At 46.6% G+C, this 119,382-nt stretch overlaps 1 protein-coding gene and 1 long non-coding RNA gene across 2 annotated transcripts; one reads left to right on the forward strand and one right to left on the reverse strand.

Annotated features, from left to right (window-relative positions):
- Nucleotides 1-6,895: 6,895 nt before the first annotated feature.
- LOC132228691 (uncharacterized) lies at nt 6,896-18,847 on the reverse strand. The gene is made up of 3 exons (XR_009451410.1): nt 18,523-18,847; nt 7,333-7,555; nt 6,896-7,011 (listed from the first exon to the last, which is right to left on the reverse strand). It is a non-coding gene; the product is annotated as an uncharacterized LOC132228691 (long non-coding RNA).
- A 4,551-nt stretch (nt 18,848-23,398) lies between these two features.
- Nucleotides 23,399-71,686, forward strand: PRAG1 (PEAK1 related, kinase-activating pseudokinase 1; the record flags this gene model as incomplete). The annotated part of the gene is made up of 5 exons (XM_059685527.1): nt 23,399-23,800; nt 25,997-27,828; nt 47,269-47,426; nt 62,674-63,416; nt 70,105-71,686. Coding segments are annotated over 5 exons (4,308 nt in total), but the record flags the coding sequence as incomplete, so codon positions are not given.
- Nucleotides 71,687-119,382: the final 47,696 nt, after the last annotated feature.

Here is a 119,382-nt window from a genome sequence, read left to right on the forward strand (position 1 = left end):
AGGGCAAAGGGTAACTCTTTAGTACCAAATCAAACTAAAAGGGCAATTGTTAACCACTGCATAAACAAGTGATGGTAAATTGCTCCAAGGCCAGATTGACTTAACTTGAAAAGCAACCCTTAAAAGATGAATTCTTATTTCAAATCACCAAAGCCCACAAACAAATGAAATGTTCATCAATTGGTGGAATGGGTAAACAAACTGTGGTATATCCACATAGTGGAATACTACTTAGCATTAGAAAAGAACAGCTTACTACCTCATGGAACAACACGGGTAAATCTCAAATGCATTAAAGACAGACTCAAAGTGCTACTTACTGTAGGATTCTACTAATATGACTTTTTGGAGGAGGCAAACGTGTAGGGACAGAAATCAGGTCAGCGATCACCAGGGACTAGAGATGGAATCTAGGGGATGACCTCAAAGCAGCACGAGGGAATTTGGGGGGTGACGGGACTGTTCTACATCTTGATTGTGGTGGTGGTGATGTGACTATATACCTTCGTCAAAATCCATAGAGCTGCAAAGCCTAAAAAGGGTGAATTTACTGTATATAAATTATGCCTCAATAAATATGACTTCTAAAAAAAGATGCATGCTAACGCAAATGCCCGGAGAGAGAGAGAAAGACAATGATTTTGGCAAAGTGTTTTCAGAGGGAAAGCAATGGGAGTTATAAAAGCCTTCCCGACCTGGCAGCTCCGCCAGAGCTCAGCTCAGCGGTGAGGTCAGGACACTGTGCAGGGATCTGGCAGGTAAGCAGCAGACGGCAAACTCTGTTCTCCATCCAAGTCTAAATATCTCTGTCAGCGCTTTGCTTATTTATTGCACACGGTCACTATCTATTTGAAGGTTGAAAGCATGCAGTCAGCGTATACCTTCGTGGTGCGTGGAGATGCTGTGGGCTGAACTCCCGGGAAGAGGAGTCCCATTTCCATCCCAGCTGGTAGCATTTCTCCAGGAGGGCATCAAGCGAATGCCAGCAGAGTGTCTGTCTGTGGCCTGCATCTCAGGAAGGTATAGTACCAGTGAAACAAAAAAGAACAAGTTTTTTATTTGCCTTAAAAAACTTGCTTTAAAAAAAAGTGGGGGAGAGGGAGTTGCCAAAATAAGTCAGCAAAGGAGTTTCAGGTCAAAGATGCATTGAGATTCAAAAGCAAGGACTGTTCGCAGAAACGGCATGATGAAATCCCAACCGCCTTAAGAAGATGAGGGCAGTGCCATGGAAGGCTTTGGCCCGAGGCTCGCTGGGGGTGGCAAAGGGGAGTTGAAGAAAAAATGACAAGATCATCCAGGTTTGCATAGATGGAAGGTACCACCTCAAATTGTATCAATGGTGACTAGAGCGACTGACTACTTCCAGAGGATAACTTAAATATTTTCCCTAGTGTCGAGCATGCCTGGGATATGTGGGGTTTACCTCTGTTTTCTCTGCAGACTGAGATCATTTATACATGCTATACTTCCCACAGGGAGGCCATTTTTACAGCCCAACACACTGCTAACTGCCATTGGGACTGCAGTCTTAACTGGCTTTGAGATCCATAGACAAATACACCATATCCTTATTACCAAGGTTGTCCATCACCTCAGTCTGCATTGCGTATAAGCTGCTGATCCTTGCCTTTCCCAAGCTGTGTTCTTTTCTTCCCATAGCCAGACCATTCACTGGGCTCACCCCTCTCACTGTGAATCAGGCATTGGAGCACTGTGCCAGGCAGGGAAGATGGAAAGATTATCAGAACCATCGATAGAGAATAACCTTTTATGAATAAATCAATTAGGGCCAGTAAGAGGGCTATTGTGGTCAGCAAGTCTAGCTCCCAAGGAACAGCCTGCTTGTCTTGCTTTTCTCTTCTATGGAGCTTCCCTATTCACTGGCCCTTCCCTGATTTCAGTTCCAGTTAAAAGCAGCCCTCTGAGAAGGTACCATTCGCACTCCCATTGTCAGGTAAGGATACAGAGACCTAGAGAAGTTAATAAACTTACTGAAATGCACTCAGCTATTTAGAGGGCAGAACTGATGTCCAAACCCATGCCAGCTCATTGCCAAAGCCAGCATGCCTACCCACTAAGCAAAGACTGCCTCATCCTTGTGAAACCAACCCAATGGGCACCTCTAAACATTGCCTTCTATATTTCAAAAATATGCAGGATCCATGATTAGGAGTTGGCCATGGGATTCTGTGGAAAGGGCTGTGGTATCATATAGACCTAGATTCAAATACCAGCTCAACAACGCAATGGCTGTGTGAACCTGAGTGAGCTGCTTGCTTCCTCCAACTCCATCAACTCTAACATTCGAGTAACAATGCTTAACTCATAGAATTATTTTAGAGATTAAATGTGATATATGTTTAAAAATCACTCAATAAATGGTACTTTTTCTCCAAATAATAATTCCCCAAAGTCTAATTATTTGATACTCCTAGCCATTGTAAATTGGCATAAAATGAAAGCTGGACACGTTTAGAGCAACCAATTATTGTTTTTTAAATTTTTTAATGCCTAACATCCTGATGTATGTATCGAGTTCTGTACTAGAGGTAAAGGAGAGAACAAAATTAGCATTGCCTTCTGAATGATCACCATGTTTTTAAGAAAGTTCCACTAGAATGAAGACATCAAAACTGATATTGGGGAAACGCACACTTTCTCCAAATCCTGACCTTGCACAAAATCTTGATTCATTTCTATGTCTGAAGCTGGAATTTTATTTGTTTATAGGTGTTACATCTCAGAAAGAACATAAATGAATTGGAAACCATCATAGATTAGAAGAACCTTGGCAAGAGATTAGATTTAGAATAAAATATTTTCTTGACAATGATGGACAGAGAAACCATCAAAGACTCTAAAACATACCATATGGCTCCTTTTATATGCAAAGCTCACCCCTACTGGGTAAGAGGAGTGTGAATCAAGATATCTGACCTTTGGGCTCTTCCTCTCCAGGCAAGAGAGAAACCTGTGAAATGGTTAAGAACAGTTAAAGAGGGCATGGAAGTAACATGAAAGGACCGATACAAATAGTGTATGAGTTCAGAGTGGATTGGATTAAGAAGGAAAGACATGGGGGGTGGGAGCGCTCGGAGAATGACCTAGAGATGAACCTTGAAGGATGAATAAAATGTAGATCGGAGGTGGAGCGAGTTTTATAGGTAGAACTGATTAAAATAGAAAATATGGAAGGAAAAACTCATTGGTAGGGTGAATGCGTTCTGTCAATAAGACAGAGGTAAGGAGGCGGATCTAGGATGAACTTGTGTAATGAAGCTTAGAGGAAGACCAAGAGAGACTCAAGGAAAACCTGCAGCAGTAGTGGGAGAATATGAACTGCTTCCCTGGAGCCCGAAGGGGAAGTGGGGTTAACCTTTGGAGGGAGAAAATGGCGGTATTTGGAGAAAGTAAAATAAAGAATGTATTACTTTGCAAAGCAGTTGGAAACTTTAAAGAACTTGTTAAGCTTAAAATATACTGACTAAATATACACATTGAAAAATGTGAATACAAATTCATAGTTTATATACTCAGCATGGGTAATTAAGAGAAGTTAGAGCCTGGCCAGCGTGGCTCAGTGGTTGAGCATCGGCCTATGAACCAGGAGGTCACAGTTTGATTCCTGGTCAGGGAACAGGCCGGGTTGCAGGCCTGATTTCCAGAGTGGAGTGTGCAGGAGTCAGCCAATCAATGATTATCTCTCATCATTGATGTTTCTCTCTCTCTCAACACCCCCCCTTCCTCTCTGAAATCAATAAAAAAACTATTTTTTAAAGAATAAATAATAAAATTTAAAAAGGAGAAGTTACACATGTGCCTGCAGTTCAAAGGGCAACAATATCTTTTCTGAAGTCAACGAGGTTACTCTCCAGTGACAAGACCCAATATATCCAGTCTCGAGTTACATAAGGGGCTGGGGACTCCATGACACACAGATGACATTTCTGAACAGAACTGTTTTCTAATGGCCTGGTCCCTAAAATAGGGTCCCTTGCTTCTCAAAACGTGTCCAGTTTTCTTTGAAGTAGTTCGTGTGCTGGTAGGAACTGAGCTTATTTTGTCTCTCGACTGTCTTATAAATCACTGTGCTTTCTGATCTGCTCATTTCTAGCTATTCCTCCGACATTTGAAAAGGCTTGAACGATGGAATTCGGGGTAAGTGTGGAGAAGATCCTTCTGCTTTTCTTTAACTTTGGTTAAAAATAGGTGTGTTACTAATACGCTGTTTTTGTAGATGATTTATTTTTGTATGTAGTGTCACGTCAGAGTAGCTCACATTTAGTTCCCAGCTTTCTCTCTCTGCCTCAGAGAGCCTGGGAGCTGTTGCTCTGTATTGTTAATAACAAGTTTCAATGTCACACCCGAGTACTTCACAGAAAAGAACAGATTCTACTGTGTTAAACATTTGCTTTATTAAATGAGGGACTTTTTGGTGAGGAGGGGATGTGTGTCTCTTACCAACATTTTATTTTAAAAATATTGAAATTCCACTAAAACCACAAAGCACTATTTTTATCATGATTCCTTTCCTCTAATAGAGAAACAGGAATAAACACCTTCGGGCCTTTGATATTATGTTTAACTGGCAGCACATTTAAATTTTTTACAAAAGTGTAAACAGAAAAAGTGTGTGTGTGTCGCAGGGGAGGGCAGCGAAGCAGACATTGGCCCGAAGAACCCTGTCTTTGGTCATGGCGGCTTAGGGAGGGAGGATAGGCCAAAGGCCTTGAGGACAAGCACATTTGCCTCATACCTGGGGCAGCCAAAAAGGATTTGGTTCAAGTTATAAAAAGACAAGGCATTGCCCTAGCCAGTTCGGACCAGTGGTTAGAGTGTCCACCCGTGGACTGAAGGATCTCGGGTTCAATTTCGGTCAAGGGCACGTACCTCAGTTATGAGTATGGAGAAGGCAACTAATGGATGTGTCTCTTTCACATTGATGTTTCTCTCTTTCAGTCTCTCCCCCTCCCTTCCACTCTCTAAAAATCCATGGAAAATATACCCTTTGATGTTTTGGGGGTTGGGGGTGAGTTCTATAGGTAGAACTGATTAAAATAGAAAATATGGAAGAGAAAACTCATTGGTAGGGTGAATACATTCTGTCAATGATGATATATCTAGGGAGGCGTATCTACAAACACAACAACAAAAAGACAGGGCATTGCCTCCGCTCAAGACCCTAATTTCAGCTGGGTGATGTCACCTGCTGCCTGTCCTGAGTGCAGAGTAAGTTGTTTCTTTGCTGTGTGGCAGCTCTAACTTCTTAACCTATAGGCTCCAAACCATAGCCTGGAAGTGGTTAAGAGAATGAAGGTCAGCAGAAACCACCAGCCTGGCTGCCTTTGGAGCTGCACAAATTATTGGAGCTAATGACTCAGAATGGTTTTGAACTCTCCGAGAGGTTTATGCCTCCGCGGCTGGCTCTGCGTTTGGCACAGATAATCAAGCATTGGCTGAAATAATCATTATGATAATACAGCGGAGAAGTTCCTCATCTCTCCCAGTGACCGCCCGCCCTTACAGGGGGATGGATACAGAACACTCCACTGGTGATCACGCTGATGTGGAATTTAATGGCTCTATAAATGGTTAAACTGGACATGTTCCCAAGCTGAAAAGTCATCGATAGAATGTAAGAATTTTTTTCTTTTCTTTTATCCTCTTTCTCTCTTCTTTATTTCTGTCTCTATTGCTGTCTCTGATTGTTCCTGTTTCTTTCCTTCTTTGTTTACCTCCCTTTTCTTTTCCTTTCCTTTCTTTCTTTCTTTTTTTGAGGAAGCACCATAGGAATCTTTCCATAATATCAAACTTCAGACCTGGAAGGAAACTTAGCAGTTATTTTCTCAAATTTTCCATTTGTGGCGTGGAATAAAAAGGCCTGGTTTTAGTCTAAGTTCCACAACCTACTAGGTGTGCATCCTGGGTAAAACAATCTTTTTGCACCCTAGTTTTCTCGTCTGTAAACCAAGACTGCTAGCCAGGGACAGGACTGAGCTCTGCGGACTCTCAGCCCAGTGCTCCTTGTGTTTACCCCAGGATCCTATTGGCACCTCCCCATTTGCCTCCATAATCCTCCCTAAGGTGTCTTCCTGCAGACCCCAAACTTCCCCCCTTGCATTGTCTACATTCCCTCCATACCCATCCTTGTGATGTCAAAGGATAGCTACTCATGTGCCAGAAAAGGCACTGGAATTTAGCTCTTCCAAGTTCTCAGCAATAAATATCCTGATCCTCCAAATGGATGAAAATGAAACCACAACAGAACAGATACCCTTTCCCACATCCTGCTTCTGTCTCAGGTCCCAGCCCCCAGGTGGCCAGCCTTGATCCCTGCAATCTCTGCGACCTTGTCCGTTCATGGGGAAGACCTCTTTGACTCCCTACACGATGGGGTTCCCCTACTCTATGTCCTTATAGAGCATTCTGTCTTCAGAATACCTGTTACAATTTGCCATCAGAAATGCGTGGTCCTGTTTGGCTCTGTCACAAACACACAACACCCCTTCATACTGTCTGATTCAGAAAATCAGAACATATCTCTGTTTGGCTTATCACTGTCTCATCAGAACATTGTTCAGAGTCTGTTTTCACCATAAAAAATGTGCTGAATGAGTGAATGAATGGACTTAACTTTTGGATGAATGTTCTGATGATACCCATCATTTATCAAGAGCGTAGAATATGCCAAATGCCATAGACTGGTTGTTTAGATTCTGCCCTCCCCCCCCCCCCCCACACACAGATTTGTATACTGTAACCTAACTCCCAAAGTGGTGATATTTGGAGGTGGGGTCTTTGGGGATGATTAAGTAAAAAAGGTGGAATGCCCATGAATGGGATTTGTACCTTTATAAAGAGGTCCCTGAGAGTTCCCACGCCTCTTCCACCACGTCTCTTCCACCGCATGAGGACACAGAAAAAAAAGACACCTTCTATGAACCAGGAAGCCGGCTCTTACCAGATACTGAATCTGCTGGTGTCTTGATCTTGGGCTTTCCAGCCTCCTGACTGTGAAAAATAAATGTTTGCTGTGTATAAGCCACCAGTCTACGGAACTTTGATTATAGCAGCCCGAAGGGACGAGGATAACCTGGTTCTAAACTGGGCATTTTATATAGCTTAGTTTCCTTAATTTTCAAAACAACCTTTTGAGGAAGGTCTCACTGACTGTTTTATAGACAAGGACATTGAAGCCAGTGAAAGCACCAAGAATGGACAGTCACCTCAACTTCCAGAGTCAGCAAAGGCTTTCCAAAGAGTGGCAGTGATGACACCCCACTTAATTCCTTCCACGTCCTGCTGAAACCAAGTTTATGAGGCTGAACTTACCTGGCAACTTGGCATCTCAACCAGGAGTGATAGAGAGATCGCCCACTGGTGTGGCTCCGTGGTTGAGGGTGCCCTATGAACCAGGAGATCACGGTTGGATTCCCTTGAGGCACATACTCCAGTGTCAGGCTTTGTCCACAGTAGGGGTCATTCAGGAAACAGCTGGTCAATGATCCTCTCTCATCATTGATGTTTCTCTCTCTCTCTTTTCTTCTCTCTTCTTCTCTGAAAACAGTAAAAATATGTATTTTTTAAAAAGATAGCTATCTCACATGTATGATCACACAATCGATGTTTTGCAAAGCTCTATTAGCTTTGGGAGCTATCAGTAAGTGAGACATAACCGTCTGGAAATAGATCTGGGCTAAGCTGGTTGACCATGGAAGGTATGGGGATTTTTTCCTTTTGCTCTCCCCTCCACACCCACAAGGATAGCCAAAAGCTGTCCCCTTCCGGCTCTCTGAAGATACGAATGCCAATCTGTCAAGCACAGGTTTAGCTGCATTGCAGCCCCAGAGACGTGGGTCTCTGTATTATCCCCTCGGCCATGCAACAGCACTGTGATGCCTGCTCTTTAATTGAATCACACACAAAGCAACACTATACCCTGATATGAAAAGTCACATTTATCTCCATTCTGGACACTAGCTCTGTGGGATTATGTCAGTGAATGTGGCTGTCATCCCCACTTGGACTTAGTCAGCTGAGTTGGAAGAGATTTGGTATTTGTTTTATTTTATTTATTTTATTTTTTGAAAGAAAAGAGATTGGTGAATACATGTCTGTTTGAAAGCAAATTCCTTTTTGAGCGAAACACCAGCTCTCCTCATCCCGGGAGCCCTGACCTACGGGTGAGAATATTAGATAATAAAAGGTTTATTTAAAGAAGAATCAGAGATAAAACTCTACAATTCCCTCATCTCACAATTGCACACTTTTCTTTTCCTTTTATGTTCTTGTGTTACATCTTTTTGGAAGCTGTTTTCTCATTCAAACAACCCCTACTGGGCAAGCGTGTCTGGAAGAGCTGCAGGTGTCCCCTGGCCGCTGCATAAAAGCCTGCTTGTTAATCAGCCCCATCACGTGCCTTTTGACCCCCTTCCTACCCTGCCCTCTCCTCAGCTCTCCCAGCCATCCACCACGGCTACTTCTAAAAGGGGGAAAAACTGAACAGCCAGTTCAAAGAGCTATTATCCTAAAGACTCCTTCACAAGGCCTGGGCTTTCCAATAAATTAATTCGAGCTTTAGCTCCCCTCCCCCTCTCTAGACATGGTGCCCCCGTCACTGCAAAGCTTGTTGACTGCTTACATCTGTGGGCACTGGACATTCTACTACCAAGCGTCCCTCTGGAAGCCACTCAGCACCATCACCGTACGTCAGGACCAGCTGGGAACACAAATCCTCAAGCAGATCAGCCTGACTCCGATGAGGGCGGCAATGGTGACATGTGTGCTATCTGGGGTTTATACAGAGGACCTGGGAGACACATTAACTCCTCCCCCCCATCCCTCAATCTTTTCTACTTGATTATTGACTGGCTCGATTGTGCAAATCCTCCCCACCTCACTTTATTGAGATTCAAAATGAGAATATTAATTCTATGACATGATGACTCGGGGAGAAGTACTTTGCTAATAAACGTGTGTTTGTAGGAGGCTCTGGGTTGGCATAGGTAGAGATAGGTTATCTATGGTCTATGCCAATTATGCGCTGTGGGGCTGGAGTTGAAGGGAGAGTGCCCGTATCTGCAGGTCCTAGCGGGGAGGTTTATTTGCTCCCCCGCGTCACCTACCCCACCCCATGCAGAAACCAGGCAACATGTCTCCTGACTGAGTTCATGCTCTCAGAAACCTGAAAGGAAGGAGGAAGCAGATTAAAGGTTGTGGTTTTTGTTATTGTTATGTGAGATATTTGGTGGGTGGGCGGGAGGTCACCATGTGGGGTGCCATTGGAAGAAATAAGACTTTTCCCCAGAGTTACTTGTGCTGTATCAACAGGGAATTTTACTGCTGGGAAGGGCTGATGCTGGTTATTAGTAAAATGCTTTAAGTTTCCAAAAGACTGTCTTAAGATCCTTTCATGGTATATTTCCTTTGAGAACTGTAAGAATATAGGTAGTAAAGAGAAAAAAAAAGGCCACCTCACTTCAAGGCTGAGTAAGCAAAGGAAACACTTTGTTTTCAACAGGTTTATAAAACTTTACAACAGATGGCAAACGACATGTTCTCTTTTGATAACTAGGACATCCACCCGCCACCCGCCCCCCTCGCCTGCCCGGTCTCCCCATTGAACAATCCTCAGGAAAACCTTATTTAGAACACTGGCTTACCTTTGTGAGTCAAACCCCTAAGCTATGGCCCGAGTAATGACACTCACATGGCTGGGTTTTGGCAAATGATAACTAGGTCTCAGAGGTAACATTACACAGAAGGCTCCAGGAGGAGTCAACAAAGACAACACGAAGGTCAGGGCGTGGAAGCCTACTGACCTAGTCAAACCAGAACCACCGCTGCCCTGGAGGAGGCGAGGGGAAAGTGATGGGATGATGGGACTGTGGAACACACGAAGCCTGTGATGCTTTTCATCCACGATTTATCAGGCAGCAGTAGGCCTGGAGTCTCTGTGATTTTATAGAATTATGGATTGACCTATTCCCTACAGGAGTTTAATAACAAACGGCCTTGGGCATGACTAAGGCGCATTGACCTAAAGGTAACATGAGATTTCTCAGACCTGGTTCATCTTTCACAAGGAGGCACTTCACTTACAGAAACATAGGTGGTTTTTCTCTCTCTCTCTCTCCTTCAATTGTAATGAAATATGCGTGACACAAAGTTTACCATTTTTACTTTTGTTAAGGGCATGGCTCCATGGCATTAAGCACATTCACATTGTCATTCAACCATCATCACCATCCATCGCAAAAACTTTATCTTTCCAAACTGAATCTCTACCAATTAAACAGTAATGTGCCATTCCCTCCTCCCCAGGCCCTGGCAACCACCATTCCATTTTCTGTCTGTATAAATTCGACAAGTTTAGGTGCCTCATATAAATGGAATTATATAGTATTTACAGCATAATGTCCTCAAGGCTCATCCATGTGGTAGCATGTGCTAGAATTTTTTTCCTTTTGAAGGCTGAATTATATTCTATTTTTTTATGTTTATTGATTTTAAAGAGAGAGGAGGAAGGGAAAAGGAAGGGGTAAAAGAGGGGGGAGAGGGGGGAGAAAAAGAGAGAGAGGAAAATTGATGTGAGAGAGAAACATCAATTGGTTGCCTCTGGCATGATCCCTGACTGGGGGATCAAACCTGCAACCATTTGGCATATGGGATGGTTCTCCACTCAACTGAGCTGCCTGTCCAGAGCAATATTCTATTTTTTAATAGACAACTTTATTGAGGTATAATTTATATACCACAAAGTTCAGCTATTTTAAGCATGCAATTCAATAGTTTTAGTAAATTTGTCAAATTGTTCAATCATCACAATCCAATTTTAAAACATTTCCATCATCTCAAGATTCCTCATGCTTATTTATAGTTAATCCTTGTTCCCATACCTCTTTCCCACCTCATACCTAGGCAATCACTAATCTATTTTTTGTCTCTAACAGAGTTGCCTTTTCTGGATATCCTATCTAATAAAGAGAGAATATGCTAATTGACCCTCATGCTGTTGCAAAGATGGTGGCGCCCACAGCCAATAAGGAGGGAATATGCTAATTGACTGTCCCTCCCTCAAAGACAGCAGTGCCCACAGTCAATAAGGAGGGAATATGCTAATTGCCTTCCATGCCCTCAAAGATGGCGGTGCCCACAGCCACAAGATGGAGGCGCCCAGTCCCCTCAGCCCTGTCAAGGCAGCAGGTGCGCAGCAAGGCCGGGCCTACCCCCAGTCCCCTCAGCCTCCCAGGCGCCCAGAGTCGGCCCGAGACTCAGGTAACCAGGGCCGACCGAGGCTTGCGCTGCCAGCAGTGGCAGCGGCAGAGGTGTGATGGGGCGTCGCCTTCCCCTGATGGCCGGGTTGCCTCCCGCCCCTGAGGACTCCTGGACTGTGAGAGGGGGCAGGCCGGGCTGAGGGAACCCCCCTCCAGTGCATGAATTTTCATGCACCGGGCCTCTAGTTTCATATAAATGGAACCAACATATCAAGTACTCTTTTGTGTCTGGCTTCTTTCACTTAGCTTAATGTCTTTGAGATCCATGAATGTTTTCACATGTATCAGTTTATCAGTTTTTCATTCTTTTTAAAATACTGACAAAATATTCCATTATGTGGCTGTCTTACACATTGTTTATTCACTCACCAGTTGATGGATATTTAGGTTATTTCCACTCTTTATTATAAATAATGCTGTAGGAACATATGTGTGCACATTATTGACTGGACATATTTTCATTTCTCTTAGGTAGATATCTAAGGGTAAAATCGCTGGGCCTTATGACAACTTTATGATAAACTCCCGAAGAAACTGTCAAACTGTTTTCCAAAGTAGCTGTACCATCGGGGGATTTTCTTTAGGGTAACTAAACAAACCTTTCAATGTGTTTGTTTTCTCCCTGTGACCCTTCCTAATGTAAAATATTCTGCTTCTTCCCAACTCTGACCCCAGCTCAGTCAGAAAGCCAAGCAGTGGGAGTTATGAGTTAATTCCTCAAGTAGTTCTAATTTTCACATCCTTAACACACAGCTGAGTTCACGTTAAAACCAAACAACTTGCAAGTTCAGAAGAACTGTGTTATGAAATGTCCTATGAGACCTTGGACAAGACACATTGGTCATTCAGGGCCTCGGCGTCTCCATTTGTCACTGAAAGTTTAGGTGATCGCTAATGTCCATTACTATCATCTCTGGAAATGTATGTGGACCCAGGAAGATCCCTTTGAGGGATCCAACAGGCTTTGAGATACGCCTTAGTTCACACCACCTGCATGAGGAGGTAAAGAATTTCTCAACTGTGCACATTCCAGGTCAGTGAAGACTTCGCCCTAACTGTAGACCTTAAAAACTAGAGAAAAGGGAGGTACAGATGAAAGAATGAGCATTCTCTTCCTAGGGCACGTTGAATGAAAGGACACTGCCCTTCTTACAATGAACTGTCAGGCATTACATCTGTAGACATTAATTAGCATGTCTCCTGTATGTCATGCTCTTTTGAGTTGATTTTTAACATTTTTTTATTGATTGATTTTAGAAACAGAGAGGGAGAGAAGGAGGGAGGGAGGAAGGGGGAGAGAGAGAGAGAGAGAGAGAGAGAGAGAGAGAGAGAGAGAGAGAGAGAGAGAGAGAGAGATTTCTTGTTTCACTTATTTATGCATTCACTGGTTGCTTCTTGTGTGTGTCCTGACCTGAGATTGAACCAGCAACCTTGGCATATCAGGAGGACGCTCTAACCAGCTGAACTACCCGGCCAGAGCTTGAGATGATTTTTGAAAAATCTTTATTTTCTGCCCAGAAGCAATATATCCCTCATTGGAACATTTTTATTTTAGGAACTACATCCGTTTCCTAATTCTGTTTCAGCCGCCGTAACAAAAACTGGGTGGCTTAAAACAACAGAAATGTATCGTCTCACACTTCTGGAGGCCTAGACATCCAAAATCAAGGTGTGGCGAGGGCCAGGCTCTTCTTGACAGCTCAAGGGAAGAATCCTTCTTCGTGTCTCCTTGTATCTGGTGTATTCTGGCAATCCTTGGTGCTCCTTGGCGAGTAGATGAGGTATTGAGGGTTAGGACTTCAATATATCTTTTTTTGGGGGGTGGAGGAACACAATTCAACCCATAACAATTTTGGGGGGAAATGAGGTTTGCAATAATGTAACTGTCACTGAATATACATCTAACTGTAATTATATTGTAAAGGGGGAGAAAACTGTGTTCCTTCTGCAACACCTCACATCGGAGCTCTGACACTTGATCCCAAAGACAGATCATAACCATCTTGAACCTTTGGCCCTGAGTCCCATGTGGTTTGACATCCAGATATCCTGCAGTTATTTAAATAAAAGCGGCCAGTTTAGGGGGGAAATCTATTTGGTGCTTGGAATGTGCTACTGTAAATTATTTAGAATATTTCATCCTGTGGAGAACTACGTAGGACTAAAGTCAGGGAGAATGGGATGTTGAAAATGGTTTTAAAAAAAGGTTGGGACACAGGACAGGGATTAACCGATAAGATTGCTTGAATTTCCACACCTCAGAGAAGAAAAAGATAAATCTGGGTTGGCAACTGAAAGCTGATTATCACTGGGAGGAAAGGGGTGGAGGGGGGTGGGGGCTGTGTATGCTTGCTAGACCACCCTTTAACTGGCTTGCTGAGATCATCTAGAACAGTGGTTCTCAACCTTCTGGCCCTTTAAATACAGTTCCTCATGTTGTGACCCAACCATAACATTATTTTCGTTGCTACTTCATAACTGTAATGTTGCTACTGTTATGAATCGTAATGTAAATATCTGATATGCAGGATGGTCTTAGGCGACCCCTGTGAAAGGGTCGTTCAACCACCAAAGGGGTCGCGACCCACAGGTTGAGAATCGCTGATCTAGAAGGAACCCAGAATGGCTCCTCACAGCAATATTTTTAAAGACATTTTCCTCCCCTTTCTCCCCTCCCAATCCCTCCAGGGTGGTTTTGGGACCCCAAATGCCACCAATGCAGGTCCAGGACATGCCCATGGCTTCCAGGTGTGCAAACTCTCTCGCCTGGAGTCACCCTCCTCCCCTTGTTAAATGCTCCTTGTCCCACTTGCATCCCTATCAAGCCCACCTTTCCATCCCATTTGCCCTCCCTCTAATTTAGTTCTTTCATGGAGTCCTTTGGCACCCTCCCCCCCCCCCCCCCCCAGCTGATATAAACAAAGTCACTAAGAGCTCAAGCTGATCTCAAACACTCCCACCTCACACAATTAACTGAAGCCTGGACTTCCCTTGACAACACCTCCTCCCTGGCTATCTCACCAAGACACTTCTCTTTCTACTGCTCTGGATTTACAAAGTCCAGAAGAGAGGGTCCACATTTCCTTCTTCGGGGCTTCCTCTAGATTCCCGTGTCCCCAATTTTTCACCTCTTCAAATCATCTTTGCTCCTTCTTCACCATACTCCTCCGACCTCTTTCGTTTTTTCCTATGGCTCTGGACACCACCTCTGGCATGATCACTTCATTCACCGGATGGCTACCATACACTTCAGACTCGGGAAACCACACATTAAATCCTCTGACCTCCCTGTTTGCGCTGATGATACCATCATTAATACTGCCAGTCTCTGAGGGTACAGTTCTATTGGTCACCTTCTATTCCTTTCTCTCCTTCAGTAACAGCACCTACCTTAGAGTTTCTGGGAGGTTTAAATGAGAGAAAGCATTCAGCACACAGGGCCTGAGACAGAGTAAGTGCTCCCTAATGTAACTATGATTAATGAATATCTTATTGCTCATAATGAATCAGTACGTAACCAATGCCCACAACTCCCCCTTTGTGTCTTTCAAAATCACCCATCCAACATCTATCCTTCCATTCCCCCTGCCACCTCCTTATCAAGGCCCTTCACTTCCCATCTGGACCAGAGATAGAAACTCGAAGCCAATCTCCCCTCCCACTTCCTAATCCATCTGAGATAGAAGATCTAGATGGAGCTGCTCAGAAATGTCAGTGCTCTGCTGTTGGCTCACTTGGAAACCAAGCCTTCTCTGTCCAGTGTCACAATACACTCCCAGCCTTGTCTCCAACAACCACGCTCCAGCCAGACTGGTTAGCCGATCTCTGAGAAAGTCTCCGCCCCTCCCACGTCCATTCCTTGGTAGATACCATTCTCTCAGTGTGGAAAGTCCCCATTGTCCAAATCAAAATCCTCGTGTTTCAAGTTCTCTTCCTTCATGAAGCCAGGTTTGTGTTTCTGTCTTTTAACTCCCTCTCACAGGCCTTATATTTGGCGTCTTACTCATGTTTCTTTTTCTCCCTGTAGGACCTCATCCAGTGCTTCATATGTAGAAGACACTCCATACATGTTTGCTGACTAAAATTGACCACCTTTCTCACTTTGAGGTGAGAGGCCTTTCTCTGGTTTTTGAGGTCTGTGCTCCGACTGGGGACATGTCATGCATGGGATCACTTTGGTCCAATCTTCACGCTGTCGAACATCTCAAATACCCTAACTAGCATTTTCTCAGGATAGTCATGAGCCACTTAACAATGTCGAGAGAGTCTGAGAAATGTGTTGTTGGGTGATTTCATCATTGTGCGAACACCCCAGAGTGCGCTTACACAAACCTAGATGCTGCAGCCTACACACTCAGTCTACGTGGTGGAGCTCACTGGTCCTAAGCTACAAGCCTGTACAGCAGGTCACTGTACAAAACAACACGAGATTAAATCAAATGCAAGAGAAAATGATGCAATCAAGAGCCCATTGGGAAATACCAGGTCTATGAGGCATAATATGACATACTGTTTTACAGCAAACATTTTTTAGAGTAGAAAGACTACAGTCTAAAATAACAATAAATAGTATAGCAAATACATAAATCAGTAATAAAGTCATTTATCATCATTATCCAGTAGCATGTACATAATTGTGCTATACTTTTATGCGACTGGCAATGCAGTAAGTTTATGTCAGCAGCACCACAAACACATGGTAATGCGTTGCCCTACAACGTTATGATGGCTACAGTGTCACTAGGCTATAGGAATTTTTTAGCTCCATTATAATATTACTAGAGGCCCAGTGCACAAATTCGTGCATGAGTGGGGTCTGGCCAGCCTGCCCTGATCAGGGCCAACCTGGGTGGCAGGGGGCGGGGGGCAGAGCCAGTGTGGGGTGAGGGGGGCTGTAGGCGGTTGGCTGGCTGGCCCTGCCCCCTGGTCGAACTCCAGGTTGAGGGGACAATTTGCATATTAGCCTTTTATTATATAGGATGGGACCACACTCATATAGGTGGTCCGTCTATGACTGAAATGTGGTTGTTAAGCCAGCCGAGTGTGCCTAACATAACGCTATGCACTTCCTCATTCTGCCCTTGTTACCTTCCCCACCCCCGAGCCCTACCTGTCCCAGCCTGTGTCCTTATTTCCTGAAATTTATCTGATCTCGTGTACAGTATGGTGCTCATGGACTAAAACCCTGAAGGGAATCACTTTTCTTCAAGATCTGATCTGTATCAGGGTACCCAAGCCCTGCAGTGAAAAGTGTCCTGAAAAATGAACTGATAAGCAGGTAGAAGCAGGATGCCGTGGATACACAAATTGCACTGCATTGCAGGATGCAGTTGGGAAGTTCAAGCGAGGCTTGTTTATTAAAATGCATGAGCTTCCCATAGCTTCACTGAGGAGATAACATACTTAACGGTCACTGGTGGAGTGCTGCCTAAGAAAATGGGCATTTCATGTGGATCTAAGGGAGCCTTTTGAAGTGTTTTTTTTTTTTTTTTAATTCTTTTCATTAGGCAAGATGAAGCCATCCTAAGGCCACGTTGCTGGCATAAAAAGGATGCACATTATATGTCAGCAACGACAGTTTAACGCATTTATTTTGTGTGAGCCCAGCAAAACACTTGAGAACAGTTTGTTTTGCAGAAAGACCGAATTAACCCTTCAAGTGCTGTTCCTTGCCACGGAACCACCAATCTTGTCACACTAGTGAGCCCTTGCTTCTTATGGCTGCGTTCTTTAGCCTGTTCTTGTATTAAGAATAAATTAGGTGAAGGGAAGAAAATAAAGTGGGAAGGAAGGCGAGTGCTTCCCATGTAATCATTCCTGTCAGGTGGGCATCCCCACTGGGGCCTCGCAGAGGGAGAATCATGGGCACCCAGAACATCTCAAACATTCGGATTTGCCCTCTCACGTTGTAACTGAATTGCATGCACCTGCTGATGTCATGTATGTCTCCAGCACAGACCACTTTGTACCCACCTGCCTCCTGGGTGTTGGTGGATGAATGGGCTGAACCCTTCAGCTTTGCTGGACGCTGATGGAGCCTAGCCACTTTTTCTTTCCTGTTCGGTCAGATGGTTTTCCCTCGCTTTGGAAAGAAAGGATCATTGGGCTGGACCCCCAGGACCCTGAGAGGGCACTGTGGCAGAGTGGAACTGCCCATCCGTGGAGCCAGGTAGCTCTGGGTTCCAACCCCATCCTTTCCAGCTGTGGGCTTTGCATCTGTTTACGTCTATAAAATGGGGATGATGTCCCTCATATGGGGTTGCTTGACACCAGGTAGGTACTTAAGGAATATTAGTTCCACTCCATCCCTACGCTTTCCCCCAAATTCTATTCATACTCAGGAGAAACCCGAGACATTGGAGCATGAGGAAATATCCTCCCTGTCCCTTCCACGTGTTTCCTTTTTTCACAGAAGCCAAACCTAAAACACCTGTCTTCTCCCTCGCCCTCCCTCTAAGTGCAGCTAAGTCAAGCCAGATCACAGGGAGGCGCAGGAACCAGCCTTCCTTTCTCAGCCCGGTGGGGACCCTGATTGGAATTACAATGCACCGTCTCCCCGGGAGGCCAGGAGCAGAGAGGAGGCCGCAGGTGTTTTTCCGGGTCTTCTTCCTGTGCCATCTCACCACATTCCTCCAACCCCGGCAGGAGAAAGGTTTGAGCCGCGGCTGGCGGCCTGAGGCACACCCAGGTCAAGGTGTGATCCTGTCGTAGGCAGGGAAGGGAAGGGAAGGGGCTGACGGGGCCTAAGGCTGCCTAAGCTTGGCGGAAGGTGAAAAGGCTTTTAGCCTGACCACTATCTTGAACCCGTTCTATCTCAGCAAATGAGTCACTTGGGTGATGGTGTAAACACAGGTGCAATAGTGGCCTGCGGAAGGCCCGACAGTCCCAGGTCCTGGAGGATCAGCTGTCTTCAGTCCGGCCCTTGCATTCCACGTCGAGAAAAGCCAAATGCGGAGACTAAGCAAGTTGCCTGAGGGCCGCAAATCAGTCCAGGGTCTGAGCAGGACCAGGAGCCGGCCGTCGGGATCCCAGCCTGGCTCCGTCTGGCGCCACCCTCCTCCCAAGGAAACGGTAATTGCCGATCACGGGGCTCACGCAGCTTGGGGATCTCGTCTGGGGTCCTGACCTCTCCCTGCCACTCGCGACCTCTCGTTTTCTGGTTCCCCCCACTCCAGAGCTGGTGCTATACCCGCCCCGTCCTCCCCACCCCCCAGAGCAGACTGGACGGAGGGGCACCTATGCATACCTCGTGGAAGGCTGCAAACACTCGGCCCTGCGGACCCGCGCAGAGCTGTCGGTGGGGAGGGGTACGGACGGGGGCTTGGCGCGGGGGCAGCAGGCGCCCAGTCTCGGGCTGGGGCGGAGCCCGGCGGTCGGGCGCGGGAGGAGGGGCCGGGAGGAGGGGCCGGGCGTGGAGAGTTGGCAGGAATCGCGCGGCCGAGCCGGAGACCGCCGGGAGGGAGCTGGCGGCGTGCGGGCCCGAGGACTCCCGGCGGTGGGAGCCCGGAGGCGCGGCCGCTGCCCGGCGCGGGGCGTCACCGGAGGCGGGGAGGGGGGGCGGAGCCGGCTCGCAGCTGCCACCCCGCCGCCGGGCTCGGCAGACGACACCCGCCCGCGGCCGGGCACGCACCGCGCGCGCTCTCTCCGAACAATGCTCCGCGGCGCTCGGCCGGGCGGCTGGCGGCTCGGCGACCGGCGGCGAGGCCGGGGGAGCGCGGCCCCGAGGTGAGCCTGCGGACGCCGTCTCCAAACTCGGCCTCTTTTTGTCTGGCAGACGTGGCCGCAGAGGGAGCTTTCGGGGGGCGCCGGGATCGCGGGCGGGCGACCCCCCGCCGGCGGCCGCTGGGGTGACAGGCGGCCGCTGGGGGAGGATGGAGCGGCGGACCGCGTGCGCTCGGGTGGGTGCCCGCGGTGGAGGCGCCGAGCCCGGAGCGCACGGGAGCCGGAGGGGTGTTGTCGATTCATTTGATCTTTGCCTTCAGGAAAACGGGGAAACTTTCCTTGGAGTTCCGGGAGGGGAACGGACTCTTCTGCTGGTCCCGCTGCTCGGTTTGGGGCCCGACCGAAGAGCTTTGGGATTGCTGGTGTGGAGACCGCCTCTCCACCCGGCAGTGTGGGCAAGGGAGTGGGGAGCGAGGGGCCACCCGGGCCGCCCGGACCAGGAGCCCGGTGGTGATGGCTTGGGGCCCCACGGTCATAGCTGCCCCTGAGCGGCTCCGGGTTACATGGGGTGTCCAGAGGGACTGAATGATGCCTCTTCCCTGAGCTATGGCTGAGCCTCTGAAAGGCATGCCCTGGGCACGTTCTTCACCCTTGCCTCTGCTGCCCCTTCCCCAGCCAGGACACACCACAGCACACAGCACACACCACAGCACACACCACACACCACACACCACACACCACACACCACACACCACACCACAACACACACCACACACGGATCTCTCCACTTTCAGGTCCTGCGAATGGGAATGGAGGCAGGGCCGGCTAACCGGGGAACTGTATTTCTCTTAGGTAGGGCCGAGCCAGCAAGCACATAGCTGCGCAGAGCCCATAGGAGAGTCGAGCCGGAGATCTAGCGGCGAGGAGTTTTGCAATAAGTCAGGTCCAGAGTCAGGTTCCGGAGACCTTATTGATCGCAGTCTGAACTGATGATGGTAGCAGCCCCTTCCCTTTCTGAAACTGAACCTGGACATGAAGCCCTGGAGAATTCCGCAGTTATTTTCTTATCTGGGGGTCTTGTGCAACTCGGCATCCTTCTTACTGGTTTAGGCTGCAGTGGGTCTAACCCAGGACGCATTCCTACGGCTGAGATTAGATTGCATAGCATTGGAGAAGGAAAAAATGAAATAAAAAGTTTGGTGGCTATCATAACTTACCGTCTGTGTGTGTGTGTGTGTGTGTGTGTGTGTGTGTGAAGGTTGTCACTCTCTCCTCTCTGCCCGGGCAACCCTTGCCAGTGGATTCTTGAAATCCAGACCCTTTCATACATATTTTTCTTTTCCATTGCTGCATTAATTTAATTGTAATATATGCACATTTTTTAGATGAGTGTTTTCTGGTAATCTGTCATTTCAGGGGAAGGCATAAACAACTTTTGATACAAGTCTGAGGGGCAATAATTTGAGCCAAAATATTTAAGTTTATGGACCTGGATCTGGCCAGCATGCTTCGTAGTCTTTTGGAAAGGAGGTGGGCATGTATCGGACCGCTCTAGTCTCCAAATAGTAACCTCAAGTCTAGTGCACAAGTGTGCAGAGGCAAAGATATTTTATCATGACTTGGATCAGAAAGCATGCTGAAATCTCTTTCTAGCCTCACACTGCTGCCTCCCACAGGAATGGGGGAATTTGCATAATTCTGGGGGCTGCCTCCCCTCAGAGGTAAGGAATGTGGGCTGGGAAGGTGCCATAGCCATTCCCAGGCTGCGGAGAGCGAGCTGGTGGGCGAGGCGAGGCATGGCTCCGGATTTGTGAGTGTCACTTGAGTTCTTCACCGTCTTTTACTTAAAACAAACTGAGACCCTTGCAGGCCCTCTCTGGACAGACAGAACCGGGAAAGAAGCCTTTCCAGCTGGGCAGGGTGGTACATTGTTTGCCGCGACTGAGAAACCAGTTTTGAGAGGATGCAGCGCTTCCGTGATGGTGAGGAGCCCAGGGCTCTGTTGACCTTTGCATCTCTGAGCAGTCAGTCCTGTTGGTGAAAGTTGTGCCTTTGTCAGAGAACTGCAGAGCCTCAGGTGGGCGTGGACAGAGTGCCCTGGACTGGGGGGCCTGAAGGAAGCTCCCCTGGTGTTGGTGATCCGGGGACCTCCGCACCAGACAACCAAGACAAGTTTGTGCTCTCAGGTGCCCGTTGCGGAAACTGCTTCCCTGTGGCTCTGTGGTTGCTCCTGGGGAGTAGTTGGATGTCCAACCCCTCAGGGAGCCCAGCCTCATGGGGGCTGGGAACTGGTTTCCAAGCTCTCTTCCTCCAGCCCTCCCAGGGACTCCGGAGCCTCTGCCAGGGGTTCAGTTGGAGGTGGCGGGGGGGGGGGGGGGGGGGGCTGCCTTTGCTGTGGCCAGAAGGGTAGCCTTCAACAGCTCCTAGGAAACAACCTATTCCCCATCTCCAGGAAGGAGTATGGGAACTTGCTAAACACCAAAATGCATCCTCCACTCCCCCCCCACCACCACCACCTTCTAGAAATTAGCAGCAGAGATTGTAGGAGAAAGAAAAATCCTTGCCATCCTCCTCTGCTTGTTGAAGCTTAGTGACCTCTTCTGGGCAAGCTGGCAAGGGATGAACCTGCCCTGAGAGGAGCCCAGCCTGCAGTCATCTGAGAGGGAGGGATGCGTGACAGCGGTGCTCAAAGACCAACATTTGTCTTTTATTCCAGAGTGTTCCCTTAGCTGAAAGGTGCAGTGGGCTTCCAGGTGAACTTTGGAGGGGAAGGAGGCAGATTGAGCGTCAGCCCTTGTTGAATAAACACTCCTGCCGGTGAGTGTGGGAGATCAGAAAGATAGCGCTTCCCACAAAGATTCTGGAATGATCTTTGGGACACCTGGCTCATTCCACCTGGTTAGTCCTGTTGATAGTTGAGAGAGCATCAGCCTCAAAGCAGATTCTCACGGGAAGAAAGTGAAGAGCAAATCTTAGGGCAAACCCCTTCCTACTGAATGTAAATCTGTTCACTTTAGACTCAAGGATTATTTTCTCATGAACCTTCCTTATGAGGAGGTCATTGTCTTTAAATGAGGGAAAGGAAGCTTTCAGTCTAACCCAGCCATTTCAACCATTGAAATTACTAATTACTAAAATTCTGCGGCACACCAAGAAATATGTTATTTGCTGATCTGAAAAAAAAAAGTAGCTATAATTTTGACTCATCCACACCGGATGGCCATTGTTGTATTGGCTGCTGTCATTTTTTTTTTTTTTTTGACAATCTAAGGGAAAAGAGGACAGTGCCCCTGACTAAACAGGCAGGTATGTCATGTTTTAAAAACTGTGGTAACGCCGGTTGAATATCACCGGTCTGACCAAGGACATGGCTTTGAGGCTCTGCCAGCGAAGTTCTTCTCTTTCCAGAACCACCAAACTTTGTGTCTAGGAACAGGTCTTAGTTTATGTGGTTGCCATTGTTTTCCCGTCTATATGAAGGGCATAAAGCTACCTGGCAGGGTTTTACTCAGGTTCATGGGTTACTACCTGCAGCCCTTTGAGCTCCTCCTCAATGGTGAATGTATTCGTTTCTGGGATGCAAACTCTGCTTTCAGTTTTACTCTCAGCGGCAACTAACACAGCCAGCCCGCTGGCTGCCTTACCTCCAGGCTTATCACTGGGGAAACTACTGTGTGATCCTCCCTCCCTCTCTTGGACTCTGTCCTGCCACCCCCAGCCCACAGGTGCTTATGCATTTCTGTCTGTTCTCCCCTTGGCCTGCAGCTTCAGCCTGGCTGACCTCACTGAGCGCCGTGCCGGGTTGAATGATGTATATGAAGCAGGGGGAGGGAGGTACTGTAAATTCCCAGGATGCCAGACCTCCTGACAAGGGTCCCCTGGGGGGGCAGGCAGACACCACAGCTCTCCCGCTTCTCACCCCGTCCATCTCTGCCTGGTCTCAAGTAAGGAGGAGAGCCTGAGCTCAGGGCCCAGACTTGCCTCCCCACTCACATAGTTGGTTAAAAATTGTGGCTTATCCCCCGGAAGCCACCGTTTTTTATTTGCTGTGCTGCTTCTTAGTTCTTATTTGCTCTGGACCCCTAGTGGCAGGGGTGCCTGGATGAACTAACGGGCTTCTCCTTCATGGGATTTCTTCTGTTTGACTGCCCCCAACCTCCAGGTGCTCAGGACTGTCAGGGACTGAAACGTCACTATGCTTTCTACTCACGTAACAGAGTCGCGCTTAGTTTTTACAGCTCCTGATAAGGCCACATCACGAGAGAGTGACTAAGCCTTATGAGAAACGCGCGAGGGCCTGGGAGTAAATGGAATACTAATGGTCAGCTTTTTTCTCCCCCTTTTCTCCTTCCTCCCCCTCTTCTCCCCAGAGTCAGACCCTCAGTGGAAACGCGCCTGTCCTCTGGGGGGAGGTCTTTGATCAGACCCATGTTCTTCCTTTCCAGGAAGTCGCTCTGTGACCCACGTCTGCCGCCCACAAGACCACGCGAGAGAGCCGGGTGCAGGATGCGCCAGCCGCGCACTGTCCGCCCAAGATACACCAGACCCTCCGACTGAACCCCGAGAGCCTGAAGATGTCTGCGTGCAGTGACTTTGTGGAGCACATCTGGAAGCCCGGGTCTTGCAAGAACTGCTTCTGCCTGCGGGGCGACCATCAGCTGTCGCCCACCTGTCCCCAGCCCAGAGCAGGCAGCCTGCCTCCTCCTCGCCTGCCCCCCAGGCCTGAGCACTGCCGCCTGGAGGATGAGGGTGTGAACAGCTCACCCTACTCCAAGCCCACCATCGCCGTGAAGCCCACCATGCTGAGCTCCGATGCCTCCGACGTGTGTACGGAGGCGAACATGAGCCCCAACGCCTCGCAGGTGAGCCTGACTCACCCCTGTGGCATTTTTACAGGGCCTGCTCCTGTGGTAACGCTTGCTGACTGGCTGGCAGCCAGGAAGGGCTATTAGAGCAAGACTCCCGCAGGATGGCTGCCCGTCAGCTTGTCCCGAGACCGCTCCTTCCTGACTGCTGCCCTCCTTCCCATCTGTTTCTTTCTTTCTTTCTTTTTTTAAAAATATATTTCTTTATTGACTTCAGAGAGGAGGGGAGAGGGAGAGAGAGATAGAAACATCAATGATGAGAGAGAATCACTGATTGGCTGCCTCCTGCACGCCCCTACTGGGGATCGAGCCTGCAACCCAGGCATGTGCCTTTGGCCGGAATCGAACCTGGGACCCTTCAGTCCACAGGCCGACGCTCTATCCACTGAGCCAAACCAGCTAGGGCTTAATTGATCATTTTAAATGTGTACACAAGGAGAATATTGCCATGATGAATTCCATGCATCCACCATGGAATGTGTAACATGTATCAACAGTCATCAACTTATGACCCATCTTGTGGCATCTCTACCCCTCACCCTCCCTTCCCATGATTTTAAAGCAAACCCAGTCATCGCCTCACTTTGTTACATCTTTTTAAAAAAATGAAATCTTTTAAAAACTATAACCACAATACCATTATCACACTTAAAAATATTAGCAGTAATCTATACTAATAAAAGGGTAATATGCTAATTAGACCAGACATTCTTCTGGACGTTCTTCTGGACGTCCTTCCGGACAAAGCCACGGTGGTGGGGGCTGAGGCAGAGGCAGTTAGGGGCGATCAGGCCAGCAGGGGAGAGCAGTTAGGGCAGTTAGGGGGATCAGGCCGGCAGGGGAGAACAGTTAGGGGGATCAGGCAGGTAGGGGAGAGCAGTTAGGGGGATCAGGCTGGCAGGCAGAGGCAGTTAGGGGCAATCAAGTAGGCAGGGGCCCTGGATTGGAGAGGGTGCAGACTGGGCTGAGGGTTCCCCCCCACCCCCACCATGCACAAATTTCGTGCACTGGGCCTCTAGTTCCTTAATACTCCATCCCCAGCCAATGTTCATATTTCCAGTGGTGAAGCTTGGGTTTTTACCAGCTTTGACTTAGGATCACTAAGTAAAACAGTTCCATCCCTAGAGAGTAGACCGTTCTGCTCATTCCACAGCGAGTGCTTGCAAAGGCATAATTATTTAGAGGGCATGGACAGGACAGCCTGCTCCAGACATGTCTACGGAGCTGGACGTCTGGGACGTGTCTTAAGAACTGCTTGCGAACCTCTGTGACCTCTTTGCCTGTTTTAGTTTTCCCAAAACATCCTAGTGAGGGGACCGGGAAGGGTGTGGGAGCTTCTGGGAAGTCAGAGGTCAGAGGTAAGCCCGGGAAGGGAGGCTCAGTTGTGTAAAGGCATCTCCTCTGGTGGCACCGAGCTCCCTGTCCCCGCAGGGCCGCTCCGTTTTTGGCAAGCTGGTCGTGTCCACTCACCAGGTCACCCTTCACAGACATAAGCCAGGGACGCTTTCTGTTCAGAATCATCTTGGGAAATGAGCAGGGCCTACTCTGAAGCTGATGCTAAAAGTGGGGGTCCGGGGAACTTTAGAAATAGAGAAGGAGGGGACAGTGACTTCAGTGATGAGAATGACCAGTTCGCCTTCCCAGTTCAAGTACTCCAGCCACCTGGGCAGGCCCCGGCTGAGGTCGCTGCCTATAACTGGCAGCTCTTGGACACGAGTCATCCCAGAAAGCACCCTCCTGCTCCTGCCCCTGCCCCCGCCGCTCACCCAAGGTGTTTTAAAAAGCCTTATAACTTTGGCTTCTTTAGGAATGTCACATGGCATGGTTATCAAAAGACTAACAAACACACAAAATCCAAAACTCTATTTTCAAAGCCCGTAGGAGAACTAACCTCACCCGGGAGTTTCTAGGGGAAAGGCAAAATGTTCTTTTTTAGAGTGATATTTTTCCCCTGCTTCACAGACTTAAGCCCAAAAAATGACAGACCAAAGTGGGCGGGGCAGCTCAGTGTCTGCGAAGACCTGAGCAGGCGACCAGGGGCCCCAGCAACGATGGGGGGCTGCGGGCAGATTGGGAGGTAGGCGCGCTGCCCGGCCTCTGCCCTGCGAGGTCATGGCACGTCCCTCTCGCGGTTTCTCTCTCCCTTTCTCTCTGGTGAGGTCTAATGTCGGTTTTCGCCTTGGGGCTGTGCAGGACATCTGGAGATGGGCCCCCAGCAAGCTGCCCTTCCCGAAGCAGGAAGACGCGCCGATGGTTTGCCTGGGCAGCTTCCGAGGCGTCCAGAAGCCTGCGGTCCCGGCTGCCCCCGCAGATGGCCACCCTCGCTGCCCGACGGTGTATGCCACGGTCGGCCTGCACAGCGCCGGGGCCCGGGGGGAGCGGAGCACCGCCTTCCACCCACTGAGGTTCCCCGAAGAGAAGGCTGGGCGAGAAGAAAAACCCACGTTTCCACATCCAGAGCTCACCTCCGCCCAGGAGAGCCGCCACCGGAAGCTCGCTGGCATGGGCAGCAGGACGGCACCTGGCTGTGCCAAGGACCGTGGGACCTACCCCTCTGCACAGCCCCCGCGGGAGTCCCTGCCCTCTGAGGACGACAGCGATCAGAGGTGCTCACCCTCCGGGGACAGCGAAGGGGGAGAATATTGCTCCATCCTGGACTGTTGTCCCAGGAGCCCCGCTGCCAAGGACACCTCCCAGGGCGAGGGGCCCCGACACAGACCTGGCGGAGGGGACTGCTCCCCCACGTGCTGGGAGCCGGGAACGTGTGGGGGGCCGGCTGAGGGTGTGAAGCAGGTGCTCGGCTTCCCGAGGGAGTGCTGTGGCCAGGGCCCCGCAGACACGCCGCCCCACCCGGGCCCCCGGAAGCTGTCCCCTCCCTCGGAGGCGGCCAGCTCCTCGGACGGCCTGTCCTGCGGCAGTGCCAGCAGCGGCGCCAGCAGCCCCTGCGCCCCCCATCTCGAGAGCGATTACTGCTCCCTCGTGAAGGAGCCTGTGCCGGGAAAGCAGCAGGACTCCGGCTGCCACGGGGTGGCCTCTAACAGGTGCCTTGGGCCGACTGGGGAGCCCCAGCCCGCCACCCACCCCAGGGAGGCTGTGCAGCCCGAACCCATCTATGCCGAGAGCACCAAGAGGAAGAAGTCTGTCCCGGTGCCCTCTAGGCCACAGGGCAAGGCGGAGCAGCCAGCAGCTGGCCACGGCCAGGGCAGGATGGTTAGCACCTGGACTCAGAAAACAGCCTCTGGCGGGAGCCGGGACAGGGAAGGCCCCGAAGTGGGCCCCAAGGTGGCGGCCACCATCACCATCATGGCGGCCTCCCCGAAGGAGGACCACCGGACCATCTACCTGAGCAGCCCGGACTCTGCGGTGGGCGTGCAGTGGCTACGCCCGGCGGTGGGCCAGGACTCTGGAGCGGGCGACCAGGAGGCGTCAGCTGGGCAGGGGAAGGGCTCCAGGGAAGCCCACCGTCATGCTGCGAGCCAGAACGTCCCCACGGGGAGGCCTGCCATTCCTCCCAAGCTGTCCAAGGGGAGCCCCGGGGGGTCCCCGGTGTCACCCTCCCCCTCCCCACTGTCCGACCTCAGCGAAGGGAGCTCGGGTGGCAGCACCGGGCCCCAGCCTTCGTCCCGGTGCCCTGCCGACCCCGCTTCTTCCTGCTGGGCCAACGGTGTCGCCAACCACGACTCTGCCAAGTGTCCCCCACCTGTCACCACCTCCTCGGCCGTGGACCAGAGGCGGCCCCGGTACCAGACTGGGGCCTGGAGCCGTCAGTGCCGGATAGAGGAAGAGGAGGAGGTGGAGCAGAACCTGCTGAGTCAAAGCTGGGGAGGAGAGACGATGCCGAAGGGCACCAAGGACCCCTCCAGCTCCTCTACCTGGCACCATCTCTGCCCCACCGACGGCGCCTCGGGGCCGAACGACAAAGCGGGGACCGGGATGAGCAAATCGGCCTCTTTTGCCTTTGAGTTCCCCAAGGACAGACATGGGATGGAGGCCTTCTCACCTCCTCCGCCACCTCCGAAGTCCAGGTGAGTACAGTGTCTGTGACCCGCCGGGCGGGACAGAAGGCTCTTCCGAACCTTTGCCACCTGCTCGAGGCCTCAGCCCAGGCTCTGAGTCCCGCACTCGGGACCAGCGGCTGCCCAGCCTCGTGCCTTAGGTCCATTTCTGAGCGCTGTTGCTCAGGCTTGTGCGCAACAAACAAGCCCACAAGCAGTGCCCTGCTTGGGATTGGCTGTTCGGAATCCATTTTTCCAAGAAGTGCTGCCAAGCTGTCGCTCTCCCCTGGTGCCCATAATTTTATACTCGGGGACTCTTTTTCTCCCTATCGCCCTGAAGCATCTTCTGTAGGCTTCTTCAGGGAAACTCTGAAATTCTCCATTTACTGAAACACGTGAAAGAAGGAGGCTCCACTCCAGAGTTTGGGGAAGCCAAGGGGCAGTGCCAGTGTGTGCGGCAGGAACTGTTACCACGGTGCCGGTGAGGCCTCCCTCGGGCCCAGAAGCAGAATAGTAGGACACTCTGCGCATGGTTCGCAGCCCTCAGATGTGGGTTTTTAAAGAAAAAAAAAGCAGTTTCATTTTAGCTTGCTGAAACTCACAACTTTCTCCACTGTTTCACTGCGGTCTCCTGCCACTTTAAAGTGCCTTTCAGAGGCCCCAAAATATTAAATGCCTTTTTAAAGGTATTGAGTTGCTCACGGAATTTAAATTTTAGGGGGAAACTTTTTCCTTCTATTAATGATTCCTATCAGGAAAAGGAGAAACTTGCTGTTTGTTGTTTTTGTTTTTTTAATTATAGTCTTTCTGAACAGACTTTATATAGCCAGGCTGTTTCCAGTGGTTCTGTGTCAGCTCATGCGCCTCTGGGTTGACGTCAGGAGTAGGGACTTGACCACAGAGAGACGCAGCTGTGACACTTGCCTTTGAACGTCAAGGTATCCGAGGCGGTGAGGCGCTTTTCCACGACCACTGCTTTGTTCTGGCATCGCGCCGGCCACCTGCCATGCGAGGTAGACGTCCTCCAGGTCCTCGGGGGATGGTTGACTCTCCTTGGTTACAGTTTTAAGTCCCTAAATGAATGAGAGGTTCAGCAGCTAAGAGGAGCTCCCATGTATATGGTGTTTACTATGGTCTGGGAGTTTGACATATTAACTCATTTGACCCTCAGACTAGCCCTAGGAGGTAGGAATCACCATCCCAATTTACAGATGACAGAACGGGATAGAGCCAAAGTCATCTGCCAAGATTACACAGCTGTACTTGGCAGTCTGGCTCCAGTCTGTGTTCCTAAACACAGAGGGCACGTCAGCAGGCATGAGAAGTGAGCAGGGCATGGGAGTGAAGCGTGGGCATTGTATCTCTCTGCCTCAGGCCTGGGCAGGTGAGTGAGAAGCACGGGCTTTGGCGTCAGCAACCAAGTTCATAGTGCATCTGTCTCACCTTCGGCCTGAATGATCTTGAACAAGCCACTGGCCATGACTGAGCCTCCAGGTTACTCTTCTCTAAACCAGGATGACAAAAACAATAGTTTTATCGCCCCATTTGTTGAAAGGCTCACATGAGATGAACAGGATCCAATGCAAAGGTTAGTTAGTATGTAGGCAGAAGCTGTTGACTGTAGCAGGGACACCCACACCCCATAGAAACGAGCCTGAAGGAACTAAAATTTTCTCATTTAAGAATCATAGGCCTGGAAGAAACCCCAGTCGCCATAGCAATGTGTTAAAGAACAAAAATTTAACCAAGTAAAATTAAAGATCTTATAGGCTTGATTCAACAATTCATGCATCGGGCAGCATCCCATCTAGTAAAAAGAAAGGTGCTCCAAGGAACTGTATAAAATGGAAGGTTTTTATAGGCAGAAACAGGGTGAGTAAAGGAAGTTAAAGGAGTGGATTATTTCAGGCAAGGTCACCTTCCCTTAAGGTAGTGGTTCTCAACCTGTAGGTCACGACCCCTTTGGGGGTCGAATGACCCTTTCACAGGGGTCGCCTAAGACCATCGGAAAACACATATATAATTACATATTGTTTTTGTGATTAATCACTATGCTTTAATTATGTTCAATTTGTAACAATGAAAATACATCCTGCATATCAGATATTTACATTACGATTCATAACAGTAGCAAAATGACAGTTATGAAGTAGCAACGAAAATAATTTTATGGTTGGGGTCACCACAACATGAGGAACTGTATTAAAGGGTCGCGGCATTAGGAAGGTTGAGAACCACTGCCTTATGGGAAGGCAGGGGGTCTTATCCGGCAGATGACCCACTAGGGTTGACCAGAAATCCCAGACTGATAGGGTTAAAATTCTATTCTTGGGAGAGGCTACAGTTGCAGTTAGATTAAGTATTAAGTCTTGGTGGGGCTTAGCAAAAGTGACTCCATTTTGGGCCTATTGTTTATTGTTTCTTTTTAACAATTCCTTCCTTTTGATCAAATTTTCCGTCTGAGAGATGTGATCAAAATTTAAGGCATCAGCGCCACTCTCAGCTACCACTCTGTACTAGTTCTAGAAATTTTCATTGATCCTTTTTGGTTTTTTATTTTGTTTTGTTTTTGCTGGTAATAACAGGTTACAACTTCGGGCTCACAGTTTTTTAGGGTAAATCCTATCAGGCACAATCCACTTCCACATAGGTGGCATTATTAATGGATTCATTTGCAGGAATTGTTGCGTTTGCTCATTCAAACCAGGAATTAGTTAGGTTTCCTCCTAGCCTGCAATAAATAGTGTTCTGAATTCCAGAGGTTATCCACCTTACCAAGGGTGTGGCATACAGGTGATGGCATTATCTTTTACTTTGGCCAATGACAGAGTAAAGAAAAAAAAAAAAAGAAAAGAAAGTGGTTGAGCGTCGACCTATGAACCAGGAGGTCAGGTTTCGATTCCGGTCAGGGCACATGCTTGGGTTTCGGGCTCAATCCCCAGTGTGGGGTGTGCAGGAGACAGCTGATCAATGATTCTCTCTCATCATTGATGTTTCTTTCTTTCTCTCCCTCTCTCTTCCTCTCTGAAATCAATAAAAATATATTTTTTTAAAAAAAGAAGTAAGGTTTCATGTTTAGCTGAAGTAGGAAGTCTTGGTCTGGCATCTTGGGAAGAAATGTTCTACATCAATGTCCGGTGCTTCCCCTTTTAGTCCAGAATTTGGATAAAAATTATAGTCATCCTCCTCAGTTCATTCAGTCCCATGTCATTAATTCTTGTCCTTTTTAATCCAGCTTTTTAAATTTTATCTTAATTAGTTCTGGAAATTCCCATCCAACTCTGCTACCTGATCGCAGAGTCATCCGGATTGTGCATTTGTCAAAGGTCCCCTCCATGAATCTCCTTGAAGATAAAGCACTTTGCAGGAACATGTTGATAAACCTTCAGAGTAAAAACAGTAACTATAAATTGAAGCTCTGGTGAGAGTTTTTATTATAATAGAATTGATGAGGAAATTTGGTCATTCCTTTAACATGCAACATTTTATAACATTATACCAGAACATACTAGACTTTAGGAATTTCAGATAACTTCTAGAATGCTTATAACATACTTACACTAATACAACATAAAGAAAGCTTAGTATTACTTCTGATTTGACAATACTTCCTATGTATTTTAACATATCAGATGAGCCTGATTCGTGTAACATCTCCCATTTTATGAGAAGAGAGAAAAATCTTTTGAGATATTCTAGGAGCCTTTTACAAAATCCCAAGTTAGTTTGAGGTCAAAAAGACTTCATTTGGAATTTGATTTGGGGAAATTTAAAAATAGCAAAAGGTTTTAAAACTAATGATCCTATTAGTCAAATAGGACCACAGGTTACTGTGAAATAACACTTAGTTATCTATTCAACCAAAGAAACAAAGATTTCACAGGCAAATAATAGATAGTTACATAGTTCTGAGCAAGGGGTTGCCTTGTGCTGGGCAGTGTCACTTACACTTCCTTGGGTCCATCTGCTCTCTAGGGCCATTAGGAAAGTACAGAGAATGGTTTTTGGTTTGCCCGTGGTCCTGTTTTACAAGACTCAGACTTGGAAGGAAAAGGAATGGATGTTGAGAATGACCTGGCTTTCCTGTGGTCTTGGTTTAACTGTTTGGCAGTCACTTACCTGTCTGTCTGAGGTCCTGTCCTCTGGAAACTCCCACTAGGGTTGCTGAGAAACCCCTTGCGATAATGCCACGTACGACAAAGGCTCTCAACGCTCATTCGATGCCTCGACAGCGCTTTAACTTTAAAGGTGCTTCAGCGTGTGCCCAGCCCTCCTCCGGGGCAGGAAAGGCAGAGTCTGGATCCTTCCGCACCTGCTGCCGCCAAGGCAACCTTCTGCAGACTTACCTACTTAGATTGACAGACCCCGCGAACCCCTCAGGACCACCCCTACTCCAATGTGGAGCGGGGTTAGAAGGTCAGGAGTGACAAGTACTGCTGGTTAGAAAACCAGAACCTGTAGGAAAGAAGTGTGGGCTGCTTCGTTTAAATGTCACATTCAAAGACTGAAGGCAATTTAATGAGAGCCGAAGTGCCTGGGGAGATCATTAAAATGCACAAGAATCAAATTTACTTCTGCCCTTTGTTTCTTCTGAGCTGCAAACCTGTTTTGAAATGACGTGCGGCTTTTGAGTGACAAGGTCAGTTGCGGGGGAAGCATCTGATGAGCGCAAACATCTCACAAAGAAACCCCCATTAGGAAGGTGGCCTGGGCTCAGAGGTGGAATTAGAGGATGACAGGTGAATGAGAAATAAGACAAGTTTATGGGGTTGTCGCTGCCAACCAGTCTGGCCCCTGTGAGACTGATCAAAAGAAAGAAAAGTCTCCCCAAGAAAATGAGGGGTGACGACCTTGTTTTGCAGTTGTCACTCCTGCTGATTGTACGTTTCACCCACCGCTTAACCACATTCTCCGCCGCTGGGGGGGATTCTGGGAGCAGAGACTGTCTGTCCTTGGGCTTTTGGTCACTCTTAAGTTCCCTCCCTCCCTCCCTCCCTCTCTCCCACGATGCTCCTCAGCAGGCAGGTGGTGACAGAGTCATAGATGCAGCTGTTCTCTGGCCACGGGAGTGGCCACTGTGCTAACCAGAGAAATGGGACGACTTCCTTGTGTGGTCTCTGAGGAGCAGCTCTCTCAGCATGAGCCCCGAGGGTGGGCGCAGAGTGAGGGAGTGAGGTGGGTAGTTGCCTCCAGACCCCGTGTCCAATCTGATCAGACCTCTGCATGCTCCTCGACTCTCGTGGCACTGCCTACAGTAGCGGATTGCCAGGCAATGGCAGCAGTTTCCGAGGAAATCCCAGAGCCTTGGTGCGAAATGGGATTCCCATGTGGCATTTTGAAAAGCACAGTTTGTATTAGAAAGCACGGTATGCCCTTAGAGCAGTGGTTCTCAACCTTCCTAATGCCGCGACCCTTTCATACAGCTCCTCATGTTGTGGTGACCCCCAATTTCATTGTTACAAATTGAACATAATTAAAGCATAGTGATTAATCACAAAACAATATGTATGTGTTTTCTGATGGTCTTAGGCGACCCCTGTGAAAGGGTCATTCGACCCCCAAAGGGGTCGCAACCCACAGGTTGAGAACCGCTGCCTTAGAGAACCTTCTCTGAGTATGTTTAGCCTTTTTTACAAAACTGAAATGAGCCGGAGGAGGTTGAGTTGTTCCAGGGCACAGTGAATACTGAGCGCACTTCAGGGGGGCAATCTCCCTTCCTCACCCCACCCCCCACGCCCACCACCACACATGGAGTTTAACGAACAGAACAAAGCACGAGTATCGACAATGCCACTTTATGTTCTGTTCCATACCAGGGGCAAACTAATAGTTGGCCTCTTCCCATGAGCTTGTGGGTAGACCCTAAAAACATTGGCCATCTAATGATGTCATAGCACTGAGAGTCAAAATTGATTCCTGTCTTTCTATTCTGTAATTAAAAATAAAAAAACACTGAGTTAAAAAGTAGTATATTAAAATATGTATGACATTCTCCCCATTTTTTGAGCATGCATCCATGGCTAAGGCTAGGGATTAAAGATTCTTTAATTCATCAATATCTACTAATTGCCCACTTTCTGTTACACTTTGTACAAGGTCCTGAAAAGCCAGTGCCTTCCCCTTAAGGTCCCTGAGGGCTGAGTTGATGTGATTAAATGAGCAGATGTGTCATATGACCACCAAAGGCTCACCTCTGCTTTGATTCCCTTTGATGAGATTGTTAGAATAGCATCTGAATTCTCACCACATTCTCTGTTCTGTTCAGTAATGCAGAGGTAAGCTCAGCTTGCTGCCTGGGAGCAGTCCTTCCTTTAACTGTCTTTTGACCTGATCCAAGATCAAGATCAAGCTTAGCACAGGCATATAGATAACCATTTATTCAAGAAAAAAAATGCCTGATGCTCCTTAAAGATAAAGAGCATGCTTAGCCATCTGTAATTCCATAATATCCTGTTTGGTGCCTGGCACAAAATAGATGCTCAAGAAATATTTGTTAAGTAGGTAGTGGTAGACAGAGACCACTCCCTGTTTATTTCAGTTTCTCCAAAAGTACCTAACCTTATGCTTTGCATATCAAGAAATGTCGATGAAAGGAACAGTAACTTTCAACACTATATCAAAGTTTCTTTCTGAAACCCAGGTCTCCTGATTGCCCCAGGGCTGCTGTGTTCATGCCTGGTTTCGTGGTTAACACAGCGTGTCTTGCATTGTATGAAATTGGATCCATGTTTGTATCTCCTCAAGCATTTGTAAACTCCTTGGTGTACAGGGACCATGTTTCATACTTTTTTTTTTTTTAACTCTCCAACAGGATACCTTAGCACTGTGCCTGGGATATAGTAGGTATTCAAGGAAGAGTTGTTGAATTAGAAAAAAGAGGTCAGCGTGAACTTCAGAGTTTTCACTGGACACCCCATTATAATTCTGTTGCTAGCCTTGCCCAATAGAACACTGTCACCTTCAGTGAAAGAAGCTGAGGTTAATCATTATTAATGCTTCAAGGTGGGTAAAAGCCATGTGGGCACAATGCATCCTTTCAAGGATTAATTACTCTCCAGTGATTGTACATTTCACTTTTGCTACTAGGCTCTTACTTGGCTCACTCTCCCTCTTTCTCTCTTTCTTATTATTTTTTTAAGCTGAGCAGGTGTGTGGAGCCAGCCCTTTCTTGCCACAGAATGTTCCTTTCAGGGAGTAATCACCTAAGGACTTTTCTTTTCCCCCACCAGTGAGTTGCAAGGAATTCTAGGGTGTGGTTTTGCTTCTCTGAAAACAGATTTTCCGTGTTTTCTGAGGCAGGTTGGAGAACACACACCTGGGCCATATGATCAAGCCCCTTTTGTCCTCAAGTGATCAGAGGGACTTTGTTCCTGGACTGGCCAGCCCACTTTCTGGGTGTGGAACTCACCAATCGGTGAGAAATTTGCTCTATTTGTGTTGCAAATAATTTGTTGCTCATGAGAGGATTTTCATTTCCTTCTATCAGGGTTGACAAATCAACTGCAAAGAATATTCAGCAGCCCTTTCTACAGCTGGTGACTCTCAGAGTTTAAGATCCGTCATCATTCTCTATGCTGAAATTGCTCATTATTCTTTTATTGACTTTTGGGCAGATCCCTGAACATGTTGGGCATTAAGGGTGTTCCTGCTGTTTCCATACAACTCTGAACAGTTCCCTGCTTCAGATGGCTTCTGTCTCGTGCCCTGGGCAGCTCATGCTCTGTGCTTCTCTAACAGGCTGACTTACATAAACAACCCTTCTTCGTTGGGGGAGAAGGGGAACTTCTGGATCAAAGACAACTTTAAAAAAAATCCTTCCCTTTTTACTCAGATGTTGTACTCTCCAGTTAATTTTAGTATCTATCACTATCAAGTGACCTCCCTGACTTCCCAGCAGTTTGGGTTTTTTTAGCCATTTCATGCCCACTAATGCATGTGCTATAAAAGCTGAAGTCAGAAACCTAGCAGATCATTAGCGGTGTTACCGCTGTGTGGCCCTGAGCTGTAGAAAGCCCTGCAGAATGGCTCCTGCTCTTCAGAAGCTCCTTTCAACAGTCAAATAAATAAAAATACGATGACATTGGATAAATTCAAGAATAGTTTAGCTAAATTGACATATTAGTAAGTAATGTAACTTTGAAGATATATTACTTATATAGTGGGTTGTCGCTTAAATAATCCTATATAATAAAAGCCTAATATGCTAAGTGTCCGACCGTTTGTGCGACTGTTTCACCAGTCGCTATGACGTGCACTGACCACCAGGGGGCAGATGCTCTGACCGGTAGATTAGCTTGCTGCTGGGGTCTGGCTAATCAGGACTAGGTGAGATGGGCCTGACACACCCTGGAGTCCTCCCGCAATCCCTCCCCAGCCCCAATAGTGCACCGGTGGGGTCCCTGGGCCTGCCTGTGCCCTCTCGCAATCCAGGACTCCTTGGGGGATATCAGAGAGCCAGTTTTGGCCTGATCCCCACAGGCCAGGCCAAGGGACCCCACCGGTGCACAAATCTGTGCACCAAGCCTCTAGTTCTTAATAGGTGCAGATGAGAAGGAAGATTCTGTGACTGCACGTTTTTGAACCATGAGGGTAGTTAGGTTGCATCCTCCAGAACCAATTCTAGTCAGTGGGTGTGGCCAAGTGTCCACCCTGCAAGAAAGCTTGCTGTAAGCCATCTGCAGTCTTCAGGTTAAGCGAGAGTGGAGTGCAGATGCGTATGCTGGCTATTTGCCAGTCCAGCTCTAGAGTCTTAAACTTACCACCTATAATGCAAAATCATCGGCGTTCAGTACCTGCTCCCTGTACTAATTTCGGAGCTCCATATCTGGGGGAGGACCTGTGGTCTGTCCAGCCAGGTGGCTCTAAGCAAAGTGTTTGGCAGAAGGTGGTCATCCTCTTTGATTACAGCTTTGACTATCATGCCAAAATGTTGTTTCCTCTTAATGGGTAATTATGACTGTGTCATGAATTTTAATGAGTGATTATGACTAGTTCATGAATTTTTTGGACCCAGTATTTTAGTAAATGACAGCTATCATTACACCTATTATTCATTATTTAAAGTCTTATTTCTTTTATAGACCTCATTGTCATTTTGATTGGCATCTCTTGGATGATTAGTGACTTTGAGCATATACTAATTTTTAAAGGAGAAATCCAAGTGTATATATCCAAGGAAATATAGTATGAGTACCTGAGAGTGGGAAATTGGGAAAGAATTAGAGATGGAGATGAAGAGAAAAATTAAAATAATGCAGGTTAACTTGAAAGTGTATAATTAATTGAGGCATATGGTTATCTCACCTCTGCACGTAAAGTAACTATAAACATGAAGAGATACTGTGGATCATGGAGAGATAGAGGATTTACTTGAGCGAGGCAAGAAGTAAGAATATCAAGAAAAGTGATGAATGTTTGGAGTAGCTACCTTGGAAAATGGGAAGGCAAGTGCAAGGCTTGCCGGGGAGCCCCAGGAGCTACCTGAAGACGGGAAACCTGAATTCATTGTGGCCCCAGTCTGCGTGGTTGCGTACTTTCTTAGAGAAGAACTGGACTGCCTGGTCAAAGTAGAGGTGGAAGATGTTTGGATTGACCCAGTGTGACATTTGATTTATAATAAGAAATACATATTTGGTCTTCCTCCCCAGTTCTATCACAGAACTCCTAAAACCCTTGTAATTTCCTAAGTGCTGAATTCCCCAGGAGCCATAAAGGCGTCTTTTATTATGTTAATGAGGTGATTTTTGGAACCCACCTACAAATAGAACTGGTTTCCTGCGAAGCAGCCATTGTGATGAGGGGCTTGGAACTTTCAGCCCATCCCACAACCTTCCTGGAGGGTGGAAGGATGGGAGGTTGACTCCGTTGCCAATGGTCGATGATTTAATCACTTTGTCTATGTGATAAAGCCTCCAAGAAGACCCAAAAAGACATGGTTTGGAGAGTTTCCAGGTTGGTGAACACATGGCAATGTGGGGAGAGTGGCACCCTCGGAGAGGGCATGGCAGTTCCGTACCCTGTTCCCATACCTTGCCCGATTCATCTCTTCCGTCTGCTGTTCTTAAATTATGTCCTTTTAGGTATTTTTTTTCTCTGAGTTCTGAGAGCTCCTCTAGCATATTAATCGAACTCAAGGAGGGGATTTTGGAACCTTAGTTCTATAGCCGGTCAGTCAGAAGCACCAGTGACAACTTGGACTTGAGTTTGGTATCTGCGATGGAGGGCAGTCTTGTGGGGTGAAGCTCTTAACCTGTGGGGTCTAATGCTATCTCCACAGAGATAATGCGGAATTGAGTTGAATGATAAGACTCACAGCTGGTGTCCAAGAACCTTCTTAAGTGAGGTCTGGTTGGTGGTGTGGGGATTTGGGTGGGGAGGTTTCAGCCAAGGTTGGGGAGAGGGAGATGGAGCTGTTTAGGAGTAGGTGAAAGAGTGCTGAAGAACTTTCCTGAGTGTGAAGGGAGCCCCACCCTTATTGGGCAAGAGGCTGGACCAGAGTGGGAGTAGAGAAGTAGCTTTGTTACAAGTAGCTTGAATCTCCCAAGCCAGGAGGGTAGTAATGAAGTCTAATATAAGTATTTCTTAAGCCAAATAGTTGGGGTCAAGGTCTGGGTCAACAAAGTACACTTGAAGCATTTGCTGAGTCAAGAAGAGGAGAGAGATAATTCTGAAAGTGCAGTTGCCAAAACCAATAGTCTAGAAACAAAAGGATTTTGGTCAGGCACAGATCATCTTGGTGGATGGGTTCCAACAGGAATAGGTCAGGACTAGAACAGCAGCAAGTCCCAAGTTGGTGAATAACAACTTGCTAACGTTTTGGTTTAGTCGATCACCAGAGCCTTCTGTGTGTTGGCGGAGAGGATGGGGAGGAGTGTGAAGGGGAAAAACGTCATGGGAGGTTCTTTTGCAGTAGGGGGAGGCAAGTTATATAATAAAAAGGGGTTATTCTGTTTCTAAATTTTTGTATAACGGAGCTAAGCAACCTGGTCATTTGAGGAGTATGTCAGCCGCTGAACCTGGGATCACACTAGAAATTATCAAGCTCTTGAATATGTAGATTCAAAGTGAGGTCTGGTTGATGGTCAACTCATATCTTCTTTGTTATTTTAGAATAATGCATGCGATCAAAAGCATCACCTTGATTAACTTTCTTCTTTGAGTCTCCTCAAAGACATAATAAAAGTGGAGGTACCAGGAAAGAGTGAAATCTCTAGCCCATCCGTGCAGGTAACACAAGGAATTATGGATTTACTGGAGGCTGCTGAAGTCCTCTCTGTGTCTCTGCCTTTTGGCGTCTCTGTTTCTGTTCCCCTCTCTTTCTTTATCCATCTGACCGTCTGTCCACCCATCCATCCATCTGTCCATCTGTCCATCCATCCACATTCATCTTTGTACATAACTTAACACCTTCTATATACCCAGTGCTGTTTGTAGCACTCATTAAAGATGAACTCAATGAACCCAGTGAACCTTCCTATCTGCCCCATAAGTATTGTTATCCCCATTTTATAGATGGGAAGCTAAAAGCACAGAGAGATTAAGAGCCTTTCCAAGGCACACAGCCCATAAAAGCAGTGGAGCCAGGACCCAAACCCCGGCATCAGCGCCCCAGTGCTCACACTCTTAACCACCACATCCATGGGCTTCCTGGGTGACTCTGCAATCTACCTGGGATGTTATTCATCTGCTTAACTGTTAAGAAGAGGAGAGAGATAATTCTAAAAGTGCAGTTGCCAAAACCAGTAGTCTAGAAACACAAGGATTTTGATCAGGCCCGAATCATCTTGGTGGATGGGTTCCACCAAGATAGATGATCTGGCTGTTCTTCCCAAAGGCTCCTGAGGGTCCTCCCACACAGAACCGGCCTGTGGGCTGGGCAGCTGGTGGGGGGTGCCCCTCCGGATCGCAGCTGCTCTGTCTGTACCTCCATTTGTTACTCATCTCTTTCTTTTCATGTTCTCATCCCATCTGCCCCTTGTGTGAACAGATGTAAGAGCTTCCTCCTTGACTTTCCAGGCCAGAAGTTGAGGACATGATTGTTAAGCGATTGTATTAGAGATGACAGTGTATGAATTGGGTGATGGGGTCGAGCTGCTGGGTTTTCTGCCCTCTTACCTGCTCCCAGCAGCTGCCTCTCCCTGTGCTCAGCCTTAGCTGAAACCTCTCCATCCTGGATAACTCCAAACATTTGCTGTCCCCTCTCCTGCCCCAGGCAGCCCAGAGAGCTGCTTTAGGAAAATACGTAACCATGCAAACGGGGGCCACAAATAAACAACTCTGATTTTCTGAGACCAGAAAGGCCATCTTTTAAAAATATTGGTATCTCTCAATGCCAAAGTAGATCTGTATGTAGCCAGGCAAATGCCTACACATTTCCATTTGACCAATTCTAGCATTTTTATCCTTGACCAAAACCAACTGCTACTAATCGAAATGTGTGTGTCTTTTCTATCTTTAAAAATAAGTTTGGCTTTAGTTCTGTTTTTAAGTGGTTTCCACTGAATGCAAAGCATATTCATCTTCAGGTTGAACCAAAGGGCTTTTCAGCTTGTAGAGCCCTGCAGTCACCAGTGCATTAACTGCAATGCAAATTAATAGGCCTGCCCCAGAGACATCATTTGACCAACAGTGAAACTGACTTCCTATCTTCATAAAGCTGATAGAGCGGTGGGGAAAGATGCCCCCAAAGCAGACTGAACTTCTTAGTCCTTTCAGGTGGTACTTAGACACTTGCTAAATAATTCCCTTAGCATTGTCACCTAAGAACACCAAAGGTAGAAGCAATGAAAACCTGTCCAGTGTAGTTATCCGCTTTTCTCATTCATGTCCCAGAAAACAACAACAACAATAAAAAACGACAAGCTCTGTGCCAGTTCAGGATATTGGTGTATTTTGTAGATAGAAGAAGGATCCCGCTATTGCATCCAGCCTTCCTGGGGGTTATTGTTTGCTCAGTGTTCCTGCCTTTTGCAAGTTTTGCTGGGCAAGTATAATTTTTTTTCTTAAAGGAAACATTGATCCTCTGAGATGCCACCGAGTTATTGAAACAGAGGCAGATAAACTTAAGCAAGAAGCGTTTGATAATGACTCTGCGTTCCAGCATGTCCTGGCTATGACGCAGCTCCTGAAACAGTTTATAATTTGGGGGTAGTAACAACAAACCTATTTCACATGAGACAATTAGAATAATCTCACCAGGATTCTAACTGAATGCTCAGTGGTGTGAGTCAGGTGCAGTGCAATGTGAGTTCCAGAGGGGACAGACAAGAGGGATTTGTAGGTAAGTGATACTGAGCCTGAGTCTTGAGGATGGAAATGCCTTGAAGGGGAGAGAGAATGGTTTCCTGAGTCAGCGTGGGGAAAGGATCGGAACACGGGGAGCTTTAGGGACAATGAGAGCCTGGCCCAATTGGAGCAAAGGATTTTCGAGGGCAAGTGGTAGTAGTATATTAACCAAAAGGGTGATAATTTGTTTTCCAAACAAGAAATCCAGGCGTGTGTTCTAATGGATAAACAATGGGGGCAGGGATATTTGAAAGCGAGATTGTCAAAGGAAGTGTGATTTGTCGCCAGGGAGGACCTGGGTTGATCCAGTGTGGTGGCTGAGGTTGAGAATCCCCACAGGAGCTCTGGGTGGGACTCTTCAGAGTCGGCCAGCATCGAGAGAGCAGTGTTTTGGACAGATTTGGAGTCAGGATGTTCTACCCAAAGCTGCAAATATTTTCTGAAGATGTGGTTGAACCCTCCGTGTACATTTTTCAAGGAGCTTGACAAATTAGAAGGGATGGTGTCTGCTCCACCCACTGGTGTATCCCCAACACTGAACACGGTGCTGGGCACACAGTAGTCAGTGTTTATTTGTTGAAAAACCTGGAATGGTGTTCAGGATAGACAGGACGGGGACACGCTGCAGGTGACACAGGCGTAAGTCTGAAACAGGGCACTCTTATTCACCAAGCAGACCTGGTGCTTCAGCGTGAGTCGGTTAAGGATTTTGACTTTAGGATGTGGCTAAATAGTCGAGATTAAACGGGGGGAAAACTCACTGCGTTGTTGAGGGTATTTGAATCCCTCCTTCCGATGGAGCCCAGTCCGACCATTGGAGGCTGGATGCAGCAGGTCACAGCGGCAGAGCCTTCCCCACCTTCCTGTGATTTTGCAGGAAGTGCATTTTGTAGAAAAGTCAGAGAGGAACTGAGTGTGATTCAGAGCAGGCTGACAAGGCACTCGGGCTGCCTCTGCAGCTGGCCCTTCGTCCTCAGGGCTGCTCCACGGGACCCTGCAGTCACTGGCCCGGCCTGTCATGGGCTCCGGGAGGCCACGCTGGTGAGGACGGCGCCTCGGGCTGGAGTCTAGGATGGTAAGAAGCTCTCGTTCTTTGATTTAGGCGTGACCTGATTGATTTGCCTCTGAACCCATCCTGTTCTCTTCTGGGTAATGTTTTCAGTGTATATAGAATTTTCTAACCCGTTTACGCCTTCAGAGCCACCTCAGAGTCCTCCTGCGAGTCCTCACTAAACTTAGCAGTGAACTTGACCAGCCCAAAGACGTGGTGCCTTGTGCCTGCGTCCTGGGTCTAAAGAGCTCGTCTAAAACTGCTCGCTGGCATTACTGCGATTTTCATATATTTTGCTCCAGAGGCAAAAAGCGCTCAACCCCAAGGTCTGCGGACTAACCCCAGGCGAGGGCAGTGACAATGAAAACTTGCCCCGGTCACACTTGAAATCGCACTCCTGAGTGAGGGTTCTAGCAGCCGGGGGAAGCCTGCCGCACAGCCCCTGCCACACACCGGCCGGCCTCCATTAAGAATTTCGGGGTATTTTTAGAAGAGCCTGGTTCCTACAAATGAGGAAGTCTGGCAGATGGCTCTTCCGCCTGGATCTTTTTTTCTAGCTTTCTCCCAATACCGCGTGGAGAACACTGGCCAGGCTCCTTTCTCTGAGGACAATGGGGGGAAAAGCCATTCTGAAAACACTGGGCAGCAGCTGCAGGGCTCGGAGTCTCTAAGGACGCCGTGCCACCGGCCGGGCATGTCACCCTCCTCGCCCGTGACGGTGGCTAATCGACAGGGGGAGGCAGGAAAGGAAGTCTGAGCAAGAACGAGTAATTTATCACTGCGCGAGCAAAGACATCTGTGCGGGGCTGTATTCCCGCTGCCCCGATAAGAGCGTTACTCACCACCCAGAGAGGAAAGACTGCAGCGTGTGGTTGCAGCCCATTGAAACCACTTCCTTAAATGGCATGACATCAGATTTCATCTTATAGATGGTTTGCGCCAGTTTTTTGAAAAACAAGCTATTAACAAGGGAAAAGTGCCCTTCAGAAACTGAAGTATAGCCTTGTGTGTGTATTTTGTGTGTATTCAGACTGCCTTTTGGCCTTACGTCTGACAGAAGAATCTATTGGGACCCAGAAGAGTCGGCTTTGGAATATTAAGCCCTTTCTGGGTTTTTGTTTTTTTTAAAAAAAATCTATTGCACGCACAGATTGAAGACACAGAACAACCTGATGTCAGTCTCGAGTGGGGTGGCAAGCTTCTCCTTTCATTTTTAAATCTGATTGGTTTTGTTCATTCTCTGATTAAATTCTCTTAAGAGTGCAGATGACACAGGTTTCCAGGGAGGAAGATTTCTGATGCATCTCACACACAAGAGTGATCACTCCCAAGATTTTGCTATTAAGAAAAAGGGCCACCCCTTTCCCTCCCCATTTACCCCTGAGCATTCCAAAGGCCTATTGGGTTTTCGTTACCTGGTGGGAATCTGGGCTTCTTGTGCCTCTTCTAATAGAGAAACCGCAGTAATGTCCCCAGAAGCCATGACAACATGAAATTGTGGCTTAGATACTGAGATTTACCAAAGTCTGCTCCAGGAGGCTCCCCACTTCCCTACACATGCACACACACACACACACACACACACACACACACACACAGTCTGCGGAGAATTCATCCTGCAATCATAGGAATACTCTGATTTTGTCTGCATTCACTTGGTGAGTCTTCAAAACTGACTTTTCCCTCATAGAGACTCAATGCAGAAGAACTAACCCCCAGAGTCTCAGAAGAGTTATCAGGACTGAGAAATAACCTTTTTCACCCACGAGGCTGTTCTGTGATGGGCCAGCCCTCACTGAGCTTGCCTGTCCCGCTGGGGAGTGGGGAGCCTCATGGAAATCCCACTGGTCAGCCCCGTGTTCCTTCGGAGGCTCACCAGCAGGTCAACAGAGTGGCCATCCCTGGGCTCATTCGGGCCCCAGTGATTTTTGTTGCTTCTAGAAGTGTTCATTTTCAGTTTATCCAATATTTCAAGCATACAATAAAGTTCAAAAAATCATTTAACAGAACTTCATGTATCTCCCTAAGATTTTTCAAGTATTAACATTTTGCCATTATATTAGATTTTTAAGATAAAATATTACAGGTACGGTAGAAAAATCCCCCCTTACCTAATTTCCATTTCATTTTCTCCTTGGTACCCAGAGTAATCACTAACTTGAAGTTTATGAGTATTATTTCCACTTTATTGCATTTATGTGACATGGAAAAATATATAACGTTTTAAAAATGTATATAAATGGTATATCTACTTAATACCACTTGTATACTTTACTTGAGTCTTTTGAAAGCTTCTTGGTTACTCATTTTAAGAATAGTTTTCATATTGGTACATTAAAATTGAGTACATTTATTTTTTAATGCTATAAAAGATTCCATTATAAGATTATACCACAACATAACCATTTCTTTATGATGGACATTGGAGTTAACAGCATTCTTTCAAGAAATACATAATTCCTATTTTATATAAACTACATAATATCATTGAAAAGAGAAAAAGTTACCCAATTCATTTTATAACTCTGATTTAACCTTTATACCAAAACTAGACAAGAAGAGTCGGTTAAGAAAGAAAAAGTGTGGGCTAAACTCACATTTGAATGTAAACGTAAAAATCTTCAGTTAAATATTAGTCAAACTGAACCCAGCCATGTGTAGTAAATTAAGTGTATGCAAAGTGTGCGAGTTATTAATGTGACTCATCACATGAACAGAATAAAGGGGGGAAACAATGATTTTTGCGTAGATGTAGAACAATGATTTGATCAAGTTCAATAACTATAAATGACTTAAGAATATGAAACCTTTGAAAACCTGGATAGAAACACTTCCTTAACCTGGTAAAGAATATTGACCAACACTCCCAGCAAGCATGCACTTGGTGTTGAAGCATATTGTGTAGTGCCTCCCCCGGGAGCTTATTACAAATGCAGACACGGGTTCCACCCTGTGGAGTTCCCTCATTGAGTTCCCTCTTTTCTTTCAATGATTGCTATTACTTTAAATAATTGTGTATGTATGTGTGTTTTTTAGTTTTATCTATTTATATACATGTCGTTGAGTGTTTTCCTTAAGTTTGTGGAATGGGGGCCATGTCAGCTCAGCAGCTATGGTGCTGGAATTTCTCTCTTGGCAATTTTCTGGGCCTGAAGACCCAAGAGACAACAGAGACCACTCTGGAGGAGGCGGAGTAGTTGGGCTGCCATAGAGCTGGCTTCTCTCCTATGCCAGGGAGTTGTTGCTATTCACACCTTCTTATTTTGGCTTCATCTGAGAAGCCATTATGATGGATCTGATGAGGATAAAAATATTGTATGAAACCCCTATGACTGTATTTTACCATAGCCCTTCCTAAGGATTTGATATTTCGAAGATTCCTACAGTGCCATCCTATATAATAAAGATGTAACATGCAAATGGTCGTTACGTAACGACTGACAGCATAATGACCGGATCACGGATCAGTAGGAGGGTGGGGCAGCAAGCTTCAAGCAGGTGGCAGAGAGCTACAGGAGGGGGTAGGGCAGCAAGCTGTGAGGGAGGAAAGAGGGGGCAGGGGGCAGTTATAGGAGGGCGGGGCAGCGGGCAGAGAGCTACAGGAGGGCAGCAGTGAGCTAGTAGCACACGTATTCGTGTGCAGGGCTACTAGTTGAAATATAAAAATACTATTAATCATAATATTGCCATCAATGTCACACTTCTATTTAACATCTTTAAAAATATGTTTCATGGTGGTTCTCAGGGTTGAAGATGGAGAGAGAGATGTTTCTAGAAAGCACTTTTCATGGTAGCAAACAGACTTTCTCTAAACTTTTCTGTTAATGAACAAAGGATTCCAGTGACTGTGAAGAGCAACACAGGGCCTGGCCATGCTGAGCCAAAGAACAATCAATACATTCTTGACTGTAAGGTCACATGCATTAAACAAGGCAGTTCTGATGCCAAATCAATCCTGCATTGTATATTTCCTACAGCAGATATTGAGATATAGATCTGCTGTCGGGGGAGCAAGAATGTCATCAGGAAATATCAGTTCAGACAAATCTGGGTTACCACCCGCAGGGAAGGACCTGGATTGATTGTACTCTGTCTCACTCTGTGGTGAAAATGTCAGGTCAGAGTGAATATTCATGTAGCCCTTGGAAAGAGGGAAGGAGGAATCAATAAACTAAACACCCTACCTAATAATGGAACTGTTTTCTCCAAGGTGAAGTCCTTTGTTCTTGAACTTGGTATTCCTGTCCCTGATATGTTGGTAATGTTGTCTTAGAAATGCAGCAAAAAGATTTCATAGGAAGCCTAAGGGAAGATTTATTCCTTAATTCTGGAATAAGGGTTATGTTAACATGGTTCTATCTAGGCCAGTGGTCGGCAAACTCATTAGTCAACAGAGCCAAATATCAACAGTACAACGATTGAAATTTCTTTTGAGAGCCAAATTTTTTAAACTTAAACTACATAGGTAGGTACATTGTTATTAACTTAATTAGGGTACTCCTAAGGCTTAGGAAGAGCCACACTCAAGGGGCTAAAGAGCCTCATGTGGCTCGCAAGCCGCAGTTTGCCGACCACGGGTCTAGGCATTGCACTAGAAGTCTGGTTAAAATTTAAATGAAGTTTCTCTTAATTCCAAGGAACAACCTAGACTCTTTGAAGCTATGTCAAGAGAGTACCAGGCAAAAAAGAAATCCTGTGTTTTTAGTCTTGATTTGCAATTCACTTGTTTTGTGATCTTGCAAAAGCTACCCAGTCTCTGCATATCTCTATACCTTGGCTTGTATGATAATATTCTATTTTTCTTTGTAGAGTTGTTGCACAGGATATAATAGATGACATACATGTGTTAGAAAACAAGGCCAGAATATGAAGGCAGTTGCTTCCAAATCATGGTTTTGGCATTTGTCTAAATTTAATAGACTCACCTCTCCTAACCACACCCAAGAAATCTCCTGCCATGTATGTGCATACGGTTTCAAAAGAGCCCCTGTTCTCTCTTCCCAAAATCATTTTTTCAAAACTTTCTGGCATAGCTCAGATTTCAAGAGAGAGCATAGTGCGTTCATGGTCAATCGACCTGGTTTTTTACTTGAAACTAAATTAATCACTTTCATTGTTTCTTCCAAAATCTTCAGGCACCTTTTAAAAATGAACAAGAGCAGCTCTGACTTGGAAAAAGTGAGCCAGGGCTCCGCAGAGAGCCTCAGCCCATCCTTCAGGAGCGTCCACGTCAGCTTCACCACAGGCTCCACGGACAGCCTGGCCTCGGACTCCAGGACCGGCAGCGATGGAGGTAACAGACTTGACCTTGACAGGGAGGCTTAGATTCTCCAGAGTCTGTAAGGCCAGGCCCAGGTTAACTGCCAGAATGTGGAAGGGCTGAGCTATGGGGAAGCAGGGCACTTGGTTAGAAAGTCTGCAAGGTCAGAGGCCTCTGGGCGACCTTGCTGAAGGCAGCAGCCCCTGCCTTGACTTTTCCAAACAAGTCTGACCCCGCCCCCCAACCCCCCCCAACCCCCCACCCCCACCCCCCGTGTTTTACTTTTACATCTAGACGTCAAAATGTCCTCCTTTGAAAGACACTACAGATGCACGTGCTTTCTCAAGGATGCTTACCCTGCTAATTGTATCTAGAGGTTAATTTTAGTTCAAGCTCTTGTGACAATAAAAGCCTAAGGAGGCAGGTGAACGAGGCTTTTTGCTCCTAAAGCAAAACAGCCCCTTAGCCTCTCTTTCACAGAAACATGTGTCAGAGTAATCTATTCATCCGTCGCTCAGGGTCTGCCGGTCAGCCCCCGCACTGAGCTAGACCTACTTTCTGGGCCCTGCTTTCTCCATGAAGCAGACTCTACCAAGGAGTAGTTGACTTTAATTCCCTAGTGAATGTATGGCAAGGTGCCTCATCCCATACTGCACTCTCCAATTCTACACAATGTATCGCCTGGCAACAAGGTGGGAGGAGGCAGAGTTGAAAGCATGTTGAAAGATTCCTCATTCCTTGGGTAATGAGCCACCTATGTGTAGGTCTGCTCTCCATTTCTGTCCTTGGGATTAGTTCTTGGGGTTGGGTACATGCCAGCCACAGTTTCCTCTTTCTTGGCAACCCTCTGTGTTCCTCTCGCTCTTTCTCTCTCCCTCCCCCTGCCTGATGCCCTCTTGTGTGTGTGCATGCACTCACATGTGTTCCCATGCACACACTTGGACACAGCAGGTATTTACATAAATGTCTATTGAATTAAAAGTATGCAGGCTTCATTAGGCCACCATCCATTCCACTTTCTGGATAAAGTTCTAAGGCATAATACATGGGTATGTCCTGATTGGGTATGTTCCTGAAAAGGAACTCTTGTTTTTCTGTCGTTGTGATGGCCAGTATTAAAACCTCTCACCCTTTTCAACACTTTTTGTGTGTGTCCTCTCCTGCGTTTCTCCTGGACTTGGTTGTAGCATGTTAGGTTTCAACATGTGCCTACATGACTTCCCCTCGCACTCCTGTGGAAGTATTACTTCTCAGTAGGCGTTGTCAGAGTAGAGAGTCCCGTTGAAAAGTTACTGTCACCAACATTTTTCTATCTAAAAGACGAGTACCACTAAGGCAAACACATATGTTATAAGTCAGTCTGTGGTGTGTTCTGATGGGAAACTTCTGATAGCTCTAACTTAAAAACAGGAAATATCTCAGCCTTGATTTGAGTGGGATGTGACCAAAGAGGATTTTCTTTTTCTGCAGATTTTCCTGGGCTTCTATCTTTTTCCTTTTCCCATCCCATTGTGCAAACATTCCACAAGGCAGATTATTCCACAGAGGGCTGGGTCGGGCCCTTGAACCATGAGTCCCTGTGCTGGCCAGCCCTGCCCCGCTTTCTTAGGATGTGACCAATTCTATGGTGGGGCCCTCATCGGCCACCTGCCAGCTGGTGGTGATGAGAGCTGGACTTAATGGCTTCAGCTCTTTGCTTCTCAGAACCAACAAATCATGTGTTTGCTCTCAGAGCTCCTAAGGCCTGTGCAGGAAGATAAGGTTAAAACACGTGACACTGCTCTAGCCGGTTTAGCTCAGTAGATAGAGCATTGGCCTTCGGACTGAAGGGTTGTGGGTTTGATTCTGGTCAAGGGTACGTATCTCAGTTGCAGGCTCAATCCACTGTTGGGGCGCATGCAGGAGGCAACCAGTCGATGTGTCTCTCTCACATCGGTGTTTCTCTCTCTCTATCTCTCCCCCTCCCTTCCACTCTCTCTAAAAATCAATGGAAAAATATCCTTGGGTGATGACTAACAAACAAACAAAAAAAACAGCAACACATGACACATGGATTGAATAAGCTAGGAAATTGGGCTGCCCAGAACATGAGTGCTTGTAAAGGCTTCTGGAAGGAGAAGTCAATGAGAGCTGATGGAGGGTTCGGAGAAGACTTTTCGAGAAGATGGGACTTGAGCTCATGTCTGAAGTGTGGCAAGAATTGAGGAGGAATGGGCTTTGCAGGCTAAGGAGACACTAAAGAGGAACAAAGGCTCAGGGGAGAGGGTGAGACCAGCCTGCCACACTTCCGTGGAACAGGTGGGGGAAAGGACGTGAGGTTGGTGGGAAGCAGAGGCTGATTGCCCAAGGCTCTAGAAACCTATTTGTGGAGGTAGGAAGAAGGGAGCCTCTGGGGGTCGATGAGTATAAAGATGACACCTAACCTGGATGTTTTTGAATTAAAATGATTACATTTTTATGATTATTCCACTATCATGATCCAGTTATTCAATGTAAATGCATTTCAGAATTTGGATTCCCAGATCCACAAGAAAGTATCCTTAGAGCAAACTATTTCTTACTACTGCTCCTGTGTATGGCTCTGTCGCCAGAACCATGCTTTGAAACTAGCAAGAGACCAAAGGGGCACTGTGTCATTCATTCTCATTCATTCTCTCTCTCTCTCTCTGTCTCTCTCTCTCTCTGTCTCTCTCTCTCTCTGTCTCTCTCTCTCTCTGTCTCTCTCTCTCTCTCTCTCTCTCTCTCTCTTTCTGTCTCTCCTTCTAACATCCCTTACACATCGATCCAGAGAATATATAGAACCACTGGTCATGAAATGCAAGAAACCCTTCATTCAGCTTCTCATCACTAACCAAGGCCGCTTGCTTTATGGCTGTTATTGAATAGTTACCTTTCAGTCCCATGAGTCTTTACTCACTTTTACTGCGTATCCAAAATATCACCCTTCGTGCCTCCTGTTACTATTCGTCACCTGGTGCTGAAGCTGAGAGAGTGGCTCAGAATAGGAGAGGCAGAATTAGTTCAAGCGGGAGATCCTTGAAACCAGAGCATAGCGTCTACCTCTAATATGATATTTTGACATAATATACAGTTAGACTCTGTACTTATTCTGACAGTAGGAATTCACTAATGAAAGCGATGCATTGGCTTCACACCCACAGTCCAGGCTGGCCAGAGTGAGGTCAGCACGAAGCCATTCAGGCCTTATCATCGTAGCAGCTTGTGTAAACTCCTTGGGAGCGCGTCAGGATTCAAGGTTAAAAGTTAGATTTCTCCTATTCAGGCTTTGTGACAAAAAAACAAGTTTTAAACTTTATAAGAAATGCAAATAATTATAATCAATAACTTGGTCCCATTTTTTAAACAAGTCTGTCTAAATATGCTTACAGATATTTCTGTATCAATATTAACGTTATGTCTTTCCGCTTGTATCGCATTTCATGCTCCTCAAAGCACATCTGTTATCCCATTTGTCCATGTGGGCAGTTCCGCTGAACAGTGAGTCAACTCAGTAGAAGGAAGAATCCCTTTAAGCAGTTGTTTAAGCTGGAGTGGGAGGGGCAGAGGGCGCGTGTCAGGACAGATCTGTGAATGCTGCCCGGGAAGCTCATTGGCAGTGAGTGCTGGGTGGGTGAGGACAAGGGATCGGCTAAGTGAAATGGTCTTCAGAAAACGCTTGTGCTTCAAATGGCTCCTTTTATTTATTTTTTTAATATATTTTTATCGATTTCAGAGAGGAAGGGAGAGGGAGAGAGGGAGGGAGGAAGGAAGGGAGAGAGAGAGAGAGAGAAACATGTTGAGAGAGAATCATTGATTGGCTGCCTCCTGCATGCCCCCCACCGCCCCCTGGGGATTGAGCCCACAACCTGGGCATGTGCCTTTGACCGGAATCAAACCTGGGACCCTTCAGTCCGCAGGCTGATGCTCTACCCATTGAGCCAAACCAGCTAGAGCCAAATGGTTACTTTTATATTTATTTATTTATTTATTTATTTATTTATTTATTTATTTAAGATTAAATCTTTATTGTTCAGATTATTACAGTTGTTCCTCTTTTTTCCCCCCATAGCTCCCCTCCACCCGGTTCCCCGCCCCCTCCACCCTCACCCCCCCCCCACTTTCCTCATCCATAGGTGCATGATTTTTGTCCAGTCTCTTCCTGCATTCCCCACACCCCTTTCCCCCACAAGAATAGTCAGTCCACTCCCTTTCTATGCCCCTGATTCTATTATAATCACCAGTTTATTCTGTTCATCAGATTATTTATTCACTTGATTTTTAGATTCACTTGTTGATAGATGTGTATTTGTTCATAATTTGTATCTTTTCCCTTTTCTTCTTCTTCCTCTTCTTAAAGGATACCTTTCAGCATTTCATATAATACTGGTTTGGTGGTGATGAACTCCTTTAGCTTTTCCTTATCTGTGAAGCTCTTTATCTGACCTTCAATTCTGAATGATAGCTTTGCTGGATAAAATAATCTTAGTTGTAGGTTCTTGGCATTCATCACTTTGAATATTTCTTGCCACTCCCTTCTGGCCTGCAAAGTTTCTGTTGAGAAATCAGCTGACAGTTGTATGGGTACTCCCTTGTAGGTAACTGACTGTCTTTCTCTTGCTGCTTTTAAGATTCTCTCTTTGTCTTTTGCTCTTGGCATTTTAATTATGATGTGTCTTGGTGTGGTCCTCTTTGGATTCCTTTTGTTTGGGGGTCTCTGTGCTTCCTGGACTTGTAAGTCTATTTCTTTCACCAGGTGGGGGAAGTTTTCTGTCATTATTTCTTCAAATAGGTTTTCAATATCTTGCTCTCTCTCTTCTTCTGGCACCCCTATAATTCGGATGTTGGTACACTTGAAGCTGTCCCAGAGGCTCCTTACACTATCTTCGTATTTTCGGATTCTTTTTTCCTTTTGCTTTTCCGGTTGGGTGTTTTTTGCTTCTTCGTATTTCAAATCTTTGACTTGATTCTTGCAATCCTCTAGTCTGTTGTTGGAACTCTGCATAATATCCTTTATTTCAGTCAGTGTATGCATAATTTCTAGTTGGTCCTTTTTCATAACCTCCAGGGTCTCACTAGATTTCTTGAGGATCTCACTACATTTATTGGTGGTCTCACCAGTCTTTTCGAGGGTCTTACTAAATTTATTGGCGGTTTCTAGAAAGTTCTTGAAAAACCTTAGAAGTGTTTTGAACTCTATATCCAGTAGTTTGCTTTCCTACATTTCTGTCATTTGTTACCTATTTCTTTGTCTTCGCATTTTTTATGTTTCCCTGTGTTGGTAGAGTGGCTTTGTGAGCTAGGTGTCCTATAGGGCCTAGTGGCTCAGCCTCCCCAATTACCTGAGGTGGACACTCTTGGTGCACCCCTTTGTGGGCTTTGTGCACAGTCTTGTAGTTAAGCCTTGATTGTTGTAGGTATCACTGGGAGGAATTGACCTCCAGGCCAATTGGCTGTGAGAGTCAGCTGTGTCTACAGTGGGAGAACTTCTGTCCTGAAGACACCCTTATGAGGCAAGACTTGCTTCAGTGGGGCTTTGATGCTCACTGAGTCTGCCCCCTGAGTGTGTTCCTTATGGATCTGAGGAGTTGTAATTGGATGGTCCCACTCTGACCACTGGGTACACTGGCTCTTGGATCTAAGGAGGTGCTAATTTAGCCTCTTCCTGAGGCTACCCAGCAGGAGCTATGAAGAGATCTGCAGATTCCCCTTCCTTGTTTGGGGTTTGGAGGTGCCAAAATGAGGCTCAGCTGTAATGCAATGCAAGCTGCTGTGGGGCCTTGGGCCTTCTCTTAGAAGTTCTGGGTCTGTCTGCCCAGCTGCAGTTTGTTAGGTAATTTTCAGATTGCAAAGGGCCAGGGCATTCATATGCAAAAGCTACTGCTATGGGGTGGGGTGAGGTCTCAGGGAATCAACAGGGCGGAGCAAGCAACTATGGCTGATCCTCAGCCCTGCCCTAAGTGGCCCTGCGTCTCAGTGTCCCGGTAATTGCTGCAAGCACCTCTGAGAGAAAGCCGCCTTCGAGTTCCGATTTCTGCCCTCTGCCAGACAGTCCAATTTCTCCCCGCATGAGTCTAGGTCCCCAGAGACTCACCCAGAACTGGAGGTCAGAGCAGTTGGGGGCTTGTGACTCCCTCCCGATTCAAAAAGACAGCCCCGTCAATTGCCAGCCCTTGTCGCATGTGCCTCCGTACCTCTGCACTTTACTTCCGCAGCTCCTCTGAGTCTCAGTGTGCTTTTCTCTTTCCTTCTCGTTGTAGAATCTCCACTCAGCCAGCCTTCCTGTGGTTCTGGATGATGTCCATTTTGTCTTTTAGTTGTACTTTTGAATTTGTTGTGGGAGGCAGCAATTTCTGGTGTTTACCTATGCCGCCATCTTGTTTATCTCCCAAATGGTTACTTTTAAATATGCAAACCTTATGTGCTGCTAAGATGATTTCCTTTCTGGTTTAGGATAACAAAATTCAGTTAGGCAGTTTAACAAGCACCTATGGATGTCAGGTTCCCATAGTCCCGGAGATTAGAGAGCGCTTCATTGAACTGAAACTGTAGGCATGAACACTAGATAAGAGGTCTAGTTATACAGTGAACCCAGTTAGTTATAATCGCATGAAGGTTTGTACCAGGGCAGTGTCAGTATTCGTATTTTGATAGCTAGCAGACCAAAGATACAGAAAGTTAGTTAAATATCTTGACAGTAGTCAACTTGTTGTTCTCAATAATAATGCCAGGTAGGTTTTTAGAATATATATATATTAATTTAATCATTAATTTGGTAGATATTTCTTGAATGTAAACTGTGTACTGGGTGTAATTCCAGATGTTGAAGATATAGCAGTGACAACCCCCCCCCCGCCCCCCACAAAAAAAAAAAAATGTCCAGCCCTTCTTTCATGGAGCTCACATTCCAGTGGGGAGAGGTGGATAGCGAGGAAGATAAAGGAGTGAAGTAGCCAGTGTGTCACACGGCAGTAGGTGCTACAGGGGAAATCAAGCCAGGACAGTGGCAGGGAGAGTGGGAGGACCTGTCAGGGGGAGAGGCAGCAAGTCCACAAAGATCAGACATCAGTCAGAATAAGTGGCAGCCTGACCTTCACTGAGCCTCTGCTCCCCACTCAGGCTACTATCTGGGAAGAAATAGTATTTTTTTAAATATGTTTTTATTGATTTCAGAGGTTGAAGGGAGAAGGAGAGGTAGAAACAGCAAGGATGAGAGAGAATCATTGATCAGCTCGCTCCTGCATGCCCCCTACTGGGGATCGAGCCCGCAACCTAGGCATGTGCACTGACTGGGAATCCAACCGGTGACCTCTTGGTTCCTGGGTTGGCGCTTAACTGCTGGCCGGACAGAAATAATATTGTTTTTAAGGCAATCTTGACAATGGGGGGGAAAGGAGACATATGTCGTACTTCAAACAATAAAGAATTTAAATTTTTAAAAAATATATATTCACTTTAAAATAAAAAAAAATAAAGGTGGCCTTGAAAAGGGCATCTAAAACTCTCTAGCTACAAATAGTGTGTTTTCAGACCATTAAACAGACTTGTTAAAGCACTGGATCCTAAATTGATGGGTTCTGTGCTGGGATATCAGTCACCGAAGGATGAAGAAGATATCCCAAAGGAAATAATACTCGTGTTTAAGATTGTGGCCGGAGCTTCATCTTTGTTTAAACCAGTGGTTCTCAACCTTCCTAATGCCGCGACCCTTTAATACAGTTCCTCATGTTGTGGTGACCCCCAATTTCATTGTTACAAATTGAACGTAATTAAAGCATAGTGATTAATCACAAAAACAATATGTAATTATATATGTGTTTTCCGACGGTCTTAGGCGACCCCTGTGAAAGGGTCTTTTGACCCCCAAAGGGGTTGCGACCCACAGGTTGAGAACCGCTGGTTTAAACTATTTCCATTCAAACTGCATTTTAAATATATATAATTACTTCAATAAAGTCAGTGCAGGTCTATGGTAAAAAGTAAAACAATGGGGAAAGGTATGAAATGAAAAGTCACAGTGTCCAGACACCCCATCGCAGCTCCCACCCCCACCTTGAACATACTTTTCTGTATCATCTCAGAAATTTTTACCCATGTTTTAAATATTATAAACCTTATTTCTATGCATTTTTTTATTTCTATGCATTTTTGTTCTTAATATATTCTGGTGTCTTTTAAATCACAGCCTCGATCTACCTCGCTTTTTTTAATGCTGCCTAGTGTTTCCTTGTATGAATCAGTTAAATAAACCCTTCCCTTATCCATGCGTGTTTAGTTTATTTTCATTACAAGTCTACAGTAAGATCCTGTGAGATACAGTGAAATAATTTCATGGACGTATATGTAAGATAAATTCTTACAAGTAGGAATTGATGTGTCAAAATATATATGCGTTTCAAATAGATGTTACCACATTATCCTTTAAAAATGTCGATTTGCACTTTCAGCAGCAGCGTGGAAAAGGGCTCTGAGCTAGCTTTTAATTTTACTGTTAATTTGGAAGAAAACGCTTAGTGGCTGTGTTCTAACAGGGATGGGAAGATCGTGGCTCCCGAGGCGCATGGGCTGTAGGCATGGCATGTTTTCCCCGAGCCCTTTTTCCAAACCGAGGCACTGTGTCTCTTTTGCATGTAAATTGCATTCATGTCTTGATTATTGTTTCTTGGGATGACTAAGTGGTCCGGAGAGGCTCCTCACAAATGCCACATTTTCCACCCCGTTGTCAAATGCTAATATCATGCTTCCATTTTCAGACCACGTCTACCTTCTTGAAAAAGCAAGGATTCCTTTTTAAAGGGATGCTTTGTTGCCTTTTTTTTTTTTTTTATGTTCAGAGTCGAGACTATTCAGACTGTGGGACCAAACAAGAGGTTGCACAATTTTCCTCTGGAGGAAAAAATTACATGTGAGGCTAGAACATTCCCTGGCCCCATCCCCTCGCATCTTCTGGGGGTGGGGGGAAGGGGTTTGGCAGAATCCTGCAAGACTGCTGCTTCCTGTGTGAAACTGGCAAGGTGCCTACACAGATGGCTGTGGTTTTCTCACCTTGAACCTGAGGGGCTTGAAGGAGCTGCAGGGCACGGCGAGAGCTTCTCCATCTGCTTTGTTCCCTGTGCCTTCCATTGAATAGATGCTCAGCAAACGCTGACTGATGAATGGATAAATCTATGCAGCCATTTCCAGCTATACAATGTATGATCCTCATTTAAAAAAAAAAAAAAAAGCGATAGTGCAAGTTTTTGAGCAAAAGAAAGTTCCGTTTGCTTTACCTTCCTGGAAGTTGGAGGATTGTCAGCCACAAGAGCTCGGGTTTGGAGCTTGGGGACTCTTCGCTGGGACTCTGTCCTTTGCCTCCACACTTGCTCTGGCCCAGCTGCTGCAAGAAGGCAGCGCTGTGCACTGAGGAAGCCCAACCGTGTTCATTCATACGGCTTGAAACTGGACTGACCACTTCCTCCTTAAGCTCAGCTCTCATTTTGTCTGCAGAGAACAATGAAAGTGCCTATTAAAAGCCAGCAAGAGAAGGACCCTGCAATAAGGAAAACCTCACAGCCCTACTGGGTTTGAACTTTTGGCCTGCATTTCTGCAAAGGGGTTAAGCTGCTTTTCCTGACCATTGAAATCCTGATGTCTCTTCTCTCTAACTATAATGGCACGAACTGGTGTACCTCCCCCTAAATTCCTTTAAGATCCCACTCAGTGCACCATGGGCGATGGGTAGTTTCCCACAGGAAACACTCGCTCTTCCCTAAAGATGCGGGGGTGTTCTCTGTAGTCGGCCCCTGGCTTTACATGCAGAATTGGAAAATGGGAGGAAAACTTAGGAGCTGGGATTTGGAGCTCTCTGGCCCAATTAGCATGCAAAGTCATTAAAAAACCTACCCTGATGTAACTATGATGTAGGCAGACTTCTCGGAAAAGTATTTTCCATTTTCACCCCTTTTTTACCCTGATTGTAAGCCAGAATTTGGAAACGGAGTGATCTAATGCCAACATAAAACCAGGACATGGAGACATACCTCATTCTACTGTGCTTCACTTTATTGGGCTTTGCAGATGATCCACTCTTTTTTTTTTTTACTTTAATGTTTACAAAGGGAAGGCCAGACCTCCCCTCCCCCCACCAGCAAAAAGATCATGACTCGCTCTATTCCAAGTCTCGCTTTATTGCGGTGGTCTGGAACCAAACCCCCAGTCTTTCAAGGTGTGCCTGTATTCGAATCCGTCTCATGTGCCGTTGGAGCTGAGTCCTAGGAATATGGGCTGTTGGCCCAAGGTTTTCAGGATGATTTTAGGCACAATTTTCTGAACCAGTGGTTTGCCTGTGAATTCTGAAACTATTTTAGGTGTGGGGGCATGTGTGTTCCCTCTTCTTTTTGGCTCTTCTAAACACAGAGTGTGGCAGCTGCTGCAAATAGTAAGGCTCTTGCTGCTGTGTTTAGGAGGCAGCTCCCCACATGAGAGTCAAGAAAATGACAGAGTCTGGGTGGGTCTTTAGGGATGGCCTGATCCCATAGGAGACAGCTACCGCGTGACTCGTGGTGGAGAAGCCAGTTTCATTGAGAAGGGCCACCTGCCGGCATCTATTTCAGGATCGCCCTAAGATCATCAATCGCTGAGGCGCCCCATGGCCCTGGGGTGCCCAGGGGCTATCAGAGGGAGTTGTGGTCTTCTCACCTGCTCCGGTTCCACATCTGGAGAGCAGCCTCAAGGACCCGTGAGTTCCAAAAGGTGCCTCAGGTCGGAAGGTGGTGTGCCTGCTTCGGAAGTAGGCAGTACTCTTTTCCCCGCCTACGAAAAGCACAAGATGCCTATGTAATGCCAGCTATACGGGCAAAGTGCACACTGCAGGTGGGCCGTGAGCCCACACACCTGAGAGGTCCTTGTAGGTGCAGTTGTTGCCATCGGCTGGGAAGTGGCTGGTTGGGGAGTGTCCTTCTGCAGCGCCATCCTCTTGATTATTTTGCACTTTATTCAGGGATTGTTGGGTGACGAACACTAGCATCTAAGAAATACAGAAAAACGAACCAGCCCACACGCTGGTCCTTGAAGCCACACCTCCTCCTATTACCCAGCACTCCTTGCCTCAGTGGTCACGGGATATGAGTCTGATCCTTGCCTCAGTGGTCACGGGATATGAGTCTGATCCTTGCCTCAGTGGTCATGGGATATGAGTCTGATCCTTGCCTCAGTGGTCACGGGATATGAGTCTGATCCTTGCCTCAGTGGTTATGGGATACAAGTCTGATCCTTGCCTAAGTGGTCATGGGATATGAGTCTGATCCTTGCCTTAGTGGTCATGGGATATGAGTCTGATCCTTGCCTCAGTGGTCATGGGATACGAGTCTGATCCTTGCCTCAGTGGTCATGGGATATGAGTCTGATCGAAGCTGCTGCCTAGCTCAGCCCCACAGTCCCCAGGAAAGCCAGAGAGCATCCTTGCCTTCCCGCTGCCTGGCACACGAGTTAGTTTTCGTGCTGAAGAGAGCCCCTTGATTCTCGGTGGCAGTCTGTGGAAGAAGAGTGTGCAGGTATGGTTTTCAAAGATTCCTGCTGTCCTTACAGATTGGAGAGTTCACCATCGGCAGCTGTGGGAAGAGATAGGGAGGGAAAGGTTGAGCAGCATAGCCATCTGCGTCGAGGTATTTTATTTCAGGGGCAGCTTTGAGACAAAGTGCATGTTAGGAGAGGTCGAGATGGAGGGAGTGGCTGAAATTATAGACTATTGGCGCTGGAAGGGGCCTCCGCGGTGGTGCCGTCCAGTCCATTTTTAAGTGAGGAAACTCGGCGGTGGGGAGGTCGACAGCTGGTTATGGTTCATCCCTCAGAGCAGAGCGGAGGCAGGAAGGGGCGTGTGGAGGCATCAAGGAGACCCTTACAAGGAAGGCAGCCAGGAAAAGCCAACAAGGATTGGGCCATAGAGTAAGCACAGCATTGACAGAGGGGACTAGGGACTGATTGGGCAGAACCTCCCCAGTCGCTGGACTGGACCAGGAGTCCTGACCAGAGGCTGCCCCTGTTGCTGGAGGCGCTCATTAAAGCATGTACTGGGGATTCTCATCACACTCTGCTTTCTCTCCTCATCCCCCATCTTCTGTGTGTGTGTGTTTTTAAATATATTTTTATTGATTTCAGAAAGAAAGGGAGAGAGAGAAATAGAAACCTCAATGATGAGAGAATCATTGATCGGCTGCCTCCTGCACGCTCCCTACTGGGGATCAAGCCCGCAACCCAGGCATGTGCCCTGACTGGGAATCAAACCATGACTTCCTGATTGGTTCATAGGTCGACACTCAACCACTGAGACACACCAGCCAGGCTCTTCTGCATTTTCATAATCAATTAATTGAGGATTCAGCAGGCTTCTGCTGTCCAGAATGCAGAAAGGCTGGGAATGGACATGGCTCTGCTCAGCCCCTTCTTGCTCATCACCTGGGTGCTTGGTGGCTGAGGCTCAGGGCCCTGTGAGAGCCCCACACTAAGAAGTCTTGCTCCTCCCTTTTGTAGCCTAGGAGTTAGTAAGCGATCCTCCCCTTCTCGGCCTGTGCTGCTTGAGGAAGGAGGGAGGAAGTGACTCACCACCCAGCCTTCGTCTGTCCCCACTGTTGACCCAGCCCTTGGAGGAGAAAAGTTTCTTCATGGGGAGCGTGGGGTGGGGACCTATGACGCCAGGGTTCAAGCTGCGGAGACCAGCGCGATAGGCTCTCCCTCCTCTCTGATAGGCTCCTGTGTGCCCCATTCCGACTGTTGAGGGGAGAGTGTACACAGGTGTGTGAAGTGGGCTGGTCCCACTGCGCCACTGTTGCTTGATTTATAATTAACCTGGGCCTGTTGGAAGGGACAGAAGTCACTCATTCAGCCTGGGCCCCACCTGTCACAGCCAGCGGGTGAGGTGGGTAGGGACTGTCTACGATCCTGTACTCCTCCTGGGCCCGGTGCCAGATGGTGGGCGTGGGCCCTGCCAGCCTCGCTCAGCTGCACAGGCTTCTCTTGCATGGGCCTGTTGGTTCCCAGCTCCTGTGTTCAACACGCTGTGTGCACCAGCTTTGTGCTCCTGTGAGCTTTGCACTCAGGGGCTGTACTGGGCAGGAGGCCCCCTGCTGTCACGCACTGTGGGGGGGGGGGGTGTCTGGGTGGCAGTGAGGCTGGGGCATGGGTGTCAGTACCCACGTTGTCCGAGGCAAGGTGAGCCCTGAGGACGCGGTCATTCGCCTTGCTTCTGAGAGGGTCCCTCCTCCCTGTGGGGCATCCTAAGTCACAGACCCAGGGTTGATCTGAAGGGCTTGGTGCCAGTGCTTGTCCTTGGGGGCCACCCTGTCCCCATTTGGGTTGGAGAAAGCAGAGAAGGACTCAGTGGGGGCATAGAGGCGAATAGAGCCCAGCCGGCGTGCCTCAGCGGTTGAGCGTTGAACCCAAGAACCATGAGGTCGCCGGTCCAATTCCCAGTCAGGACACATGACTGGGTTGCGGGCTTGATCCCCAGTAGGTGCATGCGGAGGCAGCCGATCGATGATGATGTTTCTCATGGATGCTTCTATCTCTCTATCCCTCTCCTTTCCTCTCTCTGTAAAAATCAATAAAAACATTTTTTTTTTTAAAGAAGGCTATTAGGAAGGTCGTGTGTGCCCGAGGGAGGTGATAAAACACTAACAGATAGTTCACCTCCTTTGGGGCCTTTCATATGGGCTTTAGACCCGTGTGTTTGCTGTGCCTCCTCCTGTAGCCATGCTGTGAAGGCGGGAGTGGCCCAGGCGCACACGGTGACGTGGCCCAGTGAATAAATGAGGGGTGCACGGCATAAGCACCCGTTCCCTTCCATCGAAGACCCCTATTTCTTTCGCATTTTAACCTTCAGGATTACAGGGTGCATTTTCCCATCTATGAACACAGTTAATGTTGTTTTTAACCCTCCTAAAAGCTGTTATTAAAGTAATGGGTACATCTTGCCATCCGTTCTTAGAATGACACAGATGAGGATTATTTCAATTCGCCCTTTTCCCGTTTCCGATGTCCATAGATTTTTTTTACGTGTTTTACCACCTGGCTTCCTGTTTCACTGTAAAACCTCCACGTTGTACATTGGCACAGAGAGTAAAGTGCAGTTTCCGCCCTGTCTGGGCCAGCGCTTCTTCTCATCTCCAGGGACGATGCTGAACGTTGCCATGCTCTGTGGAGACCTGTGGCCATATGGGACCTTCCCCCAACCCCGGGCACCACTCTGGGACTGCAGGCTCAGGACACACTTGCTTTCCCTTGAGATCTGTTTGCTGTTGTTGTTTTTACTAAAGTCACCTTCCTGTGCCTTCTAAAATGTCTGTGGGCCGGGCCTGCCCCGAAGCCACCACAGTGTTTGTCAAAACTCCTAGATTAGAACAACACGCTAAAAGGGAGGAATTTTACGGTAGGTAAATTGTAGCCTCTATAAACCTGACTTTTTAACAAAATCCAGCCAAACTGCACGCATTCAGGTCTGTGGCTGCTGTTGCAGAATTGTTTGAAAAGTATCAGAAGCAACCTCAGTGACATTCAAGAGGGGACTGGATAAATGGATTATGATACTTGCAAATGATGGTATATGATCGATCGCTGTGAAATGGAGCTAGATAGATCTGTACACCTGCTGTGAAGTATCTTTAAAATTTTGCATCAAGTGAAGAGCAATATTACATACAGCGGGCAGATTTGCTTTTTCGTGTATATGTTTGCACGGTGTGTGTGTGTTTGTTTGGCATATCTCAAGAAGGATGCATGGGAAATTGCCGCAATGGTTTCCTCTGAGGGCCTGGGTGCTGAGGGCCGGAGAAAGGAAGACTTCGTTGGCTGTATACACCGTTTGTTTTTTTGTTATCCTGGCTCAAGGGTATTTTTCCATTGATTGTTAGAGAGTGGGCGGGAGTGGAGAGGGTGTGGGGAGAAGCATCAATGTGAGAGAGACACGTCGATTGGTTGCTGCTTTAATTTGCCCTGACAGGGGCCAGGGATTGAACCAGCAACCCAAGTACGTGCCCTTGACCAGGAATCGAACCCATCACCCTTCAGTGTGCAGGCTGATGCTCTGTCCACTTAGCCACACCAGCCAGGGCTGTACACTGTTTTTGCATTTAAATTGTTTTCATTGTGCAGATATCGTCACTTCGAGAGGTAAATAAAAATAAAATGAATTGCTTTGAGATAGCTAGCTTGCCAGCTAGACAGACAGACAGGTAGGTAGTAGGTAGATGCAAGCCCAGGGGTTCTGGGATGAATGGCATTGACCTCCAGCCTATTTGTTTCTCGATTTCAGGCCCATCATCTGAGCCGCCTCACTCGCCCACCAACAGTGGGAAGAAGCTCTTTGCTCCTGTTCCATTCCCTTCGGGCTCCACCGAGGACGTGTCCCGCAGCAGCCCCCTGCAGCCCCCGCCCCTCCCCCAGAAGAAGTTAGTGAGCCGGGCGGCCTCTTCACCCGATGGCTTCTGCTGGACCCAGGGCTCCCCCAAGCCGAGAGCAGCAAGTCCCAAGCTGAACCTCAGCCACTCAGAGATCAACGTCCGCGCGCATGAGGAGTCCCACTTCGGCCACGGGAACCGCTACCATCACGCCTTCTCTTCAGAGCCTCTGGAGAAAACTTTCAAAGGCAATGGCCACTGGGTCCCAGCACCGGGGCTGGCAGGTGGCAGAAGCGGCAGCGGGAGCCCCAGCCTCCAGTGCAAGGGGGTGCCCTCGGCCTCATCCTCCCAGCTGAGCGTGGCCAGCCAGGCCTCCACCAGCAGCAACCAGCTCCAGCTCCACGGTCTGCTGAGTAGCATCAGCACCAAGGAGGGCACCCATGCCAAGCTGGTGGGGCTCTACGCCCAGTCCCTCATCCGCCTCGGGGCCAAGTGTGAGGACCTGTTCATGGGCCGCCAGAAGAAGGAGCTGCACTTCAATGAGAACAACTGGTCGCTCTTCAAGCTGACCTGCAACAAGCCCTGCTGTGACTCGGGGGATGCCATCTACTATTGTGCCACCTGCTCTGAGGACCCCGGCAGCACCTACGCTGTGAAAGTAGGTACCATCCTCCTAATCTGCAGCACAGCCAGCTGGTCCTGGCTTTGGCGGGATTGTGGCTGGAGCAAGTCCTCCTGCCTCTCCAGGCTTCGGGAGGAGGGTTGAATCTGAAGGTCCCTTTTGACACTTAATGTTCAGTGATCTCACTCTCTGCCTGGCGAAGGGCATGGTGCAGAGATTTGCACTATGAATAGATGATTCATTCTATGCTTCCAGGCATGAACTTAGGTGATCTCGTCGGATTAAGATAGCAGTTGCCTTTTAATGCAACAGAGAGTTCCTTCATTTATTCAGTGGGTTTTTACTGAGTGCCTACAATGGGCCAAGTATTTTGTCAAGGTCTGAGTATACCAGAGGTGGACATAAGGTTCCTATGGATCTTATAATCTAGCACAGAAGATGGACAGTTAGGGTATTGTCCTTCAGATAGAGCCAGGAGACTTCGACCTGGAACAGTAAGGGTAAGAACATTGACTGAGCATTCACTGCATAACTAGACTCTTTTCTGGCTGCATTAACTACATGACCTTGAATCCTCACAGGGTGGGAAGGTTTCACAGATGATGACTCTGAAGCTTAAAATGATTAAGTAATTTGCCCATAGTCAGCTGGTGGCTGAGATGAATGCTTTGTCTTGTCTATGTTACCATCATGTCAGTTAAGACAAATGAAGTTCGGAGAAGCTAAGTGATTAGTCCAAGGGAACACAGCTCTTTAATCTTTGCCACTGGATCAGGGCTGTTGCTGCCACACCCCACTGCTCTCTCAGGGCGCAGTTCCGAGCCAGCTGGTTGAGCGTCTGCACACATCTGGCCATTTGGATCTTGGCCACTGACTCGAGTCTAGTGTGACTTCTTTCTTCATCTCCTTTTAGTGGCCTTGACTGTCTGGTGGGTCTATGGCCCGTCTGTAAATGTAGGCTTTTGGTTGGGAATGAGGAGGGGAACCCTGAGCTCTCTCTGCCATCATCTGTCCCAAGATATTAGAAAAAATGTAAATAGTGAACGAATGTGAAATAGCCTTGATGGGGCAGCTTCCTACTTATGAGCGAAATTTTTTTAAAAAAGATTACAATTATTAGCCAAGGAAAACAGCAATGAATGTTACGTTGAGATTTTTCTTTTAAGAAATTAGTGACACCACCCTAAATTATAGATTGGGAACTGCTGATTTCTATGTCCAAGGAACTGTATATAATTACCTGCTGCCTTCCTATGAAAAAACGAGGGAGGGGTGGCCACTAGGAAGATCCAGTTATTGTACAGAAATCAAGGCCCTGGAAGACTAGGGGCTGTGGCCAGATGGTGGGCACTAAACAGAAGAAAACACAAAGGTCAGGAATGGGAGTCCGTGGATTCCTGAACTTCACTGCCTCTTTATAGCTAACCCCAGCCGCTACTCCCTTGGTAAGGTCCCTTCCCTGCCACTTTATAGCTAACCCCAGCCGCTACTCCCTTGGTAAGGTCCCTTCCCTGCCTCTTTATATCTAACCCCAGCCGCTACTCCCTTGGTAAGGTCCCTCCCCTGCCACGCCCCCAACCACGATTAAAAGAAGAAGAAGAAAAGACAATGCCGGCATTTCCCCTCCTATTGGGATGGTGCTGCATCCAGTAGAGGAAGAAGTGAGTGGACCCTCCAGTGAACTGAATGTGATTGGCCCCTGACCACCTTCAGCCCAGAGCCAGGGGTCTGTATCCACCCAATGAAGGGAACGTAGATTTGAGATCCCTGAATGCCAAGGGGGTGGAGGCGCCTTTAGGAAGTTCATTTTCACTAGCCCCAGTGAACCTGAGGAAGGGAGCTGTGAATCCTTCCTCTGCGTCCGCCTGGACCTGGACGCTCTTTCACTGTCAGGAGACAGCTGACCTCTCCATCGCGAGAGGGAGAGAGTGGAAGAGGCCTTGTCCCTCTCGCCCCTGGGGTTAAAGCGATGTGACCCTACTGCTAAGAACCAAGGGGCCCCCAGCACAAGATCTGCTGGGGTTTGGGGTTTTATACACGTAAGTGACTGTGATGTGCAGCTTGCATTCTAGAACCTCCTGTCATAATGTAGAATCGGCTACGTTCTCTGACAGCCAGTGCAGAAAATCCAGCTTCCCCAGAGGATGTTAAAGGGAAGCGTTGCTTCTCATTTTGGTAGGAAAGTAAACGGTGAGGGAACGGGAAGATCGGCCTTGGTCTTCGAAGGAAGAGGGGCCCGCGTGTCCCCCATCTGATTTTGCCAGACACTTGGCAGTGCAAGGATTACCTCTGTGCCGTGGAGAAGGAGCTTTGGAAAAGAGCTTGAAATGTTCAGAGACGGGGAACAACAATATCCGTTTGCACATGTGCCCGGCCTGGTGCTGGGGGCGGCGGGCAGGGCGTGGAGCATCGTTTCCCACGTGCAGCTGTTCCACCTCATTAGCTGCGTGGTCTAGACGGGAGTACAGCCGTCTGGCCTTCGCGAGCGGGGGAGCGGGTCCCCCTTCCGGAGCCTGTCTGTCGCCGAGCTCATTTCATCTGCGCCTGGTGAGCAGGAGCCTCGGTTGGGAGCCTCGTGAACAAAGGCCGGCTCGCACCTGCTCCCACTAATGCTGGGCCGTGGCTCTTGCAGCAGCAAGGAGAGGAAGGCAGAGAGGAGGGCTGCTCCGTAGCCTGCTCATGCATACAGGGCAGGCAAAAATCATAAACTGCATGTGAGGTTTCAAAGCCCAGTTCATTCCAAAGCCACCTAGAGCTTCAGTTGTGTAATTAGGGACCTGTGTTGAGGCAGCTGGGCCTTTATTTCTTATTGAACAGACGTGACTTAGCCCAGATTCTCAACAGTGATTGAGGCCCAGGCTGCAAAGTTTAAAGTGAGACTTGGCTCAACAAAACGTTTGAAATGTGAGCTGAATCAAAGGTTTGTGTGAATGTCTTGGGCCAAAAAACCCAAGGGCGGACCCCTGAAAATGAAATGAGGGGGTGGGCAGATGGGGATGGGAAGAAAGCCGCCCCCCCCCTTCCTGTCCCCTGTCCCTCTACCCAGCTGTCTGTGCAGCCAGGTGACCAGCTCACTGATTTTTGAACCACATCCAGCCCAGTTGCCATTGACGCTGCTCCTTCATCTACATCTCTGTGCAAACTGTCAGCCGCTCCACTGGGAGTGTTCGCGGGGCCCAGGCCTTTGAGACTCTGGAGAAAGGGATCCTTGGAAACGTTTCCTATGCCCCGGACAGCTGTGCCCTCCTGTTGGTACAATAACCTACACACCAGCTCTGGGGGAGTATGCACTGAGCATGGTTGCAGCCAAACCTGCCAGAGCAATCACCATAGCAACCTTTCCCAGCGACTGCTCACCTGGGCTGGGCACGGTGCTAAAAGCCACACCCGTGTTGTGTCATTTAATGCTCCCAGTGGCCTGCGAGGAAGGAGCTGTTACTGCCCTATACACAGAGGAGAAGGCAGACTTTTGAGATAAATACCATCAGTCCTCACTATATGGATTCCATGTTGTGAATTCACTGCTAAAACTTATTTGTAACTCAAATCCTATGGCATTTTTGTGGTCATTTCTGGACATGCACGGAGTGGGGAGGATTTGAATCGCCCAGTCTGCAAATTCCCAGCAGAGGTGGCACAAGGGGGCGCTCCACCTAGTTTCAGCTCTCACTGTCAGCAGTGTCCCTTCCGTGGTCTAGTTACTGCCTCATTCTTCACATTTTTGGGCTTGTTGGTGGTGATTTTGCTGTTTAAATGGCCAGGCTGAGTGTGGAGGTCCTGTCTAGCGCTCCTAAGTGCTGTGGTGTGCCCTTGGGAGAGTATTGGACCAGCTTCATTCAAGCAGGAGGTAAAATGCTGTTGGCCGTGAGTGCAATGTTAATGAATCAACAGTATCTGTTAATGAGGTATCTTTAAACAGAAACCCACATAAAACAAGGTTATATATTGGCCAGCTAATGAAAATGTTGTAACCCGAGGCTTGCTAGAACTTCCCTTTGCATTTCCTTTGGGAGCAGTGGTTCAGTATTTGTTAATTCAGTGTGTGTGTGTGTGTGTGTGTGTGTGTGTGTGTGGCTACTACTTAGAACAGAACTGCTGCAAGAACCAGACGCGCTGGTGACTTGTCAGTGTTTGCAGAGTTTATATTTAAACCAAGGTCTCTTGCACTCTCAAGCCCATGCTTTGACCTCTCAAATTCTTGTCGGTTGTATAATCTTGAGCAAATTGAACCTCTTGAACCCTCAGTTTCCTCTTCTGTAATACCATCTACCTCATTTGGTGGTTTGAGATTTAATGAGACTTAATATGTAGAGGGCCGAGTAGACGCAGTGCCTCGCACACGCAGGAGTTCAGTAGGTGGCCATGTGGTTGAGATACCCTCACTGGAGGGAGTGACCAGACATCAGCACTGCGTTTCCCACATCTTCATAGATAGCACTGCAGGCCAGCCCATGCACAGTGGTTGGTATTTACAGACAAGGCTATTTATGAGGACCACTCCCCTAAATTTTCTTTAGGTTAATAGTGTTCCAGAAGCCAGCCATTTATTTATTTATTTATTTATTTATTTATTTATTTATTTATCTGTAATATCTATTTTTTTTATTTCAGAGAGGAAGGAAGAGGGAGAGAGAGAAACATCCATGATAAGAGAGAATCATTGACCGGCTGCCTCCTGCATGCCCCACACTGGGGATAAACCCGCAACTGGGACCTGTGCCCTGACAGGGAATCCAACTGTGTGACCTTCTGGTTCATAGGTTGACGCTCAACCACTGAGCCACACCAGCTGGGCAGAAGCCGGCCATTTAAAAGCTAAAGATAGTTGAATAAGAAAGAGCCTGCAACAATGCCCTTTAGACAAGCTATTCCAAAATCATGTTTGCTGGTATAATGGAACCAATGTCTGGGGTAAATGCACTTCCCTTCTATTTCTATTCCACTTCTGTAGCAGAGAAATTATAAGATTAATGTGTTACCTCCCCCGCCTCCCAATTTAGTTGATAAAAGTTTCCTAAGAGGCTGAACTCTTTTATCCCAGGATTCGTGCTGAGAGGTTTCTATAGCTGCAGCATAAATAAATCTCTGGGGAAAGTGCTTGCTGTGGAACTTCTAGAAACAGCACCTGTGAGCATCATGGCGCATTGAGACCATTGTAGTCACCTGAGCGGGGCCGCGCAGCCGCCCAAAGGGTTATTCTGGGATTGTCCGCAGGACGATGTTTCCTGGGTGGATGCGAGAAGCCTTTCTTCTGGGGATTACACACTGATCCTTACCTTCTATAAAGCGGGGCTGAGGCTGTGCACTAGCCTTTGGGAGCGGAGATCACAGACCATCTTCAGTCCCTTTCAGTGTAATTACAGGGCACTGGAGGCCCAGGGTGTCTGGTCAAGGCTCTCCAGTTGTGCGGCGACCCGATGAGGATTAGCGCGGCTAACGGTCCCGGGTGGCGGCATTGTCATTAGTACAAAAAGATGTGGAAGAGACGGTTGTGGGGATTCCCCAGAGGAGCTTGAGATCACCTGTTAGTTTATTCCTACTTTCCGCTCAGAGGGTGCCTTTGGCCCTTTGGGTTCCCCCGCCCTGGAGAGCTTTCTGTTTTCCTTCAGCCACTCTGACTCACAAAGCAGTTTCATTGAAGTCAGCCTGCAGGTCATGCCAGCTAGGAGGCAGTGCATGTGTACCTGGATCTAGAAACTAGGCAGCCTCAGAGAACGTGGCCAAGGCCCAGAAGCTTAGGGCCTGCATCTGCCCCTGAGCTTCCCAAGAGGGAGGCACCCCCGTGGTCACGCAGGTCTCCTGGCAGGTAGCTGCCCATTCAGGTGCTAGGGGTGGGCAGCAAGGCTGACTGCCTGTCGGCTCTGATCTGGCTTCCTGAGCATTTGTCCACCGTGGGCGGAGGGAAGTCCTCCTACCAATACCAGGGGGCCACACTGTATGTTGTTGCTCTGGGACCCCACTCTTACTGGGTTGTGTGATCATTTTACTTTTAATTTTTTAAGAAATTGCCAAACCGTGTTTTGAAGTGACTACACCGTTTTTACAAACCACCAGCAATACATCAGTGTTCCCATTTCTCCACATCATCATAGACACTTGCTATTGTCTGTCATTTTTCTTACAGCCATTCCAGCGGGCGTCAGCCAGTATCTCACTGTGGGCTTGATTTGCATTTCCCTAATGACTCATGATGTTGAACATCTTTTCATGTGCCTATGGTCATTTACATATTTCTTTGGTGAAAATGCCTGTTAATATCTTTGCCCTACTTTTTCATTGGGAAGTTTATCTTATAACCGAGTGGTAAGAGTTTTTTTTTGTAGAACTCATTTATCAGATATGTGTCTTGCACATATTTTCTCCCAGTCTGTTGCTTTCCTTTCTTTTTTCTTAAAGGTATATTTTAAAGCATAAAAGTTTTGAATTTTGATGGGGCCAAACTCATCAATTCTTTCTTTTAGGAACCATGCATGCTTTTGGTATGCCACCAGATGTCTTTGCTCAACCCAAGGTCTCAAAGATTCTCGCCTATGTTTTCTTCTAACATGTGTATATTTGGGCCCTTACACCTGAGTCTCTGTGACCATTTTGAGTTCATTTGTGTGCGTGGCGTGAAGTAAGATTCAGCTCACCTTTTCACGGGGGGATTTCCAAATGTCCCAACACCGTTTGTGGAACAGATGATGGCTCCCCCTCTTGACCTCACCTCTCCTTTTCCCCGCAGATCTGCAAAACCCCCGAGCCCAAAGTGGCCTCCTACTGCAGCCCAGCTGTGCCCGTGCACTTCAACATCCAGCAGGACTGCGGCCACTTCGTGGCCTCAGTGCCCTCCAGCATGCTCGCCTCTCCGGACGCACCCAAGGACCCCGCGCCCGCCCCGCCCGCTCCGCCCCCGGCCCAGGAGCAGGACTGCGTGGTGGTCATCACCCGCGAGGTGCCCCACCAGACGGCCTCCGACTTCGTGCGGAACTCGGTGGGCAGCCACCGGTCCGAGCCCGAGGCCTACGAGCGGCGCGTGTGCTTCCTGCTGCTGCAGCTCTGCAACGGGCTGGAGCACCTGAAGGAGCACCGGGTCATCCACCGGGACCTGTGCCTGGAGAACCTGCTGCTGGTGCACTGCGCCCCCCAGGCCTCCCCCGCCCCCCCTGCCTCCTCTGCCTCCGCCAGCGCCCCTCCCTCCGCCGCGTGCACTGCCCCTGCTGCCGGTCCTGCCCCTGGCCCCTCCACCACCCTCCCCGCCAGTGTCACCCCCAGCCCCCCAACGGCCCCCACCAGTGAGGGGGTGCCCAGTGAGAGCCACCTGCCCCGGCTCATTATCAGCAACTTCCTGAAGGCCAAGCAGAAGCCGGGCGGCACCGCCAACCTGCAGCAGAAAAAGAGCCAGGCCCGGCTGGCCCCCGAGATCGTGTCTGCCTCCCAGTACAGCAAGTTCGATGAGTTCCAGACAGGCATCCTCATCTACGAGCTGCTGCACCAGCCCAACCCGTTCGAGGTGCGGGCCCAGCTGTGGGAGCAGGACTACCGGCGGGAGGACCTGCCGCCCCTGCCCGCCCTGTCCCTCTACTCGCCGGGCCTGCAGCAGCTCGCCCACCTGCTGCTGGAGGCCGACCCCATCAAGCGCATCCGCATCGGGGAGGCCAAGCGGGTGCTGCAGTGCCTGCTGTGGGGGCCGCGGCGGGAGCTGGTGGAGCAGAGGGGCACCTCGGAGGAGGCGCTGAGCAGCGCGCTGCACAACTGGATCGACATGAAGCGCGCCCTGATGATGCTCAAGTTCGCCGAGAAGGCCGTGGACCGCCGGCGCGGGGTGGAGCTGGAGGACTGGCTCTGCTGCCAGTACCTGGCGTCCGCGGAGCCCAGCGCCCTCTTACAGTCCCTCAGGCTCCTGCAGCTTCTGTGAGCGCAGCCCCGGCCTGCACTTGAGCTGCCCTTTTCTGTGTCTGCCCCCTTCGCTTCCAGCCCCTTCCTGGTGTCCGTCCTGACCCCCGTGCCCTGCCTGCCTCAGAAAACTTCGTGTCTCCCTGGGAAATGGTACAGTGACTGTCCTACTTGGATGTAATGTGTATATAAAGTGTATAAATGTAAAAGGCTGAGGGTGTCGTTGCCGCCTGGGGCCGCCTCTGCTCCCCGGGGTGCCTGGTTTCTCCGCTGTGATGCGCACTGTAGCTCAGTCCAGGTCCTGGGGACAGTACGGTGCTGCCAGCAGAACGAAGCCTGGACTCTGGCCTCGCTGCCCCATGTGGGAGCTCTTCACCTTCCCGTCCAATTGTTATTTAAAAAAAAAAAGTTATTAAAAATTTTTTGATTGACTCACGAGCAAAGCTCTTTTATCCCCCAAATGTCTAAGTGCATTACTGTCTTTGGTGGGTAGAACTGAATACAAGACCCTGAAGCAGTGGATGGGCCCCCTGGAGTGGGCTTGGTCTTACCCTTCTTATGATAGAGCAGCAGGCCTCCCCCAGGCTTGGCGGGGCCAATCTTCCCCACTTCTCCCCCTGGCCGTCTCAGAGGAATCTAGATGCGGCTGGTGTGGTCCCACAGATTGGGGATTCCATCTCACTGCCCCAAACCATTTCCACGTGGCTAACGCTGGTTACCATTTGTATTGGTGAGAGGCCTGGCTGAAAATAGAATCCACTCCAGGTAGTTCCAATGTAAGAACCTTAGAAAGGTGTGGGCAAGGTTAAGGGAAGAGACAATGATGAGGCAAAGGCTGGCATGGGAGAACCACCTAGTCACTCTGTGGCCACCTGTCATCTCCAGGCCAAGAACAACAGGACAGCAGACAGCCAGGGGGCTTGGGTGATGCCCTGGGCAGGATCACCTCCCCGCACAGGGAAAGGGGATGAATGGTTGGGGTGGCAGTGGGCACACGGCTCACTGTTCTTACTGAACTAGATCATGGAAAGGCAGCAACGGAACTCAGGCTCTCACTCCCAGATCAGCGCTCTGCTGTTCTAAGCTCCTTCTGGTTTCCAGTTTTAAAAACGCATGCGCTTAACCCTATTGGCATCTACTATCTGCTATAGTCAGTGTGTTACCATGCCTTTAACATGCACAGAACTAGGGAGCACCAGGACTTTCCTCTTCAAAGTGACACGAGGTCAACCATTACTCATTTGAAGGAAAACAGCCCCAAGGCCCACGCATTCTTATCGAAAGGATAATCTTCCAATTTCCCAACTGATTTCTAAAACCGGGTTGATAATTATGGACAATTTGAAACAAAGGCAAAGATTTTAATGGATGTCCTAGAAATCTGGGGATGTGGCTAGCAAGCAGGGTGGGGAAATCTGCCAGATCCCCGTCTGCATGGTAATGTCAGTGCTTTTGCAAGCTCCGCCTTCCTGCCTGGGACTGTAGGGAAACATCCACATTTCCTTGCATCTGGGTGAAGATGGCACCTGTGGTCACATTTCTTTTTCTTTTCTCTTTTAAATATATTTTATTGAATTTTTACAGAGAGGAAGGGAGAGGGATAGAGAGCTAGAAACATCGATCAGCTGCCTCCTCCACACCCCCTACTGGGGATGTGCCCAAAACCAAGGTACATGCCCTTGACCGGAATCGAACCTGGGACCCTTCAGTCCACAGGCCAAGGCTCTATCCACTGAGCCAAACCAGTCAGGGCAGTCACATTTCTTATTTCAATTGTTACTTGAGCATTCAGGAAAGAACTGGCTGAAACCTGCTTCCAACTATGTTTTTGTACAAGAGAAAAGAGTCTTTGAACAATGGAATTGTAATTCTCCACAGGACCTAAGTTTCAGAGGGCATTATTTTGTCAGTTGTTAGTTCCTGAGAATTTCCCAAGCAAACCCTCCACTTTGGATTTGCTGCCCTGCTCTCTTGTCCTTTCTCACTTGGGGGAAATAAACAATGGAGAGGGAGGAGACAAACATTCCACCAGGGGAGTGCGGTGCCATTTGGAAACACATGTCTCAAAGGCACATTTTAAATCTCTGAATTAATTGCACTTTTTTTATATGCCACCCACTTCATGGGGAACGGGAGGAGAGATTGTAAAAAAGTTTTTAAGAACCAAAATGAACCAAAAAGTAAAAATGCGGGGGTGCGGAGGGGGGAGAAACTAAGCAATAAATTCTGATTGAAAAGAGTGCTAGCCATCAAACAAAACGTCCTTCTGAGCTTTCCACCAAGAAAGGAAAAGTAGAAGACAGCTGATGGCACAATTCTGTGTGTCATTTTAGGAAACAGTTAAGTTCGTCAGGAGGAAGAAACCCATTCCCAGCGCTTGGTTCTGAAGTCGATTTGTCAAGGACTTCCATGTTTACAGGCATTTTTCTAGATGGGGCAATTTCTTATACCCATCACAGGTGAAAGCAAACTGGGCCAGTTCCATCAAGGAGGTTCTCTAGGGTAGAAACCATTCATCTCCATGGGTTGGCTTTTCCCATCAATGGTAAGCCATGTGGGTCATGTGGCTACAAATACTAGGTTTGGCAGACAGCTCCAGTCACACTAAATTCAGGGGCGCAATATAACTTCTTTTGTAACTTCAAAATATACCTGGGATGCATGGCTTCATCTCACAGAAAGCTCAGCACCAACTAGATTAAGTCCAGAAACAACCACGTATTCCACAGGACTGAGGTTCTGCAGTAAGCGTATTAAATAACCAGATGTTATGATGACAGTCTCATAACATCTGGTTATTTAATTCTCCTGGTATCTGTGAGTTCATCTTTTTTCTTGGCTTTAGATCCAACTACTGGTATTGAAATCTTGTGGTTCTTTTTTTCTCTCTCCCGCTCTGAGTCAAGTCGCCCCCATATCCTCTTCACATTTGTAATTTCTGTTGTTAGCGTGCCTTTCCCTTTTTCATGCCAAGATGTGGATTCTTTTTTTTCTTCTCCTAAATTCTTTCCTGTAGGCGTTATGAAGCTGTACATCTGAATTGTTATACCCTTGCCAGAAGCAAAGATAAGCACTTCAGAGATTATTTATTTATCATAACCCATGGCTCAGATCTGAAAAGATGGAGCTCTGGGGAGCTGTAGTTCTGTGTAACACTTCCTGGTTTTCAAGAACTTAGGGCTGAAATACCCTCTTTTGTGATGTCCACATGTCCACCAAACAATTAGGAGTGTTTTGAAGAGGAAAGACACATGTTACTTGAGTAACTTCTCCAAAATTTGTTCTTTAAATATATAGCCAATAAATGAGGCAGCCCTTCTCCACTCTGCTGAATATCTATAAATCCTTGAAGACCTAACAATAAACTTATTAAATAACTCTTATTAAAAACTGGTAGCTTTGTAATGTAAAAATCTGCTTGGCATATTTAATAAAGAGTGATGTGAATGGAATTGATTCATTAGAAACCCAAATCTAACCCAACTGATGTCATTGCTAAAAATAAAAGACAAGAATAACACATTTGGGGGAATTTCCGTGGGGTGAATGTCTTGACAAATTACTCTTTCTTTCCTTCTCTTTTCCAATGCTAATTAATGAGGGTAAAGGACAGCAAAGTAGAACTATTCCTGGCAGAAGATATCCTAGGAGGATTCGTGCCCTGGGAAGGAGGTTATGAGCTAGCCTGATGGTCCAAAGAAAAGGAGTCCAAATTAACCCAAACATCATTGATTTAGGGGAACCTGGGATTGGGCCAGAACTTCCATGATCAATTTGAATCCTTACTGGATCCTGGATACTCAGTCTTCTCTGATTTGCATCTTTTCTCCTAGGACTTGACTACATCTATTCCACTTTCTGGAGTGGAGAAAGCAAAAGTCAAGTTTACTCAGGATTTTTCTGCATGCCAATAGCTGGCTTGGTACTGGACTACCTCAGTGGGGACTTGAACATATACACTTATCACATATTCTGAATTCTGGATTAAAATCTTTCTGGATCCTTTACTGGATGTCATTACAGCTATCTCCTACAAAAACACTGTACTGAACGCTAGATGTGGTTAGACTATCAAAACTTTTATGTATAGTATTAGGACTTAAAGATTATTCTACAGAATCCTGACATAATACATCATTAGGGATAATCAGGCATGGAGATAGGTTGAGAGAACTAAGCAAGGAGGTTTAAGGAGAGAAGAGAAGGTAGGAAATGAGAAAACAAGATTCAGAGACAAACCACCTGCATTACATTGTCCTGAACCCAGCTCTGATAACTTCCCACAACCTCCAAAAGGCTAGTCACAGATCTTAGTCCAGACATGCTTCAGTAACAAAAAAAATGCCACAGACTAGATGGCTTATAAACAACAGAAATTCATTTCTCACAGTTCTGGAGGCTGGGAAGGCCAAGATCAAGGTATCAACAAATTCGGTGCAAGCCCACTTCCTGGTTCATCGATGGCCGTATTCTTGCTGTTTGCTCAAATGGCAGAAAGGGCAAGAGATTTCTCAAGGGTCTCTTTTATAAGGGCACTAATTCCACTCACGAGGACTCTACCTTCATGACCTAATTACTTCTCAAAGGCCCCACCACCTGATACTATCACATTGGGAATTATGTTTCAACATTCAGATTCTGGGGGGACACAAACATTCAGTCTATAGTGTCACACTTGTCAACCCCTCCCTGGGATCATACAAATACTTATATGTCTATTCAAAGATTTCCAGGGACGAGGAAGCTATAGAACTCTAGATTGTGTAGATTTCCATTTCAGAGCTTTTTTCAGATTCTTTAAAAGCCAGAAAAGCTTTAACATTTGTGCCCTTTATTTATGTCCTTTATTTCCTGACCATTTCCATCATCATGATGGAAACAATTCTCAGCCTTACTGGTTTTATTTTGAGTATGTAAAATATAACATGTCACTAACACCAAAACGATTTTAAAAAATACTCAGGTCAGGGAAGTATCACTCTCCCTTATCCTATCCCCATTCCTCCACCCTTTCCACCCTGCTCCCACCCATTAATTCATTAATTCATCCAACCTTCAAAGATCCCCCACTGGTATTGTTTCTTGGTTCTCAGGACAACACATTTTATTTCCATTGGGAGTTACCACTGTCTTTCCTCCCAGATGGAAACCTTGAGACTTGCCCCCAAACCGCAGTCAGCATTGGCAGCAGACCCCTGAGTTAAAGGAAGAAATTCATGCTTAGACCCTTATTCATTCCTGGAGTGACGCTGCTAGGCCCTGCACTTGAAACCCAATGCTTCTTTGATAAACTATACCTGGCTCCCTTACAGCAAACTCAACCTGGGAACTATGGCCAGGTCTCAGAGAAAAATACTTCCAGATGATCTTCCAGAAAGATGTTGAAGAAAGAAAGAGATTGTGCTCCTCTGTGGCTTGGCTTTCCTGAAGCTCCAGTCATGGCTTTCCCTGACTTCAGAGAGCTGCCCTGAAAGCAACAAGGACTCCACTCATTGGAATCCTTCATGGAACTTACAGTTAACTCTTCAACAAAAGAAGCCTGACGCTGTTGGTCTTGGCTGAGTCCAAGATGAGTCATCTACTGTTTCAAGTACCTGATTGAATATGGATAGAATGAAGGGGCTCGCTGGATGTTCTGGCCAGTGGAACAGCTCCATGCAGAGACGAGGGTTGGGGGAGCTTGTGTTCTCAGCACAGAAGGCACGTGGGGCACAGAGCAGCTGGGCTGGCAGCCTCCTCCAGCTATGAGTCACTCATTTGATCGCAGCCCTCCTCCTGCAAACAGGCCCGCCCTGCGCCAGCTGCTGGGCCCTTGCTTATCACTGGACAGCCCCCCTTTGTTTCAACGCTGAAAAGGCAACAGCCCCAAGGAGAAAGCTTTGGAAGGAAGAAAACCAAGGGCATTTCTAGGCAGCACCAGCTCACTAGTGCTCCTACAGAAGGGCATTCGATAGGGCACGCGCAGGCCTCAGGGAGCTGCTCTCCTGAGCAGTGGGCTCGAGCCGTGTGATTATCACCTTCCAGGTCCTGTGAAGTCTGGCATTTCTCCTTTGTGGTTCCTCTAAAGTGACCATGAAAGGAAAGAAAGGATGTAGGAGAGACACGTATTCCTGGAGTGATGTTAGAGCATGCCACAAGCCCTGGGAATGGCTACAGATGGCTCTCCTTGGTGTCTGTGTGCCATTTAGCAAACAGAAACGGGCCATCTAATCCAGCCCCTTGTCTGGTTTCACTCACATACTCCTGTGTTCTGAGCACCAAGAAAGGAATTCCTTCATACGAGCAAATCCTTCATTCATAGACTCCCTGGGTTGCATAAACAGAAGTTCTTAGTTTGAAAAAAAAAAGTTATTAGTTTGGTGTCTAATGAAAACACTGAATGACATAATAATAGTCTCTTTGTTTACCTGAGTTGTCTGTTCCAAAAGACTTAAAGTCCTGGTATTTAAAATATCATTTTACCTTCTTATAGTATTTCTCTGATATATGTAGGAACCAGATGGGTGACCGACATTTTTAAGAGAAAATTGAGATCTGGAGAGGTGAATAGATAGGTGAGTTGTAAAAGCAGGGTTGCATGCCTTCTGTTCTCCACTAAGCACCCCTGTACCACATGTGATCGAATGTTTGCTGGGGACCCAGCAACGTCCTGTCTGACCTTCAACATTCAGCTCAAGTTTCACCCTGCCCATAGAAGCTAGCACCCCTTTCTCATCTGCACTCCTCACTCTGGGGTCATTCTCTGACTCACTATTGGGTCAGTCTTGCAGATGCAGCTACTGCTTTTTATCTATAATAATAAAAGCGTAATATGCTAATTAGGCCTGATGACCTCCTGGATGAAGCCGGGGCTGCGAGGGAAGCCCGGGTACGGGGCACCACAGGGAAGCCAGTGCCGGCAGCCAGGAGAAGGAAGGCCTACTCTTGCACAAATTTCATGCATCGGGCCTCTAGTTTTATTATAATGAGAGGTGATGTAGCATGTTCTTTCTCACTAAGTAGCTTTCGAGGCCCCTGAGGTCAATGGCCATGTCTGAAGCCACTTCGTTTCCCCATTCCTTAGCTCCTTGTGTGTATACAGTCAGCTCTTAATAAAAGTGTTGATGCCATTTATGATGATGCGTGGTTTACAGTTAATGACAGCCACTACTTAAGAAAAATGATGCCCCTCAAATCATACAGGGTTTTAAGTTGCCAAAGCACTGCCCCAGGCCTTATCTGATACCAGCACCCCAAGGACACACAACATCCCCATGTATAGAGCATGACAGTGAGCCTCACAGACTGTGACTTGCCAGACAGTCCTATGACTGGTGAGTGACAGGACTCAGCCTGGAACCAAGTCTGTTTTCAAAGCCCGTGGTCCCTCCCCCACTGCACAGCCACCACCGTTGTTCATAAGAATTGCGCACTTGCCTCCACACTGAGATCCCCGAGGCCTCTGGTACACCGAAGCTGCTCTGTATTTTCCTATCCTACTGAGCGGCTTCCCCTGGAACAGTGCTCCATTACGAACACCAAACGTTAAAATTGAAGGCACATTTTCTATTTTCTTAGGCATGTCATGCAAACACAGCCTCTCTGATGAGGTGGGTAGTAACAGCTGTGCACAAATTTTATTAGAACGTTTTCAATTGAATTACCCTAGATACACTCCCGCTGTGACAGTGTGCCCTGCGGTACCCCAGACAGAGAACATTCTGTCTCGGATCATCTGGTCAACCCAGGCCAGTGCTCTTCCAAGCTGCCAGCCTCCATGATGCCGAGATGGACCTATGACATGCGCATGTGGGGATGTCCAAGGTGTCTGCCCAGTTCAGCCGCTCCAGGCCCTGCACCAGGCTCTGCATCTGGCCTCCAGGCCGCATGCCTGCACTGAAACCGCTGTGACTCCACGGTCCCCTTCCTAAGGTGTCTCCCTCCTCAGACTTGTCAGCCTGGTGCTCAACCCCAAGCAGGACAGCTGGACAGAGAGAGCAGTGAGGTTTTCATGGACGACTGCTCTCAAACACCAAATTCCACCTGGCTGGCATGGCTCAGTGGTTGAGTGTCGACCTATGAACGAGGAGGTCACAGTTTGATTCCAGGTTAGGGTACATGCCCAGATTGAGGGCTTGATCCCCAGCAGGGGTGTACAGGAGGCAGCCGGTCAATGATTCTCTCTCATCACTGATGTTTCTCTCTCTCTCTCCCTCTTCCTTCATCTCTGAAATCAATAAAAATATATTAAAAAACAAAACATACCTACTTCCATTTTCTGCACCAAACTGAGGCTACTGGGCAGAAAGGAAGCAAGAATCTACAACTTCCCAAGCTTTTTACTCTGTATTGTGAGATTTTTTTCTCCTTCAGGCCGAGTCTGAGTGTCATTAATATGCCAGCTTGGTGGGATACCGTGGTTGTATGATGAAGCACTCCTGATATTCGCAGCAGCAGAACCTCCTAAACAAGGGTCCGCATAGATGGGCTCAGTGCGGAAAGGCATCCTGGGTACAGCGTCCCTCAGCAGGTCAGCAGGCAGTGTTTACAAAGGATTCTCAGGGGACTCCTCCTACCCGAGGGATTTCTTTCTTCTTCAATGCTTAGGTATCATTTAGGATGAAGTTTGGTGAAAGCCACCTGAGTCCAGTATTGTACATAGTTTACAAGTCATTGAAATGTTTTCCCATGATTTTAAAGAAATACTGTGGATTGAAAACTGTCATTATGTTGTAGGGGCCTGCTCTCTGGGGTCCCCACGCTTGGATCGGCTTTAAGACACACTTCTATTTCTTGGCAGTGGCCAAAGGGCGCTTTGCTTTTGAGCTGCTTCTCAGTGTTATGCTTTTACTGCAAAAATTCAGTTTTCCAAAATGATTTCTCAGTCTTTCTGGGATAAAGGATCCATAAACCTCCAGAGCTTACCCAGTGTCCCCAACAGTGACACTTGGTAGAGTCACACCTCTGCCTGGTTTCTCTCCATTTCCAGTCACAAAGGTCTGTGAAGTGAGCTAAGTCCTCAGCAGATTATTTCATCAGCCCCAAGACAGGCATGTCAGGGCTCTGCCAGCAAGAATCTGGTTTCAGCAGCAACTTTCCTTTTAAAGGGCCAGGGTAATCGCTTCTACCCAAACCCCAGAGGATCGCATTGCAGGAAGCAAACACAGGATAGCAGGGCATCTTGGCGGACAAGCTCCTTCCCTCTCCCCCTTGGCCTCTGAACAAATGGCTCTCTGGGGGCGTGATGTCTACATCAAAAGCTGCTTGTCACTCAGTGGGCCTCCCAGATGGGGAAGTGTTTGCTTTGGCTCAAAACGAGTGTGTTCTCTGCATCCGGAGCCAGGGGCTGGATGCTATGGACACTTGCTGGCTGCAGCAGGGCGGGTTGGCGGATGCCATGCCTTTCCCAGCTCCCATCACCCAGAAAGGTCAGAGGAAGGTTAGACAATGCAAGTACTGAAGATCTCCCCCGGCCAGAGTAGCTCAGTGGTTGAGCATCAACCTATGAACCAGGGGGCCACGGTTCGAGTCCCAGTCAGGGCACATGCCTGGTTGTAGGCTTGATCCCCAGTGTGGGGGAGTACAGGAGGCAGCTGATCAATGATTCTCTTTCATCATTGATGTTTCTCTCTCTCTCTCTCTCTCTCTCTCTCTCTCTCTCTCTCTCTCTCTCTCTCCCTCTCTTTCTCTCTCCCTCTTTCTCTCTGAAATCAATAAAAATACATTTTTAAAAAAAGAACTAAAGATCTCCAGTCCAGGATGCTAGGTGAGCCACAGGGGTTATAAAATGTCTTCTTAAGCTTCTGAGTTGATAATATCCAGCTCTTGATAAAAGCATACCATAACAGACAGAAACAAGTAAATCTTCCTATTTAACTTGTTCATTCTTGCATCCATAGAATTTAGGAAAGTTGTCTGTATTAAAAAGTCAATGACACAGTGGCATACCAGCATCCTGGGATGAGAAATTGTGTTTTCTCTCTGTGAGTCACTGGCGGTAATGGGATCACTGTTTGATGTTCTGAGCCCTAAACAATTTCCTCAGTTGTTGCCTTTTTCATTGATAGAAATTTGTGGCACCGTGCAGCGACTAAGAGCTATGTCAACCTCAGAAAGCTCTCCTAACTCACTTTTACACTCAGGTGAGACCCTCACTCTCAGCTCTGCACCACGGGCCCAGCATCCTTAGTAAGGAAGGGGCTGGTCATGTGGGAACAAACCAGAGAACAAAATCACGATTGTGTCCTATGACTTTTATACGTGACAGTGATAGAAACAAAGAAGGGATTATTGGCTTAGGATAGGGATGATCAAGAAACAGTGGCCAAAATACATTAGAATTGAGGCAGGTCTTGAAAAAAGTTATGGTCATTTTCTTAGAGAGTTCTAAGTGCTGGAACTTGAATAGTCCTCATAAAATAGTGTAACACTTAATACTTGCATTTTTACCTTTCACAAATGTACCTTCTTTAATCCTATTTTCGGGGTGCCTTGTCTCACCAATCCTTGTACAATTTTTTCAAGGAAAAAAGACTTTATTTCTACATACTTTACATCCTTCATACTTTACATCCCACAAGCCAGCAGCGTCTGCACCCACTAGAAACTTGAAAATGCAGAGCCTCAGGCCCACCCAGGACCCGCTGACCAGGATCTGCATTTGAACAGGATCCCCAGGGGATTTGTAATTTAAAGTTTGAGAAGTGCTGCTGTGCACGTTTATATCTCCAGACCACCAATCTCTACACATAATCCTCAATTATGATATAAATGCTGCATTTTCAACGTCACTGAGATACAATTTGCACACCATACAATTCACCCATTTGTAATGTATCATTCCATGGCTTTTAGTGCTTTCACAGACTTTTGCATCCATTACCACCAACCCTTCATTTCCCCACGACTCTGGCCAATCCGAATTTGCTTTCTGTCTTTATAGTTTTGCCTGTTGTGGACATTTCATATAAATGGAACCACACAACATGTACTCTTTGTGACTTTCTTCTTCACTCAGCACAATATTTTTTTAAATATATGTTTTATTGATTTCAGAGAGGAAGGGAGAGAGAGAGGAACATCAATGAGAAGAATCATTGATCAGCTGCCTCCTACACTCCCCCTACTGGGGATCAAGCCTGAAACCTGGGCTTGTGCCCTGACAGGGAATAGAACCATAACCTCCTGGTTCATAGGTCAATGCTCAACCACTGAGCCACACAGCTCTGGCTCAGCATGATATTTTCAAGGATCATCCATGTCATAGCATGTATCAGTACCTCATTTCTTTTTATTTCCAAATAATATTCTATTGTGTTGATATACATTTCATTTGCCCATTCATCAGTTGATGGACATTTGGGCTGTTTCTTTGACTATCATGAATAAACCTTCTGTGACCATTCATGTTCAAGTGTTTGTGTAGACATATGTTTTCATCTCTTTCAATGTATCACTGGGAGTAGAATTGCTGGGTCATGCTTTATGTTTTTAGAGTATCGTCATGTGTTTCAACGAGGCCAGCTATCCCCTCTTAAAAGATGAGGAAACTGACTCCAAGGTTGACTTGCCTGTGGACCTGTAGAGATTAGGTCTGTCTTTTGACTTTATGTTGGATTAGATTGGTGAATGGTATAATTAAAAGAGAACAGGTTAATTGGTTTTTCCAAAATCACCCAAAACATTTAGTTTGATAAAGGAACATTGTGATCTTGGGTTGACAATATTCCTTCTCGAAGTCCTATATAGTAACTGGGAGTCTAATTCAGTCACTCTTCTATTTAGACTGAATGAAGTGTTTCTTTTAATCAATGTTTTACTTGTACAAGGCAGTCTGAAGGGGAGGCATTTTAAAAGACAATTACACAAAAGCCAAGTGTAAAACAAGCTCTCTATTCCCTGTTTCCCCTTTATTACAAACTAGAGGCCCAGTGTATGAATTTGCACACGGGTGGGGTCCCTCAATCTGGCCAGCGATCGGGGCCGATGGGGGCCGGCCAGGGGGAGGGACCACAGGAGGTTGGCTGGCCGTGAAAGATTGACTGTGGGAGCACACTGACCACCAGGGGGCAGCTCCTGCATTGAGCATCTGTCCCCTGGTGGTCAGTGTGTGTCATAGCAACTGGTCAACCAGTTGTTCGGTCATTTGGTCATTTGGTCATTCGGTCGCTTAGGCTTTTATACACACACACACACATACACACACACACACACACACATACATACTTGAGTTGTTCCTAATTAAAATGCATGGCTCTCTCTGTTTTTGCCAGGAGTGGAGAATTTATGTTATGGTGAGTTGCTTGCCTTTAGTTAAACTGCAGCTTTATGCATTGCTTTATGATTTATTTATTAAGTTTCTATAGTACTTTTCCACATAAGAATTCACAGTACTGGTCATGTAATCTTTAGGATTCTATTTTTAGACATTTCTAAGCATCTTAATGTCTTGATTAACAACAGGAATGATTCAAAGTGTAACTAAAGAAAAAGACAACAGGCTTGGCCAGTGTGGCTCAGTAGTTGGGCATCAACCAATGAACTGGGAGTTCATGGTTTGATTCCCAGTCAGGTCACATGCCTCCATGTGGGGTGTGCAGGAGACAGCCAATCAACGATTTCCTCTCATCATTGATGTTTCTGTCTCTCCCACATTCTTCCTCTCTGAAATCAATAAAAATATATTTAAAAAATAAGAAAAAGACAACAAAGAAATTATTAGAGTGACATGAATATGAACTATAAACATATATATGAACTACAATGGAGATATGAACTAAGGTACAAAGAGAATACAGAGGAAGAGAAGCTGATTCTTCCATATAAAGTAGGGGAGAGCAGAAATCAGGAAAGATCACAAAGGAAGTGATATTGAAGGAAAGTTTTAAAACATAATTAGAAGTATTAAGATAGATAGGAGTGGAAAGAACACTTATTTTTAAAGCTATCTTGAGGTATAATTGATATGTAATAAGCTGCACACATTGAAATTTCAGATTTAGTAAGTTTTGACATAAGTCAGCACCCATGAAATCATGCCACAATCAAGATTGTCACCATATGTACTTCTCACTCCCAAAAATTTCCTGTGGCCCACTGTAATTCCTCTCTTCTGCCTGGCTCCACCCATCGCATGATCATCCTGTCCCCAAGCAGACATTGATATGCTTTCTTACCACATTCATTTGCATTTTCCTAGAATTGTATGTAAATGGAATCATAGAACATGTATTCTTTATACTCAGCATTAATTATTTTGCGATTGATCTATGTGATTATGTATATCAGCAGGTTATTCCTTTTTATTGTTGAGCTGTTTTCATTGAGTGGATATACCACATGGTATTCATCACCTTTTATGTATACTTGAGTTGTTCCTAGTTTTATAAAACTGCTGCAAGAACATTCATGTACAAGTCTCTGTAAGGACATACACCTTCTTTTCTCTTGGATAAATACCAAGGAGTAGAATGACTGGGTCATAGGGTAGATATTAGGTCAACTTTTTAGAACCTGCCAAATAGTTTTCCATAGTTGTTGTACTGTTCTACACACTCACTGGCAGTGTACGCATCCCAGTTCATCCACATGACTTGGCCTGGGCAATCTTTATCATCTTCATTTTACACATGTTGTGTGTGTGCAGGGGGCACATGTTCTGTGAGTCCCTTGGGAAAAAAATCATTGAGGCAACAGGAACATTTAAATCTCTTATTTTATACTAGAGACCCAGTGCATGGATTCATGCACTGGTGGGGTCCCTCGGCCTGGCCTGCAGGGATCAGGCTGAAACCGGCTCTCTGATATCTCCTGAGGAGTCCCAGATTGTGAGAGGGCGATTCCCCCAGAATCAGGCTCCCTCCTCTCTGGTTCCAGGTGCATCACCCAAGAACCGCAGCTGCCAAGTCGCCGCAGCTCGGCAGCTCCTGCATTGAGCATCTGCCCCCCTGGTGGTGAGTGTGTGTCATAGCTACCAGTCAAATGATCAGACAGTTGGATGGTCACTTAGGCTTTTATATATATAGGTTGCAAATTGTCTTCCATAAACTTCTTTATTTATTTATCCTCCTAACAAAGCTTTCATCTTACCTCTTGAAATCCTCCTTCATTTCCCTCGGAATTCCTGTACGGAAAGACCTATGTCCCATCTTTCCTGTGGAGCAGTGTGTGGAGAAGGGCTTGGGAGATAAACCTCCGCATACCTCCAGATGGTCCCTGTGAAGAATCATCATGGGTTAATACTTGACGGGGAAAAAGAAATGCCTCCATTGCCAAGTGAAAGGTCAAGGTGAGGTGCCGGTAACGCTCAAGTTCTCTAACATCTGTGAAAGGCAGAAACCTTCACTGCTTCAAAAGACAGAAGCAGGAGTGATTTGTTTTGTTCATTTGGATATTATCCTTAGCCTCCCTGTGGTCCCTGCATTGCCAGGTATCTCTGCAGAGGTAAGGGCTCCAGGGCACAAGGTAGGAGGAGTGGTGAGGTAGAGAGCAGGACACACAGGCTGCAGCCGGGATGGGGGGCATTGTTACGAGTGCCTAGAGTAGACCATGGGCTGTGTTCTTGCTCAAGTGTAATGAACTACTTGGTGTTCCTTTAAACTTGAATAAAAACTACAATGTTCCTTTTTTCTCTCTCAGGCACCACCTCACTATTTGTGTCACTTGTAGCTATGTTTATTTTTCATCATCTGTCTGTCTAAAATCTTTTCTGAAAAATTTGGCCCAGGGGTTAGATTAGAGGGTAATCTGCAATGGGTTTTCCAGTTTTGTGGTTCTCCGGGGGCTATTTCCCTTTAGAAAAACAAATCACTCCTGCTTCTGTCTTTTGAAGCAGTGAAGGTTTCTGCCTTTCACAGATGTTAGAGAACTTGATCGTTACCGGCACCTCACCTTGACCTTTCACTTGGCAATGGAGGCATTTCTTTTTCCCGTCAAATATTAACCCATGATGATTCTTCACACGGACCATCTGGAGGTGTGCGGAGGTTTATTTCCCTAGAAAATGACTCACCCCAACCTAAAAAGGGACTGGGCATGACAATTCCTTTTAAACCCCAGCTAGACCCAGCTGAAAACCCTGCACAAAGGACGGGGCTTCCTGGCCCAGGGGGGACTCTAATCTGAGGGAAACGGATTCGATTGAGAATTAGTATCTGCCCCTTGGTTTTGAACAGAGCCTCCATGTGGTTGGTGGTCCTAGGTGGCATCTGAGTTGGCCTTTTCTTGTACTCTGTAGGTGTTCTGAGGGCCTTGTCTGGGGGTAAGTGGGGAGGTACCAGGTAAGCTCTTAATGACTGGAAGCAACCTGGCTTTTAACTTAAAATACACGAGTGGTTAAGATCCTCTTTCTCACCACCATTCCTCTGGAGCACACACCATAGGCTCTGTGTCCAGGTGAAGCATTTCTCCAAGAAGCGGTCTTTCTCAAAAGGACCGAATGGCTCAGAGGAGGAGAGACCACTTTTCTCCTGATGATGAGTCTGTCTGCCCTGGGCATTGATCCTTTCTCCTTTCCTCTTCTCGCATTATCTTTCCCTTCCCCCTCTTTGGCTCCCTCTTGAGTTCCACCTTTCATTAGGGCAAAGACATCCCCTTGTTCCAGTGCTGCCCTAAGAGTTGCCCTGTCCATAGGCGTTGCCCATCCATCCCGTCTAGGTGGCCAGCCCTCAGGGGACACCGCATTTCCTTCCTGAATGGGCCCCGAAGTACAACGGTCTCTGATAAGGGCCACTGGCCAAGTTCCCAGGAAAGTTGCCTTCTCGCAGACAGAGGGTGTGAGGGAAGCAGGAAGCTGCTGTGGTCACGAACCAGTGCCCTGAGTGCCCTCCGGAACGGGAGGTCAGGGCCGACTGCTGAGGTCAGCCCACGGGAATGTTCCCAGGTGACACCCCCTCCTCGGTGAGGGCGGTGAGTCACAGGGAGAGGGGAGCCCTTCCTCCACGCGAGCAAAACTGCACACTAAGGGCAAGACCAGGGAGCAGGAGGTTAGTCACTCCTCGGCTTGGCACAGGTCCATCTACTGAGTCCCTCCCATTCTCTTTCTCTAGCATAGTGGTTCTCAACCTTCTGGCCCTTTAAATACAGTTCCTCATGTTGTGACCCAACCATAAAATTATTTTCATTGCTACTCAATAACTGTAACGTTGCTACTGTTATGAATTGTAATGTAAATATCTGATATGCAGGATGGTCTTAGGTGACCCCTGTGAAAGGGTCGTTCGACCGCCAAAGGGGTCGCGACCCACAGGTTGAGAACCACTGCTAGCAAATCCAAGTTCTGGTTGCTCCTTGCATGGATGGGCTCTTCCAGGCTGTTGGGAGTGAGTAGGAGGAAGCCGCTCACCTTCCCCGGCTGCTTCCATGGGAAGGAAGAGTCCATTCAGTTGAGGACAAGGGGAGGCGGTGCCTTGCCCCTGCCACAAGCTAGAGAATCGGCAAACATTTACTCACTGAGCTGAGAAGTGGGAGTCCACCTGGCACCGCCGTCCAGAGCTCTCTCCTCCACACTCTTGTAGAATCGCATTTTCTCAGCAGAATGGATTGGGATTCAGATCAAGTCTCTCACTCAGAAATGGCACCAATGGCCTTGGCTAGCTTGGTTCAGTGGATAGAGCGTCAGCCTGCGGACTGAAGAGTCCCAGGTTCGATTCCGGCCAAGGGCGCATGCCTGGGTTGTGGGCTCAATCCCAAGTGGGGGGTATATAAGAGGCAGCTGATCAGTGATTCTCTCATCATTGGTGTTTCTACCTCTTTCCTTCCTCTCTGAAATCAATAAAGAAATATATTTTTTTTTAAAAAAAAATAAAGAAATGGCTCCAATGGTCTCAGAACTTGCAAAGTGGGCTCTGGCAGCTGGGAGAAGACTATAGTGGCTGTAAATGTGGGCAATCACTAAGTTAGCCAATGAATGACAAGATCTGACACAATGAATGAGAAAAAGTGAGGAGAAATAATAACTAACACTAAAGTAGCCGTCACTATACAAGCCCATTTCTAAATATGAAACATTTATTAACTCATTGAAGCTTCATGGAAACCCCGTGAGTTGAATACTATTATGAACCCCACTTTACAGATAGGAAGACTGAGGCACAGTGAAATAAAGAAAATAAAGAAGCAAAATATAGCTACATGCAATATAAGAATGAGTAGTCTGCATATATTATAACAGAAGGTCAGAAAAAAATAATTTACCTACGGGGTTCGGGAACATTCCCCCTTCCTCCCTCTGTCCTCACCAGGGAGGGCTGCATTATATGGAGTGTCATGTCCGCTGAAGCTTGAGTGCCTCCACCTCTAGGACTCAGACCTGGGCAAGTAGCAGTCTATTTACGTGAAAACCAAAACGACTCCTGGGGCAGAAAAACACACACATAACACTGGTCCTGAGGGAGGGAGGGGCACGCAGACCTGCTTCTTACAAGACGCGAGAGGGAGTGAGCCAGGAAAAGGATGGCTGTGTTGATCTTTCAGATCTGTCTCCTGGTCCCGCCCATGGACGCATGCCTGACTCTTATTTTAAACAGAATATAAGCAGAGTAAAAAAAAAAAAAAAGAATATAAGCAGAGTAGCGTAAAAAAGGGGATATAGCTGCTTCACAAAACCTGGGCCCAAGCTGTTGGACCAGTTTAATGGCCCGTAACATTAAAAGGGAGTCAAGAATCCGCTCCCACTTTTCCAAGGAACATTATGCACCTCAGCACCCTTCCCCTCTCCCAGCCCTGAGGTTTCGACACCTCAGTACCTGCTGTATGGGCTCCGGGGTGTCTTGGGCGAAAGTGAACCGTGGGAGGCAATGATGCCACGGGATGGCCTCGCAGCGCCCAGTGGTGTGGCCTGGCACCCAGTACATACACGTGGTATCCAAGAGAGGTCGCAGGCCCCGACCAGAACCCTGCTACCGAATAAAAGCTTCTGTGGCATCTGCAGTGATGGTGGGACTTGGGAGTTAGGAAGGCAGAGCGTCCAAACAGGGCAATGGGAAAAAAGAGAAATAAGCTTATGTTCAGATAAACAGAAGAACAAACCCCACGGGATTCCTGAGAAATAATTGTTGCAAGAGCAATAAACACAAGTGATTGCTGTGAATATAACCTTCAATTTAAGAAAAAAATTTAAATAGCCTCATAGAGAAGTATTTGAGTTGCTTTTATTTTAACTTCGATTTTAGGCAAAATCTGTATTTTAACAGAATAACATGTTCGCCAATAATAATTTTCCTGAAGCCAAAGAATATATTTTAGGTTATCACAATATCAACCCAAAGGAGACTTACTGTTTTAAAAGGCAGTTTCTTAGGAATTCGTGCTCATTTTTGTCTTCTTAAAGTTTTGCTAACTCCTGGTGAATCTTGTCTGTTTCCTATTGTTTGAGTAACATTGGTGTTCCTGCGGACGAAATCCAAGACTCTACACGAAGGAAGTTCATGGCATTTGGATCAAGGTTTGCTGCTTTTCTCTTTCCCCCTGATGTTGATTCATTGTGGTCTTGGAGGCATGACCTTATATATTAATCTGAACGACATTCTGGTTTTTGAAAGGGCAATACTCCGAATGGCAAGTAATGAAATAAAAGTATGTAATCTCTTTAGTCCACCTGTGTAGCTAGAAGACTTTATCTGAGAGGGTATATGTGTAAGCAGCGCTCTCAACTAACTCTCTAGGGATCACTTGGGTTATACCTAATGCAACAAATACTATTTAACTTCTACAAAATAAGAATTGTGTACTGTCTGGCTTGTCCTTAATTCTTCCCTAAGGGTCTATTTGGTTTAGCATCAAATATAAGATTAAGAGACTCCAAACTTCAGCTAAACAGCCACTCAAGGGATTTAGAGATGATCTCTTTACACAACAGAGAGTTAGCAGACATCTGACATCCCTGCATGGAGAACACAGGCTATGCATGGAATAAACCCACTTGTCCTAATGCTGTTTATTTGAAAGCAAAATAAAAATTACTGTTACTATACACTCAAAAACTCAACTTCAATTGTGTAAAATTTTGGGCAAGACAAAAGTCTCTATCAATTTATACTGAAAAAGAAAATATTGACCGTTACAGTGACTAGGTGATCACATAAAAATGTGTGTATCTATATGTGTGTGCGTACATGTGTATTGCCGGGGTCCAGCCCCAGCAGGTCCAGGGGTCCCCAAAGGTGTGGACGGAGTCGGCGAAGAAGGAATGACACAGAGACAGCGTTCAGTTGATCAGCAGCCTAGCCAGGATCTCCAGCCAAGTTCTGGTCTTGATCTCCAGAGAGGCTCTGCTTAGGCTCTCCAGAGAGGTTCTGTCCAGGTACTCCAGTCAGGTTCAGTCACCAGGTTCTAGTCAGGTTCTCTTGCCAATTTCTATAGTCAGGTTCAGTCCAGGATCCCTTGCCATGTTCTCCCGCTAGGCTCTGTCTCTAGGCTCCGAGGCCAGTCCCTCTCCAGGATCCTCCGGCATGCTCTCTCCAGCGAAGTTCTTCTGTCTCTAGAGAACGTTCTGTCTTCTTGATTCTGTTCTAAGTTCTGAGTGTTTCTGTCTTGTTACAACTGTATTTATACCAGTTGATTCAATCCTATCAATCTCTATTACAAAGGTTAGGGCGTTTCTTATCTCCATTCCAGGGAGAAAAGATTATGTAGTTTAAGCATGATTGTTCGTAGTTAAAGGGATTAATTACCCGCCTGGCACTTAGTTGAGGGGTTTTATTCCCTCCCTAACTTCAGGGGAAAATCCCTACCTGGGGATTCAACCTTTCTCGGAGAGGTGACTTTGGTTAAAACACAGCACCAAGAAGGTGAGCAAACATATTAAGAACCGTATGCCATATATGCCAGGTCCCTTGAAACAGCAAGGATGGACCGGCTCCCGGCAAATTCCCCCTTTTTTATTTTTTAAAAGCAGGCATTAAAAAGAAAAACCTGGAATGCTCTCTTGTATCCATTTTAAGAGTAGGATTGGCGCTTTCTGCTATTACCTGAGTCCTGATCTATCATCCCAGGGAGAGCTTGCCAATCCTGCACTTTCCCAGGGTAGAAAGGCTGCAGTGGGGTTAAGGCTCCTTGAGCCTACCTTCTCCCATGCCATTACATTTACCTTTCCTTCCTCAGAAAAGCATGGACATACTTCTTGTATAAAACGTTCTGTCTGACTGGGAGTAACCTTAATTCCTCTGCTAGCAAGCACATATGTTAAAAGATCAATACAGAGTCTTTTTTCTTTAGACTCAGTATGGCACATCTTCTTAATCTAAAGATCAATACAGAGTCTTCTTTCTTTGGACTCAGTATGGCACATCTTCTCAATCTAAGGATCAATACAGAGTCTTCTTTCTTTGGACTCAGTATGGCACATCTTCTCAATCTAAGTTCTGTACTATCCACCTTCTTACCCTACTTATCCTTTATAGGGGGGTCTGTAGCACCCTGGTGGAGTCCTATCCGTCCCGAGTGTGGGGGTTCTCAATGGGGGGGCTTACCTAAGGGAATCCTGTTCCAGGGGTTCCCAAAGGTGTGGACGGAGTCGGCGAAGACTATCCACCCTCTTCCTACGGTGGAGTCTGATCCGTCCCGAGTGTGGGGTTCTCAATGAGGGGGGGGCTTACCTAAGGGAATCCTGTTCCAGGGGTTCCCAAAGGTGTGGACGGAGTCGGCGAAGATTATCCACCCTCTTCCTACGGTGGAGTCCGATCCGTCCCGAGTGCGGGGCGCTTACTTAGGGGTCCCTGTTCGGGCGCCATATGCTGGGGTCCGAACCCAGCAGGTCCAGGGGTCTCCAAAGGTGTGGACGGAGTCGGCGAAGAAGGAAGGGCATGGAGACAGTGTTCAGTTGATCTCTTGCCAGGCTCCGCCTCCAGGCTCCGAGGCCAGTCCCTGTCCAGGATCCTCCAGCATGCTCTCGCCAGCAAAGTTCTTCTGTCTCTAGAGAACGTTCTGTGTAGGTTCTGTGCCTAGGCTCTGTCTCTCTTGGTCCTGTCTTCCAAGCCCTGTCTGAGTTCTGTCTCTTGCTGTCTTGTTCTGAGTTCTGTCTTCTTGATTCTGGTCCGAACCCAGCAGGTCCAGGGGTCTCCAAAGGTGTGGACGGAGTCGGTGAAGAAGGAATGGTCTCGATCTCCAGAGAGGTTCTGCTTCGGATCTCCAGCCAGGTTCTGTGGCCAGGTCCTGGTCAGGTTCTCTTGCCAATCTCCGCAGTCAGGTTCAGTCCAGGATCCCTGCCATGCTCTCTCGCCAGGCTCTGTCTCTAGGCTCCGAGGCCAGTCCCTCTCCAGGATCCTCCGGCATGCTCTCTCCAGCGAAGTTCTTCTGTCTCTAGGCTCCGTGTAGGTTCTGTCTTCTGAATTCTGTCTCCTGAGTTCTGAGTGTTTCTGTCTTGTTACAACTGTATTTATACCAGTTGATTCAATCCTATCAATCTCTATTACAAAGGTTAGGGCGTTTCTTATCTCCATTCCAGGGAGAAAAGATTATGTAGTTTAAGCATGATTGTTCGTAGTTAAAGGGATTAATTACCCGCCTGGCACTTAGTTGAGGGGTTTTATTCCCTCCCTAACTTCAGGGGAAAATCCCTACCTGGGGATTCAACCTTTCTCGGAGAGGTGACTTTGGTTAAAACACAGCACCAAGAAGGTGAGCAAACATATTAAGAACCGTATGCCATATATGCCAGGTCCCTTGAAACAGCAAGGATGGACCGGCTCCCGGCAGTGTATACTGGTATTTGCATATATCTTAAATTCGCAAAGCATAAATGAAATGGGAAAGTCAAACCTCGTAACATTCTCAACAGGAATTCACGCTTGGGTCTTCTAAGACCGATTCTAGTGTTCCTTGCCTCACCCTACCAGCCGTGGGCAAACTACGGCCCACGGGCCGGATTCGGCCCATTTGAAATGAATAAAACTAAAAAAAAAAAAAAAAAGACCGTACCCTTTTATGTAATGATGTTTACTTTGAATTTATATTAGTTCACACAAACACTCCATCCATGCTTTTGTTCCGGCCCTCCGGTCCAGTTTAAGAACCCATTGTGGCCCTCGAGTCAAAAAGTTTGCCCACCCCTGCCCTAGACAGTACCCAAATGGGGATAGAAACTCGCAGGGCAGAGGAGAAAAAATGCAGGGGAATATGGCTCAGGCCCACCTACTGGCTAAGGATGAAGTATTTTTGCAGAAGGAGTGAACCATAATATGCATTTTTCTCATGTATTCAGACTTAATGAAATTGTTCTCAGAGTTTTTTTATTTTCCTTATTGATTAAGGTATTACATATGTATCCTTATTCCTCCATTGCCCCCCCACACACACTCATGCACTCACCCCCCTGTTGTCTGTGTCCATTGGTTAGGCTTATATGCATGCATACAAGTCCTTCCGTTGATGTTCAGAGTTTTTTTTAATGTATGTTTTTATTGAGTTCAGAGAGAAAGGGAGGGGGAGGGAGAGATAGAAACATCAATGATGAGAGAGAATCATTGACTGGCTGGCTGCCTCCTGCATGACCCCACTGGAGATTGAGCCCGCAACCGGGTATGAGCCTGCAACCGGGTATGTGCCCTGACCAGGAATCGAACCATGACCTCCTGGTTCAAAGGTTGACACTCAACCACTGAGCCACACCAGCCAGGCAGTTCTCATAGTTTTAAAGAGAGGAAAAGTAGAGAAACAGGGAAGGAGAAAGAGATAAATGGTAATAGAGAGAATGAAGGGATATATCTCTTTCTCTGTGTCTTTCTGTCTCTGTCTCTCTTAGAGCTGCTTTTCTCCAAAGATATCATAGAACTATGTAAAGAGCTGCAAAATTCCACAGTATAGCACCACAAAGTTACAAACCGGAGAAATGGACTTAGACACGGGAATGGAGGAATGCAGTAGGAAGGTTCAGGAAGGCAGAGGCACCTCAGCAAAGATGCCCCAAGCCCGTTGGCCAGACCTAGCTCAGTTGGAGTGGTTTCCATGTCACGATGCACTGGCAGAGCAAAGTCACTCCTGGTTTATCTGCAAATGAGAGAAAAGACATAGTTTAATATTTGCATTGTGTGTGCAGGGTCAATGCAAATATTTGTGTACAAACACGTTTAGATGACAGCGATTGATTGTTACATTTTCTAGAATTAATCATTTCATGTTCATAATGCTAGACTGCATGGCGAATTGTTGGGTGGAGAGCACAGCTGTTGTATCCAACCCCTTCATTTACAGAGGAGGGAACGGATTTGGGTATCCCATATGGTTTGCATATGCATAGCTTATGTAAAGTGATATTTTTAAACGTGAGGGCGTAACTAAGCATTCAGAACTATTTATTTAAACTCTCTTGGCTTTCTTTGATTCTCCAGAGTCCTAAGTTTTCTACAAGTGGAATTAGAGCAGTAATCTTTGTAACAACTTCATTTCCGCAATGTCAACTCTTCCTCTAGGCAGACCTCCTGCCCTAGGAAGAAATGCTGATGGTATGGCAACAGCAACCAAATAGAAGATTAGGTACTGCTGGGGAAAGAGTATTACTCATAACTTGGTATACATCCTGTCAATTATTGTGCCTTGATGAATAGTATGTGACGGGAAACCAGGAAGTGGCAAAAGACCTACCAACCCCATCTCTTTGACAGGGAAGGTGGAGCGGTGAGTGATTGCATACCAGGCACCTTGCCACACTCACCACAGAGCAGGGCTGGGTTCATTCATCACAAAGACTGCAGTAGACAGCCTCTGCTCTGCTACAAAGTGTAGGCATAAAAGGGTTTGACATTCAGAGCTAAGTAGATGAGCCAATGGTATAAAGAGTCCAGAATGAATATCCTGTCTCAAACCAAAATATTAGTTAAGAGTGAGGGGAGAAGAAAAATCGTGCAAGCAAAAAGGGTAGCTTTGCTTCAAAAATGCATCTTTTGCCCACTGTCTTTTCCCAGTTTGTAAATAACATAATCTAACCCAGTGGTTCTCAACCTTCTGGCCCTTTAAATACAGTTCCTCATGTTGTGACCCAACCATAAAATTATTTTCGTTGCCACTTCATAACTGTAATGTTGCTACTGTTATGAATCGTAATGTAAATATCTGATATGCAGGATGGTCTTAGGCGACCCCTGTGAAAGGGTTGTTCGACCCCCAAAGGGGTCGCAACCCACAGGTTGAGAACCGCTGATTCTAACCAGTGTGTCACCATTAGAGAGAAAAAAATACTTTTTTCATATCTCTGTGTTGATGAATAGTGTGTAACTTGATTTTAGAGCAGCAGGCCCTGAATTGCAGGGATCCTGGTGGCTTTGACATGGAAGATCTCGCCCAATGGAGGGACTCCTCCAATACCCCAGGGACTGACACAGACACAGTTCATCCCTGAATGTTGCCAGTGTTACCGGCAAGTCATGACCTACCCAGGCATGTCATTCTACCTTCAAACAGTTCTAATTATTACAAAGTCCTATGTAATAGGATGAGGCTGGGTTTTAGATACTTCTAGAAGTTCACATGTCCCTCACCAAGTATATTGTGCATGAAGTAATCTGATTGGGAGCTTTGTTTGACCAAAAGAAGGAGGTAGAGAGGGAAGACAAAGAGAATAGAGACCACGCAGAGTTCCATTCTAGCCCTTTGGCCTGGTTGGAGCCCTGATAGAAGTGAGGATTAAGGGCCGGAAAATGATAAACTCTGAGCACAAGCATGCTACCAACTGGGGTCAGCTGAGAGCCTTTCCCTGACGTTGTCATGGAGGCCAGCTCTGCTGTGAGCCTTGATGACGGGCAGCTTGGGGGTGGGGGGGGGGGCACTGATCAAGGGCACCTGTGCAAAGACATTGGCCTTATTTGTGGCCCAACCCCTGTAGCAAGTACCATTGTGAGGCCTCTGACGTGGAGAAGGGAGACAGACTAGGAAATGAATGCAGCAGGTGTCTTGGGGGGAACTGATGTAGACAGGCTGGGTATTGGGAAAGTTCTGGAAATATTTTGGTTGGGAGTCAGGGGACAGGAGGTGTGGGTGCAGGGAACTGCCTGTGAGTAGCAGTGTGGGCAGACCGATCCCTGGGTCACAGGTCAGAGAATCCAGGCTGGTGAGCCAGAGGAACGCTTGGACCGCATTTACGGAGAATCACAGTCGCTTCCTTTGCAACAGAAGCTAATTAAATTGCTACTCATTTACAGAGACTGTGAGGGTTGAATGTGTTATTAACTCTGAGCAGTTGTCTTTTAAGTCACAGAGTGCTTTTGTCAATAGAAATAATTAATGACTTCCATATTTTCATAATATAAAGCATACTTTAATCTCAAACAATATGAGCAGTGAGAAGCAATCAACTTAAAAGCTGTCAGTTAAAGGAAGAATGACCATATAATATATCATCCAAATCAGGACACTTCTGAGAGTGAGAGTGTTATTATTATGCTGAGACAAGAAACAATAATATGGACTGTTCTGGGTAAACTGGGCCATATGGTTACCCTACCTCCAAGTGATTCCTGCTTGGTAAGACACATATGGGAACTGAAATCAAGCGGCAATACTTGTATTTACCCAACCACCTGGAATGCAGCCTGAATGTGGCTGGGTCATCTTGAAGCCTTGGCATCCTCTGCCAGCTGACGCCAACCTTCTCCACCACCAACAACAAAGAAAGGGGTGGTGGGGGGACAGAATATTCTAGAAATCTCAGAGTAATATAGATTTTTTTCTTGCAATTTTATTTTGTATTGGTTTCAGATGTAAGCTTAGTGGTTATGGAAGGAGGGTGCTGAGCTTTCACGCCTTTTTCAGTGGCCACTCTCCCCAAATCTACACCCAATGTTCATCAACTCAGAAGCTTGCCAAACCCAGTCCCTTCCGGTTTTTATGGAGGCCTCATCACATACCCATGGTTGACTAAATCTTTGGCCATTGGCTGTTGATTCAGCCTCCAACCCTTCTCCCTGCCCTAGATGTCAGGGTGTGGGACTGAAAGTTCCAACCTGCTAATCACATGGTTGGTTCTTTAGGCAATCAGCCCTTATCTTTAGGTGAGGTCCAAATGTCACCTCCTTAACATAACAGCACTTAGGAAATTTCAAGTTTTAGGAGCTTTATGCCAGAACCAGGATGATGACCAAAAATATATTTCCTTTTTTTAATTTTATTTTAAATCTTTATTGTTGAAAGTATTAAATATGTCCCCTCCCTCCCTCCCCCATTGACCTCTTCTAACACACCTCCACCCTCTGTCCCAGTATATTTCTTATTATAAACTACTAGAGGTCCGGTGCACAAAATTCATGCACAGGTAGGATCCCTAGGCCTAGCAGGTGATCAGGGCTGATTGGGGCCTTCCTTCCCCCAACTGCCAGCTGCTGGTCACCAGCTGGGGCCTTTTTTCATCCCACGCTGCCCCTGGTGGTCAGCACACATCACAGCGAGCGGTCAAACTCCCGGTCAAACTCCTGAGGGGACAATTTGCATATTAGCCTTTTATTATATAGGATAATAAATATCACACAATCAGGAGTAAGTGGAGGGAAAAAAACAACTAAGGCTCTTATATCTTTTGGAGGAGGGTAAAGCTGTTGATTAACTGTATATTTTAAAAAATTAAATATGCATGTTCTATTTTCTGGGTCAATACTGAAAAAATGGAAACAGTGTATCACTTAAAAATACCAGAAGGAAAATATTAAGAAACGGAACAAAAACTTAGTCCAAAAGAGAGCAAGAAAGAGTATGAGGGGGAGAAACCTAGAAGGAGAGAAAAGGACAATTAGAAAATACAAACTAATAAGCACACTAAATATAAATGGGCTAATTAATATCGCCAGTTCAAAGATAAAGATAGATTAGATCTTTTCAGATATACAACTGCACTCTGTTTGCAAGAAATCAACTTAACACTTTAGAACACAGTAAGGTTGGTTAAAAAAATAGAAAAAAGTATGCTAGGCAAATCCTACAAGAATGAAAGTAGGATAGCTATTTAAATACAGATGAAAGAAACTTTAAAGCTGAAAACATCAATGACAATGAAGAAGATCACTACAGAGTGATAAAAATTTTAACTCACCAGGAAGATATATCAATTCAAAATTTGTATAGCTTCAAAATATATAAAGCAAAATTTGGAAGAATTACAAATTATACATCAATCACGACAGTGACAGATTCTAATATACCTCTTTAGCAACTGACAGATCAAGCAAGTAAAAAGGAGTAAGCTTGATCAAAAAGTCATTTTATCTAAAAATCATATTTGAGGCCATAAAGCAAGCATAACAAATATTTTTTTAAAATCTATTTTCTATAGACAATCTCTGGCCACAGCACAATTAAATTAGACACCAGTACTAGAAAATTAATTCCACACTGCACCTCTAACTTGGGGAATTAAAATAAATAATCTATGGGTTGACTTCTTAGAAAATACATAGAATTACAAAGTAAGGAAAATGCTACATCTCAACACTTCTGTGTTTTGCAGTTAAAGCAGTTCTTAGCAAACTAAAAGACTTACGTACATTTTTTAAAAGGTGAAAATATATGAGCTAAGCATTCCATTTAAAAAGGTAGACAAAGAATGTCAGAATCAACCCAAATAATACAGAAGAAAAGAAATGCTAACTATTCCTTCCCTGGTATTTTATGGTTATTACGTAACATTGTTGTCCCTGTTTTAGTTTTATTGGTCTGATCTTGTTGCTATGCATTTCATATTCATCTTGTTAAGTTAGAAGTTCTGCCATCATATCCCATTCCATTAATGGCCTGGGGTTTTTTTCTGCCCTATAAATCAGAACAAATGCCTCTATTGCTCTATTCTTTCAAAGCTATTTCTCCCACTGATACCCACTAGTTCCCCCACTGATTTCCTCCTTCTCATTTCTCCACGTTTTGCTCACAACCTAATGGCATGAAATCTGTAGAGTCCTTTCCTTTTTCCCCTTTCTTCCCTCCTCCCTGTTATCCCTCCCCTCCTGATTAAACTCTGTAAGGTTTTTACTTCCTCTTGCACTCTTAGTTGTAAGGTTTTGCTGAAGTAATTAAACACGGAATTTCACTTCATGCTTGTCTGTTTGTTTGTTTTCAGGGTGCACAAGTGGATCCATTTCATGTTCTACCTCTATTCATCAGTATTTAATGACATATTTATAAAATCAATGAATTAGTTATCTCCAATTCTTTCCTACTCTACCTTCCCCACCTTGAAGTCTCTGTTTTAGTTCACTGGGTCTTTGGAAAGGTCCTTTTCTCAAGTGTTTACCTCAGATGGGGAACACAATGGTTTAGTTTCTGATTAGTACATGTCTTCCAATATCTTTCACCTTAACAGATAAATAAGCAACTGTAAATGCCTAGTGTAAGATTCTTGGGGTTTCATTCAATCACCTAAACGTAAGAGTCCACTGTCCTCTAGCTTCCTGTGTGGCAGATAAGAAATCCAATGATGCCTGGCCAGCATGACTCAGTGGTTGAGCATTGACTTATGAACCAGGAGGTAACAGTTTGCTTCCCAGTCAGGGCATATGCCCGGGTTGCAGGCTCAATCCCCAGTGTGGGGCATGCAGGAGGCAGCCAATCAATGATTCTCTATCATTGATGTTTCCATCTCTCTCTCCCTTTCCCTTCCTCTCTGAAATCAATAAAAATGTATTTTTTTAAAAAAAAAAAAAAAAAGAAAGAAAGAAATCCAATGACAGTCAAAAGGGAAAAGCCTGGAAACTTCTTTTACGGGATGTATGTTTGTCTCATCCATCAAGACTTCTGAGCCTTTTTACTCTGAAAGCTCACACCTTTCTTTGGCTTAGAAAAATTTCTCCTAAGTTATTTCAAATTAGTTCTTCCGCTTCATGTGCTCCTTCCTTTACTTTTAGAATGTGTTGTCCACATGACAGGCATCCTGAACCCGTTTCCAAATCTCACCTCTTCCCTGGTGATTTCGATCTCTGCCTGCTTTGCTCTGTGATTTGTGATGCTAATGGTAGCCCATTTTTCAGTCAACTCATATAGTTGTCATCTGTCAACACTCACCCTCTTGACACACTTACTGAATTCGTCAGATTATTAAAGTCTTTTTACTTTATGTGCAGTTTTATAGTTTTGTCCTTAAGTGCTCTTTTTATAAGATTTTTAAAAAATATATTTTTATTGATTTCAGAGAGGAAGGGATAGGGAGAGAGAGATAGAAACATCAATGATGAGAGAGAATCATAGATCAGCTGCCTCCTGCATGCCCCCTACTGGGGATTGAGCCTAAAATCCCTGACCGAGAATCAAACCATGACCTCCTGGTTCATAGGATGATGCTCAACCAATGAGCCACACTGTCTGGGCATTAGTACTCTCTTTAATTTTTTATTTAGGAACCCATTTATCTACTCCAGCAGATCTGTTCCATTGGGGGTGTGATCTGATCATTGTATTTATTTGTCCTCTCTTTGGCTCTGGACACCTTTGAATAGATGAATATTTTTCTCTGTTGGCCAATTGGAATTGAAACCTTTCCCTTTTCTGATACTACTCTAAAAATCAGGAAACTCTCAGGCCACAGGGTCCCCTCCCTGTGAGTGTGGCATAGAGGCTGACAGCCCCTCGGAGGCACCACAAGAAGTGCCTGCTGTCAGATCACTCTGGGCTCTCCCTGCACGCGTGGCAGGGAAGATTTGTCCAAGGCCTTATGTCCCTTAAGGGATCCTGGTACAGTCAAGGAGGACAGAGTGCTACCCCATGGAGCTACGCATCTTGATTGACAAGCCCTGACCCTTTCCCAGAGCTCATCTAGCTCAGCACCAGTTCTTTTACCAAGAAGAGATTTTTAGCCCTAACTGGTTTTGCTCAGTGGATAGAGCCTCGGCCTGCAGACTGAAGGGTCCCAGGTTCAATTCCGGTCAAGGGCATGTACCTTGGTTGCAGGCATATCCCCAGTAGGGGGTATGCAAGAGAAAGCTGATTGATGTTTCTCTCTCAATGATGTTCCTAAAAAAAAATAAAATAAAATAAAAAATAAAAAATATTTTTAAAGAAATTTTTAAAAGGATGGGATGGATAATGGGGGGGGATGAGGACACATTTGTAATACCTTAATGATAAAGAATTAAAAAAAAAAAAAAGGATGAGATGGAGAAGAGTATTTACTGAGAGTCCACCACTACTATAGGCCCCAACTCTGTAAAATGAGGAAATTTAAACTAGTGTTAGATAATACTTACAGGCTTTTCAACTCCAATATAATATTTGTAAATCAGATATTAAATTAAAAAAGGGTTCATGATTATGATCATTTATAGGATTAGGAGTGTCATGCAAGAAACACTTTAGAACAAGTATTTTAAGGAAAAGACTAGTTTTTGAGTTATAATGCTTTTATGAAAAACAAACTAATCTGGAGTCAGGAGATTGAGTTGGAAATGATGGCAAGACCCTCTGAGTTTTCAAACTTCTTCATCCTGATCCTACAGGAAAGGAAAATATTTGTTCCCATAACCTAGAACAATGCCTCTCAAACTTACTATACGTACAAATGACCTAGAGATGTCCCAACGCAGGTTCTGTTCCGGGGGAGTGCCTGAGAGTTTGCATTTCTTACCAAGAGCATGCCCTCACTGCCTGTCTGAGGCTCAGTTCAGTAGCCAGGCTTGGAATATTTGTGGCGGTGAGTAGAGACCTCTGGCGGCCAGAGTAGAAATATACAATCACGTAGTCATACAGCTATAAATTCTTTTTCTGGGAATGCTAAAAAATATATATCCCGCAAAGCCAGCAACTGATATATTTCTATCGACATGATATAGGCAAAGCCAACATTTATTAATTTAGACTTATTGACCTGGAATTTGGTGTCATTCCAACAGACCACACTGCTAGTGATTATCAAAGATGGAATGAATTTAGTCTATTAAGTGCTAAGGCAAATTCGTTTCTTCTTAAAAGAAAATGAAAGCAAACCAGTAGTAGCCTTTATATACAAATAATGAATGAGTTATAGATGATTGTCTTTGTTTTATTGAATTTTTTATTTTCTAAGGCTTTTAATTTGATTCTCTTCCCCTCCCTTGTTAAGGACTGCCATAAATTACATTTCTTATAAAGTGTCCTCTGATTCAGGCCCTTTTCTGAATCAGACAAGCCTACTCTTTAATTAGGAAAAATGACAGCGGTTTCATAGTAGTTTTAAGTTTCTCAGTCTTCTGGCTCCTCTCAGTCTGTACTTCTCAACAGAACATAAAAAGTGCTTTGCTGTTTGACTAACTCTTGTCAGGGGTTCAAATTAAACAAAGAAAGATATTTAATTTGGGGAATTATTTTTTTCTATTGTTATTTTTCTAGCTACAAATATGTTTCTTATTTTGAATGTCAATAGACATATTCCCTTATTTGCCATGGTGAGCCGATAAATGTTCCAGAAATCATGCCTTCTTTCTGAGATAACAAAGTTAGTAACACTCTAGGAAGGAAGATAAACATACTGCACGAAGGATGTGTTTATTCTCAAACGTGAAGCTGTTTCATTAACACAAGCTTGCTAGCTGATGTCAGTAGGAAGTTGATGTTGATATGAACCTCTGTCTCATGAACCAGTCACTATCGCTAGCCTGATTCATGGGACAATGCTCAATCCACTGGGCAGTTACTGAAAAATGGTCCCTTGGCTAATGGAGATTTTCCTGAGTCTGCTCATGTTCTAGAGTCCTTGCATTTGGATATTAAATGGGACCCCAAAGCAAGTCTGTTTCCCTTGCCAGCTTCCACAGGATTATCATACTCATCTATAATAATAAAAGTATAATATGCTAATTAGACCGGACGTCCTTCCGGACATCCTTCCAGATGAAGCAATAGCGGCGGGGGCCAAGGCAGAGGAGGCAGAGGCGGCAGAGGCCCCCAGCCTCCGCCGCTGTGGGGGCAGAGCCCCTTGCAGGAATTTTGTGCATCGGGCCTCTAGTTTATTTATAAGAGTCATACAGATCTTTCCTATTATAGGAAGTGATATATGTCTATGCAACCTTTTTATCAGCCAGCTTTATAACAACATCTAGAGCTGTTGCTACTAATGATCTGGACTTGGCAGTTACTGACAGAACTGCCTGTGTAGATCATTTAAAAGGCGCATATTCTGGGGTTCAGGGGTATGGGATGCTTTCTCAGTAGAGGTTTGGTGGGAAGTGCAGGTACGTGGTGAGACGTCATAGCAAGTATTTCTGTATTCTTAGTCTCCAAAACTACTCAAAAGTTCACATGCATCTCTGACTCAGAGATAGGCATGTGTTTCATGCAGATAACCACCCATCACCAGGCAACAGCCCCTCATTGGTTTGCTGGAGGGAAAATACCATCCCTCTGCTCACCATACGTTGACAGCAGGAGTGGGGTTGTCCCCACATCCACAAATTCTCTGACACCAGCTGGTGACCTGCAGTTCAGTTCTGCCTGGAACTAGTCAGATCGCACAGGTGAGAGACGGAGTCCCACCCACCGCCCCCACTTCGGATGCCAATTCCCCAGGTGGCCCAAGCCTCTGTCGGACTTGGCTACAAATTGGGGTTCCAATGACCCTTTCCTTTGGGTTCAATAACTTGCTATGATGTCTCACAGAACTCAAGGGAATACTGACATTTACTGATTTTTCTTTTAAGAGAGAATATGATAAATGATAAATGAACAGTCAGGTGAAGAGACACATAGGGTGAGGGCCAGAAGGGTCCCAAGCATAGCAGCTCCAGCCACCGTGGAGTTGGGGAGTGCCAGCCTCCCAGCCATGTGTCCATGAACTTGAAATCTTTTGAACACTATAGTTTAGGGAATCATAAGGCAGTTTCATCACAGAGGCATGATTAATTAGTAGCTGCAACTTCTGGTCCCTCTCCCCTGCCTGGAAGATGGGGAGTGGAGATGGAAGTTCCAAGCTTCCGACCCAGGCTTGGTCTTTCCTGTGACCAGCCCCCATCCTGACGTTATCCAAGAGCCCACAGAGCGTGACCTCATTGCGCCAAAGATGCTCCTATCACCCAGGAAAGCCCAAAGGGATTGAGGAGCTCTTTGTCAGAAACTGGGGTGAAGGACTAACATTGGAACAAAAGGTTCTCCTAGCGCCTTTACGGCTTACAGAGATTTGGAGAGCTCTGGTCTGGAGCCAGGGACAAAGAGCACAATATATTTATGTGTTTATTATTATAGCACAGTACCCCCACAAACCTTAATAGTTCATTGCATTTTAAAATCCCTGCCGTGGAGGTTAAGTGGGAGACTGTTAACCAGCAGGTTTTGTTTATCTGCAGTTCCTAGCATTTCATCACCACCAGGTCTAAGGAAGGAACAGAACCTCAATTGACATCTACTAAATTCAAGACACCGATTATTTTGCATTTTAAGGTCTAATTGATTCCTTTCTTAGGTTTAATTTATTCTCCTTCTTGTCTTTCATTCTGTAGGGCTCTTTTCTATCGAGTGAGGCAGAAAGCACAAAGGTAATCATTGGAAGCGAATCGCTCTGCACGCCGGCCCTCGGCGACCACCAAAAGGAAAAGCAGAGAATCATTCCTGGTTAAAGCGAATCTACGTTTTGGTAGCAAAACACCCAAATCACACACACAAAAGGACAGAATATCTAGATCCTGTCATATCTGTGTGCCCACTATGACAACCACGGAAGCCATTTAAAACTGGAAACACTTACGGGCTCTGTGATTTCAGAACAGAGTGAGGGAGGAGGTGAAATAATAGGCAGCTCAGGGAGACGGGACACTCCACCTTCCCAGGGGGAGAAACTCACCACCTTGAGACTCCTTGGGCCCAAAATATTTTACTTTGGGTTGTTACATTTATATACTTATTTAATAAATATATAAATAAATAAATAATATATTGATTGATTTTTTTAGAGAGAGAGGGAGAGGGAGAGAAGATAGAAGCATCGATCGACTGCCTTCTGCACCCCCCCTACTGGGGATGGAGTCCGAAACCCAGGCATATGCCCTGACCAGGAATCAAACCAGCAACCTTCTTGGTGCATGGGACGGTGCTCAATCCGCAGGTGCATTTGGAAGAGTGGGCCAGGCCATTTATGTACTTCTAAAAACTAGAAATATATTTAAGATAAGCTTAAGTGTTAATTGGGTATGATTAATTCACCCGTGAGATGGAATCAATTCAATCAGATGGCTTTCTTCTACCTCTTCAGAACAGCCACGTTCAGAGGGCTCAGGAAAGAAGGTGAGTCTGAATTACAGAATTCTCCTGGGCAATCGCCCTCCTGGCGGGTGGGGCCAGCAAAGGGGCACCCTCAGTCTCTGGGCTGGGAGAGGTCAGAGGAAGGAGGCCTCTATTGCTGAAAGTTGCGCAAGGTGCAGACAGGTAATTCGGGAAAGTCAGGTCCCCAAAGGAATGCAAAGTCAGAGCCAAAACAAACCTTCTAAAGTGGGTCAGCAACCCCAGAGGCCAAATCGTGAGCGACAACTAAGATAAGACGCCAAATGGGTTAGAAAAACAAAACAAAAGAGGAGACCTGAGAAGTGGAAGGAGCAGGCAGGACCCACGCAGGCAGCTTTTCGAGGTCAGGCTGACGGCATTTAGAATGAAAGTAGCTCAGAACTAACTCCAACCTCACCTCCCCGCCCCCAGCTTCCTCCTGTGCGGGTTCCCAAGATTTGCCTGGTCCACGGCTCTGAAGTCTGGGTCATGCATTTCCAAGGCGATGGAGGTTCCTTGCCATTGTCTCAGGGGATGAGTTACTGGAGCTCTTGTTGGGATCGAATGTTCAGGTACAGTTTGGAGGGTGGGTTGGGTGTAGCAGGGACCTAGGGGGCACATGGGGATGTTTGCAGAGAGGAAGACAAGAGACAGAAACTCACGGGGATGGTGGTCTCTGGCGGCTTGAAGACCCCAGTGCACCTCTGGTTTCTGACGTGTCAGGTCTGGAAGATTCTGGAGGAGCCCCAGGTGTCGTCCACTGAGATGTCCCCCTTTAGGAAGGACAGCTACCACTTTAGGGCTTAACTTTGACCTTGCACATCCCACAGCATTTTCTAGAGGCCTTTCTAGGCGGCACAGTGCCTCCCACCCCAGGTACTGTTAGGGTCGCCGAAGGAGGAACGCACGAGGATTATACATTTATTAGGTCATTTGGAACCCAGATGGGCTGGGCCCCAAAATGGTGTCAGCACCCGGGGATGGGGAGTCGGAGGTTTTAAAGAGCGCTAGGTGGGTTTTCTCTGGGCAGAGAATTGCCTGCGCAGGTCTGGATCCCGGGCAGGTCCGGAGGGGAAGGATAATGGTCTTAGCAAGTGGAATGTGGTCTCAGCGAAAGGGAATGTCGATGTGAAGTGGCCTGAAGGTCAGATCCCAGGGGAGGAGGTATCGATTAGATTATTTGAACAAACCTAACAGGTCCCTGCCAGGCCTGTGGCTACCGATGGGCTACTCTTGGGGGAGGGATACAGTGGAAGCAAATGCCACTGCGCTGAGGTGAGCGCACTGGTTATTTTGGCTTCTGTTCTCTGCAGATGCTTCCTACGTGGCCCTTTCCCCAAAGTAATGTGATTACTTCTTTATGTGAGTCAAGCACAGCAATAGCGCTTGGCATGCGGTTCTCACAGGCCCTCCCCAGCATCCGGGGCCCCGTGCCTCCTTCCCCAGAGCCCTCATTCTGTCCCGTGGTCCACCTCGTCCAGCCACGAGGCCCAGAAGTCACCTCTCGCTCAGCACCTGGGTGGCCCCGATTTGTCTCAGGGTCCTCCCTTTCCTTTCACCAGTTTCTGCTTCAGGAATGAACATGTGACCCACAAGACGTGAGGGAGACGCGCTCACGTTTCTGGCCGGGTTCCCTCACTCCTGAGGAAGCCTGTTCTTTCTCTGTTCCATGTTGAACGTTGACCTACTTCCCGGAACCTGCTGCTTGCCGGAGGTCGCACACAGGGGGCTGGGTAGATGGAGATAACCACAGAGAAATGCAACCAGGGTCCTGATAGGAGGTCCGTGGAGCAGACTGCTTTTACTGGTAGCATGTGATGACAACTTTCACTGTTCACGCCGCTTTAATCAGGGCTTTCTGTGTAGTGCCTTCAAATCATCCTGTGGACACAACAATATAAGTCAGATATTTTTCTCCCTATTCTATAGATGAGGATATTGAGGCTAACTTAACATTAAGCAATGTGTCTAAGGGTCGACAGGTCTTCGGGTAGGGTAGGGATTTGAACCCAATGTGGCCCTTCTAAGACTGTTTTCTTAACACTGAGAACAGAAAGCCCCTAGTTCAATGGTCAGCAAACTGCAGCCCCTTGAGTGTGGCTCTTCCACAAAATACCACGTGCGGGTGTGCACGTACAGTGCGATGGAAACTTCGTGGCCACACTCAAGGGGCCAAAGAGCCGCATGTGGCTCGCGAGCCGCAGTTTGCCGACCACTGCCCTAGTTGATGTGATTAATCCGACGGTGGGTCAGAAGGTTATGAACGCAGAGGGCTTTGGTTCTCCCAGGGCTCCCAACCCAGGTGGCTGACACTTCCTCAGTGTACTTGTCCTGGGTCGGCCTGGTGAGGACGGTGCTTTCCAGGGATAGAACCCAGGACAGCTGGACCCAGGGATTTACCTGAGACAAAGAGAAGTTCCTGCCAAAAAATAGAAATCTCTCTGTTACACAAAGACTCCTTAAACACCACTTCCTCGGTGCAGGTTTTCTCCTACATCCCAGGTTTGCTCAATCACAGTGCTACCTGCTCTCACCAGACCCTTGTACTTCTCCAGTTACAAGCAGGTGTCCACTATCTGTCTTCCCTGTAGGCCAGTGGTTCTCAACCTTGGCTGCACATTAGAACCACCTGGGAATCTTTTTAAAATCCTGATTTCTGGGCCTCATCCTCGGGATTTTAAAAAGATTCCCAGGTGATTCTAATGTGCAGCCAAGGTTGAGAACCACTGCTGTAGACTATAGACTACCCCTTCCTTGTCCTCTGGGCTTCCTTTCCTCCAAGCCCACCTCCAGCCCAGCTGTCTGTTTGGTTGTCACACCAGGTGACAAGTGCATCTGCCAAACAGATAGGACATCTACGGGGACGGGACAGTCCTGAGCGCCGTGCTGCGTGTAGGCAGGGGAGTGGGTTCCCAGGTTGGGCCGCCGGGGGATGCTGCCTGCCTGCGGGTCTAAGGAGAGCATGCCACGCTGACAGGACATAGAAAGGAGATAGAAGGAAGCTACAGGTGAACCTCATCCATTCCAGAGTTTGGCGGGAAGCTCCATACGTAGAAAAGAAGTAGTGCAGCCCTAGCCGATTTGCTCAGTGGATAGAGTGTCAGCCTGTGGACCAAAGGAGCCCAGGTTCGATTTGGTTGCAGGCTCCTCCCTGGCCACCAATTGATGTGTTTCTCTCACATCGATATTTCTCTCTGTCTTTCCCTCTCTCCTCCACTCTTTCTAAAAATCAATAGGAAAATATCCTCGGGTGAGGATTTAAAAAAAAGAAAAGAAGTAGCGTACAACTTGTTTACCAGCAAGACAAACAGACAGACACACACACACACACACACACACACACACACACACACACACCTAAGGGACCTGAGCTAGTTCTTTCATTACTTCCTTCAGTTACATTTGATTAACTTTGAAAAAGTTAACTGTCATTTGTAATTTAGTTCTGATTAGAAAATACTTTGAGAGTACCCCAAAATATGTACTTCATACAGACTTTCAGTAAAGTATAACTATTGCTTTGTATTGAAGTGGGTTTTTTGGGGGGGGGGGAGAATGGATGATTTTGGCTCCTTCTAAAGACAGATGTATTGTATAGAAACTAGTAGGTATAGGTGTTCAGTAAACAATTATTGAATTTAGGAAAGAAAGTTGATCGTTAGTTATACTTTATTTCTATGCAGGAAATAAACAGAAATGAGTTTACTTTAACAAAGTGTGTGTATTACGAAGGATATTGCTGCAACCAATACTGGCTGAAGAAGACACCAAATAGGGAACCTCAAGGTTGTCGGAAGCGAAGGGAAGGTGTTAGATGCTGTGTTCAAGGCCAGCTCAGGGCCTGCTGTTTCTTCTTCCTTCACCATGAGTAGGCATCTGTTTGGCACAATGCTCCTAGTACTGCGCTGGGCGCATGGGGTGCACATGAAGAGGTGTACTATTCAGTTCCCATAGGGAAGACATCGCCACAATCCCACTGATCTTGGAAAGTCAGAATACGCTCGTATTATTCTCCCACTTAAAGACATCCATTGCCTATCGTATAGCCAGAGCCATCTCTAGCCTATGTGTGGTACCTAACTCACAAGGTATTCCCAAGTCGCTCTCCTCCCATCTGTCCTACGTCCCTGTTGGTCCTGCTGGCCTTTGAATTCCCAATTCTCCCGTCCATACAGTTTTATCTGCCCGAAGTGGCTCCCCTCTTCCTTACAGTTAATGCCCACCCATCCCTCAGGTCAGATCAAACCTCACTTATTCAGGGAGACCTTCCTGGACTCCCAAGACTGAGTCTTCATTGTGAGGCAACACTGATCGAATGGGACATAGCCATCATCCTCAAAATAAACAATGTCATAAGCTCCACTTTCAAAGAATTGGTGGGGAGTTGGCAGGATTTAAAAGACAGCTGAGCCCAGCTGTCGTTGCTCAGTGGTTTAGTGTCGACCTACGATCCAGGAGGTCACGGTTCGATTCCCAGTCAGGGCACATGCCCAGGTTATGGGCCCAATTTCCAGTAGTGGGGTGTTCAGGAGGCAACCGATCAATGAGTCTCTCATCACTGATGTTTCTATCTCTCTCTCCAGCTCTCTTATTCTCCATGAAATCAATAAAAACTTATTAAAAAAAAAAAAAAAGGATCAGGGAATGAGAGTAACCCTATGACAGTGGTCGGCAAACTGCGGCTCACGAGCCACATGCGGCTCTTTGGCCCCTTGAGTGTGGCCACGAAGTTTCAATCGCACTGTACATGCATATCCGCACGTGGTATTTTGTGGAAGAGCCACACTCAAGGGGCCGCAGTTTGCCGACCACTTCCCTATGATAATGCAGGAAAAATAACATTCTACTAGCCTACCACTCTTTTTTGGTTTTGTTTTATTTTTTGTTTTTTGGTTTTGTTTTTCTTGCCTCTCTTGAAAATTAGTTATTTTTAGGACTTCGGAGGAGAAACCCTATATTCTACTTTCAATAGATACAGTCAGCACTAAAGAACTTGGGTGTATCTGCTAGATTTGAATTGTACTGCAGCTAGTGAGTATGGGGGCGGGGTGCACATACCTTGCAGAAGGTGAAGCTTGGGGCCTGGTAAACATGTTTATCTGTTTTATTTCATTAGATTCTTTCGTCAAAATTATCATTGATTCTCAAATCAGAACCCTCCCATCAAAGCCAACAATCACCTCTTAACCCATGGCAGTGTTTAGTGTGGTAAGTGAGACTTGAGGCAGATTCTAGGGACGGCTTCATGTAAGGAATTACAATATGATGAGTAGTTATATACAACAAATATGTGAGTAACACAGTGTGACCCACTCCCACCAGGATCAACATTTCCCTACATGAAATATTCATGCAGTCACTTTCTAAAAGAAACATTCTATGAAGCACCTGGGAAATTATTTTGTGATTTGTCTCTCCTTTGGCCATTTATCATCTGTGGTTTTCCCGTGTTTTATATCCTTTTGTGTGCATTCTTTCTAAATTAAGGATTCTAGCAGAATTAAGTCTGATGCATGTTAATGCCATTCTCCATTGTTAGTCGTTCTCGGAAACTTATAAATATTTCATGTTGGGTATTGCCAAATGTTAGGCATCATGGTTCTACATGAATAATCTTCTGCTGATAATTGCTAGCAAGGCTTGTGGTTTACTGCCTTGCTGGGGTTCATGGAGATTTATTGACTTAGAGCTAATTAAATTGTTGCCTGCTGCTTTCGAAATTCCACCGCAGAAACACGCCTGTCATTAGGCAGCCTTTGTGCCCGAGGGCCAAGTCGGATGGAGACGCTGACTTCTTTCCTAGGTGCTTGTTGGGGTGGGCGTGGGACACGGGGGCTTTTCACAGGTGAAGGTTGTGTGCACACGAAAACTGACGCATGAGCACTGGTGTTCTCTGTGTGTTTGTGTTTGTTTCTGGGGTTTCTGAGCTATTGGAACTCTGTGTTTAAGTTGCTACGTTTTCCTTCCAGAATCGCTTTCTGAATAGGAGGGCTAGTTGGTGGTCATACTGATTTCTTTTACCAAATTGCTTTTAGGGAACATTCTAAAACCACGTGTTTTGATGCATGATTGTGACTACATGAATCGTTTGGGATCATTTTACCTCCCTGAATAGGTTTTTATTTATTTGTTTGTTTGTTTGTTTGTTGTTTGTTTTTTATTTCAGAGAGGAAAGGAGAAGGAGAGAGAGATAGAAGCATGAATGATGAGAGAGAATCATTGATCGGCTGCCTCCTGCACGCCCCACACTGGGATTGAGCCTGCAACCTGGTCCTGTGCCCTGACCAGGAATTGAACCGTTTCCTCCTGGTTCATGGGTCGATGCCCAACCACTGAGCCATGCCGGCTGAGCTAAGTTTTTCAGAAAAATGACTGAAGAAGTTTGAAGAGTAGGACTACCCGTCATCTGTGGTCACATTAAATCTCTGAGGTCCCTTCACATCAGGTTTTAAGGACTAGAGCTGATGCAGAAGCCAAGCTTTGCCCTGGGGCCTTCTGACTCCTGCCACGAACCCGGCCTCTTTGCTGGTCGTGCCATTTCGTGTCCTCTGCCTCAGTTTTCCCCTCTGGGAAGTGGGGATTGTCATGTACTATCCTATAGAGTTGTTGTGAAGATGAAGAGACCACATATTCACATGCTTTAAAATAATAAACGGGTGCCGAAACCGGTTTGGCTCAGTGGATAGAGTGTCGGCCTGCGGACTGAAGGGTCCCAGGTTCGATTCCGGTCAAGGGCATGTGCCTGGGTTGCGGGCACATCCCCAGTGGGAGATGTGCAGGAGGCAGCTGATCGATGTTCCTCTCTCATCGATGTTTCTAACTCTCTATCTCTCTCCCTTCCTCTCTGTAAAAAATCAATAATATATATATATATATATTTTTAAATAATAAACGGGTATTGGTTGGTGCTATTTATTTTTATTTTCGTCATCGTAACTATAGTGACAAAACTCACATTTATACTGAGCCTCAGAGTTTTACAAAGTTTAAACATGTAAACCTTCACTGGACGTAAGAAAGTCGTGTATTATTTTCACCATTCCATTTTAGAGATGAGAAATCTGAGATTAGAAAGGCTAAGCATTGTTCTCCAAATCTCACAACTATGATGTGATGAAGCCAGAACTCACACCCAGCTTTGCCGAATCCCATCTGCCCCATTTCTTTCCTATTTCACTCCGCTGTCCTTCCATCCTCAGAGTTAGGACTGGAGAAGGTCTCAGAAAACATCTAGCCTGAGTCCCTCCTTACGTGGATGGGGAAATGAGCCCCCCCCCCAACTCCCTAATGAAGTGTTGCCCAGATCACGTAGTGCTTTGGAGAAGGGCCATCTTTCTTGATTAGCATCTGAAACCCTTTGCCGCCCCCAGTCATCAGATCCTAGGCATCCAGGGCAGCCCTGAGGAAGTGGTCAGAGCATTCATTCCCAGCATGAAAAATAGGGCTTCTTTTTGGTAACGTGAGCATTTTAATACCATTGCTTTCCTGCAAGCCAACTATTGTGGCATTGCAATAAAAGTTAACCAACATCCTCTCCATCAATGAGTTATTGTCATAGCCAGAGGGTCCCTTTAACTTCCGCTTGGTACGACTTTGGTTTCGGCTGCTGATAATGTGCTCCTTCCGTGGGAAAGGGGAGCCCCTTGCAGCTGCCCTTCCCTCCCTGCCCCCCCCCCCCATGATTATTCTCGTGTTCAGCGCTGCCATGAGCCACGAGGTGTGGCTAGAACACAGGAGGTCAGCGTTCACAGGTGGCTTCTGGAAACAAAGAGGAGCGAGGACGAGTCGGACCCCAGTTCCCCTGGCAGCCCCGGTGCAGCGACGTGTGCGGTGAGGTGGCGGTGACTCATGCACTTCACAACACGGCCCAGCAAGAGCCAGCTTCGCGCAAAGAACAGGGACCACGCTCTGTGTGGTCAGCTCTCCAAGCCTGGCCTAGTTATGGAAAACGCAGGGAGGAAGCGACTGGAGGTAGGAAATGTGTCTGTCCATCCCATACCTGAGGGGCGATTGGATTGCCCATCAGAATAGGGACATTTCGCCCGGCTGCTGTGGCTCAGCGGCTGAGTGAACCGATAGGCCGCCTGTTTGATTCCTGGTCCGGGCACAGGCCCGGGTTGCAGGCTTGATCCCAGTGTGGGGCGTGCAGGAGGCAGCCAATCAATATTCTCTCTCGTCATTGATGTTTCTATCTCTCTCTCTCTTTCCCTTCCTCTCTGAAATCAATAAAAACATATTTTTTAAAAAATAGGAACATTTCTGCCAAGGGCTTCCCGTACCAGCTCCACACCATACGCCTCTCCTCCTGACTGCATTTCCGAAAGGCAGCTCCTGGCTCTCCAGTAGGTCAGGTCTCTGCCACCTCAGAGCCCTCACGCCTTCCTCTTCTCACCTGTGACTCTCCGTCCGTACCTGACTGCCTCTCACCCTCTCAAAAACATTTTCCTCCAGCGCCGTATCGAAAAGAGGCCACTCAGCCTGTTTCTTACAGCCACATCCTGTGCGATTCTCTGATGGCGCTGGTCACACTTTCACACGACTTATTTGCTGCTGCCGTAGATATTCTACCCCTCCGGCTAGACCTTAAGACCCAGGAAGTTGGACAACGTTCAACTCTCAAAGTCGGTGCCTAGAAGATGCTCAGGGTGCTGAGCACCTGTGCACCTGTGCGGGCCCAACAGGCTCGGCCTGTCAGCGAGGGGATGGCTGAGGCCATGACTAAGGAGTTCCACTGAAGTGGAAAGTTTAGGAGGAAAAAAATCTAGCAAGGTGACAGTAAGCTGTGACAATAAAATAATGACTGGTGGTTTTAAACCCGAAAATTCATTTGTGAACATTTGTGTCATTCCGAGGTCAGAAGTAGCCTTTGAAATAAAACGGGTTTAACTCTTCTCCATGTGCCCCCACAGCTCTGAATTGTCTAGCTTGTGGGTGTCTGTACTGCACGCGCATCCTGTCCCCCCCCCCCCGCCCCCGTGGCAATAATCACTCAACACCTGCTCTGCCAAACCTGCCCATTACTTCCGTGACGCTCAGCTCTCTCCCGCGAGTTATGGCTGAGGAATTTTACCAGAAATTCTAAGCTACTTTTCAAGGTATTTTTCTTAGGCAAAAAAACAGTTCCATCCGTAAGAGATAGCCTGGCGCTATGAACGTAACGCATCGCTTCACTTTGCTGCATTCGTTAAGGTTCATTTGGCCGGGAGTGAAGACTCCAAGCGAAGTGGAGGTGAGCAGGTTAAGGGATTTAGCACAGGAATGCTGTGGTTCCTCATGGAACTCCGAGAACGGAGTAATCGGGCCTGGGGGCAGCGTCTCAGTGAAAACACACAGCCTCTGAGGACCCCAGGCAATTTCCACAGGAGGGTAATCCGCGTGAGCCGGCCAGACGCGCCCACAGTGTCTGTGATGTGACACACTGAGTGCACGCGATCCGGGCCCTCTCCTCAGAGATGGTGGTTCAGGTGGATCATGGACTCCAGGCACTTCGCAGTATGCAGAGCACTTTCACATATAACCATTTTCAATTGAAAGAAAATAAGCCCACAGTCATTGCTTCACTTGAACACACACACACACACACACACACACACACACACACACTCCTACTCCATTACCACTCAAGTCAGATGTGGATGGGAGGGAGTAAGAAGTCGTTAAAATTCACTTTTAAACTACTCCTGCCAGACCTAGCAGGTTTGGCTCAGTGGACAGAGCGTTGGCAGGCTGAAGGGTCCAGGGTTAGATTCTGGTCAAGGGCACGTACCTTGGTTGCAGCTTCTATCCCCAGCCCTTGTCGGGGTGCATGTGGGAGGCAGCCAAAAAATGTGTCTCTCTCACATTGATGTTCCTCTCTCTGTGTCACTCCCGCTCCCTTCCACTTTCTCTAAAAATCAATGGAAAAATGTCCTCAGGTGAGGGTTAACAAAAAATAAAAACACAAACTACTCATACCAGAAATTATATTAACCCTTGAAGTGATCATCTTAAAAGCCTATATATATATAACGTTGTCATTCTTAGCATTTTTATGCATCCATTATATACCCCTGTGAGATATGTAGTAAATATTTAATTTCTATAAAATATGAGATATAGTTTTTATTTTCATTATCTTATAGAGAACTGAGGCTCGGAAAAGTTAAATAGCTCATCTAAGATTTCACGTCTAGGAAATATTAGTAAAAATGTTAATTTCTCTCTCAGTCTCTCTCAAGACTATGGTTTTAAAAAAGTGTTCCTCTTTAATATGGAAGATGTTTTCCTAAAATGTATATTTTTAAAAAGCTGGTTAAAAAAACACTATGGCCTTATCTAAGAGCATGTGTGTGTTTTTTTTGTCCTTCTGAAGCTAACTGGCCCTGTTTTATCTTCAGGTGTGGCAGCACCATCTAGTGGTGAAAAAAGACATATCCCCATTGAGTGGTTTTCTTCATTGGACATCTAACCCCATTTTTAAGGGTGACAGATCAATTTGGGGCTTCCAATTAAAAATAAAATGAGAAAATATGTTTATTTTCTTTACCTGGAAAAACTGCATTAAAACGGAGCCAATGAAAGGAACAACTTTATTAATTCACAGAGGTAGAAAATTGGAGACAAACACATAAGGGACAAAAGACTCGTACAAATACTTCGAAGAAGGAAAGAGGATAGAAGGTGGTGACCTAGAACACAGGAAGTTCATGTTTTTTCTTCTCATCAAATTCATCTCCTAACAAAAGGAAAAAGAAAAAAATTCAGCTCCTAACATTTCCTTTATCAGTAAGCTGCCTAAAACGTACCCCCCAACAGTTAAGTTTGAAGCAGAGACAGACTTACATATTTCTTTGTCATTGTGAGATAAATCAAGCATCGTGCGTTTAAAGGTGCAGCGAATTTGATGAAATTTCACGGTATTTGAATAATTTCTTTTTTAAAAAATATATTTTATTGATTTTTCACAGGGAGGAAGGGAGAGGGATAGAGAGTTAGAAACATGGATAAGAGAGAAACATCTATCAGCTGCCTTCTGTACACCTCCTACTGGGGATGTGCCCGCAACCAAGGTACATGCCCTTGACCGGAATCGAACCTGGGACCCTTTAGCCCGCAGGCCAACACTCTATCCACTGAGCCAAACTGGTTAGTTCATTTCTTTTTTTAAAATATATTTTTGATTTCTTACAGAGAGGAAGGGAGAGGGATAGAGAGCCAGAAACATCAATGAGAGAAAAACATCTATCAGCTGCCTCCTGCACACCCCCTACTGGGAATGTGCCCACAACCAAGGTACATGCCCTTGACCGGAATCGAACCTGGGACCCTTCAGTCCCCAGGCCAACGCTCTATCCACTGAGCCAAACCGGTTAGGGCTTGAATCATTTCTTATCTAGGAGGTTGGCAGAATCATCTGTTGGTGCCCAAATGGAATAAGCGTACTTGTTGTCTTCCTTAGTAGTTACTGTTGTTTATAGAGAACTCTAGTTCATGCTGTTCCTCCATCTAGTTCATTTCCTCCCCTCTCCACCTGATTAAACACGACTCATCTTTAAGACAGCCTACAGTCCCTCTCCAGGAGCCTAGCATAACACTCCATTGCCACCCAACCCTCCTGGCCCAGATCACTTCTCAGGCTGCGGGGCCAAGGCCTGGACTGAATTTTTTAAGATGTAAGAGAGTTGGCCCGGCCGGTGTGGCTCAGTGGTTGAGCACTGACCTATGAACCAGGAGGTCACGGTTCAATTCCCTATCAGGGCACATGCCCAGGTTGCAGGATCAATCCCCAGTGTGCGGCGTGCAGGAGGCAGCCGATCAATGATTCTCCCTCATCATTGTTGTTTCTATCTCTCTCCCTCTCCCTTCCTCTCTGAAATCAATAGAAATATATTATTTTTTTTTAAAAAAAAATATGTCAGAGAGTCAGAGTGGAGTGCAGGAATGTCAGTGACACACAATCAGTAAGAGGCATAAAGAAAAAGAACACAGTGATGGAATGCTGAGGGAGTATCCTCTGGTGACCTTCCTCGGCCAAAACCAGGACCCCTCAGCAGTACCAAGCAGTAAAAGGGGAGAACTGCGTAGGCTCACCACAGAGGTGCATGCATGCTTAGGGCCAGAGAAATGATGAAGAGCTCCAGGTGAAAATCAACTAACTTTTCCTACCGGAACGCCAGTTAACTGATCTTCAGATGCGACAGCACCACCTAGTGGCGAAAAATTCAGACACAGACCCATTGAGTGACTTGCTTCATCGGACAACGAACCCCATTTATAGGGTGACATCGGTTTGGGGCTTAGGAAGTCTCAACCAAATGAGGAACAAACTCGTAAAAAAGGTGTAGTGAGGGTGGCGGTGTGCTACACATCACCTTTGCAGGGTACGGTTTTAATAGCACGGAGTTTGAAATGTGGTATGTATTGATGTATGTCAGTTGTTACAAATTTTGGATCTGTGAAAGCTCATGGGGGGAATTTCTAGATTTATTGAGACGTTTCTACAACTGAGGAAATGTGGCAGATGGTGCTTCCTGCGGCATTGTTTTCTCCAGTTTCCTACTAATTTAGCACGAAGGCACCTCCCGCAAGTCTCTTCTAAAAACACGTCCATACTGCAAACAGAGCGCTTAGGTGGCTGGGTAATTGGTGAGACATGGTGAGACAATTTTGAACTTTGCTTTTTACGTGTCCACATTATTTAATTTTATTTTAAAATGTGTAGTATTGTTGTAATTATATTAAAACAAGCCACCAACGCAATCATCTAAATCAGCGTGTGGTGAGCAGTCAACCCAACCCTCCCTTTGCAGGGTGTGGCGGTGTTCTCCACTGCATCGCAAGTCCTTCTGGTGGCCAGTGGGAGGCAGGAGGAAATCTGAGCCCAGCTATTTACAAGCAAGTCCTATTTCCTCCACTTTTCTTTCTCCGGGATTGTGCAGGAAAATGGGCCGGAATCCAACGGTTCTAAAAGCTGGCATCTCAGCCTGCAGTTGATCTTACTGGCCACCAGGTGACGCCTGTGTGCCTCTACTGGGAAAGATTTGAGTAACAATTTTTAGAAATTCGGGACAATTGATAAGTCATGAGATGAACTCATAGAGAAAGGGAGTCTAGGTGTTTCTGGACACATTTTTATGAACAGGTCAGAATCTAAGTTTCTAAAGGGCTGATACTTGTATTTCAAATACCTCTCCGTGTTGGGCACAAGGTAAATGCTAATAAATACTTTTGGAACCAAAGATATGTGAAATTAGTAGTCTTTTATGTAAAGAGATCTAGAGTTTCTCCATTTGGCATTCTTAATTGTCATATGTTATCAACAATATGGTGCAGAAGTAGCATAAGAATCTGTAAAATTAAGAATGAAAATCGTGCTAGCCAGGTAGCTCAGTTGGGTAGGGCATTGTACCAGGGTACGGGCACATACAGGTAGCAACCAATGAATGCCTGAATGGGTGGAACAACAAATCGAGGTTTTTCTCTCTCTCTCAAATCAATGAATTTTAAAAAAGAATGAAAATAACCTACGGACAGACTGCATTGTCCCAGTAAATACCTGGATACCTTTCACTTCATGAAATTTGTTTCCCTGCAGACCCTACTGAGCTCTTAGTTTTGAAAAGTGAACAAATTGGTGGTAACATGAAATTATCTGCTCATATTTGTCTCGATAGGTGGTCATTCTATAGGTATTTATTGAGTAACTGCTATGCATATGAGGTGCTAGAATCATTCCAATGCTTTGACTTGGGGTGAGAGGATGGCCTTTATGTGTCTTGCATTTACCAGCTGGTTTACATGGATTTATGAATGTGCCTGAAGTAAAAGGTGTAACTATTTTGAGTCTGATCTGCTGATTTGTCCCTTTCCTCATTTCTGGCAACTTTATTTCTACTTACAAATCCTCCAACTCTAGAATTAATTATATCAGATGAGTTACTAGAATCAATTTTAACCAGAAAATGCGTGCTCAACCAGGTCCAGTCCCAGTTGCACATGGCCTTTGCATCACAATCCTTGTGTCAGTCTGAAATGAATGCTATGC

Source organism: Myotis daubentonii, chromosome 2 (assembly GCF_963259705.1).
Source record: "Myotis daubentonii chromosome 2, mMyoDau2.1, whole genome shotgun sequence".
NCBI classification, from domain to species: Eukaryota; Metazoa; Chordata; class Mammalia; order Chiroptera; family Vespertilionidae; genus Myotis; species Myotis daubentonii.